At 43.8% G+C, this 143,297-nt stretch overlaps 3 protein-coding genes across 3 annotated transcripts in view; 1 reads left to right on the forward strand and 2 right to left on the reverse strand.

Moving 5' to 3' along the window:
• Positions 1 to 4,371: 4,371 nt before the first annotated feature.
• Positions 4,372 to 109,729, forward strand: LOC111150902 (proline rich coiled-coil 2C). The gene is made up of 35 exons (XM_022508589.1): positions 4,372 to 4,440; positions 29,686 to 29,847; positions 30,901 to 31,072; positions 32,697 to 32,806; positions 33,913 to 34,038; positions 36,285 to 36,508; positions 39,555 to 39,637; positions 40,575 to 40,708; positions 40,785 to 40,872; positions 42,176 to 42,320; positions 43,713 to 43,766; positions 45,815 to 46,436; positions 54,576 to 54,745; positions 55,166 to 55,201; positions 64,278 to 64,491; positions 66,771 to 66,981; positions 68,442 to 70,691; positions 73,651 to 73,859; positions 77,722 to 77,876; positions 78,911 to 79,664; positions 80,051 to 80,136; positions 84,840 to 85,028; positions 85,181 to 85,432; positions 87,116 to 87,208; positions 90,182 to 90,283; positions 93,697 to 93,898; positions 96,866 to 97,069; positions 98,618 to 98,730; positions 99,087 to 99,223; positions 101,693 to 101,924; positions 102,144 to 102,251; positions 103,290 to 103,508; positions 104,022 to 104,125; positions 104,504 to 104,630; positions 107,800 to 109,729. The coding sequence occupies exons 2-35, from the start codon at positions 29,736 to 29,738 to the stop codon at positions 108,055 to 108,057; spliced, it is 8,295 nt and encodes a 2,764-aa protein (XP_022364297.1). The 5' UTR covers positions 4,372 to 4,440; positions 29,686 to 29,735; the 3' UTR covers positions 108,058 to 109,729.
• Positions 109,730 to 115,219: 5,490 nt separating this feature from the next.
• LOC111150630 (collagen alpha-1(III) chain-like) lies at positions 115,220 to 118,432 on the reverse strand. The gene is made up of 3 exons (XM_022508118.1): positions 118,150 to 118,432; positions 116,720 to 118,054; positions 115,220 to 116,208 (listed from the first exon to the last, which is right to left on the reverse strand). Exons 1-3 carry the CDS (start codon positions 118,430 to 118,432, stop codon positions 115,220 to 115,222), a joined length of 2,607 nt encoding a protein of 868 aa, XP_022363826.1.
• Positions 118,433 to 137,298: 18,866 nt separating this feature from the next.
• The window catches only part of LOC111150631 (myocilin), a 12,113-nt gene continuing 6,114 nt past the window's right edge, over positions 137,299 to 143,297 (reverse strand). The window contains exons 2-3 of the mRNA XM_022508119.1: positions 140,201 to 140,326; positions 137,299 to 138,083 (exon numbers count right to left, since the gene is read on the reverse strand). Coding sequence (XP_022363827.1) covers positions 137,299 to 138,083; positions 140,201 to 140,326 — 911 coding nt within the window. The remainder of the gene's footprint in view (positions 138,084 to 140,200; positions 140,327 to 143,297) is intronic.

Here is a 143,297-nt window from a genome sequence, read left to right on the forward strand (position 1 = left end):
TGCTGGAGCTGTTTATGTTGCTAAAGAAAGGTACTTTAGAGACTCAAACATTCTAGGCTAGATCCTAGAGGGTTGGGGAAGAATTAACCAAGGTGAGCCTTCCTTGTCCTCTTGGGGACAGTCAGCAGGCCTATGCCTGGCAATGACCCTATATCAGCCAAGCTTCTCCATTTCAAAAGACTATTGATATCAATTGGGGGGGGGGCAGTGAACTTACCCTTAATGTGTATGTGCTTGTGAACTTACCTGTTTGCTATTTTATTTATTCTAACATTGCTGCAGGGATAATCATTGAAGATATTGGTGGGAAATACAGCTCAGACCAGGAGAGGTAGCAAGGAATCCTTGAATTTAAAATATACCATATATAATTCACAAAGTGCACACAAGTTTCCGTTTACCACATAGCCACTATATGTTCAAACTCAATATTATCATCATTACAGTCCTTTACTTATGGATACCCTCACTTCCCTACATTATTCTTGCCTGGTAAAGTCCTCATGGGAGACTCTATCTTCTCCATAGTTGTACCAAAATGCTGTACGCAGCTGGAGAAATCATATAAATAAACTGAATGGCATATTTTACATCCATCATCACAAACATTAAAAGCGCTCTCAGCAGAGCATGCCAATCCTACTCTGTTCCTCACAGTAGGCTTAATTTTTCACTCTCTTACTTTTGAATCTTCCCTTCAAACTCCCACAAGCCACGCCATCTCAGCAGATTTCCTCCCTCCCTACTTCACTGAGAAAACAGAAGTCATCGATGGGACTTCCTTTCGGAATCATCAATATTCCCTATAGCTGCACCTACTTTCCTTTCCAAAGGTAAATTGTCCGTCCACCCCTTCATACCTTCTCACGGACCTCCCTTAGGGTTCCCTCTATCTCCTATATAATTGTTACCGACCTCCTTCTGGATTATTCCCATCATCATACAAACATGATCTACTCTCTCCAATATTTAAAAGTGTCTCTCTTTACTCCACATTCCTTCCAGCTACCTTGTGTTTCTGTCTTGGCAAAATTCAAGTTCTGGAAATAACTGTTTATCCATAATCCCCACTTTCTCAACATCTATTTTCTTTTCAACTCACCATCATATGACTTTCTGACCTTGTTACTCCACCAAAACTTCTTGTAAAAGATACCGGTAACCTCCATGTTGCCAAACACACTGGACACTTTTGGCTCCTTCTTCATATGACTGGACCTCTCAGCAGCGTCTCACATACGGGAAATGCCATCTTGTAATTCTCTGCTCTCTCAGCTTCTGTGACATCATCGCCTTCAGGCTTCCCTGTTCTCTGGCTTCTTTGTTCTGCTACATTCTCCACCTCCACTTACCTTTATGTATTGCTGGTGTTAGGGCTGGCCATTTCTGTCCTCTTTTCCTGCTCTCTCCCTAAGTGATCTCATCTGCTTCCACCATTTGGAACACTTGCCTGTGAAATGTGTGTGTACGAGTCCAAAAGCCGTATCTCTGAGCCTCAGATCTCTCTCTCCAGCTCTGACCTCCCTTCAGCTCTCGACATGCATGTCCACGGCATACTTGATCTACAGTTAGACAGTACCTGAACATCTCAAATTTAACACGTCCAAAATTTAATTTCCCCCAATTTTTCTTTGTGATATTGCTCCACCATCCATGTGATTTTGCTTCCCTCTTCCAACACCGTAATTTCTATAAATGTTACTGTCATTCACCCAGTCGCTCAAGCCATAACTCTGTTGTCATTGATTTTCTTCTTCCCCCACATTTCAAAGCCATCATGTCCCACAAGCAAGTATATTTTAGCTCCAAAATATATGCCAAATCTGTCTACTCCATGCCTCCATTTTAGTCCAGGCCACTCTAATTCTTCACCACTGTAATTACTTCATTTACTGCCTAGCAGGGCAGCTGGTTTCCTTCCGTGCCTCCCTACAATCTATTTTTCACACTCTTCACTCACAGATCTTAAAATATAAAATATCTGATCATGTGTTCCTCATCTTAAAATCTTCCAAAAGCTTTTCACTGCACCTAGATGACATTCTGCACTCCCTAACCTGGCTTCTAAGACCCCTCTGAATCCAGCCCTTATCTCTCCTTCTCGTCTCATCACGTGTCACTCTCTCTTGACTAAGTTCTAGACGCACTCCTCTCCTAGTTCCTAGAACATTCCAAGCTCTTTCCCAGACCAGGGCATTTGCAGTTTCAGTTCACTTGGTCCAGAGCAATTTCCACCCACTCTTTGCATTACTGCTTCTGGTTATCATTTAGGTCCCGGTTTAAAAGGCCCCTTCTCGGAAAGGTACTCAGTGGCCACACTTTCTAAAGTCAATTCCTCCTGCTCTTCTCACTGGTTATTCTTTATGCTAATATCCTCTTTGTTTCCTTCATTGCACATATCCAAACCTATTATTCCATCTGTATCACTAGACTGTTGCCTTAGGACCAAGGTCTTAATTGTTCTATACCTTTATATCCCCAGTCCCCAGACTGTACAGTAGGCACCTGGTACATATCTGGTGAGTAAATAACACAAATTTGAGAAGTAAATATTATTTTTTTGTGGAAGAATAATTTTTTTAAAGATTTTATTTATTTATTTGACAGAGAGAGATCACAAGTAGGCAGAGCAGCAGGCAGAGAGAGAGGGGGAAGCAGGCTCCCTGCTGAGCCAAAAGCCCGATACGGAACTCAATCCTAGGACCCTGAGATCATGACCTGAGCTGAAAGCAGAGGCTTAACCCACTGAGCCACCCAGGCACCCCAGAAGAATTTTTTTTTTTTTCTTTAATACTTTATCGGCACCTGGGTGGCTCAGTGGGTTAAGCATCTGCCTTTGGCTCAAGCTATGATCCCAGAGTTCTGAGATCAAGCCTCTCTGTGGGCTCCCTGCTTAGTGGGAGTTTGCTTCTACCCCTCCTTCTGCCTCTCTCCTCCTCATGCTCCCTCTCTGTGTCTCACACTCTCGCTCTGAAATAAATAAAATATTTAAAAAGACTTTTAAATATTTTATTACTTTTTTTGAACATTTTATTATGTTTTAATTGAAGTACAGTTGACATAAGTAGGTATCATCTCCATTTTACACATGAGAAAACTGAATCTAAAAGATACTAAGTAACTTACTCCTAATACGGAGCAATTCATTAGCAGAACCTGTTCTTGGCTTATTCTAAAACCTAAAGGGGTGCCTGGGTGGCTCAGTCAGTTAAGCCCATGCCTTCAGCTCAGGTCATGATCCCAGGCTCCTGGGTCTGAGCCCCCAGTGGAGCCCCCCCCCCCCAGTGGAGTCACCTGAGTGAAGCCTGCTTCTCCTGCTCCCCTGCTTGTGCTCTCTCTCCCTCTCTCTGTCAAATAAATAAATAAAACCTAAGGAATATGTAATGCTTTATGAAACATAAGCAAATACCATATATAGTTACACACACGGTATATAAACTGTGTATGCACCCATTAACCGTTTGTGTATCCTAACAATTTTACGACTCACAAACTTCTCATTACACCTTAAAAGTGATCTCTGACTATAAAATCAGGAAATCACAGGCATGCATAAAATATTCTAAAAATCTTATTGCTCTAAGAAAGTTATTGTTAACGTTACCATTATTAGCACCCAGAGTATATTTTTTAGTCTTTTTTATGAATACGCCCATAGGCGGGTGTTTTTATAGCATGGTTATGGCATAAGCATGTTACGGCATAAGCGTTTCCCTGATCATTAAGCATTAATCTGAATTTAATGGGTTCAGAATAGTCCAGTGTGGGGATGTATCAAAATGCATTTGTCTATCTTTATCAACGTGCAGGTTTTGGTATCACGAATATTGTATTCACGTTTCCGGAAAATATCAAATACCGTCCAATGGCAACGTTAAAGATCATGCAGACCGTAGCGCTGACACACAGTGCCACACTGTTGGTGGAGCCAATCCCCACGCCCATCCGTCAGCTCCAAGAGCGCGCACTTTCCGGAGACTTGGGACCTGCCGTCGCGTCCCTTCAAGGCTCCCGGGGAGGAACGCGGGCCAATCTCCGCCGCGCCGCGGCAGCTTCGACTGCAGGAACTCCCTCCTTCCGGCAGGAGGCGCCGTCGCCTTCCGCCGGGGTCGGGCCGCCACGGAGGCTGCACGTGATCCGGCCGTCTCTGCGCCCGAGGGCGGGCCTGCGGAGATCTGCCTTACGTACGCCGCGGCGTGACGTAGTACGTAGGGGCTGGCTAGCCGCCATCTTGCTTCTTTTTCTCGCTCGCTCTCTCCCTCTCGGGAAGCAGCGAAAGTGCTTTGGCGGTTTGTCCATCCGCAGCTTCGGCTCTCCCAGTCCGGTGGTCCTTCCGGCCGCCCCCCCACCCCCACACTCCCCTTCCCCTTCCCTCGATCGGAGCTCGGCGGAGACTCTCGAGGTGCGCAGACACACTCCGCTTGACGCTCGCCCTGGCCGGTAAGGAAGGCGAGGGCGGAGGACCCGGGATCCGAGCGGGCCCCACCGGGGAGGGCCGGCGCGGGGCGGCCCGGGGCGTGCGAGCGCGCCGCGACCCCGGCGGCCAGAGCTGGGAAGCCGCTGGGAGGCGGCCGTGGGTCCGGCCGTGCGCCCCGTTTTCGTCGGTCGCGGGAGGTCTCGGTCTCCGGGTCGGGGAGCGGGAAAGCGGAGTCGGACCCGCCCCATGTGGTCTGCAGCGGAGCCCCGTACCCGCCAGTCTCGCTCCCGCCCGGCCGCAGCGCGGGCCTGCGCGGGGGGGTCCTCGCGTGGCCGGCTGCGGAAGGGGCTTCCCGTCCGCGGACGGGCGGGCGCGCGGTCTCTCTGTCGCGCGTGTAGGATGCGACCCCCGGACAGCTCAGGGGCTCGTGGCCGGCCTCGGCTGCCTGCTTGCTCTCCGCGCGCGGTGAGGGTGGGATTCGCAGGGAGCCTGTGCGCGAGAGATTGGGGGAGGGGGTTAAAGACCTGTCGGGTGGGAGGCTGGGGGGGATCTGGACCAGCCCTGCTTCCGCTAGGGACGTGCTGCCCCAACTCCAGAGGAGGGTTCGGTCCTTCCTGCGGACCCTAGGCCTCGCCGTCCCCTGACCTGCGCAGGGAATCCCGTTCTGCAGCCCCGTCTCTCGGGGGCCGCGTTAAGATGACGGGGGTTACGGCGAAGGCCCCCCGTGGGGACTTGAAGAAAAGGGCATGGGGGACCAATGGGACCCTGATACATCGTCCTTTTTGCCCGAGGGTAGTGCGTCTGGTTCCTTGAAAGGGATGCGTATTTGTTTTGACTTGGTCTGAGATTTTTTTGAGGTTTCCACCATGCCTGCTGTTTGCTGGCTTCTGAAAGCTACCCGGATCTCTGCATGGGCCGAGCTTCAGCCCGGGCTCGTGGGTTCATGCCGGCTGGGGTGCTTGGAATTGATGGTGCGGTGGGCGGCTGGGCTGTAAGGTCTTCCTGGGGAACGCACCGGAAGAATCACGATTCGTGATTAAGTGCCCGCTCTTAGAACGGCAGGGAGATACTTCAGCGCCCACCGAGTCGAACTCCGCATTTGTTAAAAGTAGATGGAACTTCCTCTGTGGTGATTAAGATGCTGCTCCGACTGGAGCCATTTTTAGGTGTGTGTCACAGATGTACTGCAGCGTCGTCCCTGGCCCGCCTCAGATGCACCGATCCCCTAAAATAATTAGGAATAGGTTGAATTTGGATTTTATCTTTCGCATGTAGTGAAATCGTAATTTTCTTTTTTTCTGTAATGGACCTGAGGTAATCTAGGCTTTTTTTACTTTTATATTTGGTTTGGTGAGCTTATGTATGTGGCTGTTTTCTCTCCACCAGTAGTTGACGTTTTACTGTGTACTGAGCATAGTAATAAGCCCTGTAACATATATGATCTTTCCTTGGGCTGCTGCTATCATCCTTCCATATTACAGATGAGGAAATGAAATCTGCGATATTAATTTGACCAAGGTCACTCAAGAGTTATTGGTGGTGCTGTAGAGATTCGAGTCCGGACTGTCTAAATCCAAAGGGTGCTCTGGGCCTGCAAACTGCCTTCCTGTTCCTTGTAATTGTAGGAACTGTAGTAACTAAAGATGCGGCGTTGTTAACCTAGTTTTGTTTTTTGTTTTTTTTTCCGTTTGATTTCCATATAGAAACATTGTTGCATATAATGGTGAAAGTGTTGCAAGATGTAAAAAACAGTTATAACTACTTTGGGGATAGGATAGAAGCTAGTTTTCCTACCTTTTTCTATTTAAAGGCCGGTTGGTTAAAACTCTTTATAGTATGGCATACAATTTTTAAATTTTGAGATCTGGCCCCTGTTGTAGATAAAATATTTCCTCATCTGTAAAATGGAGGTGATGATAATAATAGTACTTCCCTCCAAGGTTTGCTGTAGTATTAACAAAGATAATGTGTGTAGAGGGCTTATTACTGTGCTTAGTACATAGTAATAGTGAATTGGCAGAATATTGGTAGAAGAAAGTACTCTCCAAGCAGTGAGTAAGTTGTATATTCTTAGAATGGAGTATATATATTCTTTGGGAATTAGTTTTTCTTTCTTTTTCTTTCTTTCTTTTCATTTTCTTTCTTTCTTTTTTTTTTTTAACACTTAGACACTATATTTTGTTTCTTGGAGATTTCTTCATGCTCTATAGTCAATAACCCTGGGTTCAGTATGTTGAGCACATCTGAAAATACAGAAGTCTGACTCATCCCAGCCTGTCTCCCCACTACCCTTATGCCACCCCACCACCCGTGTTGGTAAAATGTCTTTGAAGATTATATTATTTTCCCTTCCCTCTTGCCTCTGTCCGGACACTGCTTCAGTGTGTCCGCCCGTTGAGTGACTTGTTTCAGGTGCTGTTTATGCCATATTTGTGTAAGACAAGGATTGATTATTGATAAAATGTTACACAAATTGGTACAGAACCCTACTCTTAGAGTGAAGGAGATCCAAGAGTTGTGTCTCACTGAGTTAGGTATGACTAATACCTTTTCAGTAAAGTGAGATTTGTCAATTTACGAAAAGGTAACACGGTGATAGCTTATCTTAGTCAATGTTAACTGTTAACTGTTGCTTAGAAGCTTGAGAATTAATGTTGGTTTTCTGAGTCATAACATTTTAGATTTCCCAATAATAAAGCCTTTGATGCATCATCAGTCAGGACATCTTTGTGGGTAAAGGAATTCTCTACAGAGGGTAACTTCAGTACATTTTCTGTTGTATATTTTCCCCCCATCCCCAGAAAGGCTAAATACAAACTGATCTTTTTGCCAGTCCATTTGTAGTTATTTTGCTGTAGATTAACAGAATGCCAGTCAGGTTTTAGGGACTGTGTATGTGCATGTTTGCTGGCAAATCAGATGAAGCAAGGGCTATTAGTGAGTTTCAACAGTGGTCTAGTTGGCAGACAAAAACTTTTATATGGTTAGCATTTACTTACAGTCTGAAAACAGGGTAGCAATTAAGTTATCACTGTTAATGTGATGTAATGTTCTTACCCCTGTGTGGTGCTGCTAGGTGCTCTGCGTTACAGGAGGGGTATATAGTCAGCATTTGTGGAGCATGTATAGTATAAAAAAACACTTGGATATGATTTACACACATATTATCTAGTAATTTTCTTTTTACCTGTGTTCCAGTATTAGTCTGTTTCCTTTACTAAATTATTTCCACGTCCACATCACCATATACCATGAGTGGTTAGCATATACCTAGGTTTTATTACTGAATGTGTGAGAGTGGGACACAGAAGAATTGACCCACGACTAAGATTCAACTGACAGATACCTTAGAAGAGCAAAAGAATACCTTGTCATATCCTATTAGAATAGTATCGAGGGCTTTCAGACATTTTGTTTATGTACTATGCACATAAACATATGTTTTATTTGCAGCAGATTTTCCTTTCTAATTTTTAGATTTTTTTAAACAAACATTAAGGATTCTTTTAATTTTGTAAGGTAGTGAATCAAAGGAATATGGCTTGTGGTTCTCACTGCAGAGATGCTCACAGTTTTAAAGGTTAATGGTGAAAGGTTATCACGTGATCTTTGGATTTATACCAGAAGATAAAAATAAAGACATAAAAGCAGATAAAGGAAGTTTGGGGCAGAAAATCCATATATGAAAATTGTCTTTGGTATAGGTCACATGTCTAGTAGATTTCAAGTGAAGGCATGATGGCCAAGAGAGAACATGGATAATTGCAATTATTAAAAAGAAGAATTGCAATTATTTTTTTTTAAAGATTTTTTTTTTTTTTATTTGTCAGAGAGAGAGAGAGAGCAAGCACAGGCAGACAGAGTGGCAGGCAGAGGCAGAGGGAGAAGCAGGCTCCCTGCCGAGCAAGGAGCCTGATGCGGGACTCGATCCCAGGACGCTGGGATCATGACCTGAGCCGAAGGCAGCTGCTTAACCAACTGAGCCACCCAGGCGTCCCAGAAGAATTGCAATTAATATTTATTGAGCACTTTCCATGCCAGGCACTGAGCTAAGATAATTTTGTGGATTATCTTTTTCAATATCTATAATACATCTAGGTGGTAGATTATTTTATCCCTGTTACACAGCTAGAAAACTGTGACTTAAAGAGGTTTAAGTAATTCTTCTGGACTTACTGAGCTAGTAAATAGGATTCAAATCATTGACCCAGAGCCTAACTGTAAGTGCTTAAGTTCCACCCTGCTTGGACTTCCCAATGCTTGGCCAGTATTGCCCAAACTTCAGATAAGTCGTGACTATTTATTTATTTATTTATATTTTTAAAGATTTATTTGACAGAGATCATAAGTAGGCAGAGAGGCGGGGGGGGGGGGGGGGGGGGGGGGGGGGAAGCAGGCTCCCCGCTGAGCAGAGAGCCGGATGCGGGGCTCAATCCCAGGACCCTGAGATCATGATGCGAGCCGAAGGCAAAGGCTTTAACCCACTGAGCCACCCAGGCGCCCCTCAAAATAAACATGATTTTAAATATGTTTCTATGGACCACTTAAAATCATCTAATATGTCATCAGTAGTCTTTTGTATTTCATGCTTTAGGACATAAATGCTATAAGAAATAATTACTGGATAAGATCAGGCAATGTTTGGAATTGATGAAGGCCAGAAGTGATGAAAGGCTAGAGTGGAATAGACTCATCACAGGCAGTGGCAGCATTACAGGAGATGAGCTGTAAATTAGAGCCTTAACTACATACTCAGGGCAGCCATTTCCATGATGAACTGCAAAGTGAAGGTGCTTGTTTAGACAGATGTAGCAGGCTGTCTAAGACAATCAGTGGCAGGAGAAGGAGAGCAACAATAAGTAAGTGAAGAAGGAAATCATTACAGAAATCAGGATGGAAGAGAATAATCTAAAAAATAGGATTATTACAGCCAAATGTAGGAGAGGTCGGAAGGATCTAAGAGAAGTATCCTTTGGATTTGGCTGAGAGATTCTTGGTGACACTAAAAGAATTTAGGTCAAGTAATGAGAGTGGAAGGACTAATTGATTTTTAGGGGACTTGAATACTCAATATGAGCTTTGGACTATGAATGTAAAAACCTAGGTTTAGACCTTTTTTGTTTTGTCATTTGTGCCTGCTGTTAACTTTGGGGGCGAGTGACATGGCTTCTTCAAATTTCAGATACCAGTATTCCCTGCTTTTTGAAGGTTCACACTACCCCACTTTGCTTTTATGAAAGACAGCATTATTACCTGCTTTTGCTAACTGAAAGTTCTGAGGAAGATTTTTGTTTTTCTGGAAAAGGGCAAAAGCAAAAATAGCAGCCACTGCAGAGGCAGGGCACCCCCTGAGCAGCGAGAGTGGTGCTACCAGGCTGTTTCCCCTTACTCAGCATCTAGTTTGTAACTCATGATATATTATGTGAGTTTGTTAGCAAGATGTGTCGTAAGGTGTCAGAAAAGCCTAAGAGAGGTTATTTCTTGGGTTTGGGAGTAGCACAAAAAGTTTTCCATATAAATTAATGCCAGTTGTTCCTTTGCTGTATCCATTTCAGCTTACAAAAGGTTGCAGAGGAACTCTTGGCTTTCTGATAGCCTGGGAAACCTGTTTATTCATCTGTGAAATAGGGAAAATATGCATTTCCCCTGTCTCAGAGGATTGTTGCAAAGATGTGTTTGCATGTATGTTTTGAATTTTACATTCTTTGATATTACATAAGCCTTGACCATTATTTAAAACAGAAAAGAGAACTATGAAAAGTAGAAAGTTAAAGGTAAAGGGGGGTGGTTCTCTCTGGTGTTGGAAGATCCCCTACAAATAAATCTTGAGTTTATAAGGTAAGAGATGGATCCATTTGTGGTTGGAGAATGGGTGGCTGGAGAAGTTAATACTTGATCATCCTTTCCTCTTTACTGATGAATAACCTGAAAGCGTAGGACTGCTGGGTATGATTGTGCAGTTTGTGTCCTGCACACATGCGTGCGGCTGATGTGGGCAGTGAGGACTGAAACCTACTCCGTGCTCTGCTTGCAGAAAGTCCTACGCTCTAGCTAGGCCTCCCAGGGGTATTTGTGCCTTCATTTCCCCCCTTTTTCCCAGTGCATCAGTACCTCACCCAGTGGATTACTTGGGTCGTCCCAGAAGGGTATGTTTTTGTATCTGCAGGAAGGCCCTGTGGAGGCTAATGGATGCTGCGAAAGACTGAGGAGATACATTAAGGATACATTTAGAACAAAACCAAAAACATGGGGAGACTGGAGAAATGGTCGCCAAGGAACTAAAAACTTAGTACATTTTACTAAATGGGTTAAGTAGTTGGGCAGGTGCGCATTCACTTTATCCAATGAATTTTATTTTAAAGATTCATTTATTTCAGAGAGAGCAAGCAAGCCTGCATGCACAAGCAGAAGGGGCCGAATGAGAGAGAATCTCTGGTAGACTCCAGGCTGAGGGCAACAGCCCCAACAGAGGGCTCCATCTCAGCCACCCTGCGATGACGATGACGAGATTACAACCTGAGCTGCAACCAACTGCGCCCCCCAGGCGTCCCTAGCCAGTGTATTTTAAAGATGAACATGGTAGCTTATTCAGTATTTATGGTAACTAGGAAACAGACCATATATAGATCTTAACTAAAGAAGCACAGTGTTAAGAGGTATAGAATTAACTTCTGAAGGTCAGGAAAATGCAACAGAAAGAGAAATTTTATGGTTTTTTTTTTTTAAGATTTTATTTTATTTGACACAGAGAGAGAGAGAGAGAGAGAGAGAGAGAGAGACATCGAGAGAGGGAACACAAGCTGGGGGAGTGGGAGAGGGAGAAGCAGGTCTCCCGCTGAGCAGGGGTCCTAATGAGGGGCTCGATCCCAGGACCCCAGGATCCCAGTATCAGGACCTGAGCTGAAGGCAGACGTTTAATGACTGAGTCACCCAGGCACACGGAGAAATTTTATCTTAAAAGCAGGAAAAAGGTGGGCGCCTGGGTGGCTCAGTGGGTTGAGCCTCTGCCTTCGGTTCAGTTCGTGATCTCGGGATCCTGGGATTGAGTCGTGCATCAGGCTCTCTGCTCCGTGGAGAACCTGCTTCCCCCTCTCTCTACCTACTTGTGATTTCTCTCTCTCTGTGTCAAATAAATAGATAAAATCTTTAAAAAAAAATCAGGAAAAAGGTGTTATTGAAGGATGCTTTGACAAAAGTAGAGTTTGGTTATATTTCTGTATGTTTTTGAAATTTAGATAAAGAAAAAGTGCAACTTTCCATGTACAATTCTGTGAGTTTTAGTATGTGTAGATTCAGGTAACTCACATCAAAATTAGGATATAGAATTTAGAAAGATGAGATACATCACATTTTAGAGGCAGAAAAAGTACTCTCCTGCTGAAGAAAGAACTATTGAATTAGGATTAAAAAGTCAGGAATAGGGTGCCTGGCTGGCTCAGTGGGAAAAGCATGCAGCTCTTGATCTCGGAGTTGTGAGTTGGACATGTTGGGTATAGAGATTACTCAAAGTAATAACATAATAAATACTGCTTTATTGTATAGTTTCATATATGACAACCTGGGAACATGGAGAGAATAAAAGTAGAAAGTAGCAAAAAGAGGGATGGGTAGCTTACATGTCTCAAAACAGACTCTTTTTTTTGAAGATTTTATTTATTTATTTGACAGACAGAGATCACAAGTAGGCAGAGAGGCAGGCAGAGAGAGGGGAGGGGGGAAGCAGGTTCTCCACCAAGCAGAGAGCCCGATGTGGGACTCGATCCCAGGACCCTGGGATCACGACCTGAGCCGAAGGCAGAGGCTTTAACCCACTGAGCCACCCAGGTGCCCCTCAAAACAGACATTTTAATGATAGAAGAACAGAGCCAGTATTTGCAGAGGGGGATGCTAACAGTTCTGTACACTTAAAAATTTAAACTTGAAATTCCAGCCCTTAAAGGCAGCGGATTAGTTATATGAAAGGTTTCATGATGTCAGTTGAGGATCTTGAAAGAGAATACTTCTGTTTTTCTCCTGTAACATCCAAAATACCTGCCTTGCAAAAAAGAGTTAAGAAACTTTTATGCTTTGGTTTTTATTTGTAGTGTTTAAGTTTTGAAAACTTTATTACCATTTGTTAAGCTTTTATTAAGTGCCAGACACTATTTTAAGAGTTTTATACATACTTTGTTAATTAAACCTCATAATAGACTAGAAGATATAGCCCACAGATGAGAAAATATAAATTCAGAATGATATTTAATGACTAGGGAAATGCTTATGTCATAATATGCGTATGCCACAATTATGCTATAAAAACACCTAGCTACAAAATGTCAGAGCTGGGATTTAAACCAAATCCGTTTCAAGTAATGGTGTGATATGAACAGTTTAAAAATACTGTCAGTTGTCAGAAAAAGTAATGTTGCAGTCACCTCATCTAGTAAAGGGTAGACACACAGATTTGTTACTTTGCTAGAACAGTAATTTATGGTACAGAGGGTTTGATAAGTACATATCTTTTCTGATTGTTAAGGCATTCTGCCCCAGAAACTTGATTCACATGTTTCAGTTTCTAAGAACAGCCTGAGCCCTTCTACCATTCTGATTAGAATTCCAGCAGATTTATTTATATTACACTTTGTTTTTAAAAATGACAATTTTTTAATGCTTTTGCTGTAGTGCTATTTGTAGTAGAGGCACTCAACATATGGTGGTATTCTTAGCTTTTCTATTATAGCAGCAAATGTGATCTTAAAAATATTTGATGTCACTCTGACTTTAGAATTACCAAGTGATTATAACAATTGGAGATTGAAATGAACTTAGAAGTTGACCAGTTCAGTCTCTTAACCAAAGCAAGACCTTTTCATTTTAAACGGAAATTTTAGTTTAAAATTTGAGAGACTAAATGTTTTCTGAGGTTAATACATCAGTCTCTGCCATCTTTGTAAACTCCAGCTGCCATGAGGAAATACCATGGGGCACCTGGGTGGCTCAGTTGGTTGAGCACCTGCCTTCTGACGTCATGGGGCGCAGGTCCTGCTTCTCCCTCTGCCTCTCCCCCTGGCTTGTTCTCTCTCTCTCTCTCTCAAGTCAATAAAATCTTAAAAAACAAAATACCACAGACTAGGTAGCTTAACAGGAATTTATCACGGCTCTGGAGGCTGGAAAACCAAGATCAGGGTGCCCACATAATCAGGTTTTGGGGAGGTCTTCCTGGCTTTCACAGGGCTGCTTTTTGAAGAACTCTGTGTCTTCAGGTGGTTGGGAGAGCTAGAGCTGTGGTGTCTCCTCTTAGAAGAGCACTAATCCCATTATGAGGCCCCACTCATTATTTCAGCTAAACCTAATTATCTCCCAAAGGGCCTATCTCCAAATACCATCTGGCCTGTTAGGAGTTAGGACTTCAACACACGAATTTTGAGAGGGGAAACAATTCTGTATATAGCCCCCTCCCCCACTTTTTTTTTTTTTTTACAGTCTTTGGTGCGTCAAGTCTTAGATTTCTTACGTTTTTGTATTTCTACAACAGATATAATTCATTTTTACTGTATTTTGTTACTATAATTTTTATTCTTCATATTTTCTGTATTGTAATACAATAAGTTTTGAAAATAAAAATTTGACTCTTAGAATTTCTTAGCCTAAAGTGACATGTTATTATTACATTTTATTTTTAAAAATTTTTTAAAGATTACTTATTTTTTTATTTGACAGAGAGAGAGAGAGAGAGAGAGAGGAAGCAGGCTCCCTGCTGAGTAGAGAGCCCAATGCGGGGCTTGATCCAAGGACCCTGAGATCATGACCCCAGCTGAAGGCAGAGGCCTAACCCACTGAGCCACCCAGGCACCCCTATTACTACATTTTAAAGATTTGATGTTTATCTCTTTCCTATAATGATAATTAAATTCCAGTTTTCATATGGCGAGGTTATCTGGGCACTGGCTTTGCCGTCAACTCTGGGTTTAATCTTGGCTCTGTCTCTTCATAGCTGTATGAGTTTGGGGCATGTTATTTTTACTTTAGTCTAGAGTTGTTTCTTCATTGGTAAATTTTGGTGACTTGGGCTTTGAGCTCTTGTTCCCAACCTGGTATTTATATATCTGTAGAGTTGAGATTTTTTTTTTAATATTTTATTTATTTATTTGACAGACAGAGATCACAAGCAGGCAGAGAGGCATTTTTTAAAAATATTTTATTTATTTATTTGACAGAGATCACAAGCAGGCAGAGAGGCATTTTACATCCCTCTTCATGTTAGAAGCGGGAGACAAACATGGAAGATCATTCAAGGTTTTAAATCTAGAGTCAGGGCGGGGTGCCTGGCTGGCTCAGTCAGGAGAGCGCGCAACTCCTGATCTTGGGTCATGACTTTGAGCCCTACATTGGATGTGAAGATTACTTAAATAAAATTAAAACGAAAATAAATCTAGACGTTAGGGAAAGTGGTTATGGTGAAGTTGGGGAGGAGAACGTGTTTGGGAAAGCAGGTGAGTTTTTTGTTTTTAACTTTTTTTTTTTTTTTAATTTTTATTTTAAGTAGGCGCCACGCCCAGTGCAGGGCCCAAACTCATGACCTCAAAACCAAGAGTCGCATGTGCCAACTAGGTGCCCATTTTAAACTTTTTCTTTTGGAATAATCTTTTTAAAGATTTTATTTATCGGTTCGAGAGAGAGAGTGTGAGAGGGCAGAAGGTCAGAGGGAGAAGCAGACTTCTTCTAGCTCTGGGAGCGTGATGCAGGACTCGATCCTGGGACTCTGGGATCATGACCTGAGCTGAAGGCAGTCGCTTAACCAACTGAGCCACCCAGGCGCCCTCTTTTGGAATAATCTTAATCTCACAGAAAAATTGTAAAAATACTATGAAAAATTCCTGTATTCCTTTATCCCTATTCCCTAATTATAAGTAGTTTACCATATTTATCACTCTGGGTATGTGTACATATGCACACTAGTCACATGTACAGTATGTGCTCGTCTTTTAATGCCTGCTGTTCTAAACCCCTGTCATCACCGAAACCTTTTTTTTATTCTTTTTAAAAAGATTTTATTTATTTATCAGAGAGAGAGTGCAGGCACAAGTAGGCAGAGCGGCAGGGAGAGGGAAAAGCAGACTCCTTGGTGATCAGGGAGTCTAAAGTGGGACTCGATCCTAGGACCCTGGGATCATGACCTGAGCCGAAGGCAGACACTCAACCAACTGCGCCACCAAGGCACCCCCACTTGAAACCTTAACAAATCACAAACTCCTGTGCCTCCAGTTTTCTCACTTAGTACATTTTGTCATTTTTTAAAAAAAGATATTTATTTGAGAGATAGGGAGAGAGACAGTTAGTGACAGCATGAGTGGGGAGGAGAGAAGCAGATTCCCTGCTGAGCAGGGAACCCGATGCAATGTGGGGCTCGATTACAGGACCCTAAGATCATGACCTGAGCCTAAGATAGACGCTTAACCGACTGAGCCACCACGGTGCCCCTCCTGTTGTTTTTATTAAATGAACAAAGCAATCGTAGAACGCTTGACTCAGTAAGCATTTAGTAATTACTGTTGGTAGAGCTTTTATACAATCATATTAAAATTGCCAGTTCCTTTTGTTGTCCTTATTCTCTTCTACCTTCTGCTTTACTCTGTGGTTTAGACTTCCATGAAATGTTATTCTGACCATTTTCCTGGCTGCATCTTCCGCCTTGCTTTTCTTTACACGTGTGGCTCAACTCGAATTCCTTATTATTCCAGCTGCTGTGCACTTCCCATCGCTCCGCAGTCCCAAATGTGCTGCTGGACATGAATCACAGCCTTCAGAGTGGACAGCCTTGGGAGTCCTGTGTACTACTGGTCTCCAGCTTCTGCTGGGGCTTCAGCACTGATTGTCAGTGCCTCGTTGGCCTACTTGTCTGTCTTTCCTCCCAGTTCTTTGTGAACCTTTCCCAGCCTTCTCACACTTCCTGTTATTATCTCCAATCAGTTGATGAGGACAGGATGTCTTTCTTCATTTGTTCCTAGTAGTGCCTGATAATACAGTAGGCGCAGGATAAACATTTATATGAATGAATAGGGGAATCAGACATTTTGAATTTGTAGTTCTGTCCAGAAATTTAAGTGGAGACGTTTTGTTCTGTAGACAATTAAAAATGTATGTCTAAAGATTGTAGTTTGAAGGAAAGTTTTGGGAACTACCCTTACTGTAGCAGTAAACAATAGATGAGATGGCCAATGGAGAAAGCACATAGAAGGAGCTGGTAAAGAGAGATGGCAAAAGCACGTGAATATTTATTTATGTGGAGGGATAGGGAAAAAAAGGAGCTGTAAGAAAGTCACAGAAACCAAAGAAGATTGTTTACAAAGGATCCATTTGCCTTTTATATTCGTATTGATACTTGACTATTAATTATTACTTACTAGAGGTTCTTTATTCAGTAGAACATTTTTTGAGTGCATATAGTATGCTCCTCTGGAAATGGTTGCAGGTTCTTTTTAATGTTAACTATTTTTTTTTTTAAAGATTTTATTTATTTATTTATCAGAGAGAGCGAGCACAGGCAGACAGAGAGGCAGGCAGAGGCAGAGGGAGAAGCAGGCTCCCTGCTGAGCAAGGAGCCCGATGCGGGGCTTGATCCCATGACGCCAAGATCATGACCCAAGCTGAAGGCAGCCGCCCAACCAACTGAGCCACACAGGCGTCCCTAATGTTAACTATTTAAATCAGTGGGACGTTGTATTTCATTTTCCAGAGGAACTAAACTCTCACCTTAAGGTTAATGAGGAAAGAAAGGTAAACAAGGCTTGGATACTTAGAAGCCCACGGTGTCCAGGAAGATAATTGTCATTTAATTGAATTGGGCAGATTGGCAATTTGTGAAAGTGTTTTTTTCCCCCCAAAACGCTAAATTTTAAAATCATTAAAAATAATGTTTTTAGTATTGAATACTTTTAAATAACTTTTGTAATGGTGAGTAACGATAGAATCTTACAACTTTTGAGACTGAAGGAATTTTAGAGATCATTGCTAATCTTGTCTTGATGTGGAAACCCTTTATACAGATTTTTAAAAAATTTTTAACCCATGAGAGGTGTCCGTCAAGAAAACCATCCTTTTATAACCACTGTTGAGTGTCATCCTTTCATTTTGAAAGGTTGATATTTCCCTTAGACCTTTTGGAAATTGTTTTTAAAATGCTGGCTTTTTTCCTTCTTGATTTCTTCTTTTATCCTCACACTTTTTTGGCCCCCCTCCCAAATTGTTACAAGGTAATCTATATTCATTGTTCAAATCTGGAAAATGTAGATGCTCGTGTTTTGGTATATCTAATTTCAGTGAAAAATACAGTTTCTTTCTGTCATTGTTCAGAGCCACAGAACCTTGGATTTAGAAGTATGATTACTCTCTCTTCCCTTAAAGGGGGTATATTTATTATTGACTAGGCTCTTTTTGTAGACTGACCCTCAGACCTTAATGATTCAGATTTTTAGGTACATAGTAAACAAGACAGTAATGTAAAAAAAAATTCTTAATAGCATGCAAATAACAAAAAGCTTTCTTTCCCCCCGCCCCTAAGATTTTATTTATTTATTTATTTGCCAGAGAAAGAGCACAAGCAGGCAGAGCAGCAGGCAGAGGAAGAAGCAGTCTCCCTCTTGGGGAGCCCAGCATGGGGCTTGATCCATAACCTGACCCAAAGATAGATGCTTGACCAACTGAGCCACCCAGGTGCCCCAGCCTTTTTTTTTTTTTTTTTTTTTTAAATAAAGATTTTATTTATTTGATGGAGAAGAGTGCACAAGCAGGGGGAGCGGCAGAAGGAGAGGGAGAAGCAGGCAGGTAGCCCGTGAGGCTCGATCCCAGGACCCTGGGATGATAACCTGAGCTGAAGGCAGACACTTAACTGACTGAGCCATCCGTGCGTCCCAAAAAAGCTTTTTAAAATTAAAAATGATACAAGTAGAGGATAGAGTTCCTTTGTTGTTCTGTGATTGTACCAGTACATTTTTTGAAATCAGAATCTGACAAGTTGAAAAGAAATGACCCTGTTGAGCTTATTGTTTCAAAGATTTTTAAATTACTACTTAGTAAATTATACTGTTTTGTTACTTAAGATACGGATCTGCAGAATGCAGCACACCTTTATTCAACAACTGAGTTTTGTTTTTTGTTTTTAATTAATTTTCTTCAATGGCTCTTCATGGTATTTAGAATAAACTGGGCAATACTCCTTAGCCTAACCTACTAGACTTTTGCCTGCTCTGACTTCCCTTCCTGCCCATGACCTTTACACCTGAACCCTTTTATCCCAGATCAGAATTGGGTTTTTCACCCCCAGTGGTTCTCAGCTGTGGCTATAGTTGCATACCTTGGGGATATGGAGGTTCAAAAAAACAAATATTTCAATAAAGGAAATCAAATGGAATTTGTTTGGTTTCCCAGTGCATAGGAAAATTAATGTTTCTGCTGTATTGTAGTGTATTAGTTATGCAATAGCATGTTGTTGTTTTTAAAGATTTTATTTATTTATTTATTTGAGAGAGAGAGAGAGAGAGAGAGAGAGAGAGAGAAGGTCAGAGGGAGAAGCAGACTCCCTGCAGGGCCGGCAGCTGGATGTAGGACTTGATCCCAGGACTCCGGGGTCATGACCTGAGCCAAAGGCAGTCGCTTAACCCACTGAGCCACCCAGGTGCCCAGCATTATGTTTTTTAAAAACACTGTGTGGGGGCACCTGGGTGGCTCAGTGGGTTAAGCCTCTGCCTTCGGCCAGGGTTATAATCTCAGGGTCCTGGGATCGAGCCCCACATCGATCGGGCTCTCTGCTCAGCGGGAAGCCTGCTTCCCCCTCTCTCTCTGCCTGCCTCTCTGCCTACTTGTGATCTCTCTCTCTGTCAAATAAATAAAATATTAAAAAAAAAAAATAAAAACACTGTGTGTGTGTGTGTGTGTGTGTGTGTGTGTGTGTGTGTAATTAAAGATTTAATTATTTTATAGAGAGAGACAGTAGCATGAGCAGGAGGGGCAGAAATGGAGGGGGAGAGAGAATCTCAAGCAGATTTCCACGTGAGGACAGAGCCCAACATGGGGCTTGATCCCAGGACCCTGAGATCATGACCTGAGCTGAAACTAAGAGTTGGATGCTCAACGACTGAGCACCCAGGTCCCCCAACAATGTGTATGTCTTCATTAAAATTTACTTTATTGCCAAAAACTGCTAACCATCATCTTAGCTTTCAGAGTTCTCATCTTTTTGCAGTGGAAGATTTTTGCCTCCATGTTGATGGCTACTGACTGAGCAGGACGGTCGTTGCTGAGGGTTAGGGTGGCTGTTGCAGTGTCTTCAGAGAAGACAGCAGTGAAATTTGCTCCATCAAGTGGCTGTTCCTATCATAAACAATTTCCTTGTAGATTGTGATGTTGTTTGATAGGACTTTACCCTTCGGAGAACTTTTTTACAATTTGATTCCGTCTTCTCAAGCCCTCCCACTGCTTTATCAGCTGTGCAGTATTCCAGATCCTTCGTGGTCCTTTCAGCAGTCTTCACAGTGTCTTCACCAGGAGTAGGTTCCATCGCAAGAAGATGCTTTCTTTGCTCGTCTGTAAGGATCTGCTCGTTCGTGACGGCAGCAGGTCTCCTGCTCCTGCTCTTGCTGCTTCCACCCCGTCTGCAGTTACTTCCTCCGCTGAGGTCTTGCTGTTTCCATCTTTTCCCATGAGGCACTGATGTTCTTGCTGGTGTCTAGATTAGTGAATACTTTCTAGAAGGTTTTCAGTTTGCTTTGCCTAGATCCGTCAGAGGAATCTATGGCTGCTGTAGGCTTAAGAAATGTATTTCTTAAAGGAGACTTGACAGGTCAAGGGACTCCTTGATCCATGGGCTGCAGAGTGGATGTTGGGCCAGCAGGGGTGGAAACAGCGTCTCGTGCTGCTCCATCAGAGCTCTTGGAGCAGTGATATTTTGAAAGGAGTCTTTTCCTGAGCAGTTGGTCTCAACAGTGAGTAAGCAGGGCACCTGGCTGGCTCAGTTGGTGGAGCGGTGGAGCATGCGACTCCTAGTCTTGGGGTTATGAGTTCGAGCCCCACAATGAGTGTAGAGATTACTTAAAAATATTTTAAAGAAAAAAATTCAGGAATCCATGGCGTAAACAGATATGTTGACATCCATTCTTTGTTGCCCTGTGTGGAACACCGGCAGAATAGATTCAGCATAAGGCTTAAGGGCCTTAGGGTTTTTAGCACGGTACATGAGCATTGGCTTTCATTTAAAGTTATCAGCTGCATCAGCCCCTAAGAAATGAGTCAGCCTGTCCTGGGAGTGCTGAAACCAGGCACTGACTTCTTCCTAGCTCTGAAAGCCCTAGGTTGACGTGAAAGTCTATTAGCACAGCCTCCTCCATAGTTGTCCCAGCTTCTGCGTCAGCACTTGGCTTCAGCTTGCACTTGTATGTGATAAAGTTGGCTTCTCTCTCCTTTTTTTTTTTTTTTTAAGATTTTATTTATTATTTATTTGACACAGAGAGAGAGAACACAAGATGGGGAATAGCAGGCAGAAGGAGAGGAAGAAGCAGGCTCCCCACAGAGCAGGGGGAGCCTGATGTGGGACTCGATCCCAGGACCCCGGGATCATGACGAGCTGAAGGCAGTAGCTTAACCAACTGAGCCTAAGTTGGCTTCTCTTTAACCTCATTAACCAACCTCTGCCAGTTTCAAAATTTTCTTTAGTATCCTCACCTCTCAGCCTTTATAGAATTGAAGAGAATAAGAGGCCTCACTCAGGATTGGGCATTGGCCTAAGGGAATGTGGCTTTTTGATCTTCTCTTTGATCCAGATCTCTGAAACTTTCTCCATTTCGGTGGTGAAGGTGTTTCACTTTCATTCCTGTGTTCAGGGAGTAGCACTTCTAATTTTCTTAAGGAACTTTTCTTTCAGATTAACAATTTGGCTAACTTTGGTGCAAGGGGCCTAGCTTTTGGCCCATCCCTTTCTCACTGAACTTTATCATTTCTAGCTTTTGATCTAGAGTGAGAGACATGAGAATTTTCCTTTCTCTTGAACACTTACAGACCATTGTAGGGTTCTTAATTGGCCTGATTTCAGTATCGTTGTGTTTTGGGGAATAGCTGGTTATGGGCAGTCAGAACACACCCACACTTACCAGTTAAGTTCACTATCTTAGTTTGTGGGGCCCCAAAACAAAGACAGTAGTAACATCAGAGATCACTGATCACAGATCACCATAACAAATACAATAACAATGAAAAAGTGCAAAATGTGAGAGTTACCAAAATGTGATACAGTCATGAAGTAAGCAAGTGGTGTGGGAAAAATAGTGCTGACTCCTGCTCATCTGATGCGGGGTTACCCCGACCTTCCATTTGTAAAAAACACCGTATCTGCAAAGCACAATAAAATGAGGTATACCTGTACTTAAGGACTCCTGAGGAGCTTTTCAGAGAATACTTTCGCCAAACACAGTCTGAGAAATTCTGATTTAATTGGTCCGGCACAGCAACTATGGTATTTTTTTTTTTTAAGATTTTATTTATTTGTTTGACAGAGAGAGAGACAGCAAGAGAGGGAACACAAGCAGGGGGAGTGAGAAGGTGAAGCAGGCTTCCTGCTGAGCAGGGAGCCTGATGCAGGACTCCATCCCAGGTACCCTAAGATCATGACCTGAGCTGAAGGCAGAGGCTTTAACCCACTGAGCCACCCAGGCGCCCCCCCCCCCCCCCCCCGCCCCAGAGCTGTAGTGTTTTTAAGAACCAGGATAAGTCTACTGCCTGTGTTGAGAACCACTGGTTGAGTTTTCTTCCCTCATGTCCTCTTTTCAGAGGAATCTTTCTGACCTTTACCATTGTATCCAGTCTCTTTCCCCTCTTTGCTATCTCTTTATCCAGTCGAGTTTTTTATTCTTTTATTTTTATTTACTTACCGTGAGAACTTCCATGAAGGCAGCGCCTCCGTCTGTCTTTCCATGGTACAGCTGGTACATCTGAGACAGGGTTTGGGAGTTTATTAGTTTTCAGTACATCTGTTGTATCTTGTTGAATGAGTATTTGTCACTATAGCAATAAGGAGGCAGTTTCAGACTTGTTTCTGTGTAACCTGTAGAGGATTGCTTTGTGAAGTCATGTTTCAGAGAATTTACTAAATCCTCCAGCAGGCTTTACGAGGATACTGGTTTCATCATTTAAGGTTTTAGTATCTAAGGGCAAACACATACAAGTACGTTATCCCTTGGAGTCTTACGGATGTGAGTTAGGGAGTTAGCTTCTTAAGCCAGTTCTCGAAAGGAGGAGGTGTTAGCTTACTTGTAAGTACCTCTGATGGTGTAAGGAACATTAATGTTAGTTGTGTTACACTCAGTGCATAGTCACTTAACACACAGTAGTTATGTGCATGTTTTTGTTACTTTCTCCCATTTTTATTTGTTGCATATAGGGCAGATAAGTCAGATGAACTCACACTCATCAACTTTTTGTTTACCTATAGTCTTTGTTAATATTCTTGCATATTTTAGATATATGTGTTATGCCACTGAGGATAGATTTTTAAATTCTTTTTACTTAATCATATGCATTTTTAAAAAAGATTTATTTATTTATTTATTATTTTACAGAGATCACAAGTAGTCAGAGAGGCAGGCAGAGAGAGAGAGGGGGAAGCAGGCTCCCTGCTGAGCAGAGAGCCCGATGCGGGGCTCGATCCCAAGTCCCCGAGATCATGACCTGAGCCCAAGGCAGAGGCCCAACCACTGAGCCACCCAGGTGCCCCAATCATATGCATTTTTTTAATCTTCCAGTCTTGAAACTAATTGTTTTTTTCATTTCAAGTCATTGCTCTTAAAAACATTTGCAATTTTTTCTTGTTTTCTGTTACCAAACAGTGCATTTACTGTTTCTATTTAGACATTGCAGTATGTATAACAAAGAAGGTCACAGTTCCTTATAATCAGGAGTATAGCTACTGCTGTGATAATTTGTGATGTGGTTTTGTAGACTTTCATACTTGGCATGTATATTGTATTTTTTAATACTTAACATATATTATTTGTTTAAAAATCCTGCATACTTTTTAACTTTGTTTTAAGCATCTTTTTGTACAAATCTTTGCTTGGGGTGTTTTTGTTGTTGTTGTTGTTTGTTTTTTTAATTTATTTGACAGAGAGTGATCACAAGTAGGCAGAGAGGCAGGCAGAGAGGGGGGTGGAGCAGGCTCCCTGCTGAGCAGAGAGCCTAATGCAGGACTTGATCCCAGGACCCTGAGATCATGACCTGAGCCAAAGGCAGAGGCTTTAACCCACTGAGCCACCCAGGCGCCCCTGCTTGTTTTTATAAAGATCTCAAACTAAACATGTCTGAGACAGAACTCTTGCCTCCCCTTCTCCCCCATCTTTCCTAAATCTAGTCTTCCCTACCTTAAGCTCAAGACCAAAATTGTCCTTATTTTCCTCTTTCCTGGCAGCCTCTACCTAGTCTTCATTTTTTAGCCACAGCTACATCATCTTGTGCCTAGGCTTTTGTCATCTATGATGCTTCCTTTTTTTTTTTTTTTTTTTTTAAGATTTTATTTATTTATTTGACAGACCACAAGAGAGAGAACACAAGCAGAGAAAGTGGGAGAAGCAGGCTTTCCCAGGAGCCAGATGTGGGACTCGATCCCAGAACCCTGGGATCATGACCTGAGCTTAAGGCAGACACTTGATGACTGAGCCACCCAGGTGCCCGTCTGTGGTGTTTCCACATTCCGCCTTTGGCCCCCTACAATCCATTCTCCACATTGTAGCCAGGTTGTTTTTTAAAAAACCAAAGTCACATCTCTGTTCACAATGAATACTCTGAATCGCATTGCTTAAAGATAAAATTTAAAATTCTGATAGGCCTATCATCCAGTCTTTTCTTTCCCTTATAACTCTCTCTTTCTTACTAACTTTGACTTCACCAGCTTTTATGTTTTTGAACATGATAAGCGTGTCAGGACCTTAGGGCCTTTGCATTTGCTTTTTCTTCAGCTTTGAAGCTGACTTCTTCCCCATTAGATCCAAATCAGAAGCCTTTCTCTCAGAGAGGCCTTTAGTGATCAAATAATCTAAAATAATTATACTTTCTTTCTCGTATTGTCCTGTTTAGTTTCATTCATAGTATATGTCACCGTCTGAAATAATCCTGTTTCCCTATGGAAATAATCCTGTTTTCCTTGAATCGCACATTAGAAAGACCCCTGAGAGTATATTCTAGTGTGCTGTCAAAGAATTTTTTATTCAACTCAAGGTTGCAAAGATTTTCTCCTTTGTTTTCTCTAGAAGTTTTATAATTTAGGTTCTTACATTTTGCTGTGCTCCTTTTTAATACAAAATTGAGGGGTGCCTGGGTGGCTCAGTGGGTTAAGCCTCTGCCTTTGGCCTCAGGTCATGATCCCAGGGTCCTGGGATTGAGCCCCACATCAGGCTCTCTGCTTGGTAGGGAGCCTGCCTCTCTGCCTACTTGTGATTTCTCTCTGTCAAATAAATAAATAAAATCTTTTTTTAAAAACATATGCATAAATTTTTAAAAAGATTTTATTTATTTGTTTGACAGACAAAGCATGAGAGGGAACATAAGCAGGGGGAATGGGAGAGGGAGAAGCAGGCTTCCCACTGTGCAGGGACCCCGATGTAAGACTCTATCACAGGACCCTAGGTTCATGACACTTAATGACTGAGCCACCCAGGGTTTCCCTGAGAGCATAAATTTACTCTCCATTCTAGGAGCCTAATAAATTGATTCTTTGTCTGTCTTTCTCACTACCCGGTGTATACAGCATTGTTTACCTCATTTGAGAAGAGTATGTACTGACTGGCATATTTTAATTATTTTTAATCTCTACACCCAGTGTGGGGCTCAAACTCATGACCCCAAGATCAAGAGTCACATGCTCTACCAACTGAGCCAGTCAGAGGCCCCGTGAAAGGCACATTTTAGATAGTAGCTTTCATAGTGGGAAGAGAAACTTTTCACAGAATGTTTAACCTTAAAAAGAAGTACTCAAACATGAATTTTATAATATATTTGCAGAAACTTATTTTGACCTTATATAGAATGTATTTTGTGGCTTTTAGGGTCAGTTGCTTGTTCTTTTTTTGTATTTGGGAATTCCTTACAATTTATAGGAAACTGTTTCTGGTTTTCTTTTTAGTAGAAAAATTAGGTTTGTGTATTAAAGTTTTATTTTATACTTCTAAGCTTTTTTTTTTTTTAAGATTTTATTTATTTGACAGAGAGAGAGAGATCATAAGTAGGCAGAGAGGCAGGCAGAGACAGAGGGGGAAGCAGGCTCCCCACTGAGCAGAGAGCCCGTCACAGGGCTCTATCCCAGGACCCTGAGATCATGACCTGAGCTGAAGGCAGAGGCCCAACCCACTGAGCCACCCAGGCACCCCTATAATTCTAAGCTTTTAATGTTACGTGATGGCTAGAATTGAATTAGATATTCTGTCACTCTGTGGTTAAATGGTGGAATGTTGCATTGTTTTCCTTGTGTAAGCATATGAACAAGCTAACCTATCTTGTAATTTTAATTTTGTTTGCTTATGAAACTGAAGGTATGGGGCATCTGGGTGGCTCAGGTCACGAAGCCTCTGCCTTCAGCTCAGGTCATGATCCCAGGGTCCTGGGATGGAGCCCCGGATCTGGCTCCCTGTTCAGTGGGGAGTCAGCTTCTCTCTCTTCTTTGTGTGTGCTTTCTTGCTCTCTCTCTTTCTCAAATCTTTAGGGGGAAAAAAAACTAAGCATATTTAATACATTTGCTAATTGGTACTATTTCTCTAATGAATTGTCTGTTTATAGCATTAATTTTATTGCTTCGGGTTCTTTTTCTTCAATTTGTTGAGTTCTTATATAATCACATTTTGCCAGATGTTAAGATACTTTCTCTATTGACAGTTTTTTTAACTTAATTTAATTTATTTATTTGAGGGAGAGACAGAGTGAGAGAGCATAAGAGGGGAGGTCAGAAGGAGAAGCAGACTCCCCATAGAGCTGTGAGCCTGATGTGGGACTCGATCCCAGGACTCTGGGATCATGACCTGGGCTGAAGGCAGTTGCTTAACCAACTGAGCCACCCAGGCGCCCCTCTGTTGACAGTTTTTATTTTTTTATTTTTATTTTTTTAAAAGATTTTATTTATTTGACAGACAGAGATCACAAGCTGGCAGAGAGGCAGGCGGAGAGAGAGAGAGGAAGCAGGCTCCCCGCTGAGCAGAGAGCCCGATGCCGATGCCGGGCTCCATCCCAGGACCCTGGGATCACGACCTGAGCCGAAGGCAGAGGCTTCACCCACTGAGCCACCCGGGCGCCCCTGCTGACAGTTTTTAAAGTGCCATTTTCTTTTCGTGCTGTGCAGGCATTTTGTGGGCTTCTTTCTGCAAACCCTTAGTACAAAACAGATTCCTGTGTTCTAGGTCTAGTTGGAACTGCGCGAAACAAAGGAGAAGAAAAGTAAATAGGCTGGGGGATATATTCTTCAGGAATACAAAGTTCTGGGCTGGATGTACAAATTTGGAATGATCCGTTGGTTGGTAAAGCCACCTTTAGGCCTGAAGAGATCCCTGCAGTGAAGAGTTTAGAGTGAGAAAGGAAGCTCGGGAGGCAGGATAGGCCTTCAGTGGAGTGGGAGGATAGCGCCTGCCGCTTCACTGCTGTCATTTTGAGGACTGCCCCCATGTTAGAATCACCAGAGGATTTTTTTTTTTTTTTTTCCAGAATAAGCATTGATCCACAGGCTCCAGCCCAGAACCTTAGATACTGGTATGTTTTGAATCTTGGGTGATTTCAATGTGCAGTGACGATTAGGGCGTTGCTCAGACTCTATCTCCTTTTCATAAATCAGTGGGTCCTTAAGTTCTTTTTGTCTCAGCATCACCTGGGGACTAGTTGGGCCCCCTGCTCAGAGTTCGATTCAGTAGGTCTGGGGTGGGGCCTGAGAATTTGCTTTTCTAGGAGTTTATAGATGATGATTGAGAAGCACTGTAACAACAGCTAGAGGAAGGGAAACTGTTGAGAAAAATGGATGTAGGTGCAGGTGGGCTTGTAGGTTTGCCCAGGAGTTTCTTACAATGTTGCTCTCTCTATGGTGTAGGTGTATGAGGGTCTCCACTAAGAGAGTGTTGCATGGGTAGTTGTGATGTTAAGAGAGGGTTGAGGTGCTAAATTGCCATCAGATGAGGGTGAAAGGACAAGTTGACTGTTTCTCTTGATATATCAGTTACTTGTAATAACTGAAGAAAGATCTCCTTGAATCTTAATTTTGTCACCTAGTATATATGCGCTGCTCTTTTTTGTCATTGTAAATGAATGTGTGTTTTTTTCTCCCATTTCTGCTGGTTTTCGGTGAAAATATGTCAATGGGGTAGATTCTGGGAGTACAGCTTTCTTCATACTATCATCATCATTGGCATCCTTGGGATATAATTAATTGTATACATTCTTCTATGTACGGTAGTAGGTAGCTGGTTATTTATTATGAAGTTCTTTTGGTTGCAGCTGAGTCCTTTTCACAGTTTATCTCAAAGGTTATTTATTGTAAATGTGTACTGAAATGAGATAATTTGAAAAATCTTGATAAATTTTATGGAACTATACACATAGTGTGGCAGTTGACCTACGTATGAAATCACGCCTCTATTGTAATGCTGATTCTGCAGTTTAACGTGTAAAATGGTAGATAAAATGACTTTTCTTTTTTTTTTATTTATTTTTATTTTTTTAAAGATTTTATTTATTTATTTGTCAGAGAGAGAGAGAGGGAGAGAGAGCAAGCACAGGCAGACAGAATGGCAGGCAGAGGCAGAGGGAGAAGCAGGCTCCCCGCTGAGCAAGGAGCCCGATGCGGGACTCGATCCCAGGACGCTGGGATCATGACCTGAGCCGAAGGCAGCTGCTTAACCAACTGAGCCACCCAGGCGTCCCTAAAATGACTTTTCTGATGGTAGAGTCTACATAGCCATTCCTTGACTTCGAATACTTTTTGCATGATAAATCTGTCTATTCTTTACTGTCTTTAACTCCCGTGCTTCAGTTCTTAATGCTTTAGCTATTGATGTGGGGTGGGGTTTTTTGTTTTTGTTTTTTGTTTGTTTCTTGGGGGGGCTGGAATTGGCCATCTTCTGCCCTACTTCCACCCTAACCACTCATAAATAAAACAAAAAATATAAAAACCAAAACTGTAAAAGGTTGATGTGTGTATACTTCATTAAATGTAAGGGAAATAGTATGAGAGCTAATTTGTGTATTTTTCCCTCCAACGATGAAATTCTCTTTATAAATGAATATTTTTTAAAATACTATTTTCTTAAAATAACTTACCATATACCCAGAGAATTGTTTTGATAAGTTGACACTATTTCTTGAACACCTAATCCATAGTCATGAAGTAGAATATTGTTTTTAGGTACCTTTGGTTTATGAGGAAGTGTTCTACTCTTTGCAGAATGCAGAGAAAATAGAATGTTTCTTTTTATTCTAAATTGTTAAATTACTACAGATCTGTTAGATATATACTGCCTGAAAACAGGAATGATGTTAATTCTCCTGTCATGTTTGCATTCCATATGCAGAAATTTATTTATGTCTGTGATCGCCAGCCTATTAAATTGAATAATATTTGTTAAATAGACAGTCTCCATAGATGTACTGTATTTGATCTATTCATTTCAGTATGCGTTAAAATTCTTTTTTTTAAGTAGGCTCCACAGGCAGTGTGGGGCTTGAACACACAATTTTGAGCAGATTGAAAGTAGCATGCTTTACCAACTGACCCAGCCACGTGCCTCTGGATTAAACTTCTTAATTCTCTGTGATACAGTTAAGCAGTTACAAACCATAAATGACTAATGTGTTTACTGAATGCAGGGCAGTTTAGTTTGATTTTGTTGTGTGTTCTTGGAATTTGACAGTATTAAACAGGTATGACATTTTATCGATGCCAGTTACTGAAGATGAATTTCATTCCTCAGTGTTTTTGTTCTGTTTTGTTTTGTTTTCAGAAATTTGGGGGACATTTGAATTTACTGAGTTTTTTTGTTTTTTTTTTTTTAAGTATTTATTTGAGAGCAAGAGCACAGCCGCAAGCAGGGGCAGGGCTGGAGGGTGAGGAGCAGCAGACCCTGCCGAGCAGGGGGCTGACGTGGAGCTCAGTCCCAATCAGGACCTGAGCCAAAGGCAAACACTTAACCACCTGAGCCACCCAGGCTTTTTTAAGAAACTAAAAGTTTCTTAAAGTAAGCTGAAATTTTCCTCATTTTTCTTTCTTATGTGTGTCTTAAAAGGTTTGAAGGGGTGTGGCAGGAGGTTTTGGACTCGATGAGTTTCCACCGAAATGTCGGAGAAGTCAGGCCAGAGCACAAAAGCAAAGGATGGGAAAAAGTATGCAACACTCAGTTTATTTAATACTTACAAGGGTAAATCTTTAGAAACTCAGAAAACCACAGGTGAGTAAAGTCAAGTGGCATATATTTTTATGATTTTCTTCGTTTTGTTTTGTTAGTATGGCTGGTCCTCTGGAGCTATTGCTATTAGAAGCTAGGATAAACCCATGTTTATGCAACCCTTTGTACTTTGGGCTTTTTAAGTGTGTACTCCTCTTTCAGGGGATGAATTAAATATCTTACAGTAGAAAATTTATTATTCTTTTTTTAAAGATTTTATTTGAAAGAGAGAGCTAGCACAGGAGCATGAGGGGGAAGGGGCAGAGGAGAGGGAGAAGCAAGTTCCCTGCTGAGCACAGAGCCTAACGAGGGGCTCCATCTGGGGACTCCAGGATACTAACCTGAGCCAAAGGCATATGCTTAACTGACTGAGCCACCCAGGGGCCCTGCAAATTTATGTTTTAAAATATGTTTCTTTTTTCCCGTTTGTTGTCAGCAGAAAGTCAGAACTGTGTGGCTCTGAATGGGAGACTTGGTCAATGAGATTGGGAGGCATAGGAATATACAGTAGTGGGTGTTTACTACCGCTTCTAGTTAGAAGAGAGTGAGTCCTGGGATGTTTTGGTTTTTGATACCTTGAGCCCAGTATTTATAGTGAAAGGGGAACCCTGGACCAAGTATGTTATATTAGCAGTGTTCAGAACGTAGAGTTAGGATATTTATTTTCTAATAAAGATTTAGGAGTTAGGATATTTATTCTCTAATATACTAATATACTAATATATAATATACTAATATACTAAGTTTTGAGTTTAAAATAGATTCTTTGAAAAGATTACAAAACCACTTATTGCCTGTGTTTTCCTGTTCATAGTATATAGGGTTGTTAGAATGTTTAAATCGTCTTTTCAGTGGCTTGATAGTTTAATATAATTTCTGCGTTGGATTAATGTTGCAGTTGTGTGACTTAGTTTTAAAGTTCTTATTTTAAGATAAAAGGACATAATGGTTCCAGATTCCATTAACTCCTGTTGTCTTTCTGTACTGTCTTAAGAGTAAATTAAGCAATAAAGTAGATGTTCTAAGAAAGTTGATGTTACTGATCTTTAGTTGCAGCTCGACATGGATTACAGAGTCTTGGAAAAGTTGGTATTTCACGGCGTATGCCTCCACCTGCTAACCTCCCAAGTCTCAAAGCGGAAAACAAAGGCAATGACCCTAATGTGAACATTGTACCTAAAGATGGCACAGGATGGGCATCCAAACAAGAGCAGCATGAAGAGGAAAAGTGAGTCAAAGTCAACTAAAAAATGAAACTGTTTCTTTGTAGGGAATTTTATTTTTTAAGATTTTATTTTTAACCTCCTAATGTGGAGCTCAAACCCACAACCCCGAGATCAAGAGTTGCACGTTCCAGTGACGAGCCAGCCAGGCCACCCCTATAGGGAACTTCGGTTTGCGTTTGTTCTGTGTGTTAGACGTTGAACTATGTAGGTTAGGTATCTCAGGCCATTTGAAGTCGTTTACATAGTCACCTTTGATGAATTTTGTGTGTGTGTGAGTAGGTTTAGTGGCAGTATTTCCATGTGTCAAGGTAGAGCAGATACCGGAATTGCTAATCACAGCCTTTCTGACGGACTGTGTCAGGCTTCCTGGAGCCCCTACCGTATGAGGCGTTCACTTTCTAGTGTAGTTAAGGGTTGATTCTATTAAATAATTTCCATGATGCTAAGAATTTGCCGGTTCACTGAAACTGTACCTGACGCACATTGCAAGTACTCAGGTAATTCTATTTAAATGAGTAAAGAGTTACTAGCAAGCAGGCCGCCAGAGAATTAGTAAGGTCCCTCTTAGTCATTCAGCATATGTGTAGCATTCTGTATTTCAGGGATTTTGCAAAGCTCTTAGTTTATTGAATGACCAACTGAAGCAGTGGTAATTTAGAAAAATAATACAAGTGATTGGGTACTTGATGCTTTTTGCCTCTATCTGTTACCCAATTTCTAGACTCCTATTTGGGGAGCTTTATATAGTAAATTTGACTCCACTTGAATAAAACTTGTTGGAAGACATTGTTCTCTGTTTCTTAGTTGTTGTAGAATTATTTTGTAGTAGCGAGCCAGTTATAGGTCTGAGTGTACCAGAAATACATTGCCTCTCTTAAGTCTCTTAACTCCTTACTATCTTTTTTCATTTTCAAGCATTAACTCATTACAAAGATTGAATAAAACTGGAGATTCTTTTAAAACCCTTTTTACTCGGGCACCTGGGTGGCTCAGTTATTCAAGTGTCCAACTCTTGACTTCAGCTCAACTCATGATCTCCGGGTTGCGAGATCGAGCCCTGCATCGGGTTCTGTGATCAGGCTCTAGCCATGGAGCCTGCTTAAGATTCTCTGTCTCTCCACTCCCCTCCCCGCCAAAAAAACCCCTTTTACTCATGGGGATGTATTGGGCAAATTGCTGTTACCACTTTGAATAACAGTAGTAAGTACAGTGGTGAACCTGTTCACTGCCAGGTGGAGAGTTTGCTTAGCCTTAGCCCTGGCCAGTCCGCCAGTGTGGACAGTGTGTATGCCTGTAATGTTATTTCTAATTACATGTAAGTGTTTACTCTCTAAAGTAGATTTTAGTGATTATACTCAATAATGAGTGTTTCTTTTTTTCTTTTTTTACAAAATGACAAAACTATCTTCTCCTTGCGTTATTAAAAGGAAGAAATGAAGGGGGATGAAAATAGCTACACTTTATTTAAAGGAGTGTTGCAGAGGAAAAGCATTTGTGGGAGATGCAGCTATGAGTAAATACGTAGCCAAAACAGTCTGTTCACAAATTTACCTTAACTACAATATTTATTATTATTTTATTTGAACATACAATATCTGAAATAATGGATTCCTATTTTTTTTCAAGAGCACCAGAAGTTCCACCAGCACAACCAAAACCTGGGGTTGCAGCTCCCCCAGAAGTAGCACCTGCTCCCAAATCTTGGGCCAGTAACAAGCAAGGTGGGCAAGGAGATGGTAAGTGGACGTTAGCTGGGGAAACTGACTAGGTTTGATCGTTACTGAACAGCCATGTAGGAGATAAGGGGTGGATTTTGACAAGGGTAGAGAACATTGTCAAGGATACGCTCAGGTCCTAAAAAAAGGCTTTTTCTTTGAACTCTTGGGGTAGTTAAGTTTCAGTGCCAAGACCCATGTTTGAGCCAATGATAGGGATTTAAAAAGGAGTTTTCCGATACCTTCTGTCCCACATTGTTTTTATCTTCATCCTACATGACCAGAAAAAACTTTGTATCTTCTGTTCTTTGGGGCATCAAAGTACCCAGACATTGTGTAAATTGCTAGAAACCATATTTATCATCATCTGTGCTCCCTAACCTCTTCTAGTTCAGATACGCGCTACTCAGGATTTCCATGGTAGAGAAGAGCTAGACAGTAGCTGTGAAGCACGGTAGCTGTAGTCCTACCCTCGAGGAATGACGACTCCCCAGCAAAATTTAAGTTTCCCACTTGCAGGACAGGAAAAACCTATCAAACATTGTATCGAAAATCTAGGCCCTGTCTGCACCCTCGAGTTAATAAAATCAGATCTTTTAATTTATGAAAGTATATAAATAAATAGGCAAATACGTAGGCGGGTGAATGGATGACTAGTGATGTGCAGCCAGTATCCAGTCATAAATTTAGTGAAGGCGTTTTAGCCTCGTTGTGGTACTTACTTGCAGTGTTGATTCCTATGTTCTTTCAGTAGTAATATTTGATTCTTAGAGTTTTTAGCAAAGGAATTTGACTTTTTGAAAATGCAGAGTCATAATAAAATTTCACAGGAGTGAAATTCTCATTTTCCTTATCTTTAATGAGTCCTGAACAGTGTCTGGCAGATTCCTTTCTTAGATTTTTATCTCCTTGTGGCTGTTCATTAACTTTCCAAGGGATTTTAATTCTAAATATATTTTAAAGTTTTATGGATATAAACAGTAGAATAATTATATATATACATATATATATAATTATATAAAAAGTGGAATAATATATCCGAGAAAAGCAGACACCTCTATCCTGGGAGGGTTTTTTCATTATCTTCAGTATAAAAGTTACATTTAATGTTTTAACAAAATCTGTAGGAATGCAGGTGAATAGTCATTTTCAGCAAGAATTTCCCAGCCTGCAGGCAGCTGGGGATCAGGAAAAAAAAGAAAAAGAAACCAGTGATGACAATTACGGACCTGGACCCAGTTTACGCCCACCAAGTAAGAATACTTTCTATTTCATAAAAATAGTGAGTGAGATTATGTTTTTATTGTATTTTGTAATATAACCTGCCCAATATTATATGCATGACATACCTAGTTTGAAAAGACAGAGTAGCTGCTGTCATTCCACTGTGGTTTTCACATGCACAGCATTGGTATAACTTAAGAACATGTGGGAAATGTACATCTTGAGCCTCACACCCAACCCTCTGAATTAGAAATTTGCATTTTAACAAGATGCCTGGGTGAGTTCTTTGCACATTAATACTAGTCATTTCTATAGTAGTAAAACTTTAAACCAGTCTCCCTAATACGCAAATATTTATTTGTAAATTGTATCCACTTATTTGCTACTCTGTTAACATTCAGTCATCTTGTGCTTTCTGAACTCACAACAAAGACCCAAATAAATTCGGATAATGAGAAATACTTGTATTATGGACATAAAACTAAAAAAAGAAATATAAAATCCTTGAGATTAAATGTCTTATTTATTAATTATATTAGTTTCCTATTTGATACAAAAATATCTCAGAGGATCCTGTATACATACATGGGAGTTTTCTCTTCAGTGATGGTTACAAATCTGTATTTCTTTTTTTTTGTTTTTGTTTTTTTTTTTTAGATTTTATTTATTTATATGACAGAGAGAGCTCACAAGTAGGCAGACAGAGGGAAGCAGGCTTCCTGCTGAGCAGAGAGCCAGATGTGGGGTTCGATCCCAGAACCCTGAGATCGTGAGCCGAACGCAGAGAGTTAACCCACTGAGCCACCCAGGCGCCCCACAAATCCATATTTCTGATAACCTAATACATTTCACACTTTTTATGGCTCATTTCTTGTCTGGGTAAATCATCTTTTCTTATTTTTAGTTTTTATTGTTATGTAGTTGATGTATTTATATTAGAAATAGATTGTCAGCTCTATTTTCTTTTCATTCATTTATATATTTATTTATTTATTTTAATTTTAAGTAATTTCTACACCCAACATGGGCCTTGAACTTAAAACCCTGAGATCAGGAGTCCCATGCTGTGTACGCACTGAGCCAGCCAGGCATCCGTCTACTGTTTTCTTGGTCAGTTGGTTTCCAGCAGTTACCAGCTATTGCCTAACAAATTTGGCAGCGGAACTGACTTAACGATTTCACACAGTGCGCAAGGGTCAGGGATCTGGGAGCTGCTTGCTTCCTGGAGTTGTGGCTCGGGAAGTCTCTCAGCAGCCTTGCAGTGTGTCCTCTGATGCTGATTTGTCGGGGCTGCTGTGCCAGGTTCACTCACGGCAGCTCTTCTGTGTGTGGGCTGCTCACAGTGTAGCTTCCCCACATAAAGAGAGACTCAGGATGGAAGCCCAGTCCTTTATAACTTAACTCTGTAAGAGACATGTGATCACTGCTGCTTTATCCTGTAGGTAACACAAACCAGTCCTGGTGCAGGGTGTGAAGACCAGGAGCTGGAAACCCCTTTTGGATCATCTTAGAGGCTACCTGCCGAAGAGATGCCTTGTAAAATCATTTACTTGTTTCACTGAGTGCAGTTTTACCAGATAATATAGTCACTAAATTTGCCCCCTTGGGGCACAGGTAACTAGCCGTAGTAGCCTGAAAACAGATGAGGCCATCACTGTCACCACCACAGGACTCCCATCCCTCTTCCCTCAGGACACCTCAGGTATAATAGTGACTTTAATCTCTATATCAAATATTGGTAAAGCTCGATAGAGAAGTTCTAATAATTTCTTCCCCAACCATAGTATTTACTTTTGGTGGTACCCTCGTGGTCCGTCTGCTCTGCTTTGGAAGCCACTGTTCTTGATTACCCAATACTTTGAAAGGAGTAGGGCCTAGATTAGATTTTCACTGCTTCTTCACTGTGTTGTTACTCTCTTGAATTTTGAAACGTGCCTAGTTTTATTTCACCGTGTTCCATTTCTAGCTTTTTTCTTATGCCCCTCCCCCCTTTTAAATTTCAGTGCTGAATTCTGTGGTGCTGTTTCTTTGTTTTTGTTTTGTTTTGTTTTAAAGATTTTATTTATTTATTTGACAGATCACAAGTAGGCAGAGAGGCAGGCAGAGAGAGATGGGGAAGCAGGCTCCCCGCTGAGCAGAGAGCCCGATGCGGGGCTCAATCCCAGGTCCCTGGGATCATGACCCTAGCCGAAGGCAGAGGCTTCAACCCACTGAGCCACCCAGGCGCCCCGTTGTTTCTTTGTTTTAATTGAATTTCTGCCTTTCTCCATACCAGATGTTGCTTGTTGGAGAGATGGTGGTAAGTCTGCTGGCTCACCTTTGACATCTGACCAAGATGAGAAGCTCTCTGCCCAGGATGAAAGCACAGCCGGAACATCAGAACAGAATGATATCCTCAAGGTGGTGGAAAAGAGGATCGCTTGTGGTCCTCCACAGGCTAAACTGAATGGACAGCAGCCTGCTCTTGCTTCCCAGTACAGAGCTATGATGCCTCCTTATGTAAGTATTGTTAAAGAAGTGAATTGTTAAATAGGTTTTTGCTCTGGGTTCCAAGGAGAGAATTACAATGGGGAAAAGTTTAGGTCTTTATTTGCATTAACATCTAACTAAAAATAACCATTTTCCTTGATTATGGATGCAGGAAATAAATCACAGAAGTATCAGGAGTACCCTAGTTTTTGTCATTAATAGGGATCATATATATTTTTTCATATCCTGTCAAAATTGTGGGTGTGGCAAAATATATTTAGTAATACTTCAAAGTAGTTATTAGACCTATGGGTAGCCCCACTTGTTATTTAATGAAAAAGCACATATATTACTATATCACATATTTTTTTTTTTAAATATTGTGTTAACAAAATTTTAGCATAAGTGTTTTCTTTTGTAGTACTCTGTATTTTAAATTATGGATTTTAAAACATTTCTGTGAGAAGAGAGTCATAGGATTGACCAGACTGCTAAAGAGTGGTTCATGGCACAAAAAAGGTTAATATGTGCTTTAGTTCTAAAGTTTTCATTGGTAAACATACCTTTACGTTCTTTTTAACTTCTCATTATGGAATACTTTGAACATATTAAAAAACAGAAATAATAGTACAGTGAACTTCCCCATTCTTCCATATCTACCATCCATCTTCAGTAGTTAACAACTTGGGGTCAATCTTGGTTGAGCTATTTCCCACCACCTCCAATTACTAGCAACATCCTAGATACATGATTTCATCCATATGTATTTTAGGTTGTATTTTAAAACATGAAGGCTAGGAGAAGAATCCACCGTGGCGTTATACCTAAAAGGATAGTTTTTGTTCTTTTATTTTTAAAAATTTTTTAAAGATTTGTTCATTTATTTATGGGTGGGGTAGAGTGGGGGGGAGGGAGAGTCTTAAGCAGACTTCACCCTGAGTGCAGAGCCTGACACGGGCTCAGTCTCACAGCCCTGAGGTCACTACCTGAGGTGAAACCAAGAGTTGGACACCCAACTGACTGTGCCACCCAGGTGCCCCTAAGGAGTTTTTAAAAATACCAAGCCAATATTCAGATTTGTCTGATTATCTCATGATTAGGATCCAAATAACATCTATTCTTTGAGTTGATATTTTTCTTAGGAACCCTGTTATCTTTGGTTACTTCTTTCCCTCCATACCACTCTCTCTCTCTCTCAAGTAACAATTTACTTGTTAACCTGTGGAGTTTCTCATAGTCTGGGTTTTGCTGATTCTGTGTTTGTCGTTTTATTTAATATATACTTGTGACCCATATATTTCTGTAAATTAATGGGTAGATTTAGTGCCCTCATACATTTATTTGCTCTCAGCCTCCTGTGAAATGATACGGTAAATTACGTGTGCCCAAGTAAATAAACTAACATTTTTTAGGGCACCATTAATCTCAAGGAGAGTAAAGGTCTGGTTCTTATATTTATTTTTATTATGATTTAATTCCTAAGTATTCAGGCTCTAAATACCCATATTTTTTTTTCACATTTTGTATTTCTTTGTAGTATTTAATTATTCTAGGGTAGAGGAGGGAAATAAATGATTAAAAAATAATTTTTTTTTATTTTAGGAGTATGATAAAAATTAGTCTTATATGCTGACCTGGTCTTGAAAAATTATTTACACCTACTTTTGCCTAATAGTTTCAAATTGTCCTTCCATAGAGCCCTGAAATTTAGGCTTGGGGGTGGGATGGTAGAAGGGAAAGTTTTAAAAGGGGAGATCAAGTGGGCTTTTCTCCCAGTTTCATCAGTCATTTTATTTGAATAATGTATTCCACTAACTAACAAAAACAAAAATGTTCTTTAAACCATCACTATATATTGAGAATTTAAAGATAGTTTCTACAGTTTTTTTGTGGCAGATTCCTAAATTTTAAGCATTTAATGCGTGAAATTAATCTCTCCGCCTGAGGGATCTAATGAAACTTTACCTGTGAACATTTGCCTCCAGCTGTATTTTTGCTGACTTTCAGTACACAATGATGTAACCAGAAATTCTTAGTATTCACCAGACAAAAAGCTTCTCCATTTGAGCTTCAGCTGCTGCTTAACTTAATTAACTTATCTCTAACCCTACTTAGAAATTGCATCTTGAGATGGAATGATAACCTTTCTTCAAGTACAGAGTAATTTCTTTACCTAACAGGGTTTTGTTGTTGTTATTGTTTTTTATTTAAGAAAAGCTGATCTATTTCAGGATATAAATTAGGTATTTAAGGTAATACAGTCTTCCTTTCTTTTCTTTCTTGCCTGCCTGCCTTCCCTTCTCCTTCCTTCCCACCCTCTCTCCTTCCTTTTTTCTTCCTCTTTCCTTCTTTTCTTTTCTTTCTTTTTTCTTTTTGTATTTTGACTTGGTTATAAGCAAATAGTTACAAGCATGTCTTTTGACATCTGTTCCCTTCTCTTGGTGTTTTTGTCTTTATAATCTATCTTTAAACTTCAAAACTTAGTTTCTCGAATCCAGGTTAGCATAGAGAGCAGTTTAGGATTATGATCTGTATACTAACTTGAATAGGAATCCACCTGTTTCCCACCCATGGGAAATCTCCAGTACACACTGTCTTCCTCACTACCTTGGGTTATGGACCATACTTTTATCTAAACTGAATTTCTCTTTACCAATAAATCTGTCTTCAGTTAATCTACTACATTATGATGAAGTGTCACATTATTTTCTTTCAAGGCTTTAAACTTAGGGCTTTGCAGTTCTCTGGGGTGCATGCATGTTGTCTTTTTAGGTTTTTCATGTTGGTACATAATCGTTTATGTGATTTTGTTAATGGGATGGCTGAAGTTCTTCCTAGGATGTGTCCTAGTTATTACCTGTATTTGTAAAGTCTTGCTAGATACAGTTTCTTAACAGATAGCTTATTACTGTGAGTAAATGATGATATATATCAGTTGATAGAGCTAATTATTCATAGGATGGTTTATTAGAATCTTTCTTTCTATAACTTATAATCTCAGGTTTAGTTAGGGTGACCCTTTTTTTACATATATAACTTGGTTACAAATTTTACCAATTTTGTTTTCTTCATTCAGATGTTTCAGCAGTATCCACGGATGGCGTATCCTCCTCTTCATGGTCCCATGAGGTTTCCACCTTCTTTATCTGAAACAAACAAGTAAGGCTATTAAATGATAAAAGTTGCCAAAGCACAAAGGCCCATATGTGCTCATTAAGATTTTCTGGAGGAGGTTGGAAGAAAAAAGAAAAAGATTTCCTGGAGGTTGAATGGATTGTGGTGATTGATTCATTATTTTGACCTCAGAATAGAGTTGCCATGTACAAATAATTGACTTTTTTTTTTTTTTAAGATTTTTATTTGTTTATATGATAGAGAAGATCACAAGTAGGCAGGGAGGCAGGCGGTGGGGGAGAGTGGGGGAAAGCAGGCTCCCCACGGAGCAGAGACCCGATGCGGGGCTCGATCCCAGGACCCTGAGAACATGACCTGAGCTGAAGGCAGAGGCTTCACCCACTGAGCCACCCAGACGCCCAAATAATTGACTTTTATAAGACACAACAATACTTTATTCTTCTAAAACTTTAAATTAACATAAAAACTTTAAATTGACATAAGATTCTGAAAACTGAAAATCATGTCCCTGGTAAGACGTGATAGTTTTTTATCTGTTCTTCTAATTCCATGGGTTAAATGACTGCCCATTTTCTTTTTTTTCTTTCTTTCTTTCCTTTTTTTTTTGCATAATGTGAGACTTGAGCATTCTCCTCAATGATTTTTCTTAACATTCTTTATTTTGATATTAGTATTAGGCTTAGCCATATTATTCTTTAACATATTTGTTTTATCTTAAATTTTTGGCAATTAAAAAAACCCATTTTCTGATATTAAATACTTGTAACAGAATTATATATTGTCCTGAACTTATGTATTAACATTAGAATTTCTTCATACACATGTCAGGTGCAAAATATTTTGTATATTAGACAATACTAATGTTGAATTGAAATGAATTAAATTTCAGTCTTTTGATATTTATGTAATTTATAATCATTAAAACTTTGTATCTTTTCCCCTCATAACTTCTGTTCATTAGAGGCCTTCGAGGAAGGGGTCCACCGCCTTCATGGGCCTCTGAGCCTGAACGCCCCTCCATCCTTAGTGCATCAGAACTGAAGGAGCTTGATAAATTTGATAACCTAGATGCTGAAGCTGATGAAGGTTGGGCAGGTAAGAGGCAAAATTAATTGCTTTTAGTTCTTAGATGTTTTTAAACAGTCAGTCTGAATTTTCCTTAATTTAATAGGTGCTCAGATGGAAGTAGATTATACAGAACAGCTGAATTTCAGTGATGATGATGAGCAAGGAAGTGGTAGTCCTAAGGAAAGCAGCAGGTAAGCTGTTGGATACCTTCCACAAGTAATACTATGAATTTATTGGTATAACATTATCCATTTGTGCAGAGGCTTCGTTAATAGTCACTTATTCCCTTTTTATAGAATTTCTGTATTTTACTCCCAAGAACTTACTGAGTTGGGAAGGTGATTATTGAGCCAAATTTTAAAAGTACAGCTAATCAAGGAATTAAAGTTTGATGCTTCTAAAGAAAATACATATTTTTAAAAAGATGTTCAGATCCTAACCATCTAATTGGTGATTTTTTGAAAGACAACATCAGGGACTATTTCAAACTTGTTACTTCATATTTACAAAACTAGAGAAAAATCACTTGAGTTACTGGAACTGCCTCAAGTCTTTGAGGGTTTTTTTGTTTGTTTGTTTGTTTTAAAGATTTTATTTATTTATTAGTCAGAGAGAGAGAGAGAGCGAGCGAGCAAGCACAGGCAGACAGAGTGGCAGGCAGAGGCAGAGGGCAAAGAAGGCTCCCTGCCAAGCAAGGAGCCTGACGTGGGACTCGATCCCAGGTCGCCGGGATCATGACCTGAGCTGAAGGCAGCCGCTTAACCAACTGAGCCACCCAGGCGTCCCTCAAGTCTTTGAGTTTTTAAACTTCAGCAAGCAGCATTAAAGTTTGAAAAACGGGAGCTTCTCATCTCTTCTCCAATATAGGGGCATCAGAATCAGAAACACATGAGTTATATACCATAAAAATTGGGCTCTTAAAATATAAGGAGCTTGCATGCACATGCTGTTAGTTGCTAGACAATTTGGTAGAGTTCGTAGTTTTTAGCCATGGCATTACAGTATACTGCTGTTTCATGATCAGTTATGAGCTGCCTTGCACTTGTGATTTTAAAAAAATACCGTAGTTTGACTTCTGTCTTTTCATTAAGTCAGGATATATTAGAATATAGGTATTAATAGTATTACTTGGTTGCATTTAGATGAGACTTTTGGGGTTGGGGTGATACAAAATGGTGGGGCTGTATTCCTTTGTGAAGTTGTATGTCAAGTGTGAGTGTCTGTATTTGACAATTATGTGGCTGTACTTCAGACCTTGTGATGATAACTTGGCCAAACCCAGTTCTTAACACATTATTGATATATGGCATAGAATGAATGAATGAATGAATGAATGAAAACACCACTAGGTCACAAGACCATCTCATTCCTTGATATACTCCCACTCCACCCCCCAACCCATATACAAATAATCTTATATAGACAAAATGCTTTTACTTATGGTGTAGTCTGTTTACTTTACTTTCTTACTTCACCTGGATTTTGATTCCTTAGTGAGGATCAAGGTTCAAAAGCTTCTGAAAACACTGAAAACCGAAAAGAAGCAGATGAAGCTTGCAACGCTAAGTCATCTTCTCAGACACCTGCTCAACCATCGGTATCCAAAGTTCCCTATGGGAAGGGACCTCCATTTAATCAGGTTTGTTGGACTTAAGGAGATCATATTCACTACCTGAACTTTCGTTGAATTCATCATAAAATTGAAAGAAGAGTTAGGAAAAGGAAATTATCTTTTGTCTTGGGTAGTTGTAGATGTAAACCATAATTTTATTGCATATTTACAGGAACTGTCAATATAGTAGCTAAAATTATTAAATAGAAACTAAAATTTCACTTTTTTTCTGTCTTATAATAGTGTGGTCCTATTAAAGTGGAGGTATAAACTGACTTTCCAAACATTGCTAAGTGCTTTATGGTTTATTGAGTATTCTATAAATTCTAGTCCGTATTCTTATGTGAAATAGTACGCTTATAGTACATATATCACATGTAAGGAGTAGAGAAATCTATTAAGTGTGAGTCATTTTGAAGAACATTGTTAAAGAAAGGAGGTAATGTGGGTAAGCAGATACACTTGATCCTACTTCCAAGAAACTGCATTGCAAGCTGGGAATTAAAAAGGGCTATCATCCAGAGAGCCCACTTAGCACCTAGTGCACTCAGCATGTAGTTGTAGAATTCATACAGAACAGATTGAGAAACTTATCCCTTCAAGGAGATAAGGTAGGTAGCTAGCAGTCTCTGTAAAATGAAAAGACATCAAGTATCATTTGCAAGACAGTGTGACAGCTGGTGTGACAGAGCGCACATAAGTGCTTAAGAGCATTCTCTGGAAAAGGTTTTGCGAAAGACTCGGTACTTGAAGTGGGAATTAACCAGGAAACAAAGGGAAGAGAGAAATTTTAAGCAGTGGTAACGTGTTCAGAGTAGAGAAGCATGAGAAAGCATGGCACATTCTGTAAGTCTCGAGTAGTTTGATACAGGAAAGGAGTTAAGAGAGCTACGTGACAACGAGTTGTTAAATGTATGCTCTTCAGGGAAGTTTGAATCTCATCCTTAAGGCATTGATTAGTCATTGGAGAATTTGTGAACTCTGAAAAAGGATTTTTCAATTTTTTTAATAATAAAGTTCGTGTTTCATGTGACTTGATTTACTGGCTTAACATGGGGAATGATAATTCCTTTCTTATAAAAGAATAGAGGAATATCATATGCCATATCGTGGTGTCTTGATGTGTGTGTGTGTGTGTGTGTGTGTGTGTGTGTGACATTGAGGTATATATTAGCAAGTGAATAGGGTTGTAACTGTAGCAAGTGAGTATGTATTGTATTTGATTCTCAGTATGTCTAGATGTTTCAGTTCTTTAGGTAAGTTTCCATTTAGTTTGCCATTAGGAAAAAATTCAGAGAAAGAATAGGGCTTACATAAATAAAATTTCAAAATTACAGGCGTACTTAAGTACCTTCAGAAATATTTCTAGTAGATATCTTTTATCTGGTTATTTCGTAATAGTCCTTATCTTTATAACAGGAACGTGGACCATCTTCACACCTGCCCCCACCTCCAAAATTGCTTGCACAGCAGGTAAACCTTAAATGCTTCTTTGCGGTCTGTATGTACTATTTGTGGTGTGTATGTATTTTTGTATGTATTTTGACTTTATTTGTTTTAATGGAAAGATTTCTGTATGTTTCTTATTTAATAACTTTTATGAAACAATTATGGATATTACCTTGTTAGTTCTTTGCGTATCTTCCTCTTTTTTCTGCTCTTCTTCATTCTCAGCTGATATGCTTCCTCCTGATTTCACTAAGAAGATGAGAAGCAACTGTTTTTCCCATTTCAGTGCCCTTCCCATTCTGACTTCTTCCTGTCCTTGCTGCTAAGAGCAACCCTTCTACTGTTCCCTTGCTCCCATCTCTTTCGCTTACCGGTAATATTATCTCCCATCTTAAGAAACTTTTTTAAAAAATCAAACTTTCCTTAACTCTTACTGCCCTCCGTCTGTGGTATCTATAGTTTCCACCCTATTTCTCTGTTCTCCTTGGTGGCAAAATAGTTTTAGTGAGCTATTTATACTTACGGTCTTCACTTTCTCTCTCTTCTAACCCTTTCTAGTTAACACTTTTTCATCACCACTATACCTTTGAAACTATTATTATGAAAGTCAGTAATGATTTCCATCTTGCCCAATTCAGTTCTCTTGTCTTCATTTTACTTAATTTCATTAGCGGTTGACATAGCTAGTCTTTCCATCCTTCTTAAAAGACTTTTTTTTTATGTTTTAGACATCACGCTATTGTGTTCTCTCTTCAGTTTGTATTTTCTTCTGTGCCTTTATTGAAGGGGGGAAGTGCATACACACATACCCAACAGGAAGCGGGAGGAGCAGAGAGAGAGGGAATGAGAGAATCCCAAGCAGACTCCCCACTGAATGTGGAGCCCGACACAGGACTTGATCCCACGCTCTGAGATCATGACCTGAGCCGAAATCAAGAGTCTGACACTTAACTTACTAAGCCACCCAGGTGCCCTGGGTGTTGGAGGGTTAAGGGCTGTGTTCTTATTCCTTTTTCTGACTCTTTCCCTGGAAGATCTCATATATGTGCTTATGGTACTTAGCTGTAGCCCTTAAAGTTCTACCCTGACTTCAAGAGTTACGTATTTAGTGATCAATTAAGCATCTTTACTTGGATTTCTGCTAGATAGGTCCAGACCATAAAATAAAGTAATAGTAAAATAGAGAGTCTAGAGTAAAATAGAGAGTCTAGATCATATATATCTATATATTTTATATTTAGTCCAATGTTTTCATCATCCCATTTTCTCCTTTGTAAGGATTCTGACTGGTTATGTGGCTTTCCAGATTTCTTTACCCTACAAGCTAATAAAATGAGTATTTTTAAAACTTTTTTTTTTTTTTTTTAAGTTCCTTAACATTCCAGTGCTTCAGGTGCTCTTCTTATTCGGCTCATTTTCCCATAGTTACAGGCAGTGATTGTAGTTGTTCTAGAATGTACCAGTTAGAAGTCTTTCAGGGGATGCCCACATTCCACTATGGGTTCTGAGTGTTCATTTCTGCAGCTTTCAGTTCAAAGATCGAGAACTCTGTCTGTACAGGCTGACTTCCAGGGATTTCTTCTCCTGCGAAGTGTTGGCAGTAGTCGTGTCTTCGTCTTCACGTAGCATCTCTGGCTGTTTTTCCCTGTAACTGCACCTTTTGTCTTCTCAGGGCTCACACGACACTGTTCTGCCTCTTTGTGGACTTTCTCTCTAGGCGTTCCATCGCTGACAGTTACGAGCACTCACATTCTAAATTCCTTCGTGTCTAAATTTAGATTTTGAAATCATGTTGTGACAGCTTCTTATTTTACTCAGCAAATTCTTTGCACGGTAACGTGTGCCACAGTCAGTAGGTGCACGGCCAAGATTAATTGTTCTGGTCTTCGTTTGGAGAATTATCTAAATATTTTCCCCATGTTACTCCTTGTTTGTATTTAATATGTATGCTTTATCAGAAATATTTGTGACATTGTGTCGAGTCTTTCCTTGCCTCTTCATGTCTGTGATACCCATTGTCACTTGGAAATGGGTCTGTCGTGTTCACCTCATCGTTTATCATAATGTTGCAGCATCCTCCTCCAGACCGGCAGGCAGTGCCCGGAAGACCAGGCCCTTTCCCCACCAAGCAGCAAGTACCGGATGAAGATGAAATTTGGAAGCAAAGACGAAGACAGCAATCAGAACTTTCTGCGGCCGTGGAACGCGCACGGAAACGGCGTGAAGAGGAAGAGCGAAGAATGGAAGAACAAAGGAAGGCAGCATGTGCGGAGAAACTGAAACGATTGGATGAAAAGCTTGGCATAGTGGACAAACAACCATCTCCAGAGGACATTAGAGAAAGGGAGCGAGAAAAAGAACGGGAGCGTGAGAAAGAACTTGAGAGAGAACAGGAACGGGAGCGAGAGAAGGAGAGGGAGAAAGAAAGGGAGAGGCAACAGGAGAAGGAGAAAGAACTGGAGAGGGAGCAGGAAAAACAGAGAGAACTGGAAAAGGAAAGAAAGCAAGAAAAAGAGAAAGAACTAGAAAGACAGCAGGAAAAGGAAAAAGAACTGCAGAAGATCAAGGAACAGGAAAAGGAATGTGAGTTGGAGAAGAAAGAAAGGGAAAAAGTGGAGGAAAAAACTGAACACAAAGAACCTACTTTAGAACCTGTGGTAGAAAAAACAGAAAGTGAGACCAACTGTAATAAAGGTATGAGAGTCTTGTTCTTATGTAGGAGGCTTCAGAGCGCTGCTGGTGTGGGTGTCCACGTGTTTTTGATGTATGCATGTAATCCACATGAAAATGATGTTTCTTTTGTTTTCAAGATTGATTTTATTTACAGAGAGAGTGTGTAGGTGCACACGTGTGTGAGCAGGGGGAGGGCAGAGGGAGAGGAAATGTCAAGTAGGACTCCACACAGAGTGCAGAGTCCATTGTGGGGCTGGATCCCAGGATCCTGACATTGTGACCTGAGCCAAACTCAGGAGTCAGATGCTTAACCAGCTAAGCCACCCAGGCATCCCAATTGAGGGTTTTGTTTTTTGTTTTTAAAGATTTTATTTATTTATTTGACAGAGATCACATGTAGGCAGAGAGGCAGGCAGAGAGAGAGGAGGAAGCAGGCTCCCTGCTGAGCAGAGAGCCCAATGCGGGACTCGATCCCAGGACTCTGGGATCATGACCCGAGCCAAAGGCAGAGGCTTTAACCCACTGAGCCACCCAGGTGCCCTGAGTTTTGTTTTTTTTTTATATAGAAGCTGAATTTTATTGGATAGTTTAATATGCTTTTTTCCCATTTTTTTTTTATTATGGTGAGATATATCTAACAAAGTTTAGAATTTTAACCATTTTTAGGTGTACAGTTTAATGGTATTAAATACATTCATAATATTGTTCCATCATCACCACTCTCCGTCTCCAGAACTCATTCCATCTTGTGAGACTGCAACTCTACCTGTTAAATAATACTTCCCTCTTCTCCCCTGTTCTAATTTCTGTCTCTGATTTTGACTGTTTTCAATGCCTCATACAGTATTGGGTCTTTTTGTGACTGGCTTATCTCACTTAGTATAATGTCTTACAAGGGTCATCCATCTAATGGCATATTGCAGAATTTTCTTTTTAAGGCTAATAATCTGTATATAAAACCACATTTTGCTTACCTGTTTATCTGTTCATGGGCACTTGGATTGATTCCATATTTTACCTATTTTGAATAATGCTGCTGTGAATGTGAGTGTACAAAGACCTTGTTGAGACCTTGATTTCATTTTTTTTTATTACATACTCAGAAATGGAGTTGTTGATCATATGGCAGTTCTGTTTTTGTTTGAGGAACCACCATACTGTTTTTCACAGCAGCCGTACCATTTTACATTCCCACCAACAGTGCACAAGGGTTCTAATTTCTCCACGTCCTTACCAACATCTGTTACTTTTCCGGGGCGGGGTGGGGGGGAGGTTGATAGTAGGCTTCCTAATAAGTGTGAGGTGATATCTCACTACAGGTTTTGATGTGCGCTTTGCCAATGATTAGTGATGCTGAGTATTACCTTTTAATTTGTTTGTTGGCCATTTGTGTATCTTTGAAGAAATGTCCAAGTCCTTTTCGTTTTTAATTAGATTGTTGCTGCATTTTAGGAGTTTAGATAGGTTGCCTTTTCACTTGATATTCTGTTCACGTACAGAACTTTAAAATTTACATGAAATCCATCTATTTTTTCTTCTGCCTTTGGTGTCAAGTCCACGAAGTCATGGCCAAATCTAATGTCATGAAGCTTTTGTTCTGTTTTCTTCTAAGAGTTTTATACTTCTATGTTTTACATTTACATGTTTGACCCGTTGTGTGTTAAGTTTGTACGTTGTGTTAGGGTAGGAGTTGAGCTTCATTCTTCTGCATGTGGATATTCAGTTTTCCCAGTACTGTTGTTGGAAAGACTGTTCTTTCCCCCTTTGAATGGTCTCAGCAGCCTCTTCTAAAATCATTCGACTGTGTATATGATGGTTTATTTTGGGATCTTGATTCTATTTCATTGCCCTATCCGTCTGGCTTTATGTTAATGTCTTACTGTTTTTATTATTGCAGCTTTGTTGTATGCTTTTATTTTCTAAAGATTTTATTTATTTACTTATTTGACACACAGAGAGAGAGAGAGAGATCACAAGTAGGCAGAGAGGCAGACAGAGAGAAGGGGGGAAGCAGGCTCCCACGGAGCAGAAAGCCTGATGCGGGGCTTGATCCCAGGACACTGAGATCACAACCCGAGCTTAAGGCAGAGGCTTAACCCACTGAGCCACCCAGGCAACCCTGTTGTATGCTTTTAAATCTGGATATGTGAGTCCTCAATCTTTGTTAGTTTTTTTCATGATGTATGGGTGTTTGTTTTTGTAAAGAACACCGTTGAGATTTTCGTGGGGATTGCATAACTCTAGGTTGCTTTTGGTAGCATTGATAATGTTAACAGTAATAAGTCTTGCAGTCTGTGAGCATTGGGATGTGCTTCCATTCATTTATGTCTTTAATTTCTTTCAGCAATGTTTTGTAGTTTTCATTGTACAAGGCTTTCACCTCCTTGGTTAATTCTTAAGCATTTTAGGGGTACCTTGCTGGTTTATTCGGGAGAGTGTGTGTGTGGCTCTTGATTTCGGGGTTATGAGTTCAAGCCACACATTGGGTGTAGAGATTACTTAAATAAAAACCTAAAAAAAATTCTAAAGGATTTATTTTATTCTTTTTGATGCTATTATAGATGGAATTGTTTTTGTAATTTCCTTTTCAGATCATTCGTTATTAGTATATCAGAGATGCAGGTAATGTGAGCAGATGATACAGTCTTACATGTAGAAAACCCTGAATCTCAAGGGACCCAGAATAGCTAAAACTGTCTTGAAATAAAGTAACAAAGCTGGAGGACATACACATCTGGATTTAAAAACTTAACTACAAAGTTTGTGTTGTAGGAATTTGTTCATTTCACCTTCCTTATCCTATTTGTTGGTATATACTTTTCCATAATACTCTCATAATCCTTTTTATTTCTGTAGAATTGGTAGTAATGTCCCAATTTCTATTTCTGATTGTAGTAGTTTGAGTCTTCTCTCTTTTTTTCTTCGTTGACCTGCCTAGTTAAAGGTCAATTTTGTTGATCTTTTCAAAGAATCCATTTGCAGCTGCATTAATTTTTTTCTATTTTCCTGTTCTCTCTGTTGTGGATCTCTGTGTTGATCTTCATTGCCTTTCTTCTGGTAGTCTTAGGTTTACTTTGTTATTCTTTTCCCTTACATTGTAACACTAGGTTTTGAATTGGAGATCTTTATTTTTTAATGTAAGTATTTATAGCTGTAAATTTGCCCCCTTTGCACCACTTTTGCTGCATCCTGTAAATTCTGGTATGTTGTGTTTTTGTTTTTATCCATCTCAAGTATTTTCTAATTTCGCTTGTCATTTATTCTTTGATCCCTTAGTTGTTTAAAAGAGTGTTGTTTAATGTCCATGGACTTGTGCGTTTTTCTGTTTCACTTCTCTTTTTGATAATTAACTTTTGTGGTCAGAGAAAATGCTTTATATGAGATTTATCATTTTAAATCTATTGACCGTTGATATTGTGGTCTAATGCACAGTCTGTCTTGGAAAATGTCCTGTGTGCATGTGTGAAGAACGTGATATCTGTTGTTGGATGGAGTGTCCTGTAGGTCTGTTAGATCTGGTTGGTTTATTGTATTCAGTCCTTTGTTTCCTCACTGACCTTCTGTATGGTTGTTCTATCCATTATTGATAATAAGGTGTTGAAGTGTCCAACTGTAAATGTACAGCAGTCTGTCCCTTCAACGCTGTTGGTATTTTGCTTCAGACATTTTGATGGTCTGTTATTAAACATATATTAAATATGTATAAATATTTATAATGGTTCTGTGTTGCAGCACTGAACCTTTTATTAGTAGTACATAATGTCCTTTGTCTCTTGTAAAACTTCGAATTCAAACCCAGGCTTGTCTGGTATTAGCATAACCACCTTGCTCTCTTGGTTCCTCTTGCTATGGAATATCTGTGTTCATCTTTTCGTTTTCAATCTGTTTGTGTCTCTGGATCCTAAGTGAGTTTCTTAGAGATAACCTGTAGTTGGACCATGTGTTCCAGTTCAGTCCATTTTAAGTAAGTAATTGATTAGAAGGGACTGACTTCTCACATTTTGGTATTTGGATTTTATATGCCTTATATCCATTTTTGCCCCTCGTTTCCTGGATTACTGTCTTTTTTTTTTTTTTTAAGATTTTATTTATTTATTTGACAGACAGAGATCACGGGTAGGCAGAGATGCAGGCAGAGAGAGGAAGGGAAGCAGGCTCCCTGCTGAGCAGAGAGCCTGATGAGGTGCTCGATCCCAGAACCCTGGGATCATGACCTGAGATAAAGGCAGAGGCTTTAACTCACTGAGCCACCCAGGCGCCCCTGGATTACTGTCTTTTGTGTTTAGATGACTTTTTTGTATTGAAACATTTTAAAATTCCTTTCTCATTTCCTTTTGCTTATATTCTGTAACTACCCTCTTTGTTTTGACCATGGGGATTACATAAACATGCAAAAGTTATAACACTAAATTTATACCAGCTTTACTAATAATATACAAAAATTCTTGGGGTGCCTAGGTGGCTCAGTGGGTTGAAGCCTCTGCCTTCGACTCAGGTCATGATCCCAGGGTCCTGGGATGGAGCCCCGCATCCAATTCTCTGCTCAGCCAGGAGCCTGCTTCCCCCTCCTCTCTGCCTGCCTCTCTGCCTACTTGTGATCGCTGTCAAATAAAGAAATAAAATCTCTAAAAAAAAAAAAAAAATCATTCCTTTTCCTTTAACAGTTATATTTGTATTCCCTTTGGTTGCTGGTATCAGAGATTTACATCTTTAACTTTGTATCCCCAGTGACAAACTAATAATTAATTTTAAATACATTAGTTTCTTAAATCATGTGGAAAACAATGTGGAGTATAAACCAAAATGTAATGTTATTATCTTTTAGATTAATAATTGGTTTATTTAAAGAAATACTCATTTCATAAATCACGTGGACATAGAGTTACCTGCTACTACTGCCTTTTATAATTGCCCACGTATTTGCCTTTATTGTCACTTTGTCATGCAGTTTTAGCTTACTGTGTGCCGTCCTTTTCACTGTACTCTGCAGGACTCTTGAGCATTTGTTGGATGGCAGGTCCAGTTTTCATAGCTTTCATCTGGGAGTATGTCAATTTCTCCTTCATTTTTGGAGAACAGTTTTGCCACATATAGTATTCTTGGTTGATAGTTTTTTGGTTTTGTTTTGTTTGTTTTGCTTTTAATACTTTGAGATGCTTCCAGCCTCCAGTGTTTCTGATGAGAAATCAAATAGTTTTATTGAGAATCCTCTGTATGTGACTTCTCCTTAGTGCTATCCTGCTGCTTTCAGGATTCACTCTTTGGCTTTTTAAAGTTTCATTATAAGGTGTCTCAGTTTGGGACTCTGAGAATTTGTAGAACTGCTTAGAAATTATATTCATGCTTTCTTCAAATTTGAGACATTTCTGGTCATAATTTCTTCAAATAGTCTCTTTGCCCCTTTGTCTTTTTCTTGCTTCTGGACTCCTTCTCCGTGTGTATGTTTGGTCTCTTGATCTTGTCCTATAGGTATCTTAAGCTCTGTTTATTTTTTTGTTCTGTTCCTCAAACATAATAATTTCCATTATCCTATCTCCAAGTTTGCGAATTTTTTCTTCCACTTGCTCCAGTGTGGGTTTAAATGTGAGGGGAGTGTGCCTGGGTGGCTCAGTTGGTTAGGCATCCGACATTTGGTTTCAGCTCAGGTCATGATGTTGTGGCTCTCTGTGCTCAGCAGGAATCTGTTTGAGGATTCTTTCCCTCTGCCCCTCCTCCCAATTGTGTGTGTGTGTGTGTGTGTACACACTCTCTATCATAAATAAATCTTTACAAAAAATGTGAGGTGGGAGGTATGTAGTTGATACTGTGCTAAGAGCTCTAATTGACTGATATTAACCACAGTTTATCACAAGTAGGCAGAGAGAGAGATCACAAGTAGGCAGAGAGGCCGGCAGAGAGAGCAAGGAAGCAGGCTCCTTGCTGAGCAGAGAGCTCGATGCAGGGGCTGGATCCCAGGACCCTGAGATCATGACCTGAGCCGAAGGCAGAGGTTTAACCCTCTGAGCCACCCAGGTGTCCCAGTAAAGTTCATTCTTAATGAACAGTTTATTGTTAAAATAGAAGTAGTTCTATTTTGGGGTGCCTGGCTAGCTCAGTTGGTTAAGTGTGTCTGCCCAGGGTCCTGAGATTGAGCCCCGCATCAGGTGCTCAGAGGGGAGCCTGTTTCTCTTCCTTCTGCCATTCCATCCGCTGGTGTTCTCTCTCTCTCTGTCAAATAAATAAATAAAATCTTGAAAAAAAAAAAAAAAAGAAGGTAGTTCTGTTTCAGTCTGTTTCCTGTTACAGAAATACTGAAACTTTTTTTAAAATCTCAAAACCCATGGTCTTTCTACAAGATCATGCTGCTTGAAATTATATTACAAAGTTACTCAAAATTTTCCTTTAATTTTTTACTTAGAGTCATCATCATCAGACTTGGCTCTTTGTAAAAAATGTTGAGTATGTTACCTTAACTTTTTTTAATGAGATAAGGCAGGCCCCCTGTCAGATTTCATAAATTTTCGTATTAATGTATGTAGAAATAATTTGATACTGATAATGGGCTTTTGTTACATATCACAAGCACAGGTTGCTCATAATACTAATAAAGTAAAATTTCTCACCATAGAAGTGAAAACCACAGGCGCATGGGTGGCTCAGTTGTTAAGCATCTACCTTCGGCTCAGGTCATGATCCCAGGGTCCTGGGATTGAGCCCCGCATTGGGTTTCCTGCCCACTGGGAAGCCTGCTGCTCTCCCTCCGACTCTCCCTCTCTTGCTGTCTGTCTGTCTGTCTCTCTCTCTCTCTCTCAAATAAATAAATAAATAAATAAATAAATAAATACTATCTTTTAAAAAGAAGTGAAAACCATTGGCATAGCTTAATATTGATGATTAATATCAGCCTTAGGGAATCTCATTAACAGATGATGAGAAAGGACTATAGATTCAAAATAAGGAAATTCACATTTTAGTCCTTGTTCTGTCAGTGATACAGTGATTAATTTAACTATCAGACGGGACTGTGTACACGTTATTTATGCTTTTCTTTTTAATCATTATTTCATGGTGCTTTTATTTTCATTCGCATCTTCTCTGTTCTTTATGGCAGTTTAACTTCTGCTGGGTTCATCAGCATGATGTGCACTTTGGATTTTTAAGTGTTGGACCTATTAGCTCTCTTTTCTTTCTAATATTTTATTTTTCTTTTTACAACATTCTTAATATTGAATGTAATGCCAATAAGAAAATATGGTTTGTGATTTTTTTTTTTTTAAGATTTTACTTATTTATTTGACAGACAGAGATCACAAGTAGGCAGAAGGGGGTGGGGAAGCAGGCTCCCTGCTGAGCAAAGAGCCTGATGTGGGGCTTGATCCCAGGACCTTGAGACCATGACCTGAGCCGAAGGCAGAGGCTTAACCCACTGAACCACCCAGGTGCCCCATGGTTTTGTGATTCTTGAGAGCATGGTTTTTATACTGGCAAAATAAACTTCATTAAAAAATTCATCCCTAGTTCTCTGAGAAGAGGATTTATAACAAGCTTGGCTTTGTAATTGTGACAAATGACATTGTCTAGAATGGATATAGCTATCTTTTTTTTAGGATGAGAAATTGTTATTTAGTTAGTAAATAAGTATATAGTTCTTTTTGGTATCATTCTTGATACTCTTTACATAGAATAATAATTTATGTGTCATGATCACTGTTGTCAGACTTCGATTCATTAGTTTTCTTTATAGATAATAGTCTCTTCTTCAAAAAGCAAACTGTTGTGTTACATTTTATGTTTAGGCCATAAGTGTTTTCACATAAGTCCTAGTGAATCACAGGTAAATACTGATAGGATTAATAGCTATTGAAACAATGGGAAATAGGTAGTATTTGATGTTTTTTACTATCACAAATTATCAAATACAAATATTTGGTGTAACGTACTTGGACCTGTGATCTCTAAAGAACCTGGCTTTGAGGAAATCTAAGGTTTTGTTATTTTAATGTTAACCTCATTGATTGCTGCCAGAATTAGAGTACAGAACAGTTTTTTGGGCTGTTAAGGATGCTTTCTTCCTCATTAACCTTTTTAAAAATTTCTAATAATTTTATGCCAGTGCACACATCATGTATTTGGTAAGTGTCATAGGTGAATATCGTTATTTTTCGCCCTTTCTTTGGACAGAGGATGATGCAGTTTTCACTCGACAAGATAGCAGTCGCGGTGAGAAAGAGACCGCGCAAGTGGTACATGAAACAGAGCCAGAATTGGGCTCTCAACCTCGACCTGCTGTGTTATCTGGTTATTTTAAACAGTTTCAGAAGTCTTTACCACCTCGATTTCAGCGGCAGCAGGTAACAGTAAAACATTTTATCATGTATGTATGATTGAAAAGTTTACTCAGTAGTCTGAGAAGTAGTTTGACATGAAACCTAAAATACACAAAGCACAAAAATTTTCCGTGGAATTCTTTACCTTTTTAATAAAAGGTTGTTGATAATGGGTTTTACCATAAACTTCTGTGTCGGTTTTTTCTCCTCTGCCTCGTTTATAGACACCATCTTCCTTTGTGGGGAATGATTTCTCTAGTATAATTAATGCGTGATTAAGTCCTTAAGGCCAAAATGTCATGACTTATCTTCTGTCTTTCGACTTACCATCGCTCACTCTTAAATACTTTGGAGTTGGTTTCCCTGTTCTTTTCTGATACAATTGATTACGTTGATTTCTCCCGTGGAGCTAAAGTCTCAAGATGCGGGGTCCTGCTTTCTCAGGAGCAGTTGAAGCAGCAGCAGTGGCAGCAGCAAGGTGTGCTCCCGCAGCCGGTGCCCTCACAGCCATCCGGCGGCGCCGTCCCTCCTCCGCCGCACAGACCTCTCTACCAGCCCATGCAGCCCCACCCTCAGCACCTGGCTTCTATGGGTTTTGACCCCAGGTGGCTCATGATGCAGTCGTACATGGATCCTCGGATGATGTCAGGTAGACCCGCCATGGACATCCCGCCCATTCATCCCGGTGAGTTGAAGTTGGTGTGTGGCTCGCTGGCGGCCACGCGGGTCGTCGTCCTGCCGTCCTACTCTAATCTAGGAAGAACTTAAAGTAGGGTGCCTAGATATGTTTTTTAAGATTTTATTTATTTATTGGAGAGAGAGTACATGTGCACAAGTGGAGAGCAGGAGTAGAGGGAGAGGGAGAAAGACAAGCAGACTCCCGCCCAGCAGGGAGCCCAGCTCAAAGCTCCATCCTAGGTCCCCAAGATCATGACCCGAGCTGAAGTTGGATGCTTAACTGACTGAGCCACCCAGGTGCCCCTAGATTTTTTTCTTTTTTTCTTTTTTTTTTTTAAGCTTTTATTTATTTATTTGATAGATAGAGATCACAACTGGGCAGAAGGGCAGGCAGAGAGAGAGAGAGAGAGAGAGAGAGAGAGAGGAGGAAGCAGGCTCCCCGCTGAGTAGAGAGCTTGATGCGGGGTTTGATCCCAGGACCCCAGGATCATGACCTGAGCTGAAGGCAGAGGCTTTAACCCACTGAGCCACCCAGGTGCCCCCGATTTTTTATTTTTAAAGATTTTATTTTAGAGAGTGAGTGAGCACACATGAGTGGGAGGGGCAGAGGCAGAGGGAGAGGGAGAGGGAGAGAGCATCTGAAGCAGATTTCCCAATGAGCACGGAGCCTGACACGGGCTCAGTCTCCCAACCATGAAGGATCACGACCCGAGCCAAGAGCAAGCGTCAGACACCTACCCAGGCACCCCAGGTTGCCTAGATTTTTTTTTTTTTTTTTTTTTTTTTTTTTAGATTTATCTTTTTTGAGAGCAAGAATGCACACATAGGCTAGGGGAGGGACAGAGGGTAAGACAGAGAGACTCTGAAGCAGACTCATCACTGAGCAGGGGGCCTAATATAGGGCTCAGTCTCAAGATCCTGAAATCATGATCTGAGCTGAAATCAAGGGTCAGACACTTAATTGGCTGAGCCACCCAGGCGCTCCAAGGGTGCCTAGATTTTTAATCAAAAAATTCTGTAACTTTCAGCACAGAGTAGTTAAATGCCAGACACTGTATCATATGTGTGATAATACCAAAACACTAGTTCTTTTCTGTTTTGTAAATATTTTAAAATTTTTTTAGTCTGAAAATATTTTGTTATTTGGTAAATTGTTTTCACTCTTTTAAGTGTTAAAGCATTTAAATTTTGTCCATGTATTCTGTATTCCAGCTTTTCAGTTTTGTCTGCCAAATACTTTTTTCCCATAGGGAGCTGAAAACAAGTGACTCAGCAGTGTTGCATGGAATCTGTCGGGATAAATCCAGATAATTCATTAACAGAATGCTATAGAGGAAAATTTGGGGGGTGTTAAGAATATGATCAAGAATCATGTCTTGGGGCGCCTGGGTGGCTCAGTGGGTTAAGTCTCTGCCTTTAGCTCAGGTCATGATCTCAGGGTCCTGGGATCGAGCCCCGCATTGGGCTCCCTGCCCAGCGGGGAGCCTGCTTCCACCTGCCCCTCTCTGCTTGCCTCTCTGCCTACTTGTGATCTCGGTCTGTCAAATAAATAAAATCTTTAAAAAAATAAAAATCATGTCTTAATTTCAAAATTTCTACTGCAGTTTTCAAATTTAAGAGGCATAATAAATAGCATTGATCAACTAGTCAGACTAAACTACATTAATGGAATTATCTGTAAGAAATATTTTCTCTGGAAATCTGTCACTACCAGTATAATCATCACTGTGTTTTTATTAACATGCATAGAGGTATCATACATGTTCTTTGATAGGCATTGTATATATATTTTTTTTTCCTTTAAGGTAAAAATAGGCTATTATGGTTTGCTTTGTTTGCTTCCTCAGTTCTTAGACCTTTTTTTTAAGATTCTATCTATTTATTTGAGAGGGCGGGGGGGGGGGAGAGGGAGAGAATCAGGCTCCCCTGCTGTAAGGCTTGATCTGGGATCATGACCAGAGATCCAAAGTCAGAAGCTTAACTGATTGAGCCACCCAGGTGCCCCCTCTTAAATCTGTTTAATAGCAACAGTGAAAATTTCATTCACAGAAAAACTTGTATAATTTTCATTTATCATTTCTTGAGTTCCTCACTTGGCAGAAAGGATTTCTTTAGCTCAAGTATAGAATTCCAATATAGAATTCCAACTTAGTATTTGTAGTAGTAGTATATTGGTATATACTATATGTAATAGTATATATAGTATATTATTGTGTACTATAATATGTATAGTAATATATACTACGTAGTATGTGTATAATGATTGTTTTTCCCAACTTTTTCCGACTTTTTTTAAGGAATGATTCCTCCTAAGCCATTAATGAGAAGAGAACAGATGGAAGGATCAGCAAACAGTTCGGAGTCATTTGAGCACATAGCACGATCTACAAGAGATCACGCAGTCTCCCTGTCTGAACCTCGTGTTATGTGGGGGTCGGATCCCTATCCTCATACTGAGCCTCCGCAGGCCACTACTCCCAAGGCAACAGAAGAACCTGAGGATGCAAGGTAATTATAGAAGTTATTAATACAAATTGAATACTGTGGTAAAATGAAAACTGTGGTGTCCCTGAAGATCATTCTGATTTAGGACTGAGTGACAAATCTGATTACCTCCCTTTTAGTTTATGTCATTGCATTTTTGGACATGCTTGCTTTTTCTGTCATTTCTTCATTAGAGCATTTTGTCACCTAGTTCTGTACACTTGAATTAAATAATGAAATTCCGTGTTGTATGTAAAATTGGCAAGTTTCTACTATTTGACATGTAGTCTAGCTTAAAGTGTTGCTACAGTTTTCCACTAATGAAAAATGGTGGACGTTTTATTATCAGTACCTCGTGGAAGTCTTCTAATGCCAAGATAAAGGCAAATACTAATTTACAGAGATAACTTGAAGGAGATAATTGGTGATCTGTAGTAACTTATAACCATAAACTTAGAACTTCTTCCCTTTTATCGAGTATATTTTATAATGCTGATTCTATGGGGAAGAAAGATCTACTCTAGCGTATTCTTTGATTATAGAAGGGAATTACTAGTCTTTTTTTTTTTTTTTTTTTAAGATTTTATTTATTTATTTGTCAGAGAGAGAGAGGGAGAGAGAGCAAGCACAGGCAGACAGAATGGCAAGCAGAGGCAGAGGGAGAAGCAGGCTCCCCGATGAGCAAGGAGCCCGATGTGGGACTCGATCCCAGGATGCTGGGATCATGACCTGAGCCGAAGGCAGCCGCTTAACCCTCTGAGCCACCCAGGCGTCCCAGGAATTACTAGTCTTGATGGATTAAAAATTCACATCAGCATGGCCTAACTTCCATGCTTTTTTCCCTTAAGGAGTGAAGTTCATTTGTAATTGTAGGGAAGAAATACAATGTGGCAGCTACCATCAGTGAAATTTTGAGTGTTCAGTACAGTATTGTTAACTATAAGCATGGTGCTTTTACATTTCTAGAATTTCTTCATCTTGAAAGACTGAAACTTTATACCCACTAAGTAGCCAATAATTTCCTTGTTCCTCCGAGTCCCTGGCAGTCACCATTCCACTTTATGCTTGGATGAGTCTGATAACCTCATACATGAGTCATACATGACATGAGTCATACACCTCATATAAGTGGGAGTCCTACAGTGTTTGTCCTGTGCTTACTCATTTCACTTAGCATAATGTTCTCATTCATCTGGTAGCATATAACAGTATTTTCTTCTTAGTGTCTAAAGGACACTGTATTATATGTACATACCACATTCTCTTACTCCATTCATCTGTCAGTGGACACTGAGGGTTGTTCCTACCTCAGCCATTGCGAATAATGCTGCAGTAAACTTTTTAAGGTTAATAAAGATTAGGATCCTTTTTAAATTGTTTTTATGATTAGACATTTGTGGTTTATAATTAGAGGGATTATTTTGCTGTACACTTGTGAGAAGGGGCTTCTCTTGATAGTTATGCTTCTGAATTCTCATTTTTTTAGGTCTGAAGCCCCACGGGATCAGGAACAGGTTACTGCTGCTTATCCTGTAGAACATAGTCAATTAGAGGTTCATCCAAAAGCAGACTTTGTCAGAGAATCCAGTGAGACAGAAGCACAAAAGTTCTTAAGCAGATCTGTGGAAGATGTTAGACCTCGTCATACTGACACAAACAATCAGTCTGCTTGTTTTGATATACCTGATCAAAAAACTATAGGCACTCCTCAAGAAGAGCGAATTTCGGCTGGAGAAAGCCTGCCTGCCCGGAAAAGAAGTGTTTCCCATGGATCTAACCATACCCCAAAATCAGAGGAGCAAAGAAATGACCCATCTGCAAGCATTCCTAAAGTAACCAGCAGATGCCTTGATTCAAAGGAACCAGCAGAAAGGACAGAAGAAAAACCAAAGAAGGATGGCTTTATACGATCTTCAGAGGGACCAAAACCTGAAAAACTATATAAATCTAAATCAGAAACTCGTTGGGGCCCAAGGCCAAGCTCCAACAGAAGAGAAGAAGGTAACGATAGGCCTGTGAGAAGATCAGGTCCCATTAAAAAACCTATACTTAGGGATATGAAAGAGGAGCGAGAGCAGCGGAAGGAGAAAGAAGGGGAAAAGGGAGAAAAGGTCACTGAAAAAGTTGTGAAACCTGAAAAGACTGAAAAGAAAGATCCTCTTCCTGCAGTCCCAGCGCCTGCTGCACCAGCTCAGCCACAGTCGGTTCCTCCACCACCTCCACCAGAACTGGAGAAATTACCTTCAGCAGAAGCTTCAGCTGTGGTTCAAAAGCCACCTCAAGATGCTGAGAAGCCCTCGGAACCTGTAAGTAGCGTTGAGGTAGAGCCTGTGGCTAAAACTGTAAACCAGCCAACGGTCCCAGCACCAGCAGTCAAAGAAGAAAAACAGCCTGAGAAACTTGGTAGCAAAGACCTTGTTTTAGAGCGGCCTCGACCGGATTCCAGACCCGCAGTTAAAAAAGAATCCACTTTACCCCCTAGGACCTATTGGAAAGAAGCTAGAGATAGAGATTGGTTTCCAGATCAAGGATACAGAGGTCGAGGCCGGGGTGAATACTATTCCAGAGGCCGAAGCTATAGAGGTTCTTATGGAGGGCGTGGCCGGGGTGGGAGAGGCCACGCTCGAGATTATCCTCAGTATAGAGACAATAAGCCACGGACAGAACATGTGCCCTCAGGACCTCTTCGACAGAGAGAAGAAAGTGAAACGCGAAGCGAGAGCTCTGATTTTGAAGTTGTTCCTAAAAGACGACGACAGCGGGGTTCAGAGACTGACACAGACAGTGAGATTCATGAAAGTGCAAGCGATAAGGATAGTTTAAGCAAAGGTAAACTTCCCAAAAGAGAGGAGCGGTCTGAAAACAAAAAGCCTATAAAGCCTCAGTCTTCTTTCAAGCCCGAAAATCACATCCGCGTAGATAACAGACCTCTAGAAAAGCCTTACGTGAGGGATGATGATAAATCTAAACCAGGCTTCCTTCCCAAAGGAGAGCCCACACGGCGAGGCAGAGGGGGGACGTTCAGACGCGGTGGAAGGGATCCTGGAGGCAGGCCGTCTCGCCCTTCCACCTTACGGAGACCCGCTTACAGGGATAATCAGTGGAACCCAAGGCAGGCAGAAGCTCCTAAACCAGATGACGGAGAGCCACCAAGAAGACATGAGCAATTTATTCCTATACCAGCAGATAAACGACCTCCAAAATTTGAGCGAAAATTTGATCCAGCTAGAGAAAGACCCCGACGACAGCGTCCTACCCGACCTCCGAGGCAGGATAAGCCACCTCGATTTAGACGTCTGAGAGAGAGAGAGGCTGCTTCCAAAACCAACGAGGTAGCAGTGCCCACGAATGGCACCGTTAACAATGTGGTTCAAGAACCAGTTAACCCTGCTGGGGATATTTCTGGGAACAAGACACCAGACTTATCTAACCAGAACTCTTCAGATCAGGCAAATGAAGAATGGGAAACAGCTTCTGAAAGCAGTGATTTCAATGAGAGGCGTGAGAGAGATGAGAAAAAAAATGCTGATTTGAATGCACAAGCAGTTACAAAGTCCGGAGAGAATGTTTTACCTCCAAAAAGGGAAATAGCGAAGAGAAGTTTTTCTAGCCAGAGGCCTGGTGTAGATCGCCAGAATCGGCGCGGCAACACTGGTCCACCCAAATCCGGAAGGAATTTCTCAGGTCCTAGAAATGAACGGAGAAGTGGTCCACCATCAAAAAGTGGGAAACGAGGGTGAGTACTTTGTTTTCGCTGTTAATTGCATTCGTACCTGAAAGCTGAACTGAGCAAAGAAGCCAGTCTATGTGGAGGACCCCAGACATTGGACTCCCCTAAATTTTTTGTCTGTTCTCAAAGTAATGGTGGTTGAGCGAGAGAGGTTAATGGGTTTCAGGAGTCTTTGCCTTCTAAGTTACCTTTTCTAGAAGAGTCGTCTTAAGAATTTGTAGCTTTGGAAGAATGTATACATCTAGGGAGGGACCTGTACAGTGTCTTCCTTTTGGTAAGGTTTTTTTTTTTTTTTTTTTTTTGGTAAGTCATCTTACTAATAATGAGCAGCCCTCCTTTTTCAGTTTCTCTTTACAAAACTCTGGGGCTCGTAGCTGTCTTCTGGGACTTAAATGAATACGTTTTAACCATACGCTTTGTCACTCTGTACTGGTTGCTAGAAGTGAACGTGGACCTAAGAATAAATTATATCTTTCTCTTGAGTTGCAGATACAGTAAATGATCCAGCTGGATAGAGACCCAGAACTGCCACCAAGGCCACCAGTAACATAAATACCGTTGGATTTAATTTTTTTTAAGATTTTATTTATTTGACAGACAGAGATCACAAGTAGGCAGAGAGAGAGAGAGGAGGAAGCAGGCTGACTGCTGAGCAGAGAGCCTGATGCAGGACTTGATCCCAGGACCCTGAGATCATGACCTGAGCGGAAGGCAGAGGCTTTAACCCATTTAGCCACCCAGGCACCCCCCACACACCGTTGGATTTATTTTTAAACAATTTTCTGAAACTGTGCTAAAGCTTGGTCTGTTTTTTTAAATATTAAAATGTTGTTTATGGTAAACTATTAATTTCTTTAATATTGGGAAAAATTACAGTAGCAGCATGTCTAGTTATTGTTCATTCTTTCATTCATATATTGGCTAGTTATTAATGTAAGTTCTGGTAACTTACTGCCTGTATAAACTCTGCTTCCTTACTAGTAAAATGGGGAGAAAATAATCGTATTTCTAAAAACTAGTGAAGATTAAAGATACGATGTTTGTGAACTACATAACTTAACGTGGTATATAGTGAACAGCTATTATTACGGTGTTCTCAGGGTTTTGATCAAATTCCCAGGTTTGTAGCCTGAGCTGATAATTTATTCAGGTAATATATTAATCTCCATTGGTTAGTTGCAGTATACTTAGCATTTCAGGTCACCATACCCATCAACAAAAATATTTTTGCTTTCTGATAACTTAGAAAAAGTTTAGAGAAATAATGCGACTAGTTGTGTTTCCCAAGTACCTTTTTTTTTCTTTTTTAAAGATTTTACTTATTTATTTGTCAGAGAGAGAGAGCACAGACAGAGGGAGAAGCAGGCCCCCCACTGAGCAAGGGGCCCTATGTGCGGCTTGATCCCGGGTACCCTGGATCATGACCTGAGCCGAAGGCACTTGACACTTAATCGACTGAGCCACTCAGGTGTCTCTCCTGAATATCTTCTTAACACAGAATTTGAACCTCTCTTTATTTTTATTTTTTTATTTTTTTATTTTTTTTTTAAAGATTTTATTTATTTATTTGACAGAGATCACAAGTAGGCAGAGAGGCAGGCAGAGAGAGAGGGGGAAGCAGGCTCCCTGCTGAGCAGAGAGCCCGACGCAGGGTTCAGTTCCAGGACCCTGAGATCGTGACCTGAGCTGAAGGCAGAGGCTTAATCCACTGAGCCACCCAGGCGCCCCAGAACCTTTCTTTGAAAGGTCAAAAGAATTAGGATAGCATATGTAGTTACAATGTAGTTATTGACTATATTAGAGTTTTGAGTAGTAACACTCAAAGGAAGTCTTTTTTTACCCCCCAAGGGAAATCTTGATCTGGTTTTTATGTAATGTAGATCTCAACAACTTAGCAAGACTTTGTGTCATGTAGGTAATAACTTTGAATCTGCAGAAATATAAATTATTGATTGTAATTAATCTTTTGAAAGAGTCCCATATAGAAGAAATTATTTTATTCTTTAAATGTTTGAGTTCATGCCTTATGTCAAGCACTTAATTAAGCTTTTATCTCAAGTGATGCTATTGGCTAAGATGAAAATGAATTTGTAAACCCATTTTCCATGATATAATTTCATAAATAAAAAAAATGCAAGAATAAAATTTGATAGGAAATAAAAACTATTGGTTTGTGAAGTATTTCCATATTTAAAGTGTTTTTGGGGGGGGCACCTGGGTGGCTCAGTGGGTTAAGCCTCTGCCTTCAGCTATGGTCATGATCTCAGGGTCTTGGGATCAAGCCCCACATCGGGCTCTCTGCTCCGCAGGGAGCCTGCTTCTCCCTCTCTCTCTGCCTCCTTGTGATCCCTCTCTCCCTGTCAAATAAGTAAAATCTTCAAAAAAAAAAAGAAGAAAGTGTTGTTTTGTATGCTTAACATTTACGTATCTGATTGAACTTTAAAAAAAAAAAAAGTAGTGCAAAAAGAACGCTTTTTAAATTTGTTCATATGCTGCCCTGTGTGGAAAAGATTCAGTAACAAATACTTTGGATTAGCTTGGATCACAGGAATTTTCTGCTATAAGCCATGTTGATTAGCTTATTTTTACTATGATAAACGAGCTAAAGTCTCAAGATGCGGGGTCCTGCTTTCTCAGGAGCAGTTGAAGCAGCAGCAGTGGCAGCAGCAAGGTGTGCTCCCGCAGCCGGTGCCCTCACAGCCATCCGGCGGCGCCGTCCCTCCTCCGCCGCACAGACCTCTCTACCAGCCCATGCAGCCCCACCCTCAGCACCTGGCTTCTATGGGTTTTGACCCCAGGTGGCTCATGATGCAGTCGTACATGGATCCTCGGATGATGTCAGGTAGACCCGCCATGGACATCCCGCCCATTCATCCCGGTGAGTTGAAGTTGGTGTGTGGCTCGCTGGCGGCCACGCGGGTCGTCGTCCTGCCGTCCTACTCTAATCTAGGAAGAACTTAAAGTAGGGTGCCTAGATATGTTTTTTAAGATTTTATTTATTTATTGGAGAGAGAGTACATGTGCACAAGTGGAGAGCAGGAGTAGAGGGAGAGGGAGAAAGACAAGCAGACTCCCGCCCAGCAGGGAGCCCAGCTCAAAGCTCCATCCTAGGTCCCCAAGATCATGACCCGAGCTGAAGTTGGATGCTTAACTGACTGAGCCACCCAGGTGCCCCTAGATTTTTTTCTTTTTTTCTTTTTTTTTTTTAAGCTTTTATTTATTTATTTGATAGATAGAGATCACAACTGGGCAGAAGGGCAGGCAGAGAGAGAGAGAGAGAGAGAGAGAGAGAGAGGAGGAAGCAGGCTCCCCGCTGAGTAGAGAGCTTGATGCGGGGTTTGATCCCAGGACCCCAGGATCATGACCTGAGCTGAAGGCAGAGGCTTTAACCCACTGAGCCACCCAGGTGCCCCCGATTTTTTATTTTTAAAGATTTTATTTTAGAGAGTGAGTGAGCACACATGAGTGGGAGGGGCAGAGGCAGAGGGAGAGGGAGAGGGAGAGAGCATCTGAAGCAGATTTCCCAATGAGCACGGAGCCTGACACGGGCTCAGTCTCCCAACCATGAAGGATCACGACCCGAGCCAAGAGCAAGCGTCAGACACCTACCCAGGCACCCCAGGTTGCCTAGATTTTTTTTTTTTTTTTTTAGATTTATCTTTTTTGAGAGCAAGAATGCACACATAGGCTAGGGGAGGGACAGAGGGTAAGACAGAGAGACTCTGAAGCAGACTCATCACTGAGCAGGGGGCCTAATATAGGGCTCAGTCTCAAGATCCTGAAATCATGATCTGAGCTGAAATCAAGGGTCAGACACTTAATTGGCTGAGCCACCCAGGCGCTCCAAGGGTGCCTAGATTTTTAATCAAAAAATTCTGTAACTTTCAGCACAGAGTAGTTAAATGCCAGACACTGTATCATATGTGTGATAATACCAAAACACTAGTTCTTTTCTGTTTTGTAAATATTTTAAAATTTTTTTAGTCTGAAAATATTTTGTTATTTGGTAAATTGTTTTCACTCTTTTAAGTGTTAAAGCATTTAAATTTTGTCCATGTATTCTGTATTCCAGCTTTTCAGTTTTGTCTGCCAAATACTTTTTTCCCATAGGGAGCTGAAAACAAGTGACTCAGCAGTGTTGCATGGAATCTGTCGGGATAAATCCAGATAATTCATTAACAGAATGCTATAGAGGAAAATTTGGGGGGTGTTAAGAATATGATCAAGAATCATGTCTTGGGGCGCCTGGGTGGCTCAGTGGGTTAAGTCTCTGCCTTTAGCTCAGGTCATGATCTCAGGGTCCTGGGATCGAGCCCCGCATTGGGCTCCCTGCCCAGCGGGGAGCCTGCTTCCACCTGCCCCTCTCTGCTTGCCTCTCTGCCTACTTGTGATCTCGGTCTGTCAAATAAATAAAATCTTTAAAAAAATAAAAATCATGTCTTAATTTCAAAATTTCTACTGCAGTTTTCAAATTTAAGAGGCATAATAAATAGCATTGATCAACTAGTCAGACTAAACTACATTAATGGAATTATCTGTAAGAAATATTTTCTCTGGAAATCTGTCACTACCAGTATAATCATCACTGTGTTTTTATTAACATGCATAGAGGTATCATACATGTTCTTTGATAGGCATTGTATATATATTTTTTTTTCCTTTAAGGTAAAAATAGGCTATTATGGTTTGCTTTGTTTGCTTCCTCAGTTCTTAGACCTTTTTTTTAAGATTCTATCTATTTATTTGAGAGGGCGGGGGGGGGGGAGAGGGAGAGAATCAGGCTCCCCTGCTGTAAGGCTTGATCTGGGATCATGACCAGAGATCCAAAGTCAGAAGCTTAACTGATTGAGCCACCCAGGTGCCCCCTCTTAAATCTGTTTAATAGCAACAGTGAAAATTTCATTCACAGAAAAACTTGTATAATTTTCATTTATCATTTCTTGAGTTCCTCACTTGGCAGAAAGGATTTCTTTAGCTCAAGTATAGAATTCCAATATAGAATTCCAACTTAGTATTTGTAGTAGTAGTATATTGGTATATACTATATGTAATAGTATATATAGTATATTATTGTGTACTATAATATGTATAGTAATATATACTACGTAGTATGTGTATAATGATTGTTTTTCCCAACTTTTTCCGACTTTTTTTAAGGAATGATTCCTCCTAAGCCATTAATGAGAAGAGAACAGATGGAAGGATCAGCAAACAGTTCGGAGTCATTTGAGCACATAGCACGATCTACAAGAGATCACGCAGTCTCCCTGTCTGAACCTCGTGTTATGTGGGGGTCGGATCCCTATCCTCATACTGAGCCTCCGCAGGCCACTACTCCCAAGGCAACAGAAGAACCTGAGGATGCAAGGTAATTATAGAAGTTATTAATACAAATTGAATACTGTGGTAAAATGAAAACTGTGGTGTCCCTGAAGATCATTCTGATTTAGGACTGAGTGACAAATCTGATTACCTCCCTTTTAGTTTATGTCATTGCATTTTTGGACATGCTTGCTTTTTCTGTCATTTCTTCATTAGAGCATTTTGTCACCTAGTTCTGTACACTTGAATTAAATAATGAAATTCCGTGTTGTATGTAAAATTGGCAAGTTTCTACTATTTGACATGTAGTCTAGCTTAAAGTGTTGCTACAGTTTTCCACTAATGAAAAATGGTGGACGTTTTATTATCAGTACCTCGTGGAAGTCTTCTAATGCCAAGATAAAGGCAAATACTAATTTACAGAGATAACTTGAAGGAGATAATTGGTGATCTGTAGTAACTTATAACCATAAACTTAGAACTTCTTCCCTTTTATCGAGTATATTTTATAATGCTGATTCTATGGGGAAGAAAGATCTACTCTAGCGTATTCTTTGATTATAGAAGGGAATTACTAGTCTTTTTTTTTTTTTTTTTAAGATTTTATTTATTTATTTGTCAGAGAGAGAGAGGGAGAGAGAGCAAGCACAGGCAGACAGAATGGCAAGCAGAGGCAGAGGGAGAAGCAGGCTCCCCGATGAGCAAGGAGCCCGATGTGGGACTCGATCCCAGGATGCTGGGATCATGACCTGAGCCGAAGGCAGCCGCTTAACCCTCTGAGCCACCCAGGCGTCCCAGGAATTACTAGTCTTGATGGATTAAAAATTCACATCAGCATGGCCTAACTTCCATGCTTTTTTCCCTTAAGGAGTGAAGTTCATTTGTAATTGTAGGGAAGAAATACAATGTGGCAGCTACCATCAGTGAAATTTTGAGTGTTCAGTACAGTATTGTTAACTATAAGCATGGTGCTTTTACATTTCTAGAATTTCTTCATCTTGAAAGACTGAAACTTTATACCCACTAAGTAGCCAATAATTTCCTTGTTCCTCCGAGTCCCTGGCAGTCACCATTCCACTTTATGCTTGGATGAGTCTGATAACCTCATACATGAGTCATACATGACATGAGTCATACACCTCATATAAGTGGGAGTCCTACAGTGTTTGTCCTGTGCTTACTCATTTCACTTAGCATAATGTTCTCATTCATCTGGTAGCATATAACAGTATTTTCTTCTTAGTGTCTAAAGGACACTGTATTATATGTACATACCACATTCTCTTACTCCATTCATCTGTCAGTGGACACTGAGGGTTGTTCCTACCTCAGCCATTGCGAATAATGCTGCAGTAAACTTTTTAAGGTTAATAAAGATTAGGATCCTTTTTAAATTGTTTTTATGATTAGACATTTGTGGTTTATAATTAGAGGGATTATTTTGCTGTACACTTGTGAGAAGGGGCTTCTCTTGATAGTTATGCTTCTGAATTCTCATTTTTTTAGGTCTGAAGCCCCACGGGATCAGGAACAGGTTACTGCTGCTTATCCTGTAGAACATAGTCAATTAGAGGTTCATCCAAAAGCAGACTTTGTCAGAGAATCCAGTGAGACAGAAGCACAAAAGTTCTTAAGCAGATCTGTGGAAGATGTTAGACCTCGTCATACTGACACAAACAATCAGTCTGCTTGTTTTGATATACCTGATCAAAAAACTATAGGCACTCCTCAAGAAGAGCGAATTTCGGCTGGAGAAAGCCTGCCTGCCCGGAAAAGAAGTGTTTCCCATGGATCTAACCATACCCCAAAATCAGAGGAGCAAAGAAATGACCCATCTGCAAGCATTCCTAAAGTAACCAGCAGATGCCTTGATTCAAAGGAACCAGCAGAAAGGACAGAAGAAAAACCAAAGAAGGATGGCTTTATACGATCTTCAGAGGGACCAAAACCTGAAAAACTATATAAATCTAAATCAGAAACTCGTTGGGGCCCAAGGCCAAGCTCCAACAGAAGAGAAGAAGGTAACGATAGGCCTGTGAGAAGATCAGGTCCCATTAAAAAACCTATACTTAGGGATATGAAAGAGGAGCGAGAGCAGCGGAAGGAGAAAGAAGGGGAAAAGGGAGAAAAGGTCACTGAAAAAGTTGTGAAACCTGAAAAGACTGAAAAGAAAGATCCTCTTCCTGCAGTCCCAGCGCCTGCTGCACCAGCTCAGCCACAGTCGGTTCCTCCACCACCTCCACCAGAACTGGAGAAATTACCTTCAGCAGAAGCTTCAGCTGTGGTTCAAAAGCCACCTCAAGATGCTGAGAAGCCCTCGGAACCTGTAAGTAGCGTTGAGGTAGAGCCTGTGGCTAAAACTGTAAACCAGCCAACGGTCCCAGCACCAGCAGTCAAAGAAGAAAAACAGCCTGAGAAACTTGGTAGCAAAGACCTTGTTTTAGAGCGGCCTCGACCGGATTCCAGACCCGCAGTTAAAAAAGAATCCACTTTACCCCCTAGGACCTATTGGAAAGAAGCTAGAGATAGAGATTGGTTTCCAGATCAAGGATACAGAGGTCGAGGCCGGGGTGAATACTATTCCAGAGGCCGAAGCTATAGAGGTTCTTATGGAGGGCGTGGCCGGGGTGGGAGAGGCCACGCTCGAGATTATCCTCAGTATAGAGACAATAAGCCACGGACAGAACATGTGCCCTCAGGACCTCTTCGACAGAGAGAAGAAAGTGAAACGCGAAGCGAGAGCTCTGATTTTGAAGTTGTTCCTAAAAGACGACGACAGCGGGGTTCAGAGACTGACACAGACAGTGAGATTCATGAAAGTGCAAGCGATAAGGATAGTTTAAGCAAAGGTAAACTTCCCAAAAGAGAGGAGCGGTCTGAAAACAAAAAGCCTATAAAGCCTCAGTCTTCTTTCAAGCCCGAAAATCACATCCGCGTAGATAACAGACCTCTAGAAAAGCCTTACGTGAGGGATGATGATAAATCTAAACCAGGCTTCCTTCCCAAAGGAGAGCCCACACGGCGAGGCAGAGGGGGGACGTTCAGACGCGGTGGAAGGGATCCTGGAGGCAGGCCGTCTCGCCCTTCCACCTTACGGAGACCCGCTTACAGGGATAATCAGTGGAACCCAAGGCAGGCAGAAGCTCCTAAACCAGATGACGGAGAGCCACCAAGAAGACATGAGCAATTTATTCCTATACCAGCAGATAAACGACCTCCAAAATTTGAGCGAAAATTTGATCCAGCTAGAGAAAGACCCCGACGACAGCGTCCTACCCGACCTCCGAGGCAGGATAAGCCACCTCGATTTAGACGTCTGAGAGAGAGAGAGGCTGCTTCCAAAACCAACGAGGTAGCAGTGCCCACGAATGGCACCGTTAACAATGTGGTTCAAGAACCAGTTAACCCTGCTGGGGATATTTCTGGGAACAAGACACCAGACTTATCTAACCAGAACTCTTCAGATCAGGCAAATGAAGAATGGGAAACAGCTTCTGAAAGCAGTGATTTCAATGAGAGGCGTGAGAGAGATGAGAAAAAAAATGCTGATTTGAATGCACAAGCAGTTACAAAGTCCGGAGAGAATGTTTTACCTCCAAAAAGGGAAATAGCGAAGAGAAGTTTTTCTAGCCAGAGGCCTGGTGTAGATCGCCAGAATCGGCGCGGCAACACTGGTCCACCCAAATCCGGAAGGAATTTCTCAGGTCCTAGAAATGAACGGAGAAGTGGTCCACCATCAAAAAGTGGGAAACGAGGGTGAGTACTTTGTTTTCGCTGTTAATTGCATTCGTACCTGAAAGCTGAACTGAGCAAAGAAGCCAGTCTATGTGGAGGACCCCAGACATTGGACTCCCCTAAATTTTTTGTCTGTTCTCAAAGTAATGGTGGTTGAGCGAGAGAGGTTAATGGGTTTCAGGAGTCTTTGCCTTCTAAGTTACCTTTTCTAGAAGAGTCGTCTTAAGAATTTGTAGCTTTGGAAGAATGTATACATCTAGGGAGGGACCTGTACAGTGTCTTCCTTTTGGTAAGGTTTTTTTTTTTTTTTTTTTGGTAAGTCATCTTACTAATAATGAGCAGCCCTCCTTTTTCAGTTTCTCTTTACAAAACTCTGGGGCTCGTAGCTGTCTTCTGGGACTTAAATGAATACGTTTTAACCATACGCTTTGTCACTCTGTACTGGTTGCTAGAAGTGAACGTGGACCTAAGAATAAATTATATCTTTCTCTTGAGTTGCAGATACAGTAAATGATCCAGCTGGATAGAGACCCAGAACTGCCACCAAGGCCACCAGTAACATAAATACCGTTGGATTTAATTTTTTTTAAGATTTTATTTATTTGACAGACAGAGATCACAAGTAGGCAGAGAGAGAGAGAGGAGGAAGCAGGCTGACTGCTGAGCAGAGAGCCTGATGCAGGACTTGATCCCAGGACCCTGAGATCATGACCTGAGCGGAAGGCAGAGGCTTTAACCCATTTAGCCACCCAGGCACCCCCCACACACCGTTGGATTTATTTTTAAACAATTTTCTGAAACTGTGCTAAAGCTTGGTCTGTTTTTTTAAATATTAAAATGTTGTTTATGGTAAACTATTAATTTCTTTAATATTGGGAAAAATTACAGTAGCAGCATGTCTAGTTATTGTTCATTCTTTCATTCATATATTGGCTAGTTATTAATGTAAGTTCTGGTAACTTACTGCCTGTATAAACTCTGCTTCCTTACTAGTAAAATGGGGAGAAAATAATCGTATTTCTAAAAACTAGTGAAGATTAAAGATACGATGTTTGTGAACTACATAACTTAACGTGGTATATAGTGAACAGCTATTATTACGGTGTTCTCAGGGTTTTGATCAAATTCCCAGGTTTGTAGCCTGAGCTGATAATTTATTCAGGTAATATATTAATCTCCATTGGTTAGTTGCAGTATACTTAGCATTTCAGGTCACCATACCCATCAACAAAAATATTTTTGCTTTCTGATAACTTAGAAAAAGTTTAGAGAAATAATGCGACTAGTTGTGTTTCCCAAGTACCTTTTTTTTTCTTTTTTAAAGATTTTACTTATTTATTTGTCAGAGAGAGAGAGCACAGACAGAGGGAGAAGCAGGCCCCCCACTGAGCAAGGGGCCCTATGTGCGGCTTGATCCCGGGTACCCTGGATCATGACCTGAGCCGAAGGCACTTGACACTTAATCGACTGAGCCACTCAGGTGTCTCTCCTGAATATCTTCTTAACACAGAATTTGAACCTCTCTTTATTTTTATTTTTTTATTTTTTTATTTTTTTTTTAAAGATTTTATTTATTTATTTGACAGAGATCACAAGTAGGCAGAGAGGCAGGCAGAGAGAGAGGGGGAAGCAGGCTCCCTGCTGAGCAGAGAGCCCGACGCAGGGTTCAGTTCCAGGACCCTGAGATCGTGACCTGAGCTGAAGGCAGAGGCTTAATCCACTGAGCCACCCAGGCGCCCCAGAACCTTTCTTTGAAAGGTCAAAAGAATTAGGATAGCATATGTAGTTACAATGTAGTTATTGACTATATTAGAGTTTTGAGTAGTAACACTCAAAGGAAGTCTTTTTTTACCCCCCAAGGGAAATCTTGATCTGGTTTTTATGTAATGTAGATCTCAACAACTTAGCAAGACTTTGTGTCATGTAGGTAATAACTTTGAATCTGCAGAAATATAAATTATTGATTGTAATTAATCTTTTGAAAGAGTCCCATATAGAAGAAATTATTTTATTCTTTAAATGTTTGAGTTCATGCCTTATGTCAAGCACTTAATTAAGCTTTTATCTCAAGTGATGCTATTGGCTAAGATGAAAATGAATTTGTAAACCCATTTTCCATGATATAATTTCATAAATAAAAAAAATGCAAGAATAAAATTTGATAGGAAATAAAAACTATTGGTTTGTGAAGTATTTCCATATTTAAAGTGTTTTTGGGGGGGGCACCTGGGTGGCTCAGTGGGTTAAGCCTCTGCCTTCAGCTATGGTCATGATCTCAGGGTCTTGGGATCAAGCCCCACATCGGGCTCTCTGCTCCGCAGGGAGCCTGCTTCTCCCTCTCTCTCTGCCTCCTTGTGATCCCTCTCTCCCTGTCAAATAAGTAAAATCTTCAAAAAAAAAAAGAAGAAAGTGTTGTTTTGTATGCTTAACATTTACGTATCTGATTGAACTTTAAAAAAAAAAAAGTAGTGCAAAAAGAACGCTTTTTAAATTTGTTCATATGCTGCCCTGTGTGGAAAAGATTCAGTAACAAATACTTTGGATTAGCTTGGATCACAGGAATTTTCTGCTATAAGCCATGTTGATTAGCTTATTTTTACTATGATAAACACAATAAACAAGAATCTTCAGGGCACAGATGGAATTCTGGAATTTAATTCTGGAAAGAAAGTCTACCTCTTTTATTGGGAAGCTCATTAGCTTATTTATACTATGATAAAGACAATAAACAAGAATCTTCAGGGCACAGATGGAATTCTGGAATTTAATTCTGGAAAGAAAGTCTACCTCTTTTATTGGGAAGCTCAGTTTTAGTGAAGTTGTACTCTACAAAAGTCCCTAAACCTTATTGGTTTTAGAGTCAAGAGTGTTCTAGCCTACTGCTGTTTCTTCTTAGGTTAAACTCTAGAAACTGCCAGTGATCGTTTTTCTTCTGTTCGGTTGTGTGGAGGTAGTAGTAACTCAGATTATTGTTTTGTAGGCCATTTGATGACCAGTCTGCAGGCACAGCTGTTGTCGATCCCGTCAATGGCAGCTCTGCACACCATCAGGAAGGAGCACCTAACGGTACAGGACAAAAGAACACCAAAGATTCCACAGGGAAAAAAAGAGAAGACCCCAAATCAGGCCCTAAAAAACCCAAAGAAAAAGTAGATGCGCTGTCACAGTTTGATCTCAACAATTACGCAAGTATGTTCCTTTTATGTATATATTATCTGTTGTATTTGAGTTGATACTATAATAAAGTCATTAGAGAAAGAATTGGACCTTCAAGGTCAAGATAGAGGCTGATTATGAAATCACTAACTGATATGGTGAACTAAAATAACGCCAGTTTTTAGCCCAACCTTGAATGCTTGATAAAGTTCTCATTAAAGATAATCTACGGGGTTTCACTATTCTTCATAAAAAAGGAGAAAATTAACCACCCACCTTGCAAACACAGGTGTAGGAAAGCATAGACGACTAAAGAGGATGCTTAAGTCTATCTGTGCGTGTGCTTTATCTTCTGTGAAAGAAATGTCAACCTCAGTGACTTATGCCCTTGATAAAATTGCTATCTCAGATACGGTACTAGAGCGTACTAGAATGGGAGGCAGTGTTGGTCTGGTTAAGTACTTTCAGTAGCCATGAAGTAACAGGATATGAAATGCAAAGGATTAACACAAGCAACAAGAAAACATTTGTTGTAGAAGTTAACAAGGAGTATCTATGAGAAGGCACTTAAACATGTAAAAATGCACTGTTTGCCATTCATTCAGATAGACTTAAGCTGGAAATACTGTGTAAAATTGAGATGCACTAAGACCAGACAGAAAGTGTTAATGGGAAAGTTAGGTTAGGTATTAAAAGTATTAAAAATAAAGATGAGAATTTTCATCTAGTTAATGGTTATTTAAATTTACAAAATTTGATTTGGGCTCAGGACCTTGGCCGTATTATTTCTAGGCCAGTCGTTCTCAACGTGTGGTCCCGAGACCATCAGTATCACCTAGAAATTTGTAAGAAATTCAGAATCTTGGCCCCTACCTCAGACCTGCTGAATCAGAAACCCTTGGAGCAGTCTGTGTTTTAATGAAGTTGTCCAGTAATAACGATGCACACAAATGTTGGAGAACTATTGTTCTAGAATACCATTTTAGGATTCATACGGGAAAGAAAGAAACTTAGCTTACTTGCGCATTTCAGAATTTTTAATTCGATTATATAGAGCAGTGGTTCTCAGCAGGAGAGCTTTTGTACCCCAGGGGCCATTCGGCAACCTCTGGAGACAGTTTTGATTGTCACAACGTGGGGCTGGGTGCTGCTGACAGAGTAGTGGGTGTAGGTCAGGGATGCTGCAAAGAGTGCGAGAGTGCACAGGGTGGGCACCACAGTGCTGGCAGTGCTGACATTGGAGAGCCCTGATTCAGAGAACAGAGTAGACCCATGGGAAGCTTGGATGCCAGCCTTATGGTGGTCCATAGAGAAAGAGTTTAAACTCCACATTTCTAAAATGGCAAATGAAGATTACAGAAGTCCACAAAACATTGTCTTCCCAAATAACTTTACCAGTTTTCCTTCTTCCAAAGAATTTTTGGGGTAGAAAATTCCTGAAGTATTATATTAGTGGATTAAGACATAAAAAGGTAGGAACTACATTACAATTCTGAGTTGACAGTGGAAGCTGAACTATACATTTTAAAAACGTCTTAAGAGTTACTCATGTTTAGGTTCTCCTAATACTCGTTAAGTCATTCTTTAGACCACAGTGTTATAAAGCACCGGGCAAGAGCAGGGTGTTGAAAACAAACAGAAAGTATCCTTCAGATTTCTGTAAATGTTGCACGTAGTTGGGTAAACTAACTTCAAAACGTTCTAAAGAAGCTCTTTGGCAAGAAAATTGAAAAATGGCTGATGGCATGGCTGTGAAGAAAAGCTTTTTTACATACACACCTTTTAGTCAGAGTGGAAGACCGAGATGAACTTAGAAATATCAAGAGGTTTCTTTGCCGCTGTGAAGTAATGGAGTGCACGAAGTCCATGGAAATAAACATTCGACCTTTCACTAAAATGAGCATTGCTCTTTAAGACATATGTAGAACTCTCTTAGATAAATCAGAACCAATGTGACTTTTGTTAGAAAAGCAATAGCGTGGTTGCCCACCCAGTTCATTTGGCGGCCCATGCCACCCTTTATCTAGGGGTTTTCAGTTTGCGCTCCACATGGGGTGTAGAGATCAGTAAGTATTTTTTAAAAAGAAAATAAAAACAGAATAACAGTAATAGGTTTTTAAAGAGTGGAAACCAGTGGTGCCTGGGTGGCTCAGTCAGTTGAGCATGAACTCTTGATTTTGGCTCAGGTCATGATCTCAGGGTCCTGAAATTGAGCCTTCTGGAGCTCTGCACTGAGCACAATGTCTGCTTGTTTGTCTCTCTCCCTCTCCCTGTTTGCATGTGCCGTGTGCACCCTTTCTCTCTCTCTCTCATAAATAAATAAATTTTTTTTTAAAGGAGTGGAAGCCAGTTTTAATATTTATGATTTATTTTCCTGTCATTGTTTGCATAAATGCACATTTTTAGCTATTCAAAGAGAATTGTTTTCAGGTTGATTCCCTATGAACTACTCTGTAATAATACTCTTTTGCCATCCCTCTCAAGTTATCACCATCCTAAGTTGTATGTGTATGTACCATTCCCAAGCAGGTAACTGATTTTATTGTGTGTTCCCCAGTTAAGATGTATAGTATTTGCAAAACTGAAATAATTTATCTGAATTGCCTCACCCTTTCTTATATTTATTTTGGAAACATCATACTTGCACCCACAAGTTTCATTGCCTGGACTATTTTAGTTTTGCTTTTAAATATTAAATTTAAGGGATCTAGATTTCTTATACTCACTGGGTTGTATGATTTTTTTCTTTTAAGATTTTTATTTATTTATTTGACAGAGATCACAAGTAGGCAGAGAGAGAGAGAGGAGGAAGGAGGCTCCCCACTGAGCAGAGAGCCCGATGTGGGGCTCGATCCCAGGACCCTGGGATCATGACCCGAGCTGAAGGCGGAGGCTTTAACCCACTGAGCCACTCAGCACCCCGGGTTGTATGATTTTAAGAAGATAGGCTGAATAATTGTTAGTTGGACAGTGAGTTGAAGATACGTCTTGAGTTACTCATCTGCTAGGTTATTACGACATTTGTATATCTATGCCATTTTATGTTCATGTAGAACTTTCACATATATTTCATATATTTTTAACAACTATATACTGTAAACAAGTGGTCTACATAGAGTAGTTATTTAGAGTCATAAGACCATCTTGGTTATTCGCCAATTCTCCTTTAGCATATTGGCTTCCCAGAGTTTATTTCATCCTTAAAAAAGTGAAACAGTGGTAATACCCACCTCTTAGAATGGTTAGATGCAAATGAAGTAAAGTGCGGTGTAGATCTTTATAGCACAATACAGATCTGATGCTGGAAAAGTAGAGGTTAAGCAATTCGACTAAGAGAGTATGGATGATACTAAGTGGTGTTTGTTTTGTTTTTTGATACTGACTTATAAAAGACATCACTGCTAATATTACTGAAGGAAAGAAAGGTACATACCATTCGAAACACTTCAAAAAGTCAGAAGACTTTTTTTTTTTTTTTAAAGATTTTATTTATTTATTTGACAGAGAGAGATCACAAGCAGGCAGAGAGGCAGGCAGAGAGAGAGGAGGAAGCAGGCTCCCTGCTGAGCAGAGAGCCCGACGCGGGGCTCGATCCCAGGACCCTGAGATCATGACCCCAGCCGAAGGCAGCAGCCCAACCCACTGAGCCACCCAGGCGCCCCAGAAGACTTTTTTAAAGCTTGTTTATGGGAATCTTTTTATATGTCTGTGTATTCTTTTCAAATCTTACTAGTAAATGGCCATTGTGTAGTATGTGAATTGGGTTATAATGTGAATTATAAGAACTAGATTTTTGTCTTGTATTTTTTTTTAATTGCTACTGAACTAAACATTTTTATTTATCTTTTCAATTGAAAAAATACATAGCATTTTAAATCTTTTCCTATACCCATAGGTGTCGTTATAATTGATGACCATCCTGAAGTAACAGTAGTTGAAGACCCCCAGTCAAATTTGAATGATGACGGTTTTACTGAGGTGGTTTCCAAAAAACAACAAAAACGTTTACAGGATGAAGAACGTCGAAAGAAGGAAGAACAAATCATACAGGTTTAGTGTTTTAGTTTGTTACTAGTTATTTACATGGTTGCCCAGAATATAGTAACAAGTAGTTACGGTCTCTCTCCATCTATAATGTCAAGGTTACATTTATTCAAATGTTCAGAATGACTTTATTTTCACAACTTTAAGCTTTTTACCCAGAATTGAGGTAAATTTTAAATAGAATATAGTCACTGTAGCTCACATCTTCACTTTAATTCAGGAATTCATTTTTCAGTTCTGGTCATCTTATCAGAGTTAGAGTTAATTTTAAGTTATCTTGGAAATCTAATGAGCACAACTGCCATGATCTAATAAATTACAGATTCTTTACCTACAATGATTTTGATTATAACCTAAATTAGTTCATTTAAACACACAGAATGAATCAATATTAGTTATTCCATTTAAATCAATGCAAACACCCATTTTGCTAAATGCCGACACAGGATAAAAATAAGTAAAATACATAGATAATAGTGATAACAAGCTCTAAAGGATGAGAAGCCTAAAAAACAAAGAAACACTGTAAAAATCTTACGTGAGCTGTACTTCTAAGTTCAGTCAGATATAGACCCTAGGACTAGATATTTTTAGCATTCATTGATTCATTTGTTTGTTTATTCATTTATTTTAGAAGGTAAAAATAGTGCATAAATCCTGTATAGCATAACAGCCCAGCAACACCCACAGATGAATGTTTCTGTGGTAAACATGAGTGAAGTCGGTAAGTAGCTTTTTGTCAGATTGGGTCAGATTTTGCTGCCAAATGAATTCATTGAGAAATTCCTTCCAATATTTAAATTTTAGAATTATGGAGGAGAGATTGTGGAACCATTTATGAAGAATGTATAGTACATATTAGTCTTTTTCTTCCCGTAGCATCTTTGTTTTCATAATTTAAAGTCTCCTTAGCAGCCTTGACGTTTTTGCTCTGTTGAAAAGTAAAGGAGCTAAACTAGTAGATCTTGTCAGAGACAGTATTCATGAACTGTTCTTTCGGTTACATTATTGACAAAAGTGGTTCCTACCAATTTTTTAAGGTCTGGAACAAAAAGAATGCAAATGAGAAAGGAAGAAGTCAGACTTCGAAGCTTCCTCCACGGTTTGCCAAAAAGCAGGCTACGGGAACTCAGCAGGCCCCGGCCCCAGCTCCGGCCTCAGTCCCGGCCCTGGCTCCGGCCTCGGCCCCGGCCCCAGTCCTCACCTTGGCGTCAGCTCCTCTCCCGACCTCGGCCTCAACCCCGCTTCCGCCTTCCACCTCTGCTGCAGCCACAGTCTCTTCTTCAGCTCCAGCTCCAAACCCCATCCTTACCTCAGCTTCATCCCCAGCCTCTGTCCCCATCCTTGCCTCAGCCTCAGTTCCCATCCTCGCTTCAGCCCTAGCCCCAGCTTCAGCTTCAGCTCCTGCCCCTGCCGCCTCAGCCCCAGGAGCCCCCACACCAGCCGCCCCAGCCCCTGTTCCAACCCCAACCCCAGCCCCAGCCCCTACCCTAGTCGCTGCCCCAGCTTCAGCTCCAGCCCTGGTCCCAGTCCCTGCCCCGGCCCCCAGTGCACCAGCCCAGACTCCGGGACAGACTCATAAACCAGTACAGAGCCCACTACAGACTACAACCCAGTCTTCAAAACAGCCACCACCCTCGATTAGACTACCCTCAGCTCAGACGCCCAACGGCACGGATTATGTAGCCACAGGAAAGTCCATCCAGACCTCGCAGTCACATGGCACACTGACAACTGAATTATGGGATAACAAGGTGGCCCCACCGGCTGTGCTGAATGACATCTCAAAGAAATGTAAGTTCACCAGAGAAGTGAAGGATGGGGTATGGCATGAGAATGTTGGGGTTGTTTCCAGTTTTATTTGTGTACTATGTTTTTTTCCTAGCCACTTCCTTTTTTTTAGAAAGCGGTAATAGTAATTTTTTTCTTCACTTCTTTTCTTAAAACCTTTGTTTCTAGAACAGATGTCTTATACTTTTAATGGCATATTTTATGGGCACAATTTTGTGTTGATTAAAAACATACACTGTTTGCTGGGGGAGCTTATATGTATCCCTAAGTGTATTGTGAAAATCTTTTTGTTGTTTTCTAGCTGCCATTAAAGGAAAAGGTAAAGTACGTTAGGGATTATTAGCCTCTAAATTTTAATGGTTGCATTTCCCATGCTTTCTTCTTTTCAGTGGGTCCCATTAGTCCACCACAGCCACCGTCAGTCAGCGCGTGGAATAAGCCCCTCACGTCGTTTGGATCAGCTGCCTCGTCAGAGGTAGGAGTGAGTGCATTTTACAGTGGCCTTGGCGGTGTTAGCGTAGCAGTTTCCTTCCGTAGTTTCTCACACTTGAGTGTGTGTCACAGTCACCTTGGGCGGCTCGCAGAGTAGATGGCTGACACTCCGCCCGGCGCTTCCGTCTCATTAGGGCTGACTGAGGCCCGAGGACATTTCTAACAAGTTCCCAAGTGGTATTATTGCTGCTGGAGCTCTGCCTTTAGAGGCTGCTTTTCACCTTTAGACATAACTAGGTTAACATTTTTTTAATTCAAGTCTCAATAAAGTGCTTGTGAAAAAAAAAATGCTTGTGATACAGAGAATATAAGTGTAGTTACTACTTTTTTGACTTTTCTACCATGTTTTTTAGTCTGAATAATTAGGCAGTATAATTACTTAGAAGCAGAGTTTACAGGAAGTTCAACATAATTTCTCAAATGTGCAGTGTTGGTAAGTTAGCAGTTTTTCACTTAAAAACTCATTGAACAAAAATTTTTGAGCACATGTGATATACCAGGCAGTTTTCTAACACATGGGCTTACAAAACAGGGAGAGAGTGCGATAAAAATGGACAAAAAGCTCTGCAGTCAGGGGGCTTCCGTTGTAGATGGGGCGGGGAGCGGGGTGAGCCACTAATAAATACCATCTACTGTTAAATGGGTCAGTGCTGAGGAGGAAAGCAAAGTAGGGAAGGTACCTAAGAAGTTTCTCAAGGGATCTGGAGACAATTTAAAATAGGTTGGCCAAGATGTGCCCCTTAGGTGACGTTTGATGAGAGAGCATGCTACTGAAATTTCTGAGGAAAAGTGAATTCTTGGTTCAGAGACTAACAAATACAGAAGCCCCAAGAGAGAGGCATGGCTGGTGCGTTCGGGGAAGATCAGGGAGTTCCTTGTGGCTGTAGTGAAGTTGGGGGATGGAAAGAGAACAGATGAAGCCGGAGGGATCACGGAGCGTAGACCACACTGGGCCTTGGGGAGACGTAGGAACACAGTAGCTGGTGTTGAGCACAAGAATAACAGGACCTGACTTTCTCGCAGATGATTATTCTGAGTTAAGACTAGTCCATGGATGGCAAAGAGTAGAAGGTAGGATGGTGTCATAATAATCAAACGATGGTCACTTAGACCAGCGAGATGGCATTAAAGGTGATAAGAAGACTTGAAGGTAGAGCTGACAAATACCGAGCGATTAAACATAGTCTGTGTGGGGTGCCTGGGTGGCTCAGTGGGTTAAAGCCTCTGCCTTCAGCTCAGGTCATGATCCCAGGGTCCTGGGATCAAGCCCCACATCAGGCTCTCTGCTCAGCAGGGAGCCTGCTTCCCCCTCTCTCTGCCTGCCTCTCTGCCTACTTGTGATCTCTGTCCAATAAATAAAATCTTAAAAAAAAAATAAACATAGTATGTGAAAAAGAACACGATTTATCTCCCCAGTTTTTGACATGAGGAGCAAGAAGAATAGAGTTGCCATCAGTCGTGATTAGAAGCTGTGATACGGATCTGCAATGAAGGAAAATAGAAGGGAGTTTGGAAAATACAAGGGGCACGTTGTTAAGGTTAGAGTGTTCGTTACACATCTAAGTGGAGCTGCTGGGTAGGTTGTTAGATGGAAGGGTCTGTAGTTTATAGGAGATAATCTAGTTTGGAGACCTGAATTTCTCAGCTATTGATTAGATGGTGCTTAAAATGAGTGAGTTCAATGAGACCACCAAGGAAGAGTGGTTAGAAAAGAGAAGAGAATCCGAGGCTAAGTCCTAAGCCTTTCCCATTTAGCGATGTGGGGGTTGGAAAAGGGTTCTCAAATCTCAATGAAAGGTGAGTTGAAAGGAGGGATAATTAAGTGTGTCAGATTCTGCTGGGTGATCAGGTGAGTTAGGCCTGAGAATTGGAGCTGATAATGTGGTCCCTGGTGATTTTGACAAGAGCAGTATCAGTGGGGCAGTAGGCACAAAAGCCTGGTTAAAGTGAATTTAAGAGAAAGTGGGAGGAAAGATGCATATAGAGAACTTAGAGAAAGTAGTTTGGCTGTGAAGGGGGAGCAGAGACAGTGACAATAGATAAAAAGTACAGTTTTTTAAAATTTAAAGAACTCATTAAAGAAGTCTTCCTGCTGCCCTGCCCCACTTCGGCTTTTTGACTTAGGTCTGGAGAAGACCTCAGCAGCTGTTTTAAAAGTTCTACAGGGATCTCAAGTAAAATACGGAATCACTGCATTCGGTGTTTAGGATCCTCCGTTTAATCATTTTTCTTCTGCCGGTTGGTATGGACACTAGGATTAACTGTAGCATTTCTTACATAGGTATATCATGCTAATAGTGAAGGACGAAGTGGAAAGCTTGTTTGTTTTGGATGGGTCCACTGGATTTAATGAATTTATTAAAATGTCTAGTCCCAGTTTTTAAATTGGCATTCAGTATAGGAATAATGATTTCTTAGCTGCCAGATTTCTGTTGTGAAGGTTCTCCTACAGGTTTGCAATCCTGAAAGAACGCCCACATCTGCCTTCAGCGGTTGGAGGAGGAAATTACTTTGGTGGGATCTCATCTTTCTCACACACATCTTTCTTCATCCTCTCTATGTTCTTTATGTTTTCTGGGTAAAATGTGATAGTTTTTTGGTGGATGATCATTGCACATGATTTTGGAATATTGCCTCATGGTGAGCTTCAGAGCTAGCAAAGTTATGTTTCAGTTTTAATTCATTTCAGAGAATGGAAAGTATTCCTTGGTGGGACTTCTGAAATTACTCTAGTGAAATACATTCCTTAGTGATTATTTTGTTCAGTGCAGTGAGTGTTAGATACACTGGATAGTCTCACAAAGGTTGATAATGTATGATCTGAGCTCTATTATCCTTCCTTGTGTTACGTGTATTTTGTACACTTTTTTTGTTTCAAAGGATATGGTATTTTTCCTAAAACATTCTCTACTAGTTCTATTAACTGTGCGTCTATTTTTTAATTTCTTTGAACTATTTGTAACTTCTTGTTTCTCTACATAGTCATTGGGTTTCAGTGATTACTGTTTGACTTTTCTGATACTAACGGTACATTCATACTGAACTAACTACAGAATTTCAGCATTGACTAAAGCAAATAGAGATTTTTATTCTAAGTTACATAAGTAATGTTAGCCTGTATTTGAAAGAGAATGTTCAGATACTAAAAATAAGTCTGAATGATATGGCCTGTCCATAATGTTGACATTGTTACACTGATAAATTTAATAGTAACCTTACACAGTAATTGATGTGGTGAGTTCAGGGATGCTGAAACTAATACGAAGCAATGATACGGTGATGAGACCAAAGCCTGAAGTTAAACTTTGTCCCAAGTTTTGTCTGTTTATTTCTGAAAATGTTAAGTAATTGTTACAAACACCTCTGGCTTAGAAAACTGTATTTTCTAGCTTTCTGCTTGTTCATTTTTTACTACTGCTTTTAATACCTGCCATGTTCCAGTCTCACTAAACTCTTTTATTTTTTATTTTTTTAATTCTTAACCTCTGCACGAGGTGTCGGCTCTGCTCTGCTCTGCCGGAATCACTTGCTACTGATTTTGTCTTGCAGATTGAGTCTCGGTATGACCTCCTCAGGAGCTTTTTCTGTCTGTCAACATCAGGTGGCTTAGCCATACTTTGGTTTTGGCAAATCCCTCATCTGATTTTCTAGTTGTTCATTTTCTTCATTCACTTTATTGCAACTTCTGCAAGTTAGATTCTTAGAGTCTATCTGGATCAGTGCACAAAGAAGATGCCACATACATTAACAGTTTAATTGGATTCTTAAGGTGTGTGCACTTCATTACCAATCACAGAGTATTTTGATGGACATTGTTTTCATTTTATTTCCATGTATACTTTTTTAAAAGTAGGTGACACTGGGGGCACCTGGGTGGCTTAATGGGTTAAGCCTCTGTCTTTGCCCCAGGTCATGATCTCAAGGTCTTGGGATGGAGCCCCGCAGCATCGGGCTCTCTGCTCAGCAGGGAACCTGCTTCCCCCTCCTCTCTGCCTGCCTCTCTGCCTACTTGTGACCTCTCTTTCTGTCAAATAAATAAATAAAATCTTTTTTAAAAATTCTAAAAAATTTTTTAAAAAGTAGGTGACCCTGGTGTTGCTTTCTTCTCTCCCTCATTCACTCATCTGTTGATTTGTTGCTGGTGCTGTCTTTGTCTGTTTGTTGCTTTTACTTTCCTTTTAAAGGAGCAAATAGCTTGAGGCTATGATTTGCTCACAGTGAAACTCATAACACATTAAGCCAGGACTTCAGAAATTTAAGTCTTGGGGGCCTTGGTGGCTCAGTCAGTTGAGCGTCTGGCTCTTGATTCCGACTCAGGTCATAGTTTCTGGGTCCTGGTGTCACTGGGCTCCCTGCTCAGTTTAGAGTCTGCTTCTGTCCTCCTCCCTCTCCCTCAGCTGCTTCCCTGACTCCTGTTTTCATGCACGTGTGGTCTGTGTGTCTCTCTCAAATAAATAAATCTTTAAAAATAAATAAATCAAAACTTAAATGTTCTCCTAGTTTTCATTTTACTCCTTTTTGATACAGATCAGTAGTGGCTAAAGGAGAGTTTCTCAAAACATGATCAGTGTCCATTAATACATAGATTCTTCCATTGTGCTATTGAAATACAGGCTACTACATCATTCAGTCATATTTGAATTCTGTTTGCTTAGATAAACAAGTTTTAAAATACTCTCTTTCTAGGGAACAAAAAATGGTCAAGAAAGTGGAGTTGAAATTGGAATCGACACAATTCAGTTTGGTGCTCCAGCTTCAAATGGGAATGAAAATGAAATTGTGCCTGTACTCTCTGAAAAAACTACTGACAAGATACCGGAACCTAAAGAACAGAGGCAGAAACAGCCACGGGCGGGCCCTATCAAAGCCCAGAAGGTAGATTATAATTCATACTCCATCCAGGTAGAACTGTATGAAAGCCACTAACACTTTAGTGGGACAACCAGTGATGGTTTTGAAATTGAATTTGGTTTTCAGTGAATGTCTTTGATCGTAATACCTTTTTGTCATAACCATTGAATTTTTAGCTTCCAGATTTGAGTCCGGTAGAAAATAAAGAACATAAACCAGGTCCTATTGGAAAAGAACGTTCATTAAAAAATAGAAAAGTAAAAGATGCCCAACAGGCGGAGCCAGAAGGACAAGAGAAACCAAGCCCCGCTGTGGTCAGAAGCACAGACCCGGTAACAACAAAGGAAAGCAAAGCAGTTGCGGAAATGTCGACTGAAATAGGAGCGATGATTTCAGTGTCGTCCACAGAGTACGGCGCTGACGTGAAGGTAGGCAGCACACGCGGTGGCCACGGGTTCAGGTGGTGCAAACCATGTTAAAAGTGAGTGGGGAAAACAGGAACAGTGCTCATTCTTTCTGTTCTCCATTTTCTTTTATTTTGGCTTGAGGCATAGAATTCTGTAAACTATCTGGGTGATTATTTTTACAGAGAATGTTTTACTTCATCGTATGCATTCGTGGTCTAAAGAAATTTCTTAAAGTAAAATATTTCTTCATGTGAAAGTCCATACTTTTTTTTTTTTTAAAGATTATTTATTTATTTATTTATTTGACAGAGAGATCACAAGTCGGGGGGAGGTGGGGGGAGCAGGCTCCCCGCTGAACAGAGAGCCCATGCAGCCTTGATCCCAGGACCCTGAGATCACGACCTGAGCTTAAGGCTGGGGCTTAACCCACTGAGCCACCCAGGCACCTGTGAAAATCTATACTCTTACAGTTTGAAGTGAAAAATATGTACATAGGATTAGAATGATTTTTCTTGGGTTTACATGCTTTGGAAAGATTGCTCTAGATTTTTATTTTGTTAGTGGAGTTACAGTGGTGTCTTATCTTGCCCACTAGTGAGATTTTCAAGTCAGGAACTAAGTCAGAGTTAATTTTCAGTAACTGCAATATAGGCAGTTTTCTTCCAGGGTTGGAATAGATCATTGTTTCATTGGTTGAGCACCAGAGGGAATAACTGACTTGAATTTAGGGACCACATTGAATGAAAAGTGTGTATCTTTAAAAATAGTCATTAAGGCAAGATGCAAAAGATACACTGAGTGACTTATGTGGACTAACGTGTGGGAATAGCGAAATTTATATCTGCCATCTTATGTTCACTCTGGTACATATTGAAAAGAAAGGTAAGTGGGAACTTTAATATTATTTGACTGTTTTTCTCTTTTAATTGCTATATAAACAATATATGTAAATAAAAAACTCTTACTGTTCACCTCTACCATATTTAAAGAAGAGATTCATGATGATAAATTTATCCTAAAATCTAATTGCAACAACTACCATCTTGACATTCATTTATCTGTGTTGTATTTTGAAGAGAATAAAAAAATCAGTAGTTGAAAGTAAGCTATAAATTATGAGAGCCACACAGAGTTCTTTTAGTAACCCACTGAATTAAATAGTTGGTACTTTTGGCAGCCTCCTAGTACAGTGCAATGCGTATATATATATAAAAGATTTTATTTATTTATTTGACAGAGGTCACAAGTAGGCAGAGAGGCAAGCAGAGGTGGGGGGATGCAGGCTTCCTGCTAAGCAGAGAGCCTGGTGGAGGGCTCAGTCCCAGAACCCTGAGACCATGACCCGAGCTGAAGGCAAAGGCTTTAACCCACTGAGCCACCCAGGAGTCCCTGTATTTAAATTTAAAAAAAAATTTTTAATTGAAGTATAGTGGACATTCAGCAATACATTAAAATGCATTAAATGCATTAAATGCATTAAAAAAAAAACGAACAGGACCCGGCAGCTGAAAGGTTACCATTTCTACGGTGAGTCCACGTTTCTTTCATCACAGTATTGGTCTTTTAAGATTTGAGTGAGTTGAGTCTTAAGATCTGCTCTCCTTTCCCGCTTTCCTCCAGGCCGGCTTTACAACTGAGGCTGCCGTTAGAAAGTGAGTCATTGATTTAGTTTACAATGTATTTTTTTCTATTGCTACTCCACAGGAGTCTGTAACAGACTATACTACACCTTCTTCTTCTCTGCCCAACACTGTGGCTACTAATAATGCAAAGATGGAGGATACTTTGGTTAATAATGTAAGTAATCAACCTCAAATGTGAAAAGTGTGGTTAGGAACCTGGCTCTTACTATCTAATACATCGTGTGTGACCAGTATTTAATTCTTCTCTGGGAAAGGGCTGTAGTGAACTTGCATTTTGGAGCACTAATAATTAGCAAAAACAGTCAAAACTTAGGCTCAGTTTCGTAAGTGCTAATCCTGTTAACCTGGTTTTGGTAAGAATTTTTGTTCTTCCCATCCACATTCTGCAAGTTCAGTAATTTATTTTGTTGATACTTTTGTTCTTAGATGAAACCTTTTTACAGTGCAGTGAAAGCTCCCTCGATATGGAAAGCAGTCGGTGTTGCCAAGAATTCAGGGGTTTCTTTTTGACCTGAAAAAACGTTGTTTTTTGTTTGTTTTTGTTTTTGTTTTGTTTTGTTTTGTTTTGCTGTACCTTAGCAACAATCCTGTTGTGAAGTCTGAGCTATAATGTGTATGTAGCTTCAGAAACTCTTAAATGCTGTGTTAAAAAGCGGTAGTAAGCCATGTAAAATTTTGGGCTGTAGTTCTCCAGAACAGCTGTGTTACAGTTCAGGGTTATGTTAAGGCAGTACAGCCCGTCACTTTGCCTGGACCATTGACGGACAGGCGAAAAATTGAAAATCCAGACACGTTCGCTAACCCTCTGTGTAGAGGAGCATTTTAGCAGCCACATGTATGGCCCTTGGTTTGGAAGGCAGGTGTGGTAGAAATTTGGTCAGCTGCTCTCCCTTTTATATAAAGCTCTCTGTAATGAGCAAGGCTCATTCTTTTCAAAAATCTCCTTCATGGATATATTTAAAGGTTTCTCACAAAGGGCTTTAACTCTGTCATTTTGAGAATAAAAATCTTATGCCTTGCAGTGTTTTTCCTATGCTGTCTGTTCTTCTTTCTAGCATCAAGTATAGAATTGTAGGAGGTGAGGTAATTTAGGAGTCAATTTGATCCAACTTTAGTCGGCTATAGGACGTGAGGACTGAGGAAAAAAAGAAGCAACTGTGTCACACATTTTTTTTTTCATGGCAGGAGAGCTTTGTAGGAGCCGATTAATATAATCTGCCCAGCTCACAGATGTAGCGGAGCTTTACTTGTCATGCCAGACCCTTTCCCCCCACACTTTGGAGGAAGTCTTAAATTTATTTAACTTCCTATAAGTAGGGAAGGTATATGCTGTGGTGAGCTCTGTGAACTGTGTAAGACCAATGAATCACAGACCTGCACCTCTGAAACAAGTAATACATAACATGTTAATTTTTTTAAAAAGGGGAAAAAAAGTAATGGGAAATTTGGGAAGGACAAAAAGACTCCCTGTCAGTTAACAGGGAGTCAGTGGCACTATGTTGATTATCAAATACTGAATCAGTAATATCTCGGAGTTTAATTTTACTTAAATCGTGCATTTTCTCATTTAGAAAATATAGAGTATATGATGCTTTCTGCCAAATCAACCTCTAAAAATGTGATTTATGAAATACAAGTAAGGAAAGAAAGATTATTCTCAGAACCCTTCAGTGTCATTGGAAATATCCATTTGAGTATTTTAGTGGTTTCTGTGTGATCTAATTAAAATGTAGTGAGACTTGTGCATACAGGACCACTGAAGGGGAGAGACCCAGTCTTGTGTCTAAGCAAATAGCCTACATTTTATTTTTAATTGTGTATCCAGAGCACGTTTGAAAACAGGAACATCCATCTTGGGGCAGGGAGCGTTACAGATGGTCTTCAGTCTGCAATGATTTCACAGTGCTGCGAGTTTCTGCCCAGTGCGGTGGTGATTCTGAATTTGATTAATGTAGTTGTTAAAAACAAATGTTCTGCATGGGAAAGTTTTAGGACCCTTGAAATGTTCCTTTTTCACTCCTTAGTGTGGTTAAGGGTTCCTTTTATGCACAGAACTTTTTTGTCTTTTGAAAAAATCGTTCTTGATAAAGACTTATTCCCCTTATCAAAACTTAAAGTACTTTTTAAGGATTTTTAGCTGCTTGTTTATTGCTTAGTGTTACCTATACACAATCATTTTGAATACTAAGTGTTGTAAAGATCTAAATGAAGGTGGTGTTTTTGATTATTCCTAGCACATCTATTTTAAAGATTTGTATTTAAAGTAATCTCCATCCAATAGCCCATAGTATTATCAGTCTCTGTTAGATACTCCATAGTACCACAACGAGATTATCTTAAAACCTCCGAGCATCTCAGTCACTTTATCTGAATAACTAAGTGAACCATTAAAATCAGTCATACAGGAGTACATAATAAAATTCCAAGTTCCAGAGACTTAAAGGAAAAAAGAGATTTGGTTAGTGTTTTTAATATCTTCATGTTTCTAAAAATATTTGCCATAATCATGTTATAACTATTGCGAAAGTGGTTTGCTTAGTGTAACAAGGTGGTGGTACTATATTCTGTACTTTGCTCCAGATTTTAATTTTGTTCATGATTATAATTATAAGAATGTAGACTGTATTGCAGGAAAGAGGTTAATTTCTGAATAATTACAGTATCATGTTAAATGCTTCTGAAAGAATCTGTGGATCCCTTAGAGGTGGAAATTACATTCCTTAGAGCTTTGCTCCACGTGTTTGGCCACTGGCCAGAGCATCACTGCATCTGAAGTGCACAATGTCAGACCGACTAGCCAGAATCTGCCCTTAAATAACATGCCCAGGTCACTGTTGTACACATTAAAATTACTTAAAATCCATGAGGCACTGCTTTCAAGTATATACCTTGTATTTGGGACAGGTTCTTTTTCTGGAATTACATGCATAAAAAAGCAGATAGGATTTCTCTAAGATGTCAAGAGTTATCAGTTGATGCAGACACAGTGTACCTCTAAGTAATCAGATGTTCCTTTTGGCTCTCATGAAAAATAAATACCCTTCAGAAGAGGACTTCAGCAGTATCTGTAATGGGGCTTTTGTAGCAGACCTAGTTAGATTATGATATGTGTTGCCTACCTTTACAGGTACCCTTGCCCAACACCCTCCCCCTCCCTAAGAGGGAGACTATACAACAGAGCGCCAGCCTAACCTCAGCTCCTCCCACTACTTTCAGCCTCACCTTCAAGGTATGTACAACATCATTCTCTAAAGGTCCTTGATGATGCATGCTAGGGGACATAAGTTAGAAATACTCTTGGTATTTTTGTGGTAAGCAACAATACTAAGCTGAGGAAATAGAGTTACGTCAAATTATGCCTTAAAATTTTATTAACTTCTAATACCACTTTAAAGGAAGGCCTATTATGCCTGTGAATTTTGTCTTAAAAATACAGGAAAGCCTTTTTATATTCTGTGTTTGTACTGAGTTCCTCTTAGAGACCTTCATTTTTGGATATATTAGTTGTGGATAAAACCAGCTGGCTTGGTGTGTTGCATGTTTGTTGTTGGTATTTATCCTAAGTTCCCATAATGGTAAGACTGCTCATTTCCTGTCTTTTCCTATAAACTCTGTGAATTGAATGAATGCATTGTAATAATTAGAATATTTTATGAAGAGGTAATTAATACAGGTTGATTTGATTTGATTTTTGTTGGATACTTTTTGAATAAGAGGGCAAAAGAGATTATAGACAACAGGGTTTTTTATATCAAGAAATGCAGGCTTATTTTTTATCTCCTATTGTGTTTATAATATTGAGCTATGTTACTAACGCTTCTTTACAGTTACTTGAGAGAATTTTAAATCAGTTGTTCACCTCCAGATCAGTCAGTGGTTAAAAAAAGGGACATGAAATTCAAGTGAAGATGCTTTAATGTGCATACATTTATCCCATTGGTGGTGTTTGTTCAGTTTTATAATCTGGCAAGTATTTAACTTCTGTAGCAGGATTTCCTAATGCTCGGTGCATTGGTTGACAGTAAATCACTGATGACCTTGACAAGAGGGGGAAACATGTTGGCCAGTGTTCATTTCTAGAAGTTCAAGAGGAAATTTTATGAGACAACCACTTCGGCTTTGTGTCAGCCCCCATCGTTGCCCAGTCTGGCTCTTCACTGCTGGTTCCTGCTTAGCCTTTATGCTTTTCCCGCTGGAATGCGTATTTCAGTCTGTTTCCTGCCGTGTCTTCCGTGTGGTTCTGACCACATGCCAGTCAAGGCTGGTCCAGTTTCACATGAGCAAATACAAGATCATAAACTCTTCTTTAGACCAGATGTTAATTCTTCAGAGAACCCATTCGGCCTTGCCTTTCACTTAATGTTTTTAAGAAGAAATACACATTTAGAGTTAAAGTGAATTTAAATCAGATTTCATTGCTTAAAACTTTCTCTGGTTTCTTTACTTCTTCTGACATCTCTCTATTTGGATAATATATAAAGTATAGAAAAGTTTTATTATATGGATTTTACTGACAGTATATTTGTCAAGGGGAAAACTAATATAATTAAATAAATGTACTTGTTTTCTTGAATTTCTAAAAATAGAATCTAAATTTCCTTGTTGCTGAAGAAACTAAATGAAGCCATATGTGTGTGGCCTGTATATTATACAGGTTTGATTAGCTGTAATTTATGCATTCCCAGCATGACAAAACTAGTATAAAAGGCATTGTGTGCTCTATAAAACTGCTCTAAACCATTAAATCTCAGTACAGATTGCATTTTGTCTAACTTTAGCCTAAATTTTTTTTTATTGGTTGATTTTTTTTTTTAACTTATCAAGACTTGTTTTAAAATAAAACACATTTGAAACTAGCAAGGTGATTGTGAGGAGAAGACTCACAAAAACCTAAAAGTGTCCCATGTTTTGGTATTACAGTGATGATATTAGTCATCTAAGGAAAACTTGAATTATATGTAACATGTATTTTAACAAGAAAGTAGGGAAGATATGTAACAATTTCTCATTCTTACAATTAAAATTTAATAAGGTTAAAAATTTTAAAGTTGGTACTTAAAGGACCGACAGCTTCCTAAATATGGCATTAATAACTGTTACTTGATTTTTTGGTAGCTGAATTTTATAGATTACCTTGTGGTTTGTTTGTTTTTTCCACAGCCCAGTATTTTGGCTAGTAGTAAAAACTTCACAATCTATGTTTCAATTTCCTTCCTATTGAGGACCTACATCTGTGCCCTCCAGTTTAGGATCCACTAGCCACATGTCGTTAGTAACACTTTAATGTGGCTAATCCAAGTTGTAGTATGTGCTGTAAGTGTAAAATAAAATGGACACTGGGTTGAAATGTTAATATTTAGAAGTTAAAATGTCAGTTTTTGTGTTGATTTTAGGTTTTAATTGTAGATTCATGGGTTGAATAAAATACGTTATCAAAATTAGTATTACACTTGATCTTAGCCAAAAGGCTGAGAAGCGATATCAAAATTAGTATTACCTCTTTATTTTTTTGCATGCGGCTATTAGAAAAATTATACATGATTTGCATTTATGTCTGTTGAATAGCACTGGTCTAGATAGATTAAAATAAGATCTGTTTCTACATTTTTTTCCCTTAAAGATTTTATTTATTTATTTGACAAAGACACAGCGAGAAAGGGAACACAAGCAGGGGGAGTGGGAGAGGAAGAAGCTGGCTTCCTGCTGAGCAGGGAGCCCAAGGCGGGGTTCAATCCAGGGACCCTGGGATCACGACCTGAGCTGAAGGCAGATGCTTAATGACTGAGCCACCCAGGTGCCCCTTTTTCTACATTTAAAAAATAAATTTATTAATTTTAGAAAGGGGGAGCACACAGGCAGGGTGAGAAGCAGAGGGAGAGGGAGAGTTTCCAATACAGAGCCCAACTCGGGGTTCAGCCCCACAATCCTGAGATCATGACGTGAGCTAAAACCTAGAGCTGGATGCTTAACCGACTGAGCTACCCAGGCATCCCAGTCTATCTACATTTTAAGAAACAAGCTAAAACCTGTAGTGCACAGTTGCAATCTGACATGCTTGATGAGGTCTGGGTGTAAAACAAGGAATACTTTTACTGCATCCAAACCTAAAACCTATCTGGTTAGTTACTTTGCCTTTTACGACACAACATAAAGCAGCCAAACAAAAGGTACCTGTCCCCTGGCATTGACAGTTGCAGCCTCACAGAGAAAGAATCAAAGGAACGGGAACTCACAGAGGGCCTTCGGCGCCTTTCCGACCAGGGGCAGAGCCTTAGGTCAGTCCTAAAGGGGCATGGCATTTCCATCCTTATGCCCCAGTGGTCTGGGGACTCATATTTTCATGGGACAGGAGCTGTGACTTTCTCTGTTTTGCTGACTTCTTCGCCAGAGCTGTCAGCAAGCTCCCCTTAAAGACATAATTACAGCCCACTGCCTCCCAGTTAGAGGAAGGGAACAAAGATAAAGGGACAGGTGAAAGGTTTGAAAGCCTTAGGTCTTGATCTTTTATTTTTGCCATTTTTTGGAAGATTATACTTGGAATTTAAAAATACACACACGTATGTATGAGTATATATGTATATTCTGTGTTAGCATCATGGGTTTTTGTTTTTTGCTTTAAAAAAAATGTGCATTCTATTGTAGATGGAGTCTGCACGCAAGGCATGGGAGAATTCTCCAAATGTGAGGGAGAAGGGCTCTCCAGTAACTTCCACAGCACCTCCAATCGCCAGTGGAGTCAGCAGCAGCGCCGGTGGACCAAGCGCTGCTAATTACAGCTCGTTCTCCAGCGCGTCCGTGCCTCAGATTCCTGTTGCTTCGGTCACTCCCACAACATCACTGTCAGGTAGAAGGTGTTCGTACCTTTCCTTTAAATGTCTTATAATTTTTTCCTGTTTACTACCCCCCCCCCAGGTGTATTACTTTCGGAATATATAAGACTGCACAGGATCTGATTGTCAGCTATCTTGTAAACTCTTCTTGCCTTTTACAACCGCCCCCGCCCCCCCGCCCGCCCTTAGCCTTCTTCTGGTTTCAGTTAGCTCGGCAAAGAGTTATTGATGACTTGCTAGAACACTTTGCTTGCTGGACCTTCTGCCTGGCCCCATGGCCTTCGTGTCTTGTCCCCTGCCCATTATAGGTATTTTAAGTAATTGGTGAAAAGATGTTTATCTTGTTCCTCTAAATTTTTCTATAAAATTCATCTTTTGATTTTTATTTTTTAACTTATATAGCTAGTTAGTCCAACTCAGAAATAATACAAAATCATGCAGGTTGTAAATTTTTATCATCTGTATTTAATTTGAAGGAGCTGTTGACCTAAATCTGTTGGAATGACATACATTTTCTGGTGAAGAGGTAGGGGTAGAGAATTTCCAGTTTGTTATTTGAATAGGTGATACATATTGCATTTTTTGGCCAGGGAGAAGGGTGTTTTGTTTGTTTTTAAGGAGAGTCCATCAGTGCCCCAAGTTAGTGCTTATCTTCCTTAAAGTTTTCACTAGCACATTATCCTTTCATTAAACTATATTTCTTTTGGGGGCTTCATAGTTCTTGAATAATTTCTAAAATGCTTGACTCTAGGAAAGTACACCCTTTGACCATATGTATAACCATGTTGCTTCTGTCAAAAACAGAAATTTCTTTGTAGAAATTCTTTCCCAGTATTACCTAATGTTTCCAAAGCAGCAGAAGCTGCTTTTTTTTTCTTTTTTTGTTTTTAATTAACATATAATGTGTTATTAACCCCAGGGGTACAGGTCTGTGAATCGCCAGGTTTACACACTTCACAGCACTCACCATAGCACATACCCTCCCCAATGTCCATAACCCCATCCCCCTCTTCCTGCCCTCCTCCCCCCGGCCACCCTCAGTTTGTTTTGTGAGATTAAGAGTCTCTTATGGTTTGTCTCCCTCCCGATCCCATCTTGTTTCATCAGAAGCTGCTTTCCAAAAGATATAAGATACATCCAGCACAGAATTTACTTTCTTTGACTGGTTCTCATTTAGTGATTGCACTGCTGTTTTTCAGTATTCTGGCATTCTGTGCCAAAAGAATTGGCCTTTGGGATGTACTATGGTTATTTTGATGTTATGTGAAATCAGAAGTATGTATTAAGACAAACAGATTCAAATCAAGGAGCGTGCATTCCCTGCCATCCATTTGTAAGACATCTTCATTGTGCTTGCTGGCTGGGACCCCAGTCATTTGGGTGGGTAGGGGTTGGGGCTATAAAGCAATCAGGAATATAGTGTAGTGGAGAGATTAGGAAATAAAGGGACTGGGAGGGTTCCCTTCTGGTCACAGTTGACCCTTAAACAACGCAGAGGTTAGGGGCGCTGACACTTGGCGACCAACACGTGCAGTCAGAAACCTATCACTTCCCCTAAATTAACTACTAAGAGCCTACTCTTGACCAGAAGCCTTACTAATAACATCAATAGCTGATTAACATGTATGTTTTATATGTTACATGTATTATATGCTGTATTCTTTCAGTAAAGTTAGAGAAAGAATGTTACTAAAATCATAAGAGAAGGTACATTTACAGTACTGTACTGTATTTAATCGAAAAAAAGTTTGTGTGTAAGTGGACCCACACACAGCTTAACCAACTGAGCCATCCAGGTGTCCCTGGACCCACACACAGCTTAATGAACCTGTGTTGTTCAAGGTCAAGTGTACTTTTTTCCAGGTCTGGTTCCCCCACACTCTCATCAGTTAGGATAAATTTTTATATTTCTTGCCCAGTCATCCTACTGGTAGAGACTCAAGTGGAAGAATACAGGTGTCTTGATCTTGGTCCTCTCTTAGATCAGACATCATTTGAAGTCTGGAAAAATGACGATTGCATCTCATTTCCTTAAATCAGATGCCAGTGTTATCTTCCACTCCTATACACAGTCCTCATCACCCACTGATCCGCAGAACTAACTGACCCTTCAGGATCTTACGTTTTATAATTCAACTTATTTATTAATAGTTTATTTTCTTTTTAAGGTATTATTATATACCTGTTTTTTGCTGGTATATGTACAAGGGGAGTGAGGACTAAGTATAACCTTAAGCTCATATGGCTGTGGAGCAATTAGGATCCCTAAAGGCCTGTTTTACCTTAATGATATTAAGGTGCAGCACTTTGTTCTTCTGTGTCCTTCCATCTATGCCTGACCTTAGAAGATGTTTAAGTATTCACTCATAACTGAATGAAACTCTTAAGATCACCTGTAAGGTATCTTGCTGGACAGAAGAAAACAAGTCTGACCTTTCGTTTACATGACTTTTTAGGAGCAGTTGTGATCTCTCCAGTGAATTTATACTTTTAGTTTATTTATCAATTTCTACACCTAATGTGGGGCTCGAACTTGTGACCCTGAGATCAAGAATTGGTGCTGTTCCATCTGAGCCAGATAGGCACCCCTACGTTCTTGATTATTCCTAAGGTGCGGCATTTTGTCCTTCCGTGTTACTACATCTATGCTAGCCATTTGTGAGTGAAGCTCTTGACCATCCTTTCCTTTGTGATGATTAAAGAACCAATAGCTGGAGGCTACACTGACAACCCTGTAGGCTCTTGGCCATCTTATTTTGTGAGTTTTATCTTTTAATTTCCTTCTCTTTGCATTTTTTTATTGTACCGGATTTCTCCAGATTTCATAGTCTTGTTTACATTTGGTGATTGCTACTTAAGTGCATCGTAAGTACCTGCAGGGTGTAAACGTGAATTTTCCAGTGTCTAGCTGGCGCTTGAGTTTTTATAGTGAACAACAGTGGCTCTTTAAAATACGCGACCTTTTTCCCTCCCTCATATAGGAGCTGGTACATATACTACCTCTTCTTTGAGTACAAAATCTACAACCACATCAGATCCTCCTAATATTTGTAAAGTGAAACCGCAGCAGTTACAGACAAGCAGCCTGCCTTCTGCAAGTCATTTTTCACAGTTAAGCTGTATGCCTTCCCTTATTGCCCAGCAGCAGCAGAGCCCGCAGGTCTATGTGTCTCAGTCTGCAGCAGGTAAGATTTTTAGGATTGGGTGTAAGGAATTCAGAAAAATGAAGAATTTTTACATGCTCACATTTTTCTCTCAAGTTTAAATATTTTTTATCTGCTTTGCAGATTCGTTTCATCATAGAATTTAATGCTCCCTCTCTGATAAGTGTTCTGGGGGCTCTTGGGGGTTGTTCTTACACGTATGTTACATACAAGACAAATTAGTGTCTAGTAATTTGCAAAATAACTTAAACATTCATGTTATTCCAGTCAAGTTACAAAACTTCATTACCTGAAACTTGACAAATCAATAATAAAATTGATAGGGAAGAATAAGCCCAAGATTAGCAAAGAAGAAAAAAATTTTATGTTGGGGTACTGGGGTAACTTACCACAATATTAATCTTAGTTAAATAGTAAATAAATATTTGAAAAATACTCAAACTCACTACTGATTTTAAATTCAAAATAAACAGTGAGGCTATTTCTTGCCTTTCTGTATGGGAAATATTAGAAAGATTGATAATACCCAGTTTTTATGAGGGTCACAGGTATTATTAATAGTTTCTTAAAGTGCATGGCTGATTAGTATACAAATTGACATATTCTTTTAGAAAAGTATGAGACTATTTTATATGTATATACTTAACCATAGTAACAACTTTCATAGGAATCTTACCATATAGATAAAACTTAGTATTAGTCAGAGACTTAAGTATGAACGTGTTCATTCATTGCAGTATTGTTCATAATGGTGACAAATTAAAAACCAGTATGGGAAGTTCTCCAAAACATACATAAAAAGAGCAGATCAAAATAGTTTATATAATACGTAGAAATGTTAAGCATCTAAACCAGATTCTTTCAGTTATCAAATGCCAGTTCCTTTGAAATATTTTGTTAAATTCTAGTAGGTAGATATAAAATTAGAATAGATTTGCTGATATACCAGTGGGTTCATTTTCACTTTGAGTAGATCATGTCCAATTTCACTAGTTAATACCCATTGGCAGTGTATGAGGGTGTTTTTTTATACCCACAAAGTATAATAGACCCTTGGACAGTGCAAGGGTTAGGAGTGTCAGTGCCCTGCATGGTCAGAAATCCACGTACAACTTTTCACTCCCCTAGATTTAATTACAAGTTTCCTGCCTTTGACCAGAAGCCTTACTGGTAACATAAAGAGTTCATCAACACATACTTTGTATATTGAAGTATTATACCCTGCATTCTTACAGTTAAGTAAGCTAGAGAAAAGAAAATGTTGCTAAGAAAATCACAAGGAGAAAATACATTTACAGTACCTCACTGAATTATATGAAAAAAATACACAGTTCAAACCCCTGTTGTTCAAGGGTCAACTGTATTAGAGTTTTATTGATTTAATTTGCATATACCTATCTGCTGGAAGTTTTCGGTCTTTTCATATTTCTAGTTTTCCTTGGCTGTATTAGTTTTCAGTGGTCTCACTTAATTTAAAATCTGCTACAAAACTTGGATTTTAGTGACTTTTTGGAAAATTCTGAAGCTTAGACACCTAAAACTGCTTGTTCTTCCTGATGGTCTGTATAGCTCAAATCCCTGCTTTCTACATGGACACGAGTCATTTATTCAATACCCAGCATGCGCGATTGGCTCCACCATCCTTGGCTCAGCAGCAAGGCTTCCAGCCAGGCCTCTCTCAGGTAAATAGCACAGACTTTCATCACGTGTTTGTTTCTTGGCATGCTAATGGTATAATAGGTATCTTGGTCTACAGATAAAGGCTCTTTAAGTTGAAATGTTCTGTTGAACATGGCACAGTCTGTGATTACCTTGGTATGTATTAGCAAAATTTTCAAATTTTCCCAAATTTGCCAGAACGTAATGGCTAACAGTGCAGAATAATGTATTGAAAGGAAAATTTAGATGCTTACATTGGTTTTATTTTAAAAGGGAGCTGATAGATATATATGTTTTCTATTTTCGTATCTCAAATTTTTATTCTCCCAAATACCGTGATTTGTGTAGATGGTGCTCATGTGTTTTTGTTGCATCGCAGCCAACTTCAGTTCAGCAGATCCCGATCCCCATTTATGCGCCACTGCAAGGACAGCACCAGGCCCAGCTGAGCTTGGGAGCTGGCCCTGCTGTTTCCCAGGCTCAGGAGTTATTCACGTCCTCACTTCAGCCGTACAGGTACGTGCTTTGTGATTGCTGAGCCCGCTGTAACTCCTGCTGTTCCTCCTTTCCCCCAGAATCTCAGTTGATCCTTTTACCGAATTCCTCTAAAAGATTAAGCATGTTGATTTTATGTCTTAAAACCTAGCTTCCAGTAGTTTCAGTCAAGACTTTTTTGAACAAAGTAAGATCTCAGATATTCATGAACACAAGGATAACAACAATCCCAGAACAATTAGGAATCAGAGGAAATAGCTGCAAAGGTTCCTGGAAGGCTGCCTGCCCCCTTCCAGAGCAGCTGTGCGTCCACACCTGCCCTGGGGTGTGTGTGGGGCTTGGCCGAGAACCGCAGAGGGGGCAGGAGCCGGGGTGGAGGGTGCCAGGCAGGGAACAGAGGCTGTGGGGATAGGGATGACAAGTAGAAAAGAAACTGTTCTTTTGAAAGATTCACTGTAAGTTAGCTTTGTGATTAAGAAATCTTCTTTTAGTTGGTATTAGCTACTTGCAATGTGGTTGGAAAGTTTGGGGCTATTTTCCAGCTGTGCAGAAAAACTCAGTGATGAATTAGTGTCTCGCATAGCCGTGGGAGATGGAGTAGCCGTGCACTGATGTTTTGTATTTGTAGTCCCCTTTTAACGATTCTTGGAAGACGTATTTCTGAAGACCAGACCTGTTCCATAGAAAAATAACGTCAGCTGTATGTGTGATTGTGACTAATGACAAGTGTATTGGAAGGCACAGGTTTAACCTTGGAAAGCGATTGTTTGTATCCCTGCCATGTCATTCTGCTGTGCTTGCTCTCAACCTCATCCGGATAGTGAGTGCTTACTAATACAGAATCCTGAATTAACTTCTGCCCAGACAGGAGTTTGGGGGTTTTGTCTTTTTTTTTTTTTAAGATTATTTTAGAGATTATTTAGACAGCGGGAGTGGGGAGGAGAAAGAGTCCTAAGCAGACTCCACACTGAGTACAGAGCCTGATGCAGGGCTCTGTTGCGGAACCCCAAGATCACAACCTGAGCTGAATCCCAGAATTGGACATTTAATCAGCTGCGCCACGCAGGCACCCCAGGACTGCATGGTTTGTAAGCGTTTGCTTACGTTTTCCCGATTTATATTTGACATGTAGGCAGAAAGACTGCTCGTGACCTGAGGCTGGCACTCCTGCTAAATGGCCTTTGTTTCTACCACAAATGTCAGTTTTAACAAAACATAATGATATTACTTCTTGATAATATAGTCTTTAATCCAGTGCCTTGATACAGTTACTTACTCCGTATCTTAGCATTTGTAAAAGTATAGCTTGAAGGCCCCCATTCCAGAGGTAAGAGGGTAGTCTGAAGTTAGATTCCAGCGTTGTAGTTTTTTTAAAAACCATTCAAATATGCCACAGTGTTATAAACTATAGTCACCATGCTGTACATTACATCCCCATGACTTATTTTGGAGCTAGCAGTTTGTACCCTGCGACCATAACACGGTGTCGCATATTGGAAAGTTGCTGAGGGCCACCCAGGGGGCTCAGTTAAGCATCCGACTCTTGATCTCAGCTCTGGTCATGATCTCAGGGTTGTGAGATCAAGCCTTGCCTGGATCCCCCTTGGGATTCTCTCTCTCTTTAAAGAAAGAAATTTGCTAAGAAAGTAGATCTTGCGAAAAGTTCTCATCACAAGAAAAAAGTATTTTTGTGAATATGTTTGGTGACAGAGGTTAACTAGACTTACTGTGATGATCATTTCATAATACATACAAATAATAATGTTGTAAACCTGAAATTAATACATTACATTTCCATTATACCTCACTAAAAACAAACAGAAACTTCGTGGGTAATCCTGATGTTGGACGACTATGCTTCATTCTGTAGAGGTCTTGAGATTTCCTACAAGAAATATATGGGCCTCTGGGTGGCTCAGTTGGTTAAGAGTCTGATCCTTGTTTTCTACTCAGGTCATGACCTCAGGGTTGTGGGCTCGAGCCCCGCGTTAGACTCTGTGCCCAGCAAAGTCTGCTTGAGACCGTTTCCTTCTCCCTTTACCCCTCTCCCCACTCACTCGAGCTCTTTCTCTTTCTCTCTCTCAAAATCTTTTTTTTTAAATACACACATTGACACACATATAAATAGAATAATGAAATACAAATAATAAAAATCAGCTATTAGTGCTATAAATTTGAATAAAATGTTGATACCAAAGAGAAAAGCAGATCTGGTTCTGAGCCTGCTAGTGAACACATGAAAAGAGACTCGTTGTTGTTCAAGAGGAGAAACTCTTGTTAGTTTCAGGAAGAGCAAGCCTCTCTCTAGAACTTTGTTGTGTTATGGGGCTCTAAATCATGAAACGTGTACTTCAGACACAGTCTGCATTCTCTTTCTTAATTGTGCTTATTAGAGTGCTTGGTCATTTGGGATACTCATTCCCAGGATTTCCAGATTCCAAAATAGAATTGACTACTAACACAAGTCTTTTCTTGTTAACACCTGTGTAGATCTCAGCCAGCCTTCATGCAAAGCAGTCTGTCCCAGCCATCTGTGGTTCTTTCTGGTACTGCCATCCACAACTTTCCAGCTGTCCAACACCAGGAACTTGCAAAGGCACAATCAGGTCTTGCCTTTCAACAAACTTCAAATACGCAGCCTATTCCTATATTGTATGAACATCAGCTGGGTCAGGCATCGGGACTAGGAGGTTCCCAGCTAATTGATACACATCTTCTCCAGGTAAGACAGGAGCACAGGGGGCTAGAATCATGCACTATCATCATCTTCCTGCATAGCAGATTATTTAAGGAAACAATTTTTAAAGAAAAAGTGTTAAAAGATATGAAAAACCAAAGGTCCTTTTATCTAGTACTAAAATTCTTAGAGATTGTACATCCTTGATGTCTGAATTGGAAGTATTTCATTCTTACTGCTGTTTTCTTACACAATTTTTTCTAGGCTAGAGCAAATCTTACCCAGGCTTCAAATCTTTATTCTGGACAAGTACAACAGCCTGGTCAGACAAATTTTTATAACACTGCCCAGTCACCAAGTGCTCTCCAGCAGGTAAACTATGGCATGGTAAATTTCCTCAATTTTCTTCATTATTATTATTATTATTACTCTTACTTTTACTGCGTTTGTTTTTGCTTGGCAATTTTAATAGAACCAAGATGGGAAGATGGCTCAGTGGTTTTCAGACTTTTCTCTGAGGTGTCCTAGGAATCCCATGGAGTCCACTGGTGGTGGGATGTGCTTAGTCCCACAGCACCTCTCTCCTCAGCCCCACTTGAGTCACTTCTGCTTTTTCGCTCTTTGTTTTAAATTGGTTTCCATGTAATCATTTATTTCAACAAAGGATTCCATGAATATAAAAGTTCAAAAACCATTGTCCGGGATACACAGTTACATGTAAGCATGAGAAGTGCTTACCCATCTGTGCTAGAGAGGGAGGGGCCTCTACAGACCATCGCACTGGTTACTCCAGTACTTAGAACAATGTGGCAGCCTGTGACAGAGTGTCCGTGACAGATGTGCACAAACTGCCAGCAGTGACCTGCACCTGCTCTTCAAAAGTTCGTGGAGGGCTGAAGGAGAGAGACAAACCATTAGTCATTTCTGTACTCTGGTGGCTATTTTAGGGGTGAAACTTCATAAATGTATCTATTACCTTGACATTCAAATTAAATACTGCTTATATGAAAACTGAAAGGTTACTTTTCTTCTTGTCAAACCTTATTTTAGTCAGACCTGAAAACAGTAGAGATGTCTGTTTGGGAAAGTGCAACAACACTACTTTCTTAAATTGTATCCCACGACTTCATTGTATTATGTGTTTATTAGACACATCCCATGGATTCATTCAGACACCTTCGTAGTGGTTTGGCTAGTGTCTGCACTGCTAGTCTTCGGTTGTTGCACCCTTAATAAAAGATTGGAGGTAATTACTAAGCAAAAGATAATATGTGAAATATATTAATAGATTGAAGTATTCTGTTTAAACTGTTACTCTTAAGGTTTTTAAGAGTTGTCTAGAGAGTTACAGGGCTATACAGATGACAGATCCAAGTAAATGGCCACAGTTTCTTTTTGCTTATTTTCTAGGTTACAGTACCTTTACCAGCATCCCAGCTTTCATTACCTAATTTTGGATCTACAGGGCAGCCTTTAATCGCTCTGCCTCAGACTCTTCAGCCCCCATTACAGCATACCACCCCACAAGCCCAGGCCCAGAGCCTGAGTCGTCCTGCCCAAGTAAGCCAGCCTTTCAGAGGATTGATCCCAGCTGGAACACAGCACAGCATGATCGCTCCCACAGGAAAAGTGAGTCGAAGAGGGATTTGCAATTCTTTGAGAATTTAAGGCTATGTGTTTAGATATATACATCTTGTATCTGTAAAAATAAAATGCATAAGTTTTTACCACTCTCTAGGAGCTCTCACACTCTGATGTGCTTTTTTTAAAAAAAAATTTTTTATTTTTAAAGTAATCTCCACACTCACTGTGGGGCTTGAACTCACAAGCCCGAGATCAAGAGTTGCACGCTCTGCCCGTCGAGCCAGCCAGGTGCCCCAAGCCCCAGTGTGCCTTTTTTTTTTTTAACTTTCTAAATCTACTTGTGATGTGTTTGACTTCCTCTGTTTCTTACTTAGTAACAAAGAATTCACAAATTTTATGAATGAATGGGTTTACACAGTCTTTTAAGACTTTTTACCCACAAATTTGGCCTTGATAATTTATTTAAAACTTAATTATAGGATTTTTGTACTAAGATTCTTTACCTCTTATCTTATGGAATTCCAGAAACGTTAAGTCTGTTCTTTGTTTTTTTCTCAGATGTCTGAAATGGAACTGAAAGCCTTTGGAAGTGGCATTGACATAAAGCCAGGCACACCGCCAATCAGCGGTAGAAGCACCACACCAACATCTAGTCCCTTCCGGTAAAATGGGCATTTGAATTTCCAAATAAGTAAACACAGTTTGTTTGTTAGATTCTTACTATGTCACCAGGCCTGTGGTAAGCACAAGACATTCTGATAGTGTTACCTAAAATGTTAAGCTATTAAATTAAGAATGTATATGTTATACTATATTTTTAAGAAATTTTTTTTTAAATACAGGGCAAATCTAGCTAGAATTCTTTCTCACCTCTGCCCCTCCAGTGTCTCTCCGCTACCGTAATGTTCGGTAACTCCCCTTGGTAGATTTTCCTCCGCTACCACAAATGAAGTGTCCGCCAAGAGCAGTGTCTCTAAAGATCTAACAGCATATTATTTATTTGGCACTACTGTACTGACCCGTGACGGCTTTCTCCCAAGGGCTACTTCCACAAGTCCGAACAGCCAGTCCAGCAAAATGAACAGCATTGTCTATCAGAAGCAGTTCCCGTCAGCCCCTGCCACTGTGAGAATGACACAACCATTTCCTACACAGTTTGCACCCCAGGTGGGCAGATACGAGTGAGAAATGAGTATTATGTACTTGGAAATGATTGCTAATCTGGCTAAGTATCTGATTTCATAATCTTGCCATATTATAAGTAGTTTAGAAACATAGTTTTTAATGAGAAACAGTTTCTTATTTAACAGTACATTTATGACCTTCATAGATCATCTCCGCAATTTTTCGTGAGCTACAGGTAGTAGCTGTGTAGTGCTAAAGCAGACAAGAGAAGTAGTCGAAAGATTCCCCACACAGCTCTGGTCATTTCAGTCCTGTTTCTTTTATCTTTTTTGAAGAAGTGGACTTTCAGAGAAGGGTCCCAGTGCTTAAAAGCTTTCTAGGTTTAAAGTTTTTGTTACGTGGTCGTCGTCGTCGTCGTCGTCGTCGTTGGGTTTTTGTTTTGTTTTGTTTTGCTTTAAGAGAACTATGTGTAGTTGAGTTAAAGTTTCTAAAGGTTGTTCTAATATATGTGTAAAAACTCTTCCCTTCGCTGAACGAATGGAAAGACTAACTAAAATTTATCATAACTCTCAAAATGAGTATTGATTCCTGAGAAGACACTTATTTGTTGAATTGGTGTTATTTTTATTTATCTTCAGATTATGTTTGGTATAAGTGTGTGCCTTTTCTGCAATTACATCTTTTTAAAAAGATTACCCTATTTAATAGCTTTTCCATCTCCCCTTCAGAATTTGTAGCTGAATTGCAAGAACCATCTACAGTGCCATAGCGTGCTTTGCTAATTTTTCTGTTAGATTCTCCAAGCATGGCCTGTTTGTTCTTGGTCCCTGTAGTAGAATGGCACAAATGCCTCCATACTTCCTTTCACTTGGCAGAATGGGCACAGATTTACTCTGAGATAAGCCAACCTGGTCTAGTTGGCAAAAATTTTTTTTTAACAGTTCAATGTTGTATGTTTTGTTTTTTTCACTCAGATTCTCTCTCAGCCTAACCTGGTCCCTCCATTGGTAAGAGCCCCACATACTAACACCTTCCCAGCGCCTGTTCAGAGGCCACCAATGGCACTGGCCAGTCAGATGCCTCCTCCGCTGACCACAGGCCTCATGAGCCATGCTCGTTTGCCACATGTAGCCAGGGGTCCTTGTGGATCACTATCTGGAGTCAGAGGTAATCAGGCCCAGGCTGCGTTGAAGGCTGAACAAGACATGAAGGTTAGTACAGTGTTAACAGCCAACAGAGCAAGCATCTGTCTCTGAACCATGTCTTAAGATGCCTCTGGACCCATAACCACAAACCCAGGCATTCATTGTCTTAGCTAATTTAACCAAGCTAACTACTTTTATTCATTCCTTTTTTTTTCTTTTTTTCCTCCCTATTCCCCTTTTTTATTTATTTTTTATTTTTTTATTTTTTATTTTTTTGCAACTATAGTTAGCAAACAAGTTAACATTTTAAACTCTGGCAAAATGGATTGCTTATAAAATGAATATTTGAGGGAGATCTGAGTTTAGCTGCTATATTTTTGGAAGAACAAAAAATAATGTGGATTATTATAGACTTCCCATTTTCTTTTGTTTTTTTTTTCTTTGTTTTCTTTTTTATCCCTCCGCGCCCGCACCCCCGCCCCGACTTAAGATATAAATCATGGTTATGTGAAAATTCGGAGTGATTAAGAGGTTTTACCTATCTTGATTTTTCTTCCTCCGTGAGTCATGCAAGTACAGTTTTCTTCTCAAACTGTTTCCATACCTTTTTTTTTTTTGCCTGCCACCTGAGTTGGCTGTATTCCACAACAGATTGTGCAGTTGTAGATGAAGAACTGAAAAAAGCACTTTGGGATCCTTCATAATAAAAGGCACTGATAAATGTGAGGTTTGCTGATGCAGAAGAGTGCCTTGAGGAGTCTGTGTGGGGACAGTTTTCCTAGCATAACCCTTACCGTCTGCCTGTGCAGCCGGCCGGCTCCATAGCTCTGTATTTACTTGGACTTGATTTCAGAGGTCTTAGTAATTTGGCCTGTTTTGTCACTATATATACGTGTATACACATCCACACATCGGGTCAGACTAGAAGAGAGAAAGCTTGCTGCCTTCAAACAGGGCAGTGCCCATAGTGATGCTTTACTTTGAATCAGAAACATGTTTATGCTCATCCTTGTAGAAAATTCAGTTGACGAGCTGGTTTCGTTCTACATTGATATCCCTCATTTCTCATCCTGAGTAATCAAATTTAAAGACTATTCTGCAGTGAAACTCTTGTTAAATGTGATCTACTTTTATTAAGGCTGTGGGCCTAGGATTTCCCTCTGTTAAAAAGTGTGTAGGAATCTTTGGAAACTATTTGGCCATGGTTTCCTGTTGTTCCGTCTCCTTGGAACTTGATTTTCAGACCTTCCTTTGCTGGAAATCACATTAGAGTTTATAATGGGGTCGGGGAGGGTGAAACTTTCTTGAAATTGCTTTAGATCTTTATATAGTATAGGTTTCCTGTAGAACATGAAGGGCTCCTTGTTATATGCAAGAGGTACAGAAACTTAAGTTTTAATTGTGTACGTTACAGTGGTATAATTTACAGATGACGTAAGTATATTCTTTGGGGGCACATAGTAAAAGTAGGAAATTATTTTACCAGCTCAGAATGTGGTAGGAGCTATCAGAACTTAGTGCTCAAGTGAAGTCGTAGTTACTAATTTCTGATGCTCTTCCCCTGCAGAAGAGAGCTGTGGGAAGAGGACTCAGCCACAAGACATTTGGTCCTAGGTGTTGGTAATGCCACAATATAAGTGCTTCCTTTTCGTTTTATTGTAGACCACATATTGATAACTAGAAGTTTTACGTGTTACGTATATCTGTCTTCAAATTTGCGAGCAGCCTCCCTAAATAGAATTTGATATCAATAAGTTTTGTTCCAGAAAAGTTACAGACCAACAGCAGTTTCTGTGTTGTTGTTTTATAAGAGGGCAAACTTGGAAAATGTGGTGGGAGGTGGTTCTGTTTTCAAATGTTTTTTTAAAAAAAAAAAAAATCACATGGAATATTTGCTGAGATAGGAAGAAATCTGTCCTTTAAGAGCTGAAAGATCATTGAGGTACTTCTGGTTTGGGCCAGACGTGGGGAGAACGGGTCTGTGGTCGGTAAAGAGTGAGCGGAGATGGACGGACAGGCTCCGCTCATGCTGCGGCGTTCTCAGTCGCTGTTTCTTATTTTTTAAGGCAAAGCAGAGAGCAGAGGTTCTTCAGTCCACGCAGCGGTTCTTCTCTGAACAACAGCAGAGCAAACAGATAGGAGGCAAAGCCCCGAAAGTGGACAGTGATTCAAGTAAACCTCCTGAGACACTGACCGACCCTCCTGGTGTCTGTCAGGAAAAAGTAGAAGAAAAGCCGCCCCCCGCACCCACCATAGCCACCAAACCTGTTAGAACTGGACCAATCAAACCTCAGGCGATCAAAACGGAAGAAACAAAATCTTAAAGGCTGTGGTTCATTGCAGGGGGTGGGGGGAGGGGAAAGGGGAACGAGGGAGAATGAAGTCGGATAATGCCAGCGGCCTGTGCCGTTACCCAGTCCAGAGCTGGGAGGTGCTCGGGGGACATAGGAGCAGTAGACACTGACACAGCCGCCGCGCAGGGAAGGGAGGCTTTGCTCGGCGTGCACCTGCTGTGAACGCGCGCCGTGCCGCTGGCCGTGCTGCTCCGGCCGGCATCCGTACAGCTGGTTCGTGCGCACTTTCCTGCAGGGCATATCGTTTAGAACTGAAATCCTCACGGTTCGATGAAACACCAGAAGTAGGAGGAACACGACCCCGCAGAGGACTAGCCAGGCCCGAGCGAGGGGTACTCAGCTAATGCACTGGGTGTCGTGTCTTTGCTCCCTTATGTGCTTTGGGTGTGATGGTAGCATTTGTGGGCTTGGTGGTCGGGAACCGAAGATAACTGGTGCTGGATAGAGGAGCCTTATTTTGTATTACGGCAGCTTGCTATTTTTGTAACATTGTGATTGAGTTGAACACAATCAAAGTACAGTCCCTGATCTCCCCTTCTTCCTGGACGAGTGAGCAGGTGATGGAACGCGCTGTCCACACCCTTGGACGTGTCCAGGCGGGCGGGCTTTGGCTGCTGCTTCCGTCGGGAACGGTGCTGTGTTTCGGTTGCGGCCCGGAGCTTTGACGCGCTGCTTGGCATCTCCTTTCTTCCATGGAACTGTCACGTCTTCACACACGTGACAGATGGGGTAAAATACTAGTTTGAGTCTGGCTTGCCTCCGCTCGGCCAACTTCGTCTGAATCCAGTGGGGTTTTGTTTGTTCGTTTGTTTTTAATGGTTTTTAACTGATGTTCATCAAGAGCAGTGAATACCTAGAACTGTGTCCTTAATGGAAGGAAATCCTGTCGAAGAAGGTGCATTTCTTCACCAGAGCTGTGTCATACCATCCTTTGGGCCCTCTGCTGGGAAAGTAGAATCAAGTCTCAAATAATGCCTTTTTAATTGTATCTTCTAGTATTATAGATGTAGGACAGTACTGTATCATACCTCTGTGAATGTAAAATACCTTGTACCTGCTTTATGATACGTAATAGTGACCGTGCTTTATCAGAGCTGTTTTTAATGACGTTATTCTAGAATGTTTTCTTTCCAGATGATGATTGAGAAGCTAATTAAAAAAATGGTGCCAGGTACCACAACAGTAACAGAACTTTGCTGTTTTCTGGGGTTTTGTTTTTTTACCTTTTTTTTTTCTTTTTTATTAATGGAGTGTGCTGGATGTCTCTCTAATTTTGTTCAGATGACTGCAGAACCTGGAAAAGCTGTTGCTGCTATTGATGCATAACATACTGCTATTGGTCTTTTTATATAAATAAATAAATAAAATATATATATATATATATATATATACATACATATACATATATATATAAATAATTTGAATTTTTGGAAACTTTAGCTGTGCTGTCAACTTTGGAAAAAGTATCCCAGTTGTACCGTGTTGGGTTGGCATTGTACAGAAATTAACAGCCATATTGGTCTAGAAATGTTAAACATAATTTTTTCCATTTGTACAGGGGTAACGCACTGTATTAAATATGTAAGGTCTTATCTACATGGGTTTGATTACAGAAACTAATAAAGTATTCTCTAAATAATGACTCTTGGAACTTCTAATCCATTCCTAAAATCTGGAACAAGAAAGTCTGTCCTGAACCAAAAATCGTCATCAAGAGTGCATTATGCTCTAAGAGAAGGTAATCATCTAAAGACTTGATTCCAACTTTTCAGAACTATAAAGTTTATTCAGTCAAAATAAATGTTGTCATGGAGGATAATAGTCAGGGCCTCTGTTCTCAGGGTTGCCATACTCCTTTTGAGAACAGATCTGTCAAGGAGGAGGAGAGAAGTCTTTCTGGATGATGTGAAGTGCTGAAAGTAGAAAGTAGTTTCACCATTCTTCAAGGCAGAAATCGAAGGGCCCAGAATAGATGTCAGTACTTAACGTTTGTATTTCTCATATCTCCCCTGCACGTTCATAGTCACTGTCGCCCACGTAAGCAGGCTGCAAGGGTTTTGCTTTACTCATTTTGTAAAGTGAAGTGCTGAGGGATTTTAACTGCCTAAAATCCCATATCCGGAACACGTGGCCTCCAGACCCAGCTTTAGGAAAACTCGTAATCCGGTCACTGGTGACCTGTGTACCTTCTTTACTCCTGGATGGTGGAATTCGCAAACATTTAAAGAACTCAAGTTCTGTGAGGCCCTACCTAGATGGCCAAGCTTTTCAGTCTGAAGGGTTTTCTCACAGTGGGCTCTCCATTGCTGGTGTGGCTAAGGCCAGGGTCCCAGACCGGTACCGAAAGGGCAGTAGTCACCGCTTCACACATTTGCTTCTCACAGAGTCACTTCAGTTGCTTCCCTCTTTCATGTTCTAACCCTTTAGTTCAGTCCTCCTAGGTGTTGGGACTTCAGAGCAACCACCTGTGTAGTTTGTGCTCCACGTTAGCAAGCAGCCGCGTGTGTGTGTTAACTCGAAACCATGAACACCTTAGACCCTTTGCTAGGTAGGATCATACGGGGGTTTCCCACCACCGCCCCCTTAAAAAAACGTATCCAGTGAAAGTGAGGTATTTATGTCAATGCTTCTCCACAGCTTGGTCCTGCAATTCTCACCTCTGGCTTTACTGGCATGTTCCCAGATAACCCAGAAGATGGTGGTGGTTAGATGGCGGCGGCGGCTTTAGTCCACTAACCCTTTGAACGTTTCTCTGCCCTTGAACCGTTCTGGTAAGGGGAAGAGGGTGTTTTTGTCCTTAGCTGTTTATAAATTGGGCTTAATGATGGAAGAATAATTGGGGGAAGTGGCCTAGGGAATGAGCATAATTTGAAAAGGCATTTAATTTGCTTATTTCCACAATGCAAATCACAGAGTGTAAAGTTCCAACATACTCTCGGGTGGAGGCAAGATGCAGAAGATAGAACCGGAACGTGCTCTCGTGTAAAACCCCTGAAAGGCCCATTAGGTCTCGAGTGTGTCCAGGGCCCCGCGGATTTCCTAGCTCGTTGGCGTCTTCAGTATTTCCACATGCCCTTTCCGGTCTCTTCCACCTGTAATCTGTAGTTAGCCACAGTTGACATGTTTGTGGAAAACATCTTAATTTGTGTTTTAGGTGATTGGGAAATATCAGCCGTAAGATATGTGTTTGTGAAATGAACTAGACCTGGACAGTGAAATCCTAATGTCAGACTGGCCGTCTTGGCCTTGCACATTGCTGAAGGGAGTCCTCTGCTTGGCCCTTTTCCTCCTTTCCTGCGCTGCTCTTCATTCATACCCTCAGGTGTAGGGTTGAGCCTGCTGTTGGCACTCAAGTAGTGGCTCTCCGTGGTTTTCCTGAAATAATCCAGAAGACAGTGGTAACGTATTTCAGGCCAAGAGTGCTACTGATTTTCAGCCCTTCTCAGGGTACGATGGCATGGGTTGGCAGGTCATGTTCAGCCTCCCACAGAAGTGAAGCTCCTGGGATCTGCTGTCTCTCGGATTCTTAAGCAGAAGCCCTCAGGTCTGGGGCGCCTGGCTGGCTCAGTCGGTAGAGCGTGTGACTCTTGATCTCAGAGCTGAGAGTTCAAGCCCCATACTGGGTGTAGAAATATCTTAATAAAAGAAGCCCTCAGATCTTTCTAGACTGGGAAATCAAAAATTATGAATGCCTTAATTCCTTGATTTTAGGTGTGTATTGATTTTCCATCCACTCTTGATGAAGCCTGTTGCCATTTCTTAAGACGCCTGCTAGAGTCTTTTACGTAGGGTAAATACAGAATTCCTTTGAATTTTTCCAGATACTCTCCCTCAGTTTTCCAGTTTTCCCCACACCTAATTTGACAAGAATTTTTTAGAGTGAAATCGGTAGAAATTGAATACAGACCTAATAGCCTACTAGCAGTGGGCGTCAGTCAGTATGAAATCTAGCAAGTGGTTAAAGTTTGCTTAAGACTTGCTAACGTACTCCAGATTCCAATGTAAGAATTACTTTTAAAAACACATTTCCTGAGCAGAGGACAGGAACAAGACATTTCTGTAAAGAAGACATCCAGATGGCCAACAGACACATGAAAAAGTGCTCCACATCACTCGGCATCAGGGAGATACACATCAAAACCACAGTGAGATCCCACCTCACACCAGTCAGAATGGCTAAAATTAACAAGTCAGGAAACGACAGATGCTGGCGAGGATGCGGACAAAGGGGAACCCTCCTACACTCTTGGTGGGAATGCAAGCTGGTGCAGCCACTCTGGAAAACAGCATGGAGGTTCCTCAAAAAGTTGAAAATAGAGCTACTCTGTGACCCAGCAATCGCACTACTGGGTATTTACCCTAAAGATACAAATGTAGTGATCCAAAGGGGCACGTGCACCCTAATGTTTAAAGCAGCAGTGTCCACAAGAGCCAAACTATGGAAAGAACCTAGATGTCCATCAACAGATGAATGGATAAAGAAGATGTGGTGTGTGTATGTATGTGTGTGTGTGTGTGTATATATATATATATATATATACACACACACACAATGGAATACTATGCAGCCATCAAAAGAAATGAAATCTTGCCATTTGCGATGACGTGGATGGAACTAGAGGGTATCTTGCTTAGCGAAATAAGTCAATTGGAGAAAGACAATTATCATATGAGCTCCCTGATAGGAGGAAGTTGAGAGGCAGGATGGGGGTAGGGAAGGAATAAATGAAAAACAGATGGGATCGGGAGGGAGAAAAACCCTAGGAGACTCTTAATCTCATAAAACAAACAGGGTTGGGGGGAGGGGGTAAGGACATTGGGGAGGGTATGTGCTATGGTGAGTGCTATGAAGTGTGTAAACCTGGCGATAAACAGACCGGTACCCCTGGGGCTAGTAATACATTATATGTTAATAAAAAAATAAATTTGGAAACAAAGGATTAAAAAATAAAAATAATAAAAAAGGGGAAATAACACATTTCCTTCAACGGAGGAATCAGATACCATAGGAGGAGAAAATTTTTTCAGAACTGGAGAGTTTTAAGCAAGAGATGAGACTCCGGTAACATTAGGCGAGGGGTCAAGCATCAATTATGTATCAGTTGCCAGGGATACAGAAGTCAGTTTCTTACCTCAGCATAGTCTGGTGGAGGAAGCAGAGATGCAGGCGGGTGGCCTGAGGTCGGGCACACCTCCATCACTAGTGACCTATTTTCTGGATGCCTTGAGCCATCTTCTAGTGGAGGCTTTCCCCTTCGCCCTCCATCTGTCTCCATTGCTGATGTTTCTAAATACGATTAAGATCTTCTAAAGGCATTTAGGCACTACTAACCTGGCCTTGTTTCTCACCATTTCTTGACACACCCGCTAAGAAATGGGATTGTTCGTAGACTTCGGTCTTCTCAGTTTCTGAGGGGGAAAAAAAAATCAACAGTTTCCTCATCTGAAATGAAAAGGGAGCCCCCAGATGCATTAGTGTTCAGTGGGGAATTAGAGCAGGGACGTGTCATTCAGCAGGCCTGTGCTTCCAGATGAGTAAGTCTCAGATCCAAGGACAGTGTAGAGGAGCAAAAAGGAGGGACAGATGGGTTCTGGCCTCTGGGTTTAGATTTGCCAAGAGGCAAAGTGTCCCATGTCGGTGAGTTCACACTGTACTGTGTGGGAGGTACCCGGGGTGCTGACTTAGGGCTGTGGTTTTCGAGCTGGAGGTACACAAGGTTACCGAGGCAGTTTTTAATACTTGTTTGGCTAAGGGATTCAGTGGCTCCTACGAAATGTAAGTATTAACATAAATTAACCAGTGCCGAGGAAGAGCTGCTGTCAGACTCAGTACGGGAAGCTGGAAAGCGTATGACACCCGGAGTAAAGGGATGCTCCCACAGAAGTTGCTAGTGCTCCCTACAGCCGCGGTGGGCTGGGGGGTTGGGTATTGGGTTTCTGTAGTCTGGGATAGAAAAGGATGTTACAGATTTTCCTTTTTTTTTAAGATTTTAAAAATTTGACACAGGGAGAGATCACAAGTAGGCAGAGAGGCAGGGGAAAGCAGGCTCCCTGCGGAGATCATGACCTGAGCCCAAGGCAGAGGCTTAACCCACTGAGCCACCCAGGCGCCCCCAAGATTTTCCTCTTAAATGGCTAAATTACCAGACTTTATATCCAGCTTAAAGCCTCACAGGGAAAGATGGAGTTACTCATGAACATTGTTGCTTAATCCCCTCCCTCCCCCGGCAGTCCAGAATCAGGGCCTGGTTCAAGGTACTTGAATTTTAACCTTTGTCCCAAAGGCACTTCGGGGTGTGATCAGGACGCACGTGAGGCAGGCCCACTCTCACCCACGGGGACAGTACTTGGTGCTTTGTGTTCCAGAAGCACTGGTGCAGCAGCGGCCAGATGGCAGGTCCCAGAAAAGCACGATTCCACAATCCCACGAAACTCAGCGTTTAATCAAAGAGCCGGAGGGCGGGAAAGGTGGGAGAGCGCTGCTTCCTTCCCTGGTGGCTTGGGCTTCTGACGAGACAGCCTCGCCATTAGTGCGGACCGCGCTCCTACCCCTTGGGTGCCGTCCATCCCTCTAATACAAAGGCTTTCCCCAAGTATGTTTTGACCAGATGTCACAGGAAAAAAGTAGTGGTAACAAAGGGTAGTATCTTTGGTCCCACACGCCCAGAGTGAGCTGCTGCTTCCTGCCACGTCTGCATAAACATCGCCAACATCCGCGAGGGGCCCGTGTGCCCAGCACTGCTCGATGGACATGGAGCAGCTGACTCTTCCCAGCGTCCTTGTAGGTGGTGTTTTGCGTCTCACTTACGCCTTAGATGGACGAGACACGCGGCGCCTGGGAGGGCTCAGTCCATTAAGCCTCTGCCTTCGGCTCAGGTCACGATCCTGGGGTCCCGGGATCGAGTCTCACGTCAGGCTCCCTGCTCAGGGGGGAGTCTGCGTCTGCCTCTGACGCTGCCCTCACTTGCTCTCCTCTCTCACTCGAGTAAATAAAAATCTTCAAAAAGAAGAACAACAGTGGGGCACAGATAACTTGCTCGGAGATACACGGTAGAGGAGCCTAGCTCGGGTCCAGGCAGTCTGAGGGTCAGAGCTCGTGGCCCAAGTGCGGGCGGCCCTGGACTCGGAGGTACTAAGAAACGCCACTATCCGTGTCTCTGAGGTGCTGGAGCAGGGTGCCGGGCGTCTGACAGGTTGCAGAAAAAGAAAGAACTTTATTGCCCCGGGAAACCCGTGTAGCTAATCTAGTGCCTGAGCCTCCCGAGCTGGAGTTTCCCGGCGCCAAATCGCTCAGGAAACGTGGGGTGAGGTCGGGGGTCCTCGTCCCCTCCGGAGCCCGCGGAGGGAGTCGGTGGCGCCCCAGCCGCGGCCGCAGGGCCGGGAGCCGCGCCGGTGGGGAGGACCGGACGCCCCAACCCCGCCACGTCTTGCGCGCGGAGGCCCCGCGGCAGAGCTCAGACCCCGCAAGCGGTTCTCGCCGGACAGAAACCGGCGACCACGGGCCTCTGTCGCCCCGTTCGGAGGCGCCTGCCCAGGCCCGAGCTCGCCCCGGGCCCCGCCGACCCGAAGCCGCGGTTGTCGCCTGGGCTGGGGTCGGCGCCGCGGCCGGAGGGTCCGCCGGGGCCGCGCTGCCACCGAGGCTGCGGAGGGGCCGAGGCGCGGCGGAGACGGGACCCTCCCGCCGTGTCCTCGCGACCAGCGGGCTTCGACCCGCGCCTCGTGCGAGGGTCGCCCCGGCTGGGCGGGGGGGCGTCCGGGGCGGGGGGCGCCTCTGCGGCTGCGGGCGGCCGCGGGCCGGGACGGAGCCGGCGGGGATGGAGGCCGCGCGCCCCGCGCCCCGTGGAGCCGCCGTGTCGGCGCCGCGGACGCCGGGTCGGAGAAGCAGCCCGGCCGCGTCGGTCCCGGGTTCTTCCCGGACGAGGTCAGCGCGCGACCCGAGACGCTGCCGCGCGGCCGGTCCCCGGGGGACACTCTGCGTCCCCGTCGCAGACGGCTCTGTCCGCGCCCCCGCCGGTCCGGACGGTGAGCCGCGCCGCGTCACCGAGGGGTCCCAGCCGCGGCCGCCGGCTACCGGGCAGCTCCGGCGTCGCCCCCAGACGACACGTGCCTCCCCGGTCCCGGCTTCACGACGAGGGGCAAGTGACCTGCCGGACGGCAACTTCCTCCCCTACTTCTTGCTTCCGGCCAGGGGACCCCAGAGTAACCCGAAGCCACATAACGCGTATTTCCTGGGGCACCGGGGGCTCAGTCCGGTTAAGCCTCTGACTCTTGATTTCCGCTCCGGCCATGGTCTCAGGGTCGTGGGATCGAGCCCTGCCTCGGGCTCCGCGCTCCAGGTGACGTGGGCTTGAGACTCTCTCTCCCCTCCCTCTGCCCCTCCCCCCTTCCCTCTCTCTAAATAAGTAGAATCTTAAAAAGAAAAATAAATAAAAGTTTAATGGGTTTGTCCTTCTGTCACAGGGGGTGTATTCCCCTCCTCAGACCATGAATTTCTAAACCCACAGGGCCCAGAGTTGCAGGGATGAGAAACCCAAAATCTCCAAGTCGGCCCTTGGTTTCCAAAAGGTCAGGGTCCGTCCATGCTGTCACCCGGTGCTGTCACCCGTAACTCAGCAGCTCCGATGACAAACACCGTCTTCGCTTCTGTGGGTCAAGGACACAGGTGCAGGCCCGCGAGGAGCTTGAGGCTCGAGGTCTGTCCTGAGGGCTTCGAGGCTCTTGACAGGCTGCAGCCTCATTTTAAGGCTCATGGGGAGTCCGTCCCCTCCCGAGGCCACTCTTGGTTGTTGGTAGGCCTCCGTCCCCTCGTCACTGGGCCTCCCCATTACGGCCACTGGCTTCAAAGCAATCAGGCCAGCAGGAAGCCCAGACAGAAACCACAGTCTTCCTGTACCGTCGTCCTGGAAGCGACAGCCCGTCACGGCTGCCGTGTTCTCTTTCTCAGGAGCCAGTCCCCAAGTACACACGCGGGTGGAGGTGACACGAGGTCGCAAACGACAGGAGGCCGGGGCCCTCAGGGATCTAGGAGCTTCCTGCCACACGGTCACGGCGCCTCTCCGGATGGCATGTAGTGTTTGCAGTCCCGTTTCCGAGCTCCGACCAGGCAGCCGAACCCCCGTGGTGTCCAGTCTCTCCTGGGGCCGCCTGTGCCCGACCCCCCGTGCAGTAAGGGACCAGATGCCGGAAAGCGCCTGCTGGGACCATTTCCCGTCATCACCGTCGTGCGGGGCCACCCCGGCCTCACGGCAGCAGCCCTCCCACCGCCGCCGGACGACAGAACCAGACGGAGCTCTGTCCTCCCCCAGCTGCCCCGGGGCGAGACTAGGGAAAAGCGCTGCTGTGCTGTGCGCGGCCGCCGTGGGCCCGGGCCGCCCGCTTGGCCCCTCAGGCCCACGTGAGCACATCGGGGTGCAGCCCGGGTGTCGCCATGGGGCGCTGCGGGGCTGCGCAAACTCAGCACCCCGAGGGGCCGCAGAGACAGGCAGCTCGGCCGTGTGCTCGCTTCCGCTGCCAAGGTCGGGGCTCGGCCGCTCGCTTGGGGACTCCACCGCGGACGGCCCTGGCCGTGGTTCTGCTCCCGGAGCTCGGCACCCGGCAAGCGGCCCCTTCGCCCGCCGGCGCCCCTGGAACCGGGAGCCCCCCTGGCTGGAGCTGAGCCCCGGGCTGGGAGGCCGCACCCGCTCCAGAAGCTGCTCCCAGCGGGCGCGCCGTCGAGGCCCGGCCGGGCCAGGCTGGGATCCGGGAGGCCAGTCCCGGGCGCCGCAAAGAGCAGCGACGAGAGGCGGGAGGCGGGAGGCGCGGTACCGTCCTTGGCAGCGGCCCCGGACCGCTGGGCCCCCCACGGCTGCCCCGGTGCGGTCGGTGCACCCCACCCGCTCGGACCAACACCACCCGGGCCATGGCCGCAGCCGTCCTGGAATGTCCACCGTGGTCTTCGGGGTGGCTTCTGCAGAGGCCGGAGGGGCGCCTGGAATGGGGAGGTTCGAGGAACCACCACCCCCAGCCCTTCAGGCTTCTAAGGAGAGCATCAGTCAGGGCTGTTGCCGCCTCCCCACGAGGTACTGACTGTGATGGCCCGGAGGAGGCAGCTCAGCCTTTCCCACCGCGAGGGCGCGTCCCCCAGCCCCCGGCTAGAGTCCCGCCAGCCTGCCAGGGCGTCCGTCCTGGTCCCACACTCGAGCCACGGGTGGACCCCGTGGCCTCTCCGTGCCCCCAGCTCTAACAGCGCCCGTGCTAACACCTGCAGCCCAGCAGCCGAATCCCGGGTCGAGCTCGTCAAAGTGGGTCTCCCCAGCGTCGGGCCACTTGACTGAGCGAGTGGCCCTGGGTCCCTCCTGGCAGTCATCACCGCGGTTTTCGGCCCCTCCTCCCGCTGACTTCTTCCAGTTGGCAGCATTCCAGGTCGGGAAACTGAGCAAAGAGACGGTGACTTCACATGGACACAGCGGCCACTGATGGCCGCTCGTAGAAGCGTCCACACTGGTTTGCTTGTGGACACCGAGCGATCTTTGTGGCCTGCCCGGCTCTCCTGGGAACGCTGTGCTCTAGTAACCGCCTCTGTTCTGCGGGGATCGAACCAGCTGCCGCTCCGCTCTTGCCGCTCATGATGGTAATTTTTTCCACCAGTTTGGGACCGTGGCACACGACTAGCTGACCTCTTGTTCCATTAAGCACTTTGCTCGCTGCCCTGGGAGGCCAGTTCCAATAACCGCATCTCCCACCGTCAGCCCCGGCCTCCAGAGGACAGGACGGCCGCCCCTGAGCTTCCCATTGATGCCACAACACTTCCATGCAGTCCTTACTTTGTCCCTTTGGTGAAACGAGTGTCCTCCAAGCTCACCCACAGAGCGTACCCAAGGGCTGAGTTTTCTGCCCTTGTCCAGGAAATCCAGTCTGCAGTGCCCACGTCTCTAATCCTTCTGTTCCCTTCTTCCATTTGTTCCAGAATTTCTACTTTATTTAATGTGGGCTGTCCCTTTCCCCTGGGTTCCCAGAGCCATCACAGGAGCAGGCAAAGATGACCTCTAGGTTTGAGACTCAAACAGCCGAAAGGAAGGGGCTGCCATTAAAAGAAATGGGGAAGACAGTTGGTGGGACACGTGTGAAGGAGTCGAGTAGAGTTCGGTCTTGGACATGTCACGTGTAAATGGTTATTAGCTAAATGGAGATGCCACGTAGGCAGCTGGTGCGTTCATCTGGAGTCCGGGGACAGATCTGGGCTGGAGGCAGATGGATGCCATCATCCTATGGACGGTAATTTCAACGATGCAACTAAATGAGATCGACAGGGAGATGGGTGTGGAGAACAGAAGAGATTCAAAGACTAAGCCAGGATGCTCTAGTGTTAAGAATCTAGGAAGAGGCAAAAGGAACTGAGGGAGTGACCAGTGAGCTTAGAGAAAGTCAAGGAAAAAAATGCCTCCAGGGCAGAGGGCTCCATGGTTCCCAGTGCCACAGGTACAGGGTTGATGGAGCATGAAGTAAAGGAACCAGAGAGAGCAGACACAGACAAGTCTTTTCCAAGAGATTTTTGCTTATCTCTTGTGTGGTGGGAAACAGTGGGTCCAAGAGGGGGTTTTAAGACGGGAGGAAATACCGTGTCTATGCACTGCTGGGAAAGAGCTGGCAGAGAGGGGAAGGAAAGCTGATGTCCGGGGCGGGGGAGGGGGGGGAGGACTGCTAAGCAAAGGCCTGGGGGCAGGGGGGGCAGTGACAGAGGATGGCGTTTGGCGCCCGAGTGTGAGGGCAGCTTTGGAAAAAGTGTTCAGCGGGTCAAGGGCTCACCTACAGGCGCGGGAGAGGAGGCGAAGACTTCGGGTGACGCGCTTCGCAGACTCTCACCACGGCTTCAGTTTTCTACACTGACTGAGGACAGGGAAGAAGTGTCTTGAGGTTTGAGCTGGGAGCTTTTGTGGCCTGGATGAGCTCCCACCTGAAGTCTGCAGTCCAGCGGGACTAGTCACCAGGCTGTGTTTCTCTCGGGCACACACAGCTGCAGGAGGCGAGCGGGCCTCGGGCCAGCACTCGGCCAAGCAAGCAGCAAGGACGACCCAGCAGCGGCCCCGGGAGCTGAGCAGCCGGCAGGGGACTCAGGTGTCATGCTGGTCAGTGCTGCTCGTCCTACGACCTGCAGACATCACACCCCGGGTTTGTGAGGTTCGCAGCGATCATGGCTGAGTCATGCACGGTTTGCAAAGAGGGCTGGAGCCACATGCTTCTATTGTCGCAGGGATGGCCAAGGAATGGCGTCCCTAGACTCTCCGGGTCACCTCCTCCTGTGAGGCTCAGCCCGGTCCCCCTTCCTGTTCTTCCGAGAGGATTCCCGTCCCTCGTCTGCCACGTGGACCCGCCCAGCAGATCCCATCACTGAGATCAGCTCCCTGTGTGTGCCACGCATGTCACCAAGAGAGCCCGGCAGAAGGTTTGCTGCCCCTATTTCGAATGAACAATCATGTTGTAGTTGTGTACTTGTTGTTTCTAGAGAACACAGGTTCTCGCTGTATCTTACACACTCATTTGTTTTGTGGGTGGACCAGCTTGGTTGTTAAGCTTCCACACTTCGACACCAGGCAGCCAACGTTCTGAATCCCAGCTTTGCAAGTAGCCGCGGCCTTCCGCTGGGGTCCATACTGCGGTCAGTGTGAAGAAAGACCCCCTTTTCCTGCCACGCTGCTGCTTGCGCATCCAGACTGGAAACTTCAGGTTTGGGTGTCACAATTCCTAGAAACGTATCTTCGATGCGTATGGCCCTTCATGAAGGATACGTGGTGTGGGAGGCAGGCGGGTTTGCGGTGCGCTGAATCGTTCTAGACATATCTGCACCACATCAGACTGCCCACGCGTTCCTATCTAAAGCTGAAATGTTGTCCCCCAAGCCGCTGTGTCTCAACAGCAGCAAACAAACACAAAACAGACCATTTTAAGAAGTCAGTACAGTCACTGTGTCTCTTCTGGAGTTGACGTGCGATAGTTGCTTCTGACATTATTCAAACACCATACAGACGTTTGTTTACATTTTGGAAAACCCTCCAGAGTTTAAGACTTGGGTAATCGTAGGGCCGAAGGAAACAGATGGGAACACAATGCTGTTGCGGGTTTTGACTCAGGGTAAGTCATTGTTGGGCTCCCACTAGGAACTCCACGCTCTGCCAGGCCCTGGGATGGGAGGGAATGGAAAATGGACCTTCTGCTTTCAAAAAGTATGTTTGTGAGGAAGAGGCTTACATTCCAGCTATTCCGTGCAGGGCAATCTGTGTACAAGCATAGATTCATAGTCATCCTGGGGCTAAATATATTTACACATTTACATACGTCCTGGGGCAGATACTTAAACACTTTAAAATGGGCGCGGGGGGGAAGGTAAAAATGAAGGATTTTTGTAAGTATTTTCTCACCCATCACTACTGCCCTAGTAGTTTCTCCCCTTTTACAGGTAAGAAAACCGAGGCTCATAGATGCTAACTCGCTTCCCCGGGATCACTCAGTGCTCCAAAGCCAAGGCACCTGCCGCCTCATCAGGAAAGTGGGAGCAAGGGCGGTGCCGTCTTCTCCCTGCAACATCTGTGGGGATTCCTCATCAAGGTCACGTTTGCAGGGAAAAATATGTGTCAGCTGCTACCTTCCCATTAACGCCAGTTCCGAGAGAGCCTGACTCCACGGGGATAAAAGACAGAAGAAGTGGGAGCTGACGGTGGTGGCATTTTGGTCTTTTCCTTCCCTGAGAGGTGCTGCCGCTGACATGTGGGTCCAGAGTCTGTAACAGGGGCACTTCTCCCCGAGACCATGAGCTGAAGAGTGGAACGGGTCCCAGACTGAGCTGAGTGGGGGACGAAAGGTAAATCAGTGGGGCGACCTCCTGAGAACAAAGTTTTCCAGCCAGAAGAACAGACTGGGGAGGTCAGGCCCTCCCCGGTCGGGCCACAGGGTCACCTCAAGAGTGTGGCAAGGGTCCCGGCATGGAGACTCCTTGCCTATTCCTTGGAGAGGGCTCGTCTGTGGGGCAGAAATCCAGGGTCGCTGGGCTCGGTGGTGGAGTCTTTGCAGCCAGGCAGGCCCAGCTTCAGATTCCAGCTGTGTCCCGGGGAAGCTGCCCCCCTCCTCCCCAGCTCAGTCTCCCCATTCATTCAGCGGGGGGCCCAGAACCTCGTTCGCACAGTGACTGGGTCTCCGAAGAGAGAAGGTAAGAGGACATCGCAGGGCAGCCAGCACTAGGTGGGTGGCTGCTGCGACCTTCTGTCAGTGTCATGTCCCCAGTGCCTCTGCCATGTGCTCCTCTGTCAGCCCCAGCTTGGCCCATGGCCCTTTCCTCTTCTTTTTTAAAAAATTTTATTTTTATTATTATGTTCAATTAGCCAGCATGTAGCTTCTTGTTCTAAAGAGCAGGTAAGAAGGTAAGCGCTCCGGAAGAAAGCCGGCGGGTGTCAGTGAAGGCAAACAGCCCTGGGCGGGGAGGGCTCCGTGGGAGTAGGGGAGGGGCCCAGCTGTGCAACCTGGGGAGAAAGCCGTCGCGTCTCTGGGCCTCCATTTCCCCAACTTTTACCCTGGGGATCATCTTACTGACCTCGATTTTGAAGAAGTATCTGCCTGGGGACCGGTGGGTCCGGGGTGCAGGGTGGCTGGGCTGTAGGGAGGCCCCACTGAGAACCCAGCAGCGACGAGCTGGGCAGGACCCACGTCTGGCCTGAAGACCGACTACTGGCGCTTGTGTTCTAGATTCAGAGGTGCCGACGGCCGGGAGTCCTTGAGTCCTCGGAGTGCAAGGCCATGGCTCAGAAGAGCCCCGCAGTCCACACCAACAACCTGCCCTACGGAGACCTGGCCTCCGAGGTGACCAGGCGCAGAGTCACCATGGCCACGGGGTAGGTGAGCGCTGTCCCGTGCGCAGGGGCGCAGGGGCGAGGGGTGGGGGGCGGATCCCACCCGCCGCCGCAAAGCGCTGCAAACCTGGTGCGCTGCGCTCAAGCCTGTGCACCTGTTGCTTCAGGGCGGATGTTATGGGTGAGAAACCGCCTTGTCCCCCATGTCGAAGCCGACTTCTGTGGCCTTTCAGCAGGCGGGGAAAGCGGCGCGGGGATGGGCTTCAGATCTGGGGCTCTTCGTCGGGGGTGGGGGTCGCGTGCGGCTCTGGACGCAAGGGGCGATGCGCTCCCCCGGATGGAAACGCGGGACTTTGCAAAGTCTGGGCACAGCCTGGTTCCCAGCGGCCGGGAGCTCCCCGCAGGCAGCCCTGTCCTCTCCTTCACCGCGGCCTGGCGCCCAGCACGGGCCGGCTCGGACCCCCACCCCACTGCCCGACACCCTCCCCTGACGGTGGGCTTGGCGCATACAGTACAGGGGACCTGGTGCGATTTGTATTTTAAATCAAGCGCACAAAGGGTTTTGGCTTAAGGATGTCCGTGCAGCATCTGTGATATGCTCAGAGTAAAAACTCAGGTGTTTACCCGAAATTCGGATCTCACGGGGCGCCCTGTATTGTGATTTGCTGACTCTTGACGAGCCCATGATGGCCCGTGTGGAGTGTCCTGTCCTCTCTCTGGTCCCGGGTCCCCAGATCTAGTCGCGTGCCCAAGACCTCTGCTATTTAAAAGTGAAGAAAGATTAGGATTCCAGTTTCGGTGAAAACCAGCCCAACTGAAATAGATGTCCGGCTGGAGGCAGCTCCTTTGCTGCCTGTCGGGGGGTTCGGGGTGGTCGGAGGCTTTCCTGTGGGGGGTGGGCTCTGCAAGCGGGGGAAGGGGACGGGCTTCCTCGCTCACTTGCAGCAAATGCCGCCGTGTCGCGCTTTCTTGTGTTGGTTAAGTCCGTTTACGAGTTACCTTCTCTAGTCTCCGTGAATGGAACCCCCAAAAGAGACCAACAGCCTAGAAACTTCTGCCAAGAAACCTGGCTTGAACTCCTAATAACGCCAAGTGTGAGTAAACAACAAAAATTGGCCGAGCTAACACTTGTCGTTTGAGTTCTTTGTCAGGTGCGGTGTGAACGTAAAAACAATGGCTTTATTAAAACTGATACTTAGTTGGCCAAAAAATAAAAATTGTCTTGAAATATGGACCTCCATCCGGTATTACTCACAATGCTTCTTGACCTTAGAGTCTGCGGGGGAGGGATGTATGACCTTGGCGAACTGATTAAAAACAAAACAAAACAAAACAAAACCAAAACCTTAGGTACAATGTCCTATCATAGAAGCGGGAAGTTGCAAAGCTGCACTGACAGGGGTGCACGGCAAGTCTGACACCCCCGGTTGACCTCGTGAGCGTGGGCCTTGTCCCCGGGGGGCTGTAGTCCTTCTGCTCCAGTGTTTGCTGAAGAAGGAAGAACGTCCAGAACTCTGAGGCCTCCCTTAACCCCCTCTCCGCCACTTCCTGTCCCTTCAGCAAAGTCAGGGGTCAGTTCTGACTAGGGGGTACAGCAATGAGCTTGTGGAGTCCAGGTCTGCCTTGTACTAGCCCCGTGACTGGCGTAAGTCCCCTCTAGCTCCGCCACCTCGGCTGAGAACTCGTCGTGAGGTGTGGCTGCGAGCCTACGGGTAGAAGTTTCTAGCTCCAGGTGCCTAACTCCTCAAGCCCTTGACAGGCTGGTCTTCTCCTCTTGAAGACGGGGTCAGCCCCGGCCTGAGCAGGACGGGAACACGCTGGTAGAACCCAGAGAAAGGTAGGCTAGCCTGCAGGTTTGGGGGATCACAGGGCAGAAGTTAGGCAGAAAGGAGGAACAGAGTGAACTTAAGGCTGAACTGGGCAGGGGTGCCTGGGTGGCTCAGTCAGGTGAGTGACCAGTTAACTCTTGGTTTCAGCTTGGGTCGTGATCTCAGGGTCATGAGATCAAGCCCCCTGTGGGGCTCTGTGCGCAGTGGGGAGTCTGCTTGGGGTTCTCCCTCTCCTTGCCCTCTGCCCCTCCAACCCATAAAGAAGTTAATTTAAAAAAAATTTTTTTAGAAAAGCTGAACTGGCCAGAGACTAGCTGGAATGAGAGAGAGAGAGAGAGAGAGAGAGCGAGAGCCTGCACTCAGCTGACATGACCAGGCACAGGCTGGTAGGGCTGGACCCACGGGGCCAGTGGAGGGGACAGCGGGGCTCTGAGAAGAGCGGAGTGGTGACTGAAGCCTGGCCAGAGTCCGTCTCCCTTCTGCCGGCTGATAGCTCTGTAGGCCTGGGTAGAGGAGTCAGGAAGGACGTCCTTCAGCGTGATGACTGGTTCTCTCTGAGGTCTGGGGTTTCCTTTTTTCTGTTCTTTTCTTTCTTTCTTTTTTTTTCCCCAGAATCCTGTGTATTTAAAAAAAAAAAAAAAATTCACTCTGCCTTTCCTCCCAGAGAAGAGATCTCTACCAAGAAAAGTGATGAAGCCGGGGAGATGCCCCACACTCTGGACTTGGAGCAAGGCCCTGCTGGCATGGCTGGCCCTTCAGAACCTCCCGCGCCGCCTCCTTCCCCCGCTGAAGACTGCAGAGTCTGAGCCAGCTGTGAGAGCCCTCCAGCGAAGTCGGGGGGCGGGGGGGTGGTGGTCTTTGAAGACGGTCTTGGAACATCTTTGTTCTTTCTTTCCTCACGATCAGATCACGTCTGAGTGGTGTTTATCCTCACAAATGCACTGGGGCAATCTTTCGTTTTTCAAGCCAAGTCAATGATTTACATCCACATTTGAGCTTTCATTTGCCTTGTTCTATGGAAAGTCATCAATTGTATTTGAATTAAAAAAAAAAAAAAGAGGAGGCTTCAGTGTTTGTTATTAAATCGGGTTGGTGAAAAGTCCAGGAATCTGTGCCTTTAAAGAACACTCTCCGGAGAACTATGAGAGATTTGGGTTTTCAAAGCTCAGCCGGGGACATTACAGTTTTGTGGCCTGTGCACTCATTTAACTGAGCTGTGTTGTGTCTGCTGGTGCCGGGCTGATTGTTGTGCACATTGAAGGACAGTATTTCCAAGCTGTGCTTCTAGGAGATTTAAGTGCATTTCAAACGCGGTAGCAGAAGAAACCCAAGCTGAAATGAAGCCAAGTGCAGAGTGGGAGAGAAGTCTTGTTCAGATCCGTGGTCAAGACTTTGCACCCGCCGCACCCCCAAAGTACTTCTAAGGACTTCTGAGGCTCGTCGGAGCAGTTTGAAAACATCAAAAATGTGATCATTCCTCTCAGGTCATGATCTCAGAGTCCTGGAACCGAGCCCCACTTCAGGCTCTCTGCTCAGCGGGGAGCCTGCTTCTCCTGCTCCCCCCACTTGTACTCTCTGTGTCAAATAAAATCTTTAAAAATAAAATTTAAAAATTTAAATCCGTATATGAAAAATATCCTGATGTGCTCTCTTTTTAAAAAGTGTTTATTTTTCAGAGAAAGAGCAGAAGCAGGGGAGCAGCAGGCAGAGGGAGAAGCAGGCTCCCCGCTGAGCAGGGAGCCCGATGCAGGACTTACTTGCAGGACCCTGGGATCATGACCTGAGCCAAAGGCAGACGCCCAACCGGCTGAGCCACCTGGGCGTCCCCTGAGGTGCTATCTTTTATTTCATCTACTTTGTAGGGTCCCTGTGGGTGTCTTCTCTCCAAGCCTGTCCTTAAAAATGTACTCTGGTCCCCCCACCTGACTGTGCCTTTGATCAGGTCAGCTTCCTTGCAGCAGCACGGGGCAGGGGTCGGGGGGAGCGTGCGTGGAGCCCCTGTCCTCACCAGCTGGGTGCTCCGTATAGTTCCGACCTCCTCCGTAAGACGACGGAACAAACCTGCACTGTCCAGTAGGATAGCCAGTAGCCACGTGTGGCTACTTAAATTTAAATTCATTAAAATTAAATAAAATTCAGTTCCTCAGTTGTGCTAGCCACATTTCCACTACTCAGGAGCTTTATGAGACTAATGGCCACCATACTGGATGCTGCAGATCTAGAACACGACTAACGTTACAGAAAGTTCTACGAGACCGTGCTGGAACAGAGAGGTTAAGTGGCATGGCAAAGGTCAAACGGCCAGTTAAGAATAGAATCCAGGAGGGCAAAAGTAAGAAAGACTAACCATTGTGGTATTTTATTTCCAGTTCTTTTGTTTTTTTTTTAAGGTTTTACTTTTAAGTAATCTCTACACCCACCCCAATATGGGGCTTGAACCCACAACCCCAAGATCAAGAGTTGAATGTTCCACCGACTGAGCCAATCAGGAGCCCCTCCAGTTATTTCGGAACAAGTTCCAGGATGTTTTTTTCTGTTCACGTATTTGCTTAAAAAAAATATGGGTTAAAAAGGTCACCCGCGTTGCTCAGTCAGTTAAGCATCTGCGTTCAGCTCCGGTCAAGATCCCAGCGTCCTGGGATCGAGGCCCACACGGGGCTCGCTGCTCAGCAGGGAGCCTGCTTCTCCCTCTGCCTGCCGCTCCCCCTGCTTGTGCGCGCTCTCTCTCTGACAAATAAAATATTTTTAAAATTAAATTGCTAGAAAAAAAATAGACTAAAAAGAATAATAAAAAATAAAAAAATATTGGCTACTATGTGAGCCAAGCACTGCTCTAGGGACTTCTCACTGAACAAAACCGTCAGTTCCTGACCCCAATTCCTGACCCCATGGAATGTGTTTTTGGTTCAAAACCGCCTATGGAGCTTCCCAGGTGAAATCTGAAGCCAGTCCCAGCGTGCAGGAGGCAGCGTGGGGGTGGGGGGGCGGAGAAGGGGAGGGCCAGGCACCCCCACCCCAGCATGGTAGGGGGCAGACTTCACAAGCACAGGGCGCTCCCACACAGGCTTGTCTTGGGTGGCAGCAGGATGACAGGACCCTTGCATAACTGGCCACATCTCAAAAGTTTATAGAGAGGCCTCAGGTGCGTCTGCCCTGCAGGTGTCTTCAATACCCCCTCACCGTGTCCAGGCTGTGCCCTCGGAGGCGCCCCGGGGGAGGGGGAGAGGCCAGCACGAGCCACATTCCCAGCGCAGGGAAGGGAGGTGAGGGGCCTCTGCACCGTGTCCAGCTCCGGGGCAACCCGCGATCCCCTCCTGGGGAGGAGCTTCCCCAGTCCTCCACCCCTGATGACTGTGGCCGCCCTTGCAGGCTTGTGAGCCACCCCCTCTTCCCAGATGGGTCCTGGGTGGTCAGCAGGGGCTTCAGGGGCTTCAGGGGCCGTCTCTGGGGTGGCCCCTGTGCGGGCTGGCTGGGGCACGGGAGGCACACGTCACAGCCACAGCACAGACACACGCAAGAGAAGTCACTGATTCGGGCACTGATGCCTGGAAGCAGTGACACAGTTTTCTGCGACAGCCTCTGATCTGAGTTACTGGTTTATCAAGTCCCCTAAGCTGGAGGTCGGATCAATCAGGGTGTTCCTTTGTGTCACGTGATTGAGTAAAGACGACCCGTTAGCAGACTCCTCGGTTATGAACACCATGTTCTATCCGAATAACCCTGAGATGACTTCAGTGTTTCAGTGTTCAGAAAAGATAGGCTTTGTCTGCTAGTCTTTAAGACTTGCTGGCTGAACTTATTTTTTTCTTTTTCTTAAAGATGTTATTTATTTATTTGAGAGAACAGGAGCAGGGGGAGTGGCAGAGGGAGAAGCAGACTCCCTGCTGAGCAGGGACCACCACTCCCCAGCACAGAGCTCGATCCCAGGACTCTAGGATCTGACCCGAGCCGAAGGCAGACACTGAGCCGACTGAGCCACCCAGGCACCCTCAAGGGTGCATTTCAGCAGGTCTTGCCTGCTGTGGAGATGGAGTACTTCCCCGTCACCCCGCAGGGCCAAGTAAGTCCGCCATCCCGGTGGGACATCCCATTTCCGAACGTAGCTCCTTTCCGGGGTGAGATGGGCTTGGTGTCCTCAGGTGCATTCACACCTGTTGAGAGTCGGGGGTGGGGTGCTGGCTGTTTCCCACGACTTCCACACCGTTACAGCCTTGGGCGCCTCCACGGGGGTCCCCAGGCTGGCATCTGGGCACAGGCCCTATGGTTGATCATTCAAGTGTATGCAAGACTGTGACAGAACTTCAGGCCACCCCACGATTGTTAGTAACTTGATCTGCTCCTTTAATAGTCCATGTTTTCTTTCCACCCACCCTGCGGCTTGTGGGTTACAGGGGAGACAGAACCTCTGCTCAATGTCGTGATTTTTGAAATGTGGCCCCCAGTGGCTGTCTCAGTGATGAGGGCGTCTATGCATGGTCGATTCTTCTTCCCCCCTCATGCTGGCAGCTTGGTTTGTGTGGGGACAGGGGCGAGTTGGTGTTAGGCCACACGCAGGGTCCACAAACCCAGGCATATTTAAAGCCCTCGCTTGGAAGGAGGGGCCAACAGGACCAATTTGCCAATCCCTCATGGGCTGGGAACCCTGGTGGATGGTCTCAGACTCTTCTGGTGGTTACCTTGGGCGTCGTCGAGAACACACGGTCATGCTTTTCCTACCTTAACTATGTCTCTGTACTCCAAGAACAATCCAGCATTCATGCCAATCCGCCATCTTCCTTGGACATTGCGGTGGCCACTCTTTCTGTGCGCCCAACCGCCGTGTCTGCTGAAGACTCAATAATTAGGGCTCTTCCCAGGCTGGGGCCTCAGCTTGTGAGCTGCTGGGGCGGGGGGCAAGGGGGAGTGTCAGCCCCTCGCGAGCTGGGACGTGGAAAACAGGGAGGTCTGCCTCAAGCTCTTGTAGACGTCCCCAGATGTCTTGCCACATATCCTGACCCCACATAGGCTTATCCATGGTCATCCGTCCCTTGGCTTCCCACTGTCGGGGGCGCCAGTGCAATGGGTCAGTGGTCAGGGCTCACGAGTGATCGCTGGCCAGACGGCTCCGAGCTCAGCCCTCTGGCTGCCGTGTGAGAGGCTGTACCTGGAGGGGCGTGTGCACCTGCTAGGAGCGGGGGCTCTGCTCGGGTATACTGGGCTTCTGTCCCCTTTCAGAGCTGAGACCCGTATCCCAGGGGTGCTCTCTCCTTGTGTGTTTGCTCTGCCACAGCGCCCAGCCCGTACCTTCTGGAGTCCCGGTCACATGCGACACTGGGCAGCCCTGCCGGGGAGACGCCCACAGGCTTGATCTGCTTCACTCGGAGTCCGGCTCTCGAAGGCAGCTTGTAGTTCTGACCTCGGCCCTCACGTGCCCTTTCCTTACCAGACAGCGTAAGGGTCAGAGGCTCTGTGCCAGATGGGGAATAAAAGTCCTCCAGACCCCCAAATCCCTACAAAGATGGGCACCTCTTTCTCATTCTTGGCGATCGGATAAGCTCGTACCTCATGGATCACGGCTTGTGGGACAGCCCGAGTCCTATCTGGCAGGATGACTCCTGAAACCTTATGGCGGTGCCTGGGCCTTGAATTTTCTGTGGCTTCACTGCCCCTCCCCTCGCAGGGGTCCCCCAGCAGAGGCCAATCTGCACAGGTCAGCGTCGTATCGTCAGTGCCGTGGGCCTGCTTGGCTTGTGGGGAAGGACGAGAGCGACAGTCGCAGGCTGTGCAGGTGGCTGGGGGAGCCCTCGGAAGGTGTATTTTCTCCCTCCCACATGAGGCAAGTTGATCTTAGTTATCAGAAACCCTCAAAGTACTTTTTATTGAATTTCCTTGAGGATGAAGCACTTTAACAGGAATATTTGCGCCCCCCCCCCCCCGCATCAACCAGAGTATCAGAATAAAATAGTAACAGTCTGGAAATGATAAAAGACTTTCAAAATGGCCATGTTAGGGCGCCTGGGTGGCTCAGTTGGTTGGGCGACTCCCTTCAGCCCAGGTCATGATCCCAGAGTCCTGAGATCGAGTCCTGCATCAGGCTCCCTGCTCAGGAGTCTGCTTCTCCCTCTGACCCTCCCCCTCCTCTCGTGGTCTCTCTCATTCTCTCTCTCTCAAATAAATAAATAAAATCTTAAAAAAAAATGGCCATGTTAGTTAAAAAATCTGATGAAAGTTCAGTATCATGTAGTCGACAGGGAAATTTGATCATTTCTGTGACGTACATTTTAAAATGTTATTGATATCATTACACGGTATATATCAGATGTTCAAAATTTCATACTAATACAGCCCAGAGAGAGTTTAGCATCACTTGTTACTTGACAGTGTTTCCCATGAAATTTTATGTACGCAAAATTTACATAGTTGTAAAAAAAAAAACAACGTAGCCTTTGTGATAAGACTCTGTTTCTTAAGTAATCAAAGACCTGATGAAGACAGGCTCTCTCTTTTCTAGGCAGATGACATTAAATGTAAAGAAAAACCTTTGCTTACAATTTATTTTTACAAAAAAGTAATTATCTGAGAAAACGTTTTCCCATTAATAGAAAAACAAATTCTATTTTTTTACCAGTGTTTTTTGGATATTAAAACTCTTTAAAAAATACATAAATCCATTCTAGTCTTAGCTTGATGACACATAAAATTTGTTTCTCAATATTCCCTTTCCACAAACCTTCTGGAACTTTCTGTATCCCTTCAGCTTTTGTTCCAAAACTCCAACCAAGAGCCAGGTACCCTTCACAGGGCTCTTCACTGACACTTGTGACCGATGGAGCTCGCGGGCTGGACTTACGGCAAGGGAGTCAGCGTTCTATAAAGCCTCTACTCCCTCCTTTTTTCCCTTCCAGTCTCTGGGCTGTGTTTTGGTTATTTCCTGGGGGTGCATTTCAAAGACAGGACAAGATTTACAACCTCAAGGGACAGAGAAAGAATGCCAGCTTTCTCCCAGGAGCTTTGGGGGAATGGCTGTTTAAAGTTCTCCTTTGTTTTAGGGGTTAGACAGCCTGGAGCGTTTTGTCTGTTCCTTGTCAGTCACCACTCTGCCATCTTTTTTTTTTAAGATTTTATTCATTTACTTGACAGATCACGAGTAGGCAGAGAGGCAGGCAGAGAGAGAGGGGGAAGCAGGCTCCCTGCTGAGCAGAGAGCCCAACAGGACTGACCGGGGGGCTCGATCCCAGGACCCTGAGATCATGACCTGAGTCGAAGGCAGAGGCTTAACCCACTGAGCTACCCGGGGTGCCCACCGCTCCACTGCCTTCATTCCCATCACTTGCCCAGAGATTTTACCTCTTTGTTTCCAAAGCAGGCTTTGTCACAAGGGCCCAGGTCTTAGCTTTGCAGCGCCGTCCGCTAAGGCCTCTAGCTTATTCCCCTGCCCTCCCACGGGCTCTGCCAGCCCCAAAGCCAGCAGGGCGGGGGACACTCCCATGCTCTTCTCTGACCTCAGCTCTGCCAGCTTCCTACCTCCAGCTCGGCCCCTAGGCGGGCCTCCATCGCCCTCCGCACCACAGCCGGAGAGGCCAGCCCCCCTGAGCCACCTGTCTGGTCCTCTGCGTTGCCGCAGTGAGTGACGCCGGCTTTCTCAGATAAACCCCTTACAGCAGCTAGCGTCTGGGGGGCATCCCCGTACCCACGTGGCCGTCCGCAAGCATCTGACAAACGAGGCCCCGCAGCCCCCACCCCTCACAGAGGCCTCTGGCAGCCTGAGGATCCCCCCGCCGCACACACAGATGCCTCATTTCCAGGGCCCGTGTCCTGTGTCTCCGGGCTGGCTCGCCGCATGTTGGCTCGTAAGCCCCTGGGGAGCTTCCCGGGTGTGATCTGACCCTGACCCGCACTCGGAAGGCAGGGAGAGGGTGAAGGAGGAAACCGCGGCTGCAGCGATAATTAGCAAGGGCACTGCCACAGCCTTGTCTTGGACGAGGACCACCCCACGCCCGCGCTCTACATCTTAAAAGTTGATAAGGAGCCTTAACCGGGTCAGTCACATAAATGGTGCACGTCTTCTTCTTCTTAATATTGTATTTATTTATTTGTCAGAGACAAAGAATGGCAGCTGAGAGAGAAGCAGGTTCCCCACTGAGCAGGGAGCCCGATGCAGGGCTCGATCCCAGGACGCTGGGATCATGCCTGGAGCCAAAGGCACACGCTTGGCCCACGGAGCCCCCCAGGCGCCCTGGTGCAGGTGGTCTTACCACCCCAGGACTGTCTCGCTCTCTGGGGGCAGGGGGCATCCAAGGCCGGGGGTGCGGGCGGCCGAGGCTCTCCAGTGGCCAGCGTCCAGCTCACACGTCAGCCGGAAGTCCTGTCTTCTCGATGACCTTCCACAGCATTCCAGAGAGGGACGTGCGACGGAAAGTATAGACAATTTAAAATCGATGGATTATATCGTATATCAGGAGACGATAAATGCGCTGGAAATGAAGTTTTGAAATAATCAGACGGGGTCAGGAAGGGTGGCAGCGGCCGACGAAACGGCCGGGCAGCTGCACTTTAAACGGGGTGGTCCGGTCGGCCTCCTGAGGAGGGGACAGTTGGGGGACGTAGGCGCGTGGCCGTCCGGCCGAGGGGAAGAGCCGGCACGAAGGGCCCGAGACCAGCGCGCCCGGAGCTCGCACAGGCGGCGGGCGGGCCGCGGCTGGAGCAGCGCGAGCGGGCGCAGGAGTGAAGGTGAAGGCGCGGGGCGGGGCGGGTCTCGGGGACGGCGCGAGGACTCGGGCCGAGGCGGCTTCCCGGAGCGGGCGCCGTCCGGCTTGTATTTTGAGCGGCCGCCCTGGCTGCGAAGGTGACGAGGCCGTCGGGGGGCAAGGAGCAGAGCGCGTCAGAGGATGTATCGATCCGGGAGGGGGACGACGGGAATCTGAGCGGGGAGCCGCGGCCTGGTGACAAATGTGGTGACAAATGTGCTCAGGTTCTGCACGGATGTGCCTGAAGATGGACCCAAGGAGAATTTTTGATGTGTTGGATGTGCGGTTTGACAGCAGCGAGGAGAGGATGACGTCAAGAGTTGTGGCCCGGGGCGCCAGCGGGGGTGGGGGGTGGGGGGCGGGGTCGCGGCTCAGTGGGTTGAGCCTCTGCCTTCGGCTCAGGTCATGATCCCAGGGTCGTAGGATCGAGCCCCGCATCGGGCTCCCTGCTCAGCAAGGAGCCTGCTTCTCTCTCTGCCTTTCTCCCAGCTTGTGCTCTCTCTCTCTCAAATAAATAAATAAAAATCTTAAAAAGAGAAAAACCAATAAACTTAAAAAAAAAAAAAAGAGCTTGGGCCCAAGCAGCTGGAGGAATGGAGTTCCTAGCAGCTCCGAGAAGAGCAGATTCGGCAGGTATGACAGGGGCGAGGTGGGGAAACGCAGAGATTCTAGTTTTGCTGACTGGATATGCCTCATAGACATCTTTTTAAGATTTTATTTTTAAGTAATCGCTATACCCAACAGGGAGCCCGAACGCGTGGGATCGAGAGCTGTTCCCCCAGCAGAGCCAGCCGGCTGCCTCTGCCTACGGGACACTTCACTGGAGAGGCCCAGCCTGCAGATAAAGAAACGAACCTGGGGCTTAGGAGTAAGGTGTGCGCCGGAGGTGTAAACGGCGGGTCATGGGCATAGCCGCGGCGTTCAGAGTCACGATGCCAGGTGAGACAGAGGAACAGGCCGGTGCAGAGGAGACCGCGGAGCCCAGAAGCACGTCAGTCCGAAGCGGCTGAGGCGATGTGACCGTGAGTTTTGTGTGTCAAGTTGACTGGCCCCAGGGGTGCCCAGATGCAGCGTTGTTCGTGTGCGAGGGGTGACGGTGTCTCCAACTGACATGAGCCCTTGAACCCCGCCCAGCGTGGGGGGCATTGTTCAGTCCCGTAGGGCCTGAGTAGAGCAAAAAGCTGGAGGAAGGAGGAATCCACCCCCGTGCCTGCTGCTTGCCCGCTTGAGCGGGGACCCCCGTCGTCCCTGGGGTTTCTGCCCTCGGCTTCCCGGGTTCTCAAGCCCTCGGACTCGGACTGAAGGACACCACCAGACTCCCGGGCCTCCAGCTTCCAGAAGGCAGACCGTGGGACTTCTCAGCTTCTACCATTGGCGTGAATCAGTTCCTCACACTAAATCTCGTTCCATATCTACACCCGCATCTCCTGCAGGTTCTGTTTCTCTGGAGAACACCGAGCGGCCCGGGCTGGAGGGAGGAGCTCGGGAACGCGGGAGGAGCGATCAGCGATGCAGGCGAGTCGAATATCTCGGACGTCACGTCCAGAACGATTCCCTTCCTCCCTCCTTCAATCACACTCTTCTTCCGTCCCAAAGCCAGAGGCAGGAGCTGGCAGAGGGAAAGAAAAGGAGCCATGGGCTGGTCTGTGTGGGGACTGGCCTCACCAGCATGAGAGGGGGTGGGCTGTCTTCTCACCCGAAGCTCTCTCACCGTCTCCCGCGTGTCCTTCAGACACTGGCGGCTACAGGCGCTCACAACGGTGAATGAACTCAGGCGTTCCTACTTCTGGGGTTTCTAGTCTTTAAGAGTCTGGTATCAGTGGGGTGCAGTGGTGACATCCAGTTGGTACGGACTGAATGGTATGTCGCCCCCAGGTTCGTGTGTCAAAGTTTTAACCCCTAGTACCTCAGAAGGTGACCGTCTTTTGAGATAGGACCTTTAAAGAGGTAATTGCAGTAAAATTGGGTCACTGGGGTGGGCCCTAATCCAATCTGACTGCTGTTCTTAAAAAAGAGGAAATTGGGGCACAGATGCACGCAGAAGGAGGGCCCTGTGGAGAGTCAGGGAGAAGGCAACCATCTACAAGCCAAGAAGGGAGGCCTTAGAAGACATACCCCTGGTGACACCTCGATCTCAGCCTCCAGAACTGTGAGAGAATAGATTTCCGTTGTTGCAGCCGCCGCATCCATGGCCTTTGTCATGGTGGCCCCAGCAGACAAACACACCCATGGCGAGACTCACCTCCTTCCTACTCTGACTCTCGAGGGAGTAGGAAACGTTCCGTTCTGCGTTTTGCTTTCCAAAGCACACTCTTTAGGACTCACGACAGAGAGACTTGTCTTTAAAGTCAAGGTTTTGACGTTGGTTGAAGTGCTGGTTCTCTTGGAAATCAAAAGGCCGAGTGAGGCCTGGTCCCAAGATCAAGATTTGAGAAGATAACAGGAAAAGGGCCTGACTGTGGCATCCCTGCAGTTGCATAATGTCTGGGGGAGGCCAGGGAAAAGGAGAGAAAAAGAGAGCGTAGGTTCTGGAGAGTTCTTATCAAAGTAGACGGTTTGGGGCATGAAAAGGCAGAAGCTTCCAGGTTAAACCTGGGTAGGTGGCCGAGTTTTAAGGGAAGTGGCTTGTGTGCCAGCAGAGGGGCAGAAGGGGCCCCAAGACCGATCTAGGGGAGAGGGCCTGAGCACCCCGAATTTCCTCTGGTGCACATAACCTCCTGAAGGGACATAGAACAGGCTGGGACAAAGCAACAGCCTGCCGGAGCTGGCCTCGGGGACGCGGCCGTCACACGCGGCCGTCACACGCAGCCGTCACAGTGGAGATGAGCGTGTCAGCGGCCAGTACTGGAGCTGCACGGTGACTGAGACCCGGCAGGACAAGAATCGGCCTGGGTGCCTCTCCCTGCTCGCCCGAGGGCCCTGGCCTCTCTGGAGCACGGAGGCCACCTGGAGGAGCTCAGGGACGAGGAGTGACCTAAACTGACTGAAAGCACGTTAACGGGACAGAGGCCAAGCTGAATTGGCCAGGTGAAGTGTTGTCCCACTCGGGGCAAGGGCACCTCAAGGTCACAAGTAAGTTCAGTTATTTAAAAGCCAACAAGGGACCGTCTGCTCACCTGGGTTGTAGTTTAGGGAACGGATGCCCATGACGGCCAGTAAGAACCGACACAGAGCCCAGGCTGCTGGGGAAAGAGAAGATGGCTTGGGAGGGACCTAGAGCCCAGGAGATGGGGGCGGAGGGGCGGGTTCCATTGTTGGCCCGGTGTCATCCCGGGCCACACGGCAAAGCCACCTCTCAGTCACACACCCACCCCCCCACACACACACTGCTAGTGTCCTGCTGGCACAGCTCCCACCCCGAGGGATTATCAGATGCTGGAACCCGGGCTCTTCTCCTAAGCAAAACAGGCCGCGGAGGTCAAGGAGGACAAGCTGTGCGATGGCTTTATTTCGCGGGGCCAAGGTTATGGGGCGCCACAGCGACGCCGCGTGAAGCGCAATCCCCTCCCCCTCCCCCCCCCAGCCCCCGCGCGCGCGTGGCCACAAGAGCCGCTGGTCTGTCCTCCGGCTGCGGCGGGCGGGAACCAGGCAGCAGGCAGGGGACGACCCGGGTGCCCGGCGGGCGGGCTGTCTGGCGCGAGCCCTTCTGCCCCCCACACACCCTTTTTGGCCCGCGAGGCCGTTCAGAAAGGCCCTGGGGTTTGCATGGAGGCGGCCGGGCTTCCGCACTCCCGCCGCGGGCGCCGCAGATCGCGCTCGGAGAGCCGGGCCGGGCCGCTGCGCACCGTGGGGCGTCCGAGCCGCGACGGCCGCGCCCGGGGTCCGCGGTGCGGCGGCGGCTCAGCCCCGGGAGAGCCGGACGTCGTAGGCGACCATGTGGAAGTTGTCCCAGGCGAAGAGGCGCCGCTCCCGCGGGTTGTAGTCCAGCGCGCTGCAGTACCCGTAGCGGACCCGGAGCGGCACGCGCAGCGCCTTGCTGCGCCCCGTGGCCGGGTCGTAGGCGAAGTTGACGGCGGCCTCGGGCGACGAGTAGCTGCTGACCGTGTAGAGGCGGCCGCACAGCAGGAAGGCGTTGGCCACCGCGCGCTTCCGGATGTTCGTCTCCCACGTGCGCTCCGGGGCCAGGCTCTCGGGGCTCAGCTTGGACAGGACGATGGCGCCCCTGGCCGCGCGCGTGCTGTAGATGACCCACAGCCCCGTCTCGTCCACCGCCAGGTCGATGTCCGTGTAGCCGCCCCACGAGTACGGGAACTGCCCGCGGAAGCCGGCGCCCGGCAGCTCCCTCTCGGCCCGCACCGTCTCGGAGGCCAGGTCGTAGCGCACCAGCGTGGCCGACCCCGCGGCCTGGAAGTAGAGGCTGCCCGCGTAGACCACGGCGCCCGTGCTCTCCAGCGGCCGCGGCAGCACGTGCACCCTGGAGGGGTGGCCCTGCAGGAACTGGGCGGCGCGGTCGTACTCGAACACCTGCCGGACGTCGGTGCCCACCGTGTCCACTCTCCACGTGGTCTCCGCCGTGTGCGGGGGCCGGGGCTTCGGGTCTCGCATCCACACGCCGTACTTGCCCGCGGCCGTCTCGGCTCTGCGCAGGGTGAGCGGCTCGCCCACCCACACCAGCTCTCCGCAGCCTGCGGGACGCAACACACGCATGACCCGGGCCGCTCGGCCACCGTCCGTGCGCCCCGCGGCCGCGCGCCAGAGCCCGCCCAAGCCACAGCCCAGGAGACGGGGCGCCAGGGTCAGGTCAGGCTCTGCCCTCCCCGGCAGGGCGCCGTGCGGGTCCCTCAGCCCCTCGACCCTGGCGTGCTCGTTGGTACACAGGGACAGTGTTTCGGGTAGGGATGTTGTAGATGTTAAGTGCCTGATAGAGAGTAAATGGCCTGGGAAGTATCAGTGATAAAGTCCCCCGGTATCTGCTGTAAAGAGGAAGGCTGCACGGAGGGCCTCCACATGCATTCCTAGTATCTGATTGACGCCGGGCGGAAACTCACGGGGGTATGTTACACTACTCTTTACTTTCATGTCTGATTAAATTCATTTTTTTTAAATGAAATGGGGGGGGCGCCTGGGTGGCTCAGTGGGTTAAGCCTCTGCCTTCGGCTCAGGTGATGATCTCAGGGTCCTGGGATCGAGCCCCGCATCCGGCTCTCTGCTCAGCGGGGAGCCTGCTTCCCCCCAACCCTCTCTGTCTGCATCTCTGCCTGCTTGTGATCTCTGTCTGTCAAATAAATAAGTAAATAAATCTTTTTTTTTAAGATTTTATTTATTTGTTAGAGAGAGGGAGAGAGAGAGCACAAGCACAGGCAGGCAGAGTGGCAGGCAGAGGCAGAGGGAGAAGCAGGCTCCCCGCTGAGCAAGGAGCCCCACCAGGACTGGATCCCAGGACCCTGAGAGCACTACCCCAGCCGAAGGCAGCTGCCCAACCCACTGAGCCACCCAGGTCTCCCAGTAAATAAATCTTAAAAAAAAAAAGAAAGAAAGAAAGAAAAGAAACAGGGGCACCTGGGTGACTCAGTCAGTTGGGCAGCTGCCTTCAGCTCAGATCTTGATCTCATGGTTCTGGGATCCAGCCCCAGCCCCATGCGGGGCTCCTTGCTCAGCAGGGAGTCTGATTCTCCCTCTCCCTCTGCCCCTTTCCCCCTATTTGTGCGCACTCTCTCTCTCTCTCTCAAATAAATAAATAAGATCTTAAAAAAATTAATAAAAATGAAACAAAACTCAAGTCATTATAATAAACTCTGTAAAACCAGGTGCCTATGTGGCTCAATTGGTTAAGTGACTACTTTTGGCTCAGGTCATGATCCTGGAGTCCCAGGATCGAGTCCCACATCAGGCTCCCTGCTCAACAGGGAGGAGAAGTCCCTGTTTCTCTCTCTGACCTTCTCCCCTCTCATGCTCTCTCTCTCAAACAAACAAACAAACAAAAGAAAGAAAGAAAAGAAAAAACTCTGTAAAACAAAGTTCTTCAAGCCTGAACTGATGGACCACATAGTTTAGGGGTCATTTTAATACAATAAAACCCGAACATACGTTTTAAAATGTGATGAATAGATGGTTGAAGATGTAGACTTAGCGGAAACAGACAAGCAGCTATCTGTGCTTTTTTCACTCTCCGTGTAAAGGGTGGGAAGTCTTTGCTGCTCGGGTCTCAGAGAACCATATTTGGAAAACTTTAAAACATCCCCATCGCCATGCAAGCTCCTGTGCTGGAAGTAATTTCCAGAACACGGGTAGTCACAGCTTCTGAAAGAGCCTGCCTTAAGTCCGGCTTTCAGGGAGCACTTTGGAGAGGGGCAGCTGTACTTCTCAGTACCCACAGTTCAGAAAAGACACTTCTGCTGAGTATCTGCTAACTGTGTGCTGAGAGGGTATATGGGGTCATCGGGCCTGAAGAAAAAGAAAGATCTGAAGGACCTGCTGAACAATGCAATGAACTTCTAGGTGGCAATCAAGGGGGTGAGATTCACCTCTCTCTCCTCTTCCCCCAGCGCAGCCCAGCTGAGCCCACCATCCCCTCGGGGGTGAGCGAGTGAGATATAGGGCTTTGCTAGGAAAGGCTGACTTCCTGCGGGGGTTCTCTGGGAAGGGAGCAGAGAGGGGCTCTTCCTCTCCCACTTTCCTGCCTCACTGCCAGAGCTGACTGATGGTTCGCCCTCCCCACAAAGCGGACTGACCAGCTCTGAACACAGAACAGGCCCAGATAAAGACCGTGTGTGTACAAAAGGGAAGACATTTAACTTCGTACCAGGGTCTCCCTCCTCATTCTCAGGATGGCCAGATGGACTCTCCTTCAGGATTCGGGAAGCAGGAACCTCGGTTAACTCTGACTTCAGCTCCTGGAAGTTCGCGGTCTCCATATTCCATTTAGGAACTGTATTAAAAGAAAGAGACAAATTTATAGTATGACGAAAATGGCCCAATGACTACGCTGAGGATGGTATTTAAATAGGCTCCCACAGACATGACAGTGTTTGGGATTTAAGACAATGACTATGTAGGGGTGTCTGGATGGTTCTGTCCGAAGAGCATGTGACTCTTGATCTTGGAGTCGTGAGTTCGAGACCCATGTTGAGTGTAGAGATGACTTACACAAACAAAACTTTAAAAAAGGTTTTTAAAAAGATAATAAATCTGTAGTGTTGAGGGTGGAGATAAAACACGGTGGATTCCGTGGACAGCTGTTGGAGCGGGGTGACGGGTACACTGGGGTTCTTGTTTCTCTCCACTTTTACGAATGTTTGAAAAATTCCCATAACAAGAAGCTCCCAAACAATAGATAGCATCGCGATGTGCCTTGCTCAGAATAGGGTATTTAAAATAAATAAAGTAAGCTTGTACACAAAATAATTCCCCAATTTATGAGCAGGTGAGGTGTGATTTGGGGGTGTTGAGAAGGTCCTCAGCATCTTCCGGGGATGCCTGAAATGCAACAATTAACAGCTCCCTACATGACAAAAGGTTCTTCTCCCCGTCATGATGCACATGTTCCTGCGAGAGGAGACGGACCCGGCTTTACACACTCAGCTGACACACTCTGTCAGATCCCCTTCTGAGACCAGTTGTGGACAGGGGCAGTGTGTGCGGGATTCCTCCCGGAATCTGCGGGGGGGGGGGCATGTTGAGGGAAGGGGTGGGGAGACATGGAGTCACCACACTAAGTCACACTTTGCTACTTCGGTTTAGGATTTGGGTCAGACAAGAGTCCTTGCACGCAAGGGAAAAGCAGGAGTCAGGAGCAACAGCTTAGCTGTCTTAAAATTCAGCTTTATCATTCGGGTACAGCCCGGGAGCTGACTGCTAATGAGAATATAGTCTGTTATAGTCACTGCTCCCGAGGGGCAGGGACACCCATGCCAGAGGGGCCACAAGGAGCAGCACTGGGGTTGCTCAGGACGGAGGGAAACTTGGGCAAGAACCTTTATTTTTTTTCCTGTGGGAAGGAACGGGTGAATCGGGTGAGCAGGTGTAGGACCGGCTAATGTGAGTAATTTCAGCCGGCTCTGGGACATGGGGTGTCCCTAGTTGTCTGGTTCCTGGCTCTCAGGTGGTCCCAGCAGGTGGACAGTGGCCTTGAGTGTGAGAGACCGAACCCACGGAGGCGGGGTTTGGGCGTGGAGAGGGCGGGGCGTGGAGGGGCGGGCTGTGGGCCGTTGGTCGGTGGGTTTGTGTATGAAAGGCGGGCTGGCCAGTGAGTTGGATGTGGTCTCTAGGAATCAGCTGTGTGAGGCCCAGTCGGCAAAGCATCAGAATAAAAAGATACGCTTAAAACATTGGCCTTCCTCTCGCTGGCCATCCCCGGTAGTTCTCTGCCCCCTGAGTGACCAGGCTCCCCACTCAGGATTCCGTGTCACCGTCCCCGGGAACAGTCAGTGCCTGGGCGGGGCTCCTGCACAGCCCAGCCGGCGGGGAAGACGGTCCATCTTCTCTCCCGTGTTTGCTTCACTCTCCTAAATGCAACCTCGAAGGCTCAGAAGCTGACAATAAAACACTTAGCCCTTCTGGCTACACACGTGTCATCAATTTTAAGCCTCACATTTTTTTCAGATTTTCACGTGTCTGGACTCAGGTGCCTCTTATAGTTGCTGGTAGTTAGCCTTGGCGCTCAGAACTGGAGGGAGGCAGAGACGGTTTCCTAACGGGCTGAGGCGCTCTCAGGCCTGCGTGGGGCTGCCTCTGCCCCGCTCTGCAGACCTGAACTGGCCTCCCCGGGGAGGACGGCCCTGCAGGGGGTGTGTCCTCCCGCCCTGGGATGTCCCCAGTCCCGAGGGGGCTGCAGGAGCAGTTAAGACCCTTAAGCCAAAACGTGTAGCCAACTGAGAGCATTCTAGATGTGCACCCAAACTCCAGGGACGATCGGGAATGAGTCCAGAGTCTTCAGTGTCCCCAGTCTTGGGGAGCTGTCCGCCCATCTAAGTGGCCAGCCCCTCTGGGACACCTGCCAGTGCAACGTGGTGCTAGGTGTGGAGATACACGGTGAACGACAGCTGGCCCGTGGTCTGGCAAAGCCCTCTTGCTGAGGAGTAACATGGGTTCGTTCCAGACTGCTTTGGGAATAAGGACCCCTTGGACAAGACAAGTGGCTCCTGGAGGGTCCTAGGAGATTAATTTGGTTCCCTGACTCCTCTTTCCATCCGCCTGAAGGTCTGTGGAGGTGAGGAAACTCCTGGGCTCTTCGCTCTGAAGATGGCCTTGACCTAAGAGGGTACCCAAGGCAGAGGCTGATTCACTAGGTCGGGTGGAGTTTCCGTCAATCTCCAGCCACCGCACCGCCCTCCTCCCCCCGGGCTGGTGAGCCAAAAGGTAAGAGTGAGCGACCCCCTTCCTCTACCGGGGCGAGCAGAGCCATCTGTAACCGTCCCTGCTTCCTGGAGCACAGGCTTCACCCTCTCCGTCCGCCTCTCCCATCTCCACACGTCCTCTTAGGTCTAAAACATAATGACAGAGCCTTGACCCTGACTTTCGGGAGCACCCCAGCTCCGCACGAGCAGAGGCTGATGGGCGGCAAGGCCCGGCAGGGCAGTTTCTCAAAAGCAGGTGTTGAGCAAACTCCCTGAGGTGGGCTCTCTCTCTTCCTGGGTAACCTCCTCAGACCATCACGGACTGTTCTTTGGAATAATTCAAACTGCTTTAACCGTTTCAGCGAATGCTCCGAATACTGGAGCTAGCGTTAGGCAGAGTGAGGTGAGAAATACTTCGGTGGCATTTCTATAAACCTCTAGAAGGTTCTCTTGCTGCTCCCCAGTTCCCTGCCCTTCAGCTCCGGGACCCACAGTTGCCATCCACCGCCCCCCCCACCGTGCCAGCTCCTTCTCTGCACACCTGACGCACCTTACTGCATTCCG

Source organism: Enhydra lutris, unplaced genomic scaffold (assembly GCF_002288905.1).
Source record: "Enhydra lutris kenyoni isolate GAN:26980312 unplaced genomic scaffold, ASM228890v2 scaffoldscaffold24, whole genome shotgun sequence".
Classification (NCBI taxonomy): domain Eukaryota; kingdom Metazoa; phylum Chordata; class Mammalia; order Carnivora; family Mustelidae; genus Enhydra; species Enhydra lutris.

Coding starts and splice junctions, on each gene's coding strand:
- LOC111150902 (XM_022508589.1), top strand. CDS start 29,736: ATGTCGGAGAAGTCAGGCCAGAGCACAAAAGCAAAGGATGGGAAAAAG. Junction 32,807..33,912: donor GCAAGGTGGGCAAGGAGATG/GTAAGTGGACGT, acceptor CAAAATCTGTAG/GAATGCAGGTGAATAGTCAT. Junction 40,873..42,175: donor AGTCCTAAGGAAAGCAGCAG/GTAAGCTGTTGG, acceptor TTGATTCCTTAG/TGAGGATCAAGGTTCAAAAG.
- LOC111150630 (XM_022508118.1), bottom strand. CDS start 118,432: ATGACTGCCAGGAGGGACCCAGGGCCACTCGCTCAGTCAAGTGGCCCG. Junction 118,055..118,149: donor CCTCCGGGCCATCACAGTCA/GTACCTCGTGGG, acceptor TCCCCATTCCAG/GCGCCCCTCCGGCCTCTGCA. Junction 116,209..116,719: donor GACCCACAGAAGCGAAGACG/GTGTTTGTCATC, acceptor CTCGTCGTGAAG/CCGGGACCGGGGAGGCACGT.